This window comes from Phoenix dactylifera, unplaced genomic scaffold, assembly GCF_009389715.1.
Source record: "Phoenix dactylifera cultivar Barhee BC4 unplaced genomic scaffold, palm_55x_up_171113_PBpolish2nd_filt_p 000432F, whole genome shotgun sequence".
NCBI lineage: Eukaryota > Viridiplantae > Streptophyta > Magnoliopsida > Arecales > Arecaceae > Phoenix > Phoenix dactylifera.
In genome coordinates this window covers 164,685-294,063 of record NW_024067868.1, presented here as the reverse complement: position 1 = coordinate 294,063, position 129,379 = coordinate 164,685, and the positions used below count along the sequence as shown (strand labels likewise).

At 37.7% G+C, this 129,379-nt stretch overlaps 8 protein-coding genes and 1 long non-coding RNA gene across 15 annotated transcripts; 7 read left to right on the top strand and 2 right to left on the bottom strand.

The window, feature by feature from the left end:
- Positions 1-717: 717 nt before the first annotated feature.
- Positions 718-13,701, top strand: LOC103723695 (chaperonin CPN60-2, mitochondrial-like). Its single transcript, XM_008814695.3, has 18 exons — positions 718-1,006; positions 1,222-1,246; positions 1,892-2,023; positions 5,001-5,160; positions 6,839-7,014; positions 7,159-7,254; positions 8,426-8,530; positions 8,629-8,715; positions 8,814-8,903; positions 8,992-9,072; positions 9,158-9,226; positions 9,557-9,634; positions 9,738-9,833; positions 11,002-11,101; positions 11,214-11,317; positions 11,411-11,516; positions 11,694-11,772; positions 13,358-13,701. Exons 1-18 carry the CDS (start codon positions 831-833, stop codon positions 13,461-13,463), a joined length of 1,866 nt encoding a protein of 621 aa, XP_008812917.1. The 5' UTR covers positions 718-830; the 3' UTR covers positions 13,464-13,701.
- Positions 13,702-19,569: 5,868 nt separating this feature from the next.
- On the top strand, positions 19,570-21,592 carry LOC103723696 (crocetin glucosyltransferase 3-like). Its single transcript, XM_008814696.4, has one exon. The coding sequence runs from the start codon at positions 19,655-19,657 to the stop codon at positions 21,209-21,211; it is 1,557 nt and encodes a 518-aa protein (XP_008812918.2). The 5' UTR covers positions 19,570-19,654; the 3' UTR covers positions 21,212-21,592.
- Positions 21,593-26,624: 5,032 nt separating this feature from the next.
- On the top strand, positions 26,625-35,346 carry LOC120106020. Its single transcript, XM_039118866.1, has 9 exons — positions 26,625-26,766; positions 29,767-29,877; positions 30,946-31,080; positions 31,255-31,374; positions 31,491-31,610; positions 33,090-33,195; positions 33,276-33,333; positions 33,484-34,900; positions 35,019-35,346. Exons 1-8 carry the CDS (start codon positions 26,673-26,675, stop codon positions 34,360-34,362), a joined length of 1,623 nt encoding a protein of 540 aa, XP_038974794.1. The 5' UTR covers positions 26,625-26,672; the 3' UTR covers positions 34,363-34,900; positions 35,019-35,346.
- Positions 35,347-37,933: 2,587 nt separating this feature from the next.
- Positions 37,934-49,131, top strand: LOC120103707 (PHD finger protein ING1-like). 2 transcript variants are annotated; one of them, XM_039118864.1, is made up of 9 exons: positions 37,934-38,175; positions 38,401-38,866; positions 38,994-39,083; positions 42,002-42,073; positions 46,855-47,042; positions 48,093-48,153; positions 48,275-48,374; positions 48,455-48,578; positions 48,705-49,131. In XM_039118864.1, exons 3-9 carry the CDS (start codon positions 39,014-39,016, stop codon positions 48,813-48,815), a joined length of 726 nt encoding a protein of 241 aa, XP_038974792.1. In that variant the 5' UTR covers positions 37,934-38,175; positions 38,401-38,866; positions 38,994-39,013; the 3' UTR covers positions 48,816-49,131. The 2 variants fall into 2 exon arrangements, with proteins under 2 accessions (XP_038974792.1, XP_038974793.1); XM_039118865.1 differs by lacking the exons at positions 38,401-38,866; positions 38,994-39,083 and having other exon boundaries at positions 37,935-38,175.
- A 1,781-nt stretch (positions 49,132-50,912) lies between these two features.
- Positions 50,913-75,387, bottom strand: LOC120106019. Its single transcript, XM_039118863.1, has 13 exons — positions 74,895-75,387; positions 71,979-72,150; positions 71,677-71,894; positions 70,485-70,548; positions 66,782-66,854; positions 65,183-65,260; positions 63,563-63,720; positions 61,111-61,279; positions 59,166-59,628; positions 58,549-58,932; positions 55,568-55,771; positions 52,656-52,789; positions 50,913-51,604 (listed from the first exon to the last, which is right to left on the bottom strand). The coding sequence occupies exons 1-13, from the start codon at positions 75,255-75,257 to the stop codon at positions 51,424-51,426; spliced, it is 2,661 nt and encodes an 886-aa protein (XP_038974791.1). The 5' UTR covers positions 75,258-75,387; the 3' UTR covers positions 50,913-51,423.
- A 3,333-nt stretch (positions 75,388-78,720) lies between these two features.
- On the top strand, positions 78,721-79,774 carry LOC103723701 (basic salivary proline-rich protein 2-like). Of its 2 annotated transcripts, XM_039118862.1 has the most exons (3): positions 78,721-79,232; positions 79,352-79,388; positions 79,506-79,774. In XM_039118862.1, exons 1-2 carry the CDS (start codon positions 78,822-78,824, stop codon positions 79,379-79,381), a joined length of 441 nt encoding a protein of 146 aa, XP_038974790.1. In that variant the 5' UTR covers positions 78,721-78,821; the 3' UTR covers positions 79,382-79,388; positions 79,506-79,774. The 2 variants fall into 2 exon arrangements, with proteins under 2 accessions (XP_038974790.1, XP_038974789.1); XM_039118861.1 differs by lacking the exon at positions 79,506-79,774 and having other exon boundaries at positions 78,722-79,232; positions 79,352-79,464.
- Positions 79,775-92,487: 12,713 nt separating this feature from the next.
- LOC120106018 lies at positions 92,488-98,293 on the top strand. Of its 5 annotated transcripts, none has more exons than XM_039118857.1 (7): positions 92,488-92,866; positions 93,813-93,874; positions 93,971-94,117; positions 94,702-94,778; positions 94,856-96,739; positions 97,140-97,332; positions 97,416-98,293. In XM_039118857.1, exons 3-7 carry the CDS (start codon positions 93,979-93,981, stop codon positions 98,081-98,083), a joined length of 2,961 nt encoding a protein of 986 aa, XP_038974785.1. In that variant the 5' UTR covers positions 92,488-92,866; positions 93,813-93,874; positions 93,971-93,978; the 3' UTR covers positions 98,084-98,293. The 5 variants fall into 5 exon arrangements, with proteins under 5 accessions (XP_038974785.1, XP_038974787.1, XP_038974784.1 ...); XM_039118859.1 differs by having other exon boundaries at positions 92,489-92,866; positions 94,868-96,739; XM_039118856.1 differs by lacking the exon at positions 92,488-92,866 and adding an exon at positions 92,906-93,069.
- Positions 98,294-100,009: 1,716 nt separating this feature from the next.
- LOC103723703 (tetraspanin-18-like) lies at positions 100,010-105,589 on the bottom strand. Its single transcript, XM_039118860.1, has 6 exons — positions 105,185-105,589; positions 104,926-105,025; positions 103,486-103,566; positions 103,284-103,388; positions 102,189-102,383; positions 100,010-100,295 (listed from the first exon to the last, which is right to left on the bottom strand). Exons 1-6 carry the CDS (start codon positions 105,361-105,363, stop codon positions 100,224-100,226), a joined length of 732 nt encoding a protein of 243 aa, XP_038974788.1. The 5' UTR covers positions 105,364-105,589; the 3' UTR covers positions 100,010-100,223.
- A 4,132-nt stretch (positions 105,590-109,721) lies between these two features.
- Positions 109,722-110,621, top strand: LOC120106017. Its single transcript, XR_005508259.1, has 3 exons — positions 109,722-110,042; positions 110,133-110,268; positions 110,353-110,621. It is a non-coding gene; the product is annotated as an uncharacterized LOC120106017 (long non-coding RNA).
- The last annotated feature ends 18,758 nt before the right edge of the window (positions 110,622-129,379 follow it).

Genomic DNA, 129,379 nt, shown 5'->3' with positions numbered 1-129,379 from the left:
CAGAATATCGCCAGAATTGGATTGGAGGAAGCAATTCAAGTCAGTAGGGATAAGGCTGATGGTCTCGGTAGAGGAGGATGTTGCCTCAGCGACAAAGCTTAGGGCTATGAGAAGCCTGGCAACCTTCCAATGCTCATGGAGACGAATAGGAGGTGGTTGATTCGATAGATGCTATAGCCATTTTGCTCTCCATCTTTCTATCTATTTCTCCTTTTCTTTGCTTTTATTGTTTGAGGCAGGAGAGAGTGAGAGTGTGTGGATAGATTCCTTTCCACCATCTCCTCCTTGTGTCAACCATCATGCCGATCCAAAATTCCAGCATCTCTATCTTGCTCCTCGCTTGCCCGTCCCTTGTAAGACCTTCATTTTTTTCAGTTCATGGCATTTCTTTCTCTTCTCCCAAACCTTAACTCTTGCTTTCATAGAAATAACTTCCATGTCAAATAACTGAGTCCGAGCTTTTGCAAAAAAAAGAAAAAAAAAAAAAACTGAGTCCGTAACAAAACTCTGTGCCCACGTCAGTATAACTTCCACCATATTAGTTCTTATGTAGGCATCTCCAGCGAGCCCTGATCCTAATTAAAAAGAGGCCGATTATATTGCAGCAAAATGTGAAATACAGAGTTAGCATTGCAATAATTTGATATATTTTTTTTAGGTAAACCAATAATTTGATACTTGCAAGGAGGCCGTTTGCAATTCTATGCAAAATGCATGTTTTTTTTTTTTAATGAAAAAACAGCCTTCCTTGGTCACGACCGGTCCACGTAAAGGCATTCGAGAACCGCGGCCGAGCCGACTCATCTGTTTGCTAAAACCCTAAACCCTATATGAGACTTCTAGAGACTTCCTCTCCATTCTCTAAATTCTCCCTCGCCCACCGTCCTTCCCCCTCTCCTCCACTCAACTCCATTCCAGTCCGACTTCCGCTCGCCGGAACCCTAACCCTAATCTTTCTCTTCTCCACCATGTACCGTGCTGTGGCCAGCCTCGCCTCCAAAGCACGGTGAGTAGATAATGGAATTGGGAAAGTTTCGATCTTTCTTTCTTCTCCAAGTTTTGATCTCTCTTTCTTCTTCTGTGGCGTTACGTGTTAGGTTTAGGGATGTAGCACCAAGTTTTTTTTTTTTTTTCAAATCTATTTTTTTTTGCCTCTTTGGATCGTTTGTCGTCTGGTTTTGCTTAGTTCTGATGGTTTCTTCTTCATTTGGTCTTTTGTAGGATTGCCGAGAGCAGCCGCCGACAGGTGAGGATTGCATATTTGTTCTTGGATTTGTTTCCTTAGATGGTTTTTTGGTAGTACGTCAAAGTTTGCTGGTTTTACAATGTCTTTTTGATGTTTTGCTGTTTACTAATTGGGGGCATGATAATGTTGTTGGAAAATGAATCGTTTCAATCTTGTGGAAACATGCAGAGGGTTAGAAGATCTATCTCCTGTTTGGGGGTGTTCGCTCGTTTCTTCTTTAGATTTTGTGATATTAGGATTTTCTGAAATGAGTTTTTAGTTTAATGTAGAAAAATCTGTTCATTTGCTGACGTTTTGAGATGTTTTTGATGCTTATTGAGCTGGCATATCGGCTTTGTAATCATCATGTCCATGAAAATATATCTTATTACTTAGACATTCAGGTTGTTGGGATTTTTTTCTCCAATGAGATTTTGTCTTTTTTTCTGCCATCCTTAAATAGAAATGTAGTTTTATCTGGAAGCCTGTTCATCTTAGAATGCATTTTGATGTCTACCTAATTAGGGAATTGTTGTATAATACGGGAAAACAATGTTTTTTCATTCATATTAATTGTTGCTGAAATCAATAACCTATCTTGGAAAACGTTCAGATGTTTCTGGTTTTTGTGTGATGTGATAATTGGGCTTCCATGTTTTGTTACAGATTGGAAGTAGGCTTGGTTGGAACAGAAACTATGCAGCCAAGGATATCAAATTTGGAGTGGAAGCCCGTTGTTTGATGCTTAAGGGTGTGGAAGAGCTTGCTGATGCTGTGAAGGTGACTATGGGACCCAAGGTATGGACTTCCCTTTTCTTTTCAGTCATATATTGTTATACCATATGACATTTGGGTAGGCAAGCATCCACATATTGTTATAATATCACCACCCATATGAAAACACTTGTATTTAATCCGAATTTGGGCAAACAATTTGTCATTGAGCCTGATTGTGTTACTTTGCATCCTTTGTCATTCTTTTCCCTGAATGGCCAGTACATTGTTATATGACTTCTTTAGTAAAGAAAATTTCAAAACTTGCAGTGGTTGTTAGAGTCAAGGAATGCCACTCCATGAGTTTATTCAAATTTGACTTGTGATAAAATGAGATCCAGGAATTTTGAATTTGTTCGTAGGTTATTTATCAGTACTATCTCATTAATGTGTTTAGAAATGCATTGCTAGCTATAGTTTTTTTTATTGTAATCTATTAAATTCTGGTTTGTCATTGCATAACAAATGAGCTGCAAACTTAGTGATGTCAGATTCTTACTCATTTTGTTATACTTTGATACAGTTTCTGGACCTTTTTTTGTTTAAGGAGTCTTTTTTGTGGCCCTTGATCTATTTATGCTTTTACATGCTGGATCTTTTGGAATGATGATAATGGTATAACCATCTTCTGTCATTACTGGCAAAGTTCCCTTACAAATCATTCGTTTAAACCTATTTTCACACCTTTGATCAATTGCAGCTTCTTGTATTTTTCTATTTATTTGCAATGGCTTTCATAATTCACACTTATTGATTTCTGTAAATTGTCTGATCTTCTGAAATTCTGTTACATTCTGCTAGCTACTGATCTCTGGCAGTTACCCTTCTGTGCAGCACTTTTCTATACTCAGGCCCTGTTTGGGGGAGCTGTTGGCAGTAGAGCTGTTGGAAGTAGAGCTGTTAGAAGTAGAGCTGTCTGAAGTAGAGCTGTTATAAAAAGTTGTTTGCTGTTTGGTAACTACATTCGTAAAGTGCTGTGGTACTTTATTTTGTGTTTGGTAAACAAACTGAGAAAGTACTTTTGTATGACAAAATTACCACAAAGGACATTGCATAGTATTATACAACAGAATATAATAAAATATAACATAAATTAATACATAAATATACGATATAGTATAATATTATTGTAATATAAAATAATATTATGTTAATATAGCATAATAGTAATATAATTATTAGAGTAAATTAATATTTGGTAATATAACATAATATTAAATTATTTAACATAACATATTAATGTATTATGATATAATGTAATATATATTATATTTATAGTATAATACAATAATAAAAGTATAAAATATTATAATTATTAGTATAAATTAATTTCTCATAATATAACATAATATTAAATTATTTAAAATAACATATTAATGTATTATAATGTAATGTAATATAATACAATATTTATAGTATAATACAATAATAAAGGTATAAAATATTATAATTATTATTATAAATTAATTTTTTCCATAATATAACATAATATTAAATTATTTAAAATAACATATTAATGTATTATAATGTAATGTAATATAATATAATATTTATAGTATAATACAATAATAAAGGTATAAAATATTATAATTATTAGTATAAATTAATTTTTCATAATATAACATAATATTAAATTATTTAACATAACATATTAATTTATTATGATATAATATAATATGATATTATATTTATAGTATAATACAAAAATAGAGATATAAAATATTATAATTATTAGTATAAATTAATTTTTCATAATATAACATAATATTAAATTATTTAACATAACATATTAATGTATTATGATATAATATAGTATGATATTATATTTATAGTATAATAAAAATAAAGGTACAAAATATTATAATTATTAGTATAAAATAATTTTTCATAATAATTTCTCATAAAATAATTTTTCGCGGTCCAGGGGCTTTTCTTCGTGGTCCACGCTCGAGGAGGACCTCAGCATGGGCCGCGAGGTTGATGATAAAAAAAAAATAATAGATTGATTTTGGAAGGTAAGGAAAAGGATTAAAAAATTTTTCTTCTAAAATGTGGTTCAAGAGATGCATACAAAAATTGAAAAGAAAAATACCTTTTCTTACAGAAGGGAGTCTGACGGCTAGGGTTCTTGGCTCCAGCAGATTTTTAGGTTTATAAAGGGAAAAACTATGTAATTATGTTATTTTAATATGGGCATTTTTGTCAAAAATAGAGTTTTCCGAAAAAGCTGAAACAGCTTCCTCCCAAAAGCTCCAAATTGCAGCTTCCTCCCAAAAGCTGTTTTCAGCTTCCCGCAAAAGCTGAAACAGCTTTTTGAAAAATTTACCAAACACAGTTTTTCATCTAAAAGTATTTTTGGAGGGCCAGAAAGTGCTTTCTGGCCCTCCAAAAGCTCCCCCAAACAGGGCCTCAATCTTTACTTAATCTGTTATAATAAAACCTATATTTGGTAGGCAAGAAACTTTGCTGATGACATGTATTGTCTGTTTATTTTTGGTTGGTCATAATTATATTCAAGTTTTGCTTTGTGGAAGGGTTAAAATCTCATGTTGTACTAACACACTGTACCATTTGATTTTCATTTTTTATATTGGGGACTGTATGGTGCCAGCTGACCATTGACACTTGAATCCTTGGTTGAATGTATGTATTCTGCAATAAGAAATATGATCCTTACAATTAGGGGCAATTACTTTCTCAGAGTTTGTAAGAACTGTTCCATGTAGTCTGAATCATACTCTCAGAACTCTTGCTCCTTGCCGAAGATGTTATAACATGATCCACTATTCTATTGGCCCATATTACCTATATTTAACGTGACTGAGCTGAATATTGCTGTAGCCATTGGAAAAGAATAATTCTCATTACATTTTCATCAATAATTCTTTTTTTTAATGATTTTGGCTTATAATTTTCCAATATAAACTGTTCTTACTTAATTCATGGTTGAATTTTAAAAATGTGGATGTCAAATTAATGTTTTGTTATGTTTGGCACAAAGGGTCGCAATGTTGTTTTGGAGCAAAGCTTTGGCGCACCAAAAGTTACAAAGGATGGGGTGACTGTTGCAAAGAGCATTGAGTTCAAGGACAGAGTGAAGAACATGGGCGCAAGCCTTGTGAAGCAGGTCGCCAATGCAACTAATGATGTTGCTGGTGATGGTAAGTTTAAATCTATTCAAATATCAGATGAAGCTGATGCCGTCATTTATTCCCTCGTGTTTTTTAATACATAGTGCATTAATGCATTTTGTATTTTGAGCTAGCAAACTGTTTTGGATGTTGTCATGAATATCTTGCTAGCGTAATATATATCTTAGCCTTTTTCAAACGTAAGTAATACAGTTGCGCACCCACACACATACACATACATACATACATCTATATATACATACATGCATCTATGTATGTATGTATAAATATTTTAAGTATATGTTTAAAAAATAATTCTTAACAAATAGGATTTGATTTGAAATAAATATTTCATATTTTATCAAATTGGGTTTTTAAATGCGGTCCAAAATCTTTTACATTTTTATCAAATCATTTTCTTAAAGGAGTTTTTAGAAGTAAGTTTCAACAGATACGATTTGATCTGGAAGAAATCTTTGATATTGTTATTATGATGGCTTTTCAAAAGCAATCCAATATTTTTTCATATTTTTAAGAGCTAGAATCAATGAGGATAAATTATGTATTATTGTACAAAAAGTTGGAGGGCATCTTTGGTCTAGAAATTGGCAGGAGGAATCTAGAAGGAATATTCCCCTGTTTAAAAATTGTCATTTTCTACTACAGATATGTCTAGGTATGCTTGTATGCATATATGTGCATGTGCATGCATTCATGTATGTGTATATTTGCTTGTATTAGCACATAAGGCTGTGCTTTTTTGGGGAATAAAATATTCAGGTTAGTTAGGTTAAATGAAGTCCGAGGGGGGGGGGATCAATTGCTGCACCATTCACTGGAATTAGTCATTCCTGGGTTAAGTGGGGTGAATGGATTAGGAAAAGGATTTATGGTGTATCAGTTTTTTTTTCTGAAACCCATACTGCTCTTTTGAAAACATAGTTTCATGCATATGCTTAAACGAGTGTTTGGCTGAAAAGAGGTGGAAAGTGGGTTAAAAGCCTCTTTATTTTTCTTCTTTTCCCCAATCAAACGCAGCCTGAATCTTCTATCATTATACTTTAAGCTTTTGGGTGCTTTTGCAATAACACCCTAGTTCTGCTACTGGGCTCTACAATCTGTTCGAGTCTGCCCTCAATTTTTTTAAAAATCCGAACAGCAACCAAACCATTGGAGTCCTCGGTACTCACAGCACTTTCTGAAAGTCTAACTGCTTTTTATGCAGGATCTACTTTCCCCCTCATGTATGCCTGCTGTACTCTCACATGTGTGGCATGTGCTAAGTTGAGTATGTAGTGTGTTAATTGTCTTGATCAAGCTTCAGAAAGTAGAGTTGTTTTGCTCTTCCCAGTGAAGTCATGTAATTTGCTCAGAGTTTTGCAAGTTTTAATGATAATTAATTTTACTTTAAGGTGATGCAACTTGGAAGCAAATTCGTATGTGTCATTTATATACATTTCCATGTACACTAATTGTTTTATGAATGACTAGACCATATTCAAGCAGAATCAAGAGTTTAACTTGGCTTGGTCGACCAGGGTGCACCATATCAAATAATATGATCAAATGAGTTCTGGCTATAATTTCAGCAAAAAAGAAAAATTGCTGTTACATATTGGAATACCTTTCCAAAGTTGCCATTGTTTTCTGTTCTTAGTTGTGCACATGTAATAGCTGGCTAATTGCTCTATATGTTAATCATTACCAGGTACAACATGTGCCACTGTCCTTACAAGAGCAATATTTGCTGAAGGGTGCAAGTCAGTGGCAGCTGGCATGAATGCGATGGATCTAAGGCGTGGCATCACAATGGCTGTTGATGCTGTGGTGACCAACTTAAAGAGTAGGGCTAGAATGATCAGCACTTCAGAAGAGATAGCACAGGTAGTAAAATTCTGGGAGTCGGAAAGTTAATTTGCTTGAACGTACTTTTTTATAGTGCTTCATGGTTATATGTCTTCTTGTAATGAAAGTGGTGGATGTAAATGCATGATAGTTTCTTATCTAATTTGATATTCCCTCTTTAAGGTTGGTACCATATCAGCTAATGGAGAAAGAGAGATTGGTGAGCTAATTGCAAAGGCTATGGAGAAAGTTGGAAAAGAGGGAGTAATCACCATCTCGGTAAGTTTCCTGTATGATTGTTTTGTTTATTTTGGTTTATTTTTAACAAAATTGCATTGTTCGCATCAGCCGTACTGTGGAATTCATGTTTATCAATCTGGATAAGTTGATTGGCTGCATTATTTTTTTTAGCGAGACATGCTGTATATATCATCCGCACATTTTAGGCCCATAATGAGTTCTTTTTTTTTTTGGGGGGGGGGGGGGTTAATTAAGGTTAATAAAAAACTGATGAAAAACTAAATGCATCTTTGACATCAAGTAATGTGACTAAAAAATATAAAATATATAGAAATACTGTTTAATGAATGAATACAAAGACACAATACCTTCACCCTAACATTGACGTGTTTAAATCTGAGTTATTTTAAGAATTACTATTACAAAAGAACTAAAAGGAGGACCGATGAGAAATGGTGCGGCCAATGGTAACCAAACAAGTTTGGACTTGAACAAAGAACAGTCTTGCTTCGGTGGAGTGCTTTACCAAAAAGTCCATTCAGAAGTAAAGATCTTTGGCCTTCGGACACTAAGCAACCAATTGGTGTGACTATTTTGGCGAATGGAAAGGCCAGCAATATGAGGAGACTAATGGGGGAAAAGATAAAGAGTTCCATGGACATAAGTTGAGCAACCAACTATAGTGTATGTGATGCAATATTTTCAGATTTTTAGGTGATTCAATTTCTTTCTAGTTTCTGCTGTATCTGTGTACTAGTAAATTTCAGTTAATCAGATTAAATTTTTTTTCTACGTCAAACCTTTGTGCCTTATTTTGTTTATCTTCTCAATTTATTAGTAATGCCTGCTAAGCAGACTAGGTCTGATTCTGTTTAGATTACTGGTCTTTCATTTATTTTGCTTTTGAATACAATATAAAGTGCAAGGATGATGCATTTAAGAAGAGATTTAACAAGTTTATATATGTGAACTAGTTAGAGGTTATCAATAACAGTGCATAGATATTGCTGTTTTACCAATCCTTTGATATAGTATTTAAAACATGGTATACTGAACTTCAGTTTACTGCTACTATTCGGTTAGTTTGTCTTTAACTTGCTGATGGTAGTTTATTAAGGATTAAGGCTTGCTGTTTTTTTCTCCATTTGTTGCTGATGCATGCGCCCATCATGATATAATGGTGTGTTTTGTTTTCTTGAACCTCTTTCAGGATGGGAACACTCTGTACAATGAATTGGAAGTTGTAGAAGGAATGAAACTTGACAGGGGCTACATATCTCCCTACTTCATTACCAACCAAAAGAACCAAAAATGTGTAAGAAACTGCATTGTTATTTATATAACTACTGGTCTCTCACTTTTGCAGTTTTTAAGACTGATGATTTTTTCTGCTTAACTACTTACTATTTGTAGGAATTGGAAGATCCTCTCATTCTGATACATGAGAAGAAAATTTCAAGCATTAATGCGGTGGTGAAAGCGTTAGAGTTGGCCCTGAAAGTATGCTTCCGCCACCTCAGCTCCATTGTGGATTTCACCTTGACCTTAAGTAGAGGGTTATGCGTCATTGTCTGCTAACTGGAGTTTTGTATGTTCAGAGACAAAGGCCTCTACTAATTGTTGCTGAGGATGTAGAAAGTGATGCATTGGCTACTCTCATCCTTAATAAGCTTCGTGCAGGAATTAAGGTTTCTGCTTGTTACCCTGTAAATAGCTATATTAGTACATATAGCATTATTTAGTAAATCTGCTTTGCTAAATGGTGACCATATGTAGGTTTGTGCCATTAAAGCTCCTGGTTTTGGGGAGAACAGGAAAGCCAATTTGCATGACCTTGCTATCCTCACTGGGGGTGAGGTGAGTTTGCCCTTTAATCTCTTGAACTTTGTAAATGGATTTTTCTTGTGGTTTTTTGTTGACAATGCTTTCTTGTATATTGTAGCTCATTACCGAAGAACTTGGTATGAACCTTGAGAAAGTAGAATTTGACGTGCTTGGTACATGCAAGAAGGTATGTGATATTGGGCCAAATATATTAATCTCCAAGATCTTGTTGATTGTCATGGCAAAATTAGTTATTTTTGCCGGTCTTAACACCACAAGTTTACATCTATTGGTGCCCATTTCGCCTTGTCATCGATTGTCATGTATTTTTGTAATGGAGATGGATCTACCTTTTGTTCATGGTTGTGCATATGGCTTATATGTTCACTTTCTTGTAATATAAGCTAGGATTACATAAGTTGGCCAAAGTGACAAACATTTTGGGATTTAATTTGAGGATGTCTGGCAATGCTGAAATATGTTGGGCTGTTTTTACCACAATTTGCAATATATGCAGGTGACAATATCAAAAGATGACACTGTTATTCTTGACGGGGCTGGAGATAAGAAAGCCATTGAAGAGAGATGCGAGCAGGTCTGTGTTCTTTGTGATTTAACTTCATTTAGTGCTTGACTGTCATTATCTGATCGAACTGAATGATAAAATCAAATTCTTTGATGTTCATTTGTTGTAAAAGCTGAGATCTGCAATTGAAGCATCCACTTCTGACTATGATAAAGAGAAGCTGCAGGAGAGATTGGCAAAGCTTTCTGGAGGTGTTGCTGTCCTAAAGGTATTGCTTGTCATTTTTATAGCATTAAATTCATATTGTTAGGCGGTGCCATTGTAGACAAAAAAAAAAAAATTCAGACACAAATTTGTAATTTATGTTACGAAAAACAGAAATAGAGTATGGTGCTGGTGTTGCGTGCCACCACCAGGTGCTGAACTCTACTAAAATTAAAAGCATCTTTGTTTGTTTACAACTGCAATAAACAAGTAATAAAGCAATTTCACTTTGCATGTTATTGTGTATTAGTATTTATAACATTGTGTAAATCAAAGGGTTTCAGAATGGAATCTTAAAGGGACCTGTTTGGTAATGCTTGTGTTTTCTGTTTCTGTTTTCAAAGACTGCAAGAAGAAAAATGTACTTGACTGGACAACCCACATGGTGGAAATCTTGTTTTTTTATATTTTAAATTGTTTGTAAATTCTTGGGACTTTGGAAGCAAAGATTTATTGCTTTTAAAGATGAGTGAAAATAAAAGCAATGATTTGCCGAAGTTGTGTAAATGCTGTCTGTTACATCATCAATCTCCATATGGGATTCAACTAACATGTAGAGAAACAAAAACACAAAAATGCTAGCGGTGCCAAACAGCCCCATAACTATCAAACTAAATTTCCCAGTTTTGAAGTCTTTAGAAGTTCAAGGAATCAATAATAATAGTTACAGGAAGAATGTGCTAATGAAATTATCTAAGTGGCATAAGCTGCAGGTTATCGCAATGTCAAGTAAGATCTTGGAAGATGTGTAGGATAAATTGGTTATGGTAGAGTATACTATCTATATGCATATCTTAGGCATATAGGTATACTCATTCTATACAGAAGGTATTGGAAAATCCCTAAGATTATCTTACCACTATTCTTTAACAATATTTTACAATTTCAGTAGTAGTTATTACTAATTTTTCTTTTTGTTAAGTTCTATGCAGCATTTTAGCAGAATTGATTTTTGATTGCCTAAAAGGAGAGCAAGACCACAGTAATGCTGTGACACATTGTTTATACTCTAGGAAACTTCTTATAGCATCATTAAACTTATGTAATTCATCTTTCACCAGCAGAGAGGCAGTTATCTACCACCTTCCTTTAATATTGACTGTTCCATTCACAATGCATTCACAATGCAGTTACCCTGATGGTATTCGTTTGACATTTTCATCTTTCTTCAGATTGGAGGGGCCAGTGAAGCCGAAGTTGGTGAGAAAAAAGATAGAGTAAATGATGCTTTGAATGCAACCAAGGCTGCTGTGGAAGAGGGTACCTTGCCAGGTAGATTACCATTCTATGACATGTTGTGTTTGTGGCGTTCCTATTGTTTTTTAAAGATAAAATATCATTCTTATTGTTTTTTAAAGATAAAATATCATTCTGTTCTTTGTAGGTGGTGGTGTTGCTCTTCTCTATGCATCAAAGGAGTTGGAGAAGCTACAGACAGCTAACTTTGATCAGAAAATTGGAGTTCAAATAATCCAGAATGCCCTGAAGGTTCAGTGACTATCGAAATTAACTTGTTCATCAATTTCAGATGCAAGATTTTATTTGTCATATTCATATTGAGCTTAACCTCTCAAATTGCAGACCCCAGTGCACACCATTGCTGCAAATGCAGGAGTTGAAGGGGCTGTGGTAGTTGGCAAACTTTTGGAGCAGGATAATCCTGACCTTGGTTATGATGCAGCCAAAGGTTGGCTATTTCTTTTCTACTCTTTATATTGTATGTATGTATATGTATGTAGTTACGTGGGTGTATGTATGTGTGTGTATATATAATGTGTGTGTATGTATTAAAATAAATTAGCTAAATTTCTTATTTTCTCAACTATGATGCTGATAGTTGTTTCTTCATTGGGTTTTTATCCAGGTGAATATGTGGACATGGTTAAGGCAGGTATCATTGACCCACTGAAAGTGATTAGAACTGCATTGGTGGATGCTGCAAGGTAACTAATGATATTCAACCTGTGTTTTGGTGTAGTAGCTTGCATCTGGATTTGGTGAATTTGGAATAAATATCAATGCATTGCAGCACTGACATAGTTAAGTTGGAACAAACTGAAAAGCAGTTATATACTTAAATCTAGTTAAGGTATAGTTAAACCTTTTCTCTTGGGAGTATCACCGTTCTTTTTTAAACTACAAAGATTATATATATATATATGCATGTATATGTATATGTATATAGACACGCACATAAGAAGGTTGTACAATAAAAGACCCATTTAAAAAGAAAGACAAAGAACTGTTAACAAAGGAAAGAATGCACTATGCTATGTTTATAAGCAGGACATAGTAAAATTGGAATGAGTGGGATGTATTTAATCAGCCCTGACATGGTAAAATTGGAAAAAAAAATTGGAAATGCAATTAACATGTAATCTAGCAAAGATAGCATAAATATTTTTCTTGGGAGCGGCAGCAAATATTTATAAAATTATAAAGAAAGAAACTCAAGGTGGTTCCTATAATAAAAGACCCATTTAAAGGTGTTAAAAACTGCTAAAGGACAGTACATTTTGCTATCCCTAAATGCAAAACTGCTGCATCTACTGGTTTAGATATTCATCCCAGGCTTTGTAGTCACCATTGTCTTTTTCTGAAACACATATTTGTCCTTTAAACTTTTTCCTGGCTACCATTTCATTTTGCCATTTGAAGTAACTGTGGGTTTTCTGGTTAAGTTTATGGTTCTACATCTGGTGAGGTGTTAACTTTCCCAGCACCAGTTGGATTTTAGTTTTAGAATCCTCTACGATGGTCACCCGCTAAAGGCTTGGACTTTGTGGTGCCCATGGTCCCATGAACATGCTTTAAACAATGCTTTGTTTGCCCTTCAGTGAAGCATATGCAGGGACTTGAACAAGGGTGGCTGCTTGCCTTCAATTTCCAAATATCATCATCTTGCAGTTCTTCCAAATTCATTGTCCAAAATGGATATAAGTTACCTTTGTAAGAAATATAGAAAAATGCACTGGAGTTGTTTTTATGCTAGGCCTGTACATATAATTAGAGCATCCATTCTTTTATATCTTTACTACTGTATATTCTGTTTAGTTGCTCTCCGTTTAGTCTAGCTTATCATCCATCCTCCCAGTTTGAGATGTACAAGTTGGATGTATAGTTCAAGTATACCAATACTAACTGTTTAAGTATAACACTTTTAGTGGCGCATGCTTCTACGCCACTGGTTGACTGGATCTGTTATTATGTACTTCAGTTATTTTTTTGGAGTTACTATTATTATTTGAAATGGCTGCACCTGCATATGCTAATAATATGTTTTCGGATGCCATATCCCATTTCTTTCATATCGTTTTCCCCCAACTTCTAGCAAATGCCCATTCAAATCTCCACCAAATTAAAATATGAGTTTTTTTGAGACTGATGATGACCCTTCAGTAGCCTCTATCCTTGGTGAATACAAGGATAGAATTTTTCTTTACTGGGTACAGGCACTCATTAAAGACACTTTTAATAGTCCTCATAATTGTTGCTCCAGTATTAACCTTTTGTTTTATCGTGCTGCAGTGTATCCTCGTTGATGACTACAACTGAGGCTGTTGTTGTAGAACTCCCAAAAGATGAGAAGGATGTTCCTGCCCCAGGTGGAGGCATGGGAGGAATGGATTACTAAAATTATTTTCAAGTTGTTCCAAAATCACAGAGAACGAAGATTAGGAGTTTGACCTGTCATAAATTTTGTGCTGAACTGGCGGCATCAATTAATGTAATCACAGAGGAAATTAGTTGTGTTATTGGAATATTTATGTTTCTGCTGCCAAAAACTTCATTGTTACAAACACTATCCATAATTTTTTCCTTGAGGAACCAGGTTTTTTAATACATTGGGGCTTTTATTAAAGCCTTGAAAACTAAGGCCCTGTTTGGGGGAGCTTTTGGAGGGTCAGAAAGCACTTTCTGGTCTTCCAAAAGTACTTTTAGATGAAAAACTGTGTTTGGTAAATTTTTCAAAAAGCTGTTTTAGCTTTTGCGGAAAGCTGAAAACAGCTTTTGAGAGGAAGCTCCAATTTGAAGCTTTTGGGAGGAAGCTGTTTCAGCTTTTTCGAAAAGCTGTATTTTTGACAAAAATGCCCATATTAAAATAACATAATTGCATAGTTTGTCCCTTTATAAACCTAAAAATCTGCTGGAGCAAAGAATCCTAGCCGTCAGACTCCCTTCCGTAAGAAAAGATATTTTTCTTTTCAATTTTTGTATGCATCTTTTGAACCACATTTTAGAAAAAAAAAATTTTAATTCTTTTCCATACCTTCCAAAATCAATCTATTGTTTTTTTTTATCATCAACCTTGCGGCCCACGCTGAGGTCCTCCTCGAGCGTGGACCACGAAGAAGAGCCCCTGGACCGCGAAAAATTATTTTATGAAAAATTATTTATACTAATAATTATAATATTTTATATCTTTATTTTTGTATTATACTATAAATATAATATCATATTATATTATATTATAATATATTAATATGTTATGTTAAATAATTTAATATTATGTTATATTGTGGAAAATTAATTTATACTAATAATTATAATATTTTATACCTTTATTTTTGTATTATACTATAAATATAATATCATATTATATTATATCATAATACATTAATATGTTATGTTAAATAATTTAATATTATGTTATATTATGAAAAATTAATTTATACTAATAATTATAATATTTTATACTTTTATTATTGTATTATACTATAAATATTATATTATATTACATTACATTATAATACATTAATATGTTATTTTAAATAATTTAATATTATGTTATATTATGAAAAATTAATTTATAATAATAATTATAATATTTTATATCTTTATTATTGTATTATACTATAAATATTGTATTATATTACATTACATTATAATACATTAATATGTTATTTTAAATAATTTAATATTATGTTATATTATGAGAAATTAATTTATACTAATAATTATAATATTTTATACTTTTATTATTGTATTATACTATAAATATAATATACATTACATTATATCATAATACATTAATATGTTATGTTAAATAATTTAATATTATGTTATATTACCAAATATTAATTTACTCTAATAATTATATTACTATTATGCTATATTAACATAATATTATTTTATATTACAATAATATTATACTATATCATATATTTATATATTAATTTATGTTATATTTTATTATATTCTGTTGTATAATACTATGCATGTCCTTTATGGTAATTTTATCATATAAAAGTACTTTCTCAGTTTGTTTATCAAACACAAAACAAAGAACCAACAGCACTTTACAAATGTAGTTACCAAACAGCAAACAGTTTTTTATAACAGCTCTACTTCAGACAGCTCTACTTCCAACAGCTCTACTTCCAACAGCTCTACTGCCAACAGCTCCTCCAAACAGGGCCTAAAACTCTATAGCAGTTTAGACAACTGTCTCTTGAAATTCTTATCTCTCTCTCTCCTTACATTACGTAATTGCACATTGTTTTGTAGGATTGCTAAAAAATTTATTTCTGTATCTACAGTATTTGATCATAGAAAACAATAACGATCTAGGAGCTATTCAGATGCCTGGGTCAGTGGTCACTGACGGTAGAGAAACGGCAGGAAAGCTGGAGAATTGTTCCGTCTTATCCCCACTCTTTGAGAATGCTAAGATCCCAACTTCTCCGTCCTGGCATTCGTTGAATGCTTGCTCAAGTGAGATAAGTGCATCTCGGTATTTCTTGGGCAATTTGTATCATTTGAATGAGTGTTTTGTTCTGTAATCCTTCTGTTATGTTCTGAGTGATTCTATCGTTGATCATTGCATCGAAACGGATGTATTGGGGGTGGTTTCTACTTTCCACTTGTGCGGTCAGGAACAAGACATTATATCTGCTATATGCCTGTAGTGCTTGGTGAATGCTTGTTTTTGACATTATAAGCAGACAATTTTTAATCCGTGTAAGTTTTGAAATGACTATTGCGGTGGGGCAAGATCCTTATTTCCATGTGTGTAAAGATCATGTTACAGACAAAAACTAAAAAAGAGGATCAAAGTTCACCCTCAGATAATCTGGTTGTGGTTGCTTCCATGAAATAATTATTTGAAAAGAAGAATCCGCAAAATCTAGTGGAAAGTCCAATTTTCTGCGGGCCTTGTCAGAATTGTGATCCTGAGGTTCATCGTCCTCCCAACAATCCAGCGGCAACCTGCTCGCCCGAGTGCAAGCAAATGCTACTATGAGTTCCTTCCATAATCCCGCTTAGCCTTCAAAAGTCCTCCACAACCACTTTCATTGCGATGCTCTATCGAAGTTTTGCTTCGTTCTTAACCTCAGATCCCATATTCACCATACTTCCTCATCATTCGTTCTGGCATTTATCTTGTGCCCCTTGATTAACAGCAGAAATACTTCCCTGCAACTTCGCATAGTAGGAATCTTAGAGTCCACCATCACAAGATCCAAATTGAACCTCATGTGTTGCTACATCAAACAAAGCTGCGATTATCGTTGCAACCTCGATATGCAGGCCTAAATGATTATATCAAGCTAGAGACGCGTTGAGGCAGAATGTGCTAGAACGTCATTCACGCATTTAGCTTTGGAGGTGCGATGGAGATTCTCAAGTCTGAAGCTGGAATCGGCAGCACAATGTTCAAAGTATGCAGCCATCAGATTCTAGTATTTGTACAGTATTTATATGAATAAAATAATATAATTTATCATAACATTTATTTTTTCCACATAAATTAACATTCAAGTTTCATCGGGGATATTCGGGAATAGTCTTCGTTTGAAGGACATGCATAGGCTTTTAATTCTATGTAGAATGGATAATATGAAGAAGCAGCGTCGACATACACGGCTCGACCCCTAAAACTTCAAGCTCTACTCTTATGACGTGTATCAAGCTCTACCCTTATGTTTGAGGACTCATTTGGTTTCTGAAAAAAATGAAGGGAAAAGAGAAAATGGAGAAATACCTCATATTGAATTGGAATTTTCAAAAAAAAAAAGAGATGGAAAAACAGCTTTTCCATGAAAATAAGATTATTACATTTCTTGAAAAGAAAAATCCATGTGGGATGTTGTAAAATCCAATTTTCACCTACTAAACATTGGGTTTTTTTTTCCAAAAGTACCTTTAAGCTTTTAAGTAGAATGAGGTAAATTTTTCTCCTTAGTAAGGGCATAACAGGTATTTTACATAAATTTTTTCTATAAAAAGTAGATACTCAACCAAATATAGATCATTTTGTAATGTCTCACTTTTCTATTATCAACCAAACATGCAAAAACAATTTTTTCTAGGAAAAATATTTCACCCACAAACAAAATGTGGTTTGAAAAGTCAATACGTTGGTATTGATGGTTATTTAGTTGTTTACTCTCTGTCGAAGTAAATGGAGAGGAGTATAGACCTATTCTCAGTTTTATTAAATCAGATATAATGTAGGGAGTAAGTTAAGATCTTATAGACCCTTGGTTGGCCAAAAGTACGACAGCACAAGAGAGGGAATAAACTACCTGCATCACAAGGAAAGTCTATTTAGAAGAGGTAGGATAAGATGGTGAGGCTCAAGCACTTTCACTAGAACATAGCGAACCCCACCTTCAGAAGGGATTAGCCATTTTTAGCCCGAGACCAGCAGGAGAGAGAGTCTTATGGAGGAACGCATGCTGGCTTCTTTCTTTCCGAATCTCCCAACTAGATGCAATGATGGATTTATTCGAATTGTTCCTTTGGAGTTCTTGTTGGGGAAGAGTGGTTTGAATGGAGAAAATAATAAAACAATTCAAGGTTTTGAGGTGCCTAAATCGCTATCAAATTAAATTGGGGTAAACAAATATATATATATATATATATATATATATATAGAGAGAGAGAGAGAGAGAGAGAGAGAGAGCGAGCAATTTCTAGTACAACCAAGTTTAGACTTTTTTTTTAATAAGCAAAATTTGGAGATACTTTATTATTATGAAGACTGAGTTTGAACATGTCCTTACAAGAATAACATTTCCCAACCAATAACAAATTTCTAATAAAAAATCAAGGTACTAAGCACAAGATCTTAAATGGTGTTGACCGCATAAAGATTCAATTGATCCATTCTGTGTGTGATAAGTAAAAATTTGAGATAAAGGACTTAGTTCAAGGTTTAATCTACTATAGTTTCTTTAGATGGATACAATCGTTACTAAACGAGGTTCAAGTCTATAGGTCACCTCACCTATTACACAGTATAACCTGCCCATATATTCTACTGTATAATTTTCAAAAATTTAAATCTTTTATAAAAGATTGTTGAAGTTTTAATTTAAAAAAGATTTAAAAAATTTTTTATCTCTTATTTTTAGTTGGTTTAAATGCTTTAAAATACTATTTTGTCACATACCTCTTTTAGAAGAGTTGCGACTCTTTGGAAGGGAACATTGGTTTCCGAAAAGATACAATATTTCCAAAATATTATGTATCTTTGGAACCATCGTGTCTCCTCAGTCACCTAAATAGAGTCTATAAATAGGCTTTGAATCCAGCATCCAAGATTATTCCAACACAATCCGATCCCTCTCTCATTCACTGGTGCTTTATTTCTGTAAAGTTTCTTCCACAGGCAGAGTTCTTCCTCCCTTCAATTTTCTACTTTCTATCCTTTTTTTTTCTGGGCATCTAAAGGAGTCATTTAGGTCACGGCTCCTTAGCAATCGTGCTCATTAGAGAAGCATTTGGCTGAGTCGGGTTGTTATACCTTGGGAACGAGATCGCCATAAATCCGCACATAGGGAGCGAATCACGTTTTTTTGGACAATATGTATTATACACCTCAATCTAGAAAAAGTTTTTTCAATTTTCTTAATATATTTTAGTAGATTATTCTCTTATAACACAATTTTATAATCATAATATAGTAGTAGGCAATATTTTTCAATAATTCTTAGAAGCCCGTTTGGACCCCGAGCTTGTCCCAAGTGATTTAAGAGTGGCTGGTCTCCCTTCGAGTCTCTCAAACACGCCAGATGCCTTTGATGAAGGGCTAGTTAATGGTGGATGATCGATAGTCCCTGCATTAGATGTGCAAAATGCAGACCACTTTGAGCCTAGCCTTTCCTTCATTTGCCAGCCACATAAACACATCCTAGTTTTCTCTGTAAAGATCCATGCGGATGTATATATATAGCTCCACAACGATTATACATCAAATAGTTCTTGAATATTTATATAAAGCTAAAAAATTTATATAATATATTTTACATAATTTTTTTGGATGAGATTTTGAATTGTGACAAATGATATTAGAGCAAATCCGACTCATAGCCTACATAGAGTAGGAGACACTGCAGTCTGCAGCATAATTTTATTGAAGTTGACCACAGACTGATCCTAGTGCTTATGATTAGATTTGATAAGATTTAATTTCTTAGCCGCACGAGGATGTTAGAGCTCACACAAAGAAGAGTATGTGACCTAATCTTTTTGGATGAGATCATAGATTGCGACATTCTCACTTTTTCTTTAATCGAAGCCGGCCCTAGTGAGCAACTCTGCCACGTATTCCATGCGAGTAATGAACAACAAATACCTTAAAAAAAACTGAGGCATCAGTAAGGACAATTTGAACTTGTTATGTAGTGACCCTAGATCTTAAAAAAAAGAAAGGATTTTAAAAAATATTAAATGGACAACCAGACATGTGAAAAGGCCCCGATCCTTTAAAAATATCAGTCTCGATAAGAAAATGCATCATCCAGCAAAATCACCTTTTCATCATCTACTAATATCATTTAAATACAAAAAGAAAAATATAACTTTCCATGATGTATCATGGAATATACCCTAATGAATGGTTACGCTGCACTTACGCACAAAACTCTTATACTCTCTGTGATGAGTGTAAAGTTCCCTGGAAGAAGGCTCCGCTGTTTTCCGCCTCAGCTCTTCGTTTCTCGAGCGTCGACGATGGCAGCGAAAGGGAACATAGTTCTGTTCCCGTTCTTGGCTCAGGGCCACATGAACCCCTGCCTCGACCTCGCCCGCCTCCTCGCCGCCCGCCACCCCGGTCTCACCCTCACCCTCGTCACCACCACCGGCAACCTCCCCCACCTCCGCCGCCTCTTCCCCCACGACCTCTTCCCCTCCCTCCGCCTCGCCGCCATCCCCTTCCGCCCTTCCGACCATGGCCTCCCCCCCGACGCCGACACCACCTTCGCCCTCCCCGCCCACCTCGTCACCCCCTTCAACCACGCCACCTACTCCCTCCAACCTCACTTCCACCGCCTCCTCTCCGACCTCTCCGCCGCCGGCGCTGGTGGCGCCGACCCTCCCCTCCTCTGCGTCATCGCCGACATGTTCCTCCCCTGGACCGTCCCCGTTGCCCAATCCCTCGGCGTCTTCCACGCCGTCCTTTACACCTCCGGGCCTTTCGCCATGTCGATTTATAATTATATTTGGAGCTATCTCCCCCACGCCGCCTCCGACGCCGACGAGTTCGCCGTCCCGGACCTCCCCGGCGTCGCCGTCCGCCGCTCTCAGCTCTCCCGCAACATGCTCTCCGCCGCCTCCCCCGACCACTCCACCGCCGTCTTCGTCCGCCGCCAAGCCGATCTCTGCCGCGGCTCCGGCGCCGCACTCTGGAACACCGCTGACGCCCTCGAGAAGCCCTTTCTCGACGCCTGGGCTAGTTCCTCCGGCCTGCCCGTCTTCGCGGTGGGCCCCCTCTTCGCCGCCGCGCCGAAGCCTCCCGCCGGCCGCGGCGTGAAGGACGGAGGCGCCGCCGACCCGGCAGCCGGTTGCCGAGCTTGGCTGGACCGGCACCCGCGGGGGTCGGTGGCGTACGTGTCGTTCGGATCGCAGAACCGGCTGCCGGCCGGGGAGGCGGCGGCTCTTGCAGCGGCGCTGGAGGGGCAGGGGCGGCCGTTCCTCTGGGCGGCGCCGGCGGCGGACCAGGCGCCGGAAGGGGTCGTGGGAGAGGGAGTCGGACTGGTGGTCAGGGGTTGGGTCCCGCAAATCGAGATTCTAGCCCACGCGGCGACGGGGGCGTTCGTGAGCCACTGCGGGTGGAACTCGTTGTTGGAGAGCATGCGGCACGGGGTGCCGGTGATCGCGTGGCCACTGGGGGGCGAGCAGTTCTGCAACGCGAAGCTGATGAAGGAGGAGCTCGGGGTGTGCATGGAGGTGGGGAGTGCGGCGGAGGCGGCGGCGGCGGTGGCGGAGGTGATGGGGGAGGGGGAGAGGGGGAGGGAGATACGACGGAGGGCGAGGGAGGTCGCGGCGGAGCTGGAGGCGGCGGTGTCGGAATCCGGGGGGGTCAAGGGGGCATCGCTGAGGGCACTGGATGAGTTCTTGGAGGTGGTGGGTGCTCAGACACTCCGATTGCGCTGATCAACGGCCGGCGGTGTGATTTCAAGGTGATCTTTTGCGCCTGTGCGTGCTATGCTTCTTTGGTCGTGCCTCCGGTCAAACCGGCCGGACCGATGGGGCCGCATGTTCCCATCCCCCCCCCCCCCCCCCCTAAAATTCTTAGTAAACGACATGAACGTATTTAGCTACACCTTTGATCAAGCTCGTTTCTATTTAAAAGTATTTAGCATTACTCATTCTCATAAGGATCTTAAAAAAAAAAGATTTGCTTTACGATGCATGCGAGTGGGTCATGCAAGGGAAAACTGTGAGTGGGCTTCAAGCTTTGGTCTCCAACATATCATGATCAATTCCAAACATTTGCCTTATAACATATTACATTATATCATGACAAAATTTGAGCATATTATTGATCTCAAAATTCTTCACCATTTTAACATTCACTATAATATCACTTTTGGTTATACTTAGTCCTATAGTATTACCTAATCATTGTTTATGATAAGTATAACTAAGATGGGAGTTTCTTTTGAGAGAGTTGCGAGAGCGATCACCTAATACTATAGTTATGGAGGTTCAAATTCTTCAAGATGTATTATTGGAGACTTAAATCTGAAGTCTTTAGTTTTCAAATAACATAGCAGGACCCCGTTCGGGTAATCGCAATGCTAATAATAGTCAATGGACTGCTTGTAGCGGCGGTTGTGAATTAGTCTACTTGCAGCAATTCTTTTGAGTTTTGTTATTTAACACCAGCAAGAAGCCCATAACTTTCTGAAACATATTAAAATATATGATTAATGAATTTTTAATGAAAAAAAAATCTATACCTTCTGGAAACCAAACCTTGGTACCTTAGATGGATGTTAATGATCAATATTCTAATCTTTTATAATCCCCGAGCATTGCCAGTAGTTGGTCATTTTCACTTTATATTAAAAATAAAGTAGACAAGGCCATCCATACAGCTCTCACCATACACCATGGTAAATAGGGAAATACTTACCTAACACACAAGGTGGTAGCAAGAAAATTCTCGCATCAAATTTTGCTCTTGCTAGTTAAACGTAGTAGTTCATCACTCTGCATAGCCAAATCTTTTGAATTAATTTTGCTTGTATACAAAAACTAAAAGAAAAGGAGAGAAACAATTAAACATATGTGCTCCAAGAAACAAAATGGTTGTTAGGTCTTAAATGTCCAGTTGTGCATGGAAATCCCATGGTGGCTGCCATTTGCGATTCACGAGCACGTCCATTCGTCACCAGGGCTCCAAAATTCATGCATACAAGAAGCATCGGGTGGCCGTCCATTCGTTATTCACCAATTCATCACAATTCATGTGAAGGGTAATCCCATGGGCAGCTACTTTTTTTTTTTTTTTTTTTTTTGGGTGGAAGATAGGAGGGGAGGGGGAGGGACCAGCCCACCCGCGTAGCAGCTCCCACTAGGCCCCCCTTCTACCAGAAAATGTTCAATACAGGTCGCAGATTTCGCGTGCCTTCCCTGACCCGTGGGCTCACCGCCTCACGTATAGGTACGTCACCCCAGCGCCATCTTGGTACAAGTGGAAGAAAAACATAACCACCAGCAAGTCATCCGGGCGTGGGACATCCGGTCCCCTAATTTAATCGACGTCCGCGCGTTTCGAACCCGAGCAACTTGGGCGGAATTATCGTCCTCTTATCACTAGGATACCATCTTGGTGGCATGGGCAGCTACCCATTCACTAGTGCACAAGAACTCATGCAATAGAGAATCCCATTTGTGCCTAGTTGTTTGCCATCTAACTAGTAAACCAGGATTCACATAGGTAGGAAGCTCCGGACCAGCAACTGGTTTGCTATCCAATAATGAATGAATTTCACAAAATTGGTAATCCTTCGAGCAGCCGTTCGTTTGCCATTTATAGGTGGAAACAAACTAGTTGAAATCCTCTTGATGCATGTTTTGTACTATAGAGAGTTGTATAGCCCTCTGGCATTCAAATTATGGATATGGAATTATGGATTGCCTTCTGGCATTCAAAAATGGTGCACTATGGATATGGATACGAAACAAATAGGGATCCTGAAAGGCGATTGCCAATTTTATTGTTGTTTTGTAATCCAATCATGGATATGGATAGCTGTCTAGCATTCAAAAATGATGCATTGTATATAGCATGTAAAGCAATATGACTTGCTGCATTCTATTTGACAGCCATCTGTCATGATGGCCGAGAGTTGTACAGTACAAAAGGAGCACGGCTGTGGATCCAGACCTAGACCAAACAAATAGAGATCTTGAAAGGCGATTGCCCACTTTCCATTAGTGGCATGCCTAACTTAGATGGTGTAAATCCTAAAGGTCGGTCTTAGTTCTTTACATGTTTATTACGATGGTTATCACTCTAGCTCTTTGCATACTTTTTTTTCCTTCTATTTTTTATAGAGTTTCCATTCTTTTTTTCTTTTTCCTTTTTGACATGCGAAGATGTGAATTCTACCAAACTACTAGGCCAAGGGGTATGACCAATGAGGTAACCCTCCGTTCATAGGTGAGGACCATTCTAATACCCCTCAACTTGAAAGCATGTAAGGAGCTAGACCATCAGAGAATTCAGTTCTATATCTGTGTTAGGGCTGGAATAGATAAGATGTCATGAGGTCTGTCAGTTCTAAGGGTGATCTATACATACTCAATACGCTTTAGGTTAAAGGCTGATACAAATCAGGTCCCAAACAAGTAGCAAGATTTGGAAGAGTTTCAACTGGTCTTTTATTCTTATTGGCCATTCTCTGGCACTGGTATGATTTAAGATTGGCCACAAATTGAAAGCAAATGTTTAATTTAAAAAATAATAGATATGTCAATGGGTCCAAGCCCGACTAGATTCTGGGTCCTTTTGAGTTTGTTTGGGCTAAAACTGAGTTAGGCCTAAAATTGGCCTGACCCAGTTTGTTAGGTCAGACACTCAGGCATCTTGGACAAGCCTGATATATTGGCAGCCCTGAAAAATAAGATAGTGCTGAAAAAAAATTAGTACATGTTTAAAATAAAACTCACGGTCATCCTCCAAAATATAGAAAGGACAGAAAAGTTAATGTCTTGATATCAAGTCTTCAAATTGAAAGATCCAGTTTTAAACCATTACATCTAACACGATAATAAGCTTCCTCAAAGCATACATGATGACCTTTTCCAGGGCACTGAACCAGTGTACATGAATCTTGGCTGGATAGTTCTTTTAGAAAGAAAGATGGTATCAGCATAAGAGGAGTACTCATATGCTTATAATTACACCCTCACAAGATGAGAGAGAGCTGAGGAATAAAAAGAATCAACCTTGCTTTCCAAAGGCATGGTAACCTAGTGCTCAATCTTGCAGGCCACCTGATTTGATTTGAATCATTTGCATTTGGTTCGCGACCGAAATTAGAATCGGAATTGGAATTGGAATGGTTCAGAATAGGAATCAAAATGGCTATATTCTCAGACGTGTTAGGTTTGTAACTGGAATTGGGATTGAAATGAGATCTGAATAGTAGGAAAAAGTCAAGATTGGATTTTGGGAGATTGGGGTATTTCCATTTTTCTTTGAAATTAAAATGAGAATGAGACTTCTCTAACCAAAAGGTTGAAACGGGAGTTATTCTTATTCTCATTTCAGAGCCCAACTTCTCCCGACCAAACATTCCCTCAATTCTTTCCATTTCTATTCATTAAAAATAAGCAATTTTAGTTAACTCCAAATTTAGCAATCTGTATCAAAACTCGGCCAAGTTGGAGTGGCTTGGCCAATACTTTGCCATGAGTTGGTCTTGATTAAATTGGCTGAAAATTATGATTTCAAAAGACTTTGCATTTCCAACAAATCAGTTGATCGATCAAGTCAATAGGATCAGTGGATAAGTTCCACTTTGATATTTCTCTTCATGCTTTATATCACAAAATAATGACTTTGACCTTGGTCCACATTGCCAAATGGATATTTGGACAAAGGCTGACGACATGGAGAAAGATAGCTTTTATTTTTACATTCAGCTGTTTGCAATAACCTACTGCTTCATACTTATACATTGTGAGATGCATTAATAGGTGCGTTGACTCCATTTTATCTTATAATGTAATGCCGTATTCTTCTAATGTTCTAAACTCTAGCAATGTTATTTGAATGATTGAAAAAGTTTTTGATCATTCTTTTTTCCCTGGCCTATTATTTCTCCAAATAGTATATGTTTTACTAATATTTTTCTGCATTGTAATTCTTCGTTGCCAAATAAGTTGCTCTCACATACCTAGTTTGTGACTATTGTTTCAAAAGTAAAAGATGAAATGTGATTATACTTTGAGATTAGATTTATTTTATATTTTATTTTATATGAATGATGTTTCAAATACTCATCTTTATTTTTCAACTAAAAATTTTGTTGTTCTTATTTTGTCAATTGCTCTAGCCATCACTACCACTTGAGATCTTGAAATTGCGCAGCCCTCTTATATAAGGCATTGAATCCACATAATTTGATTCTTAATTGCTCATCATTTGATAATTGACATACACACATTCGTCAATTGAGTTAATCCAGCATGCTAGCACACGTGGGCCATTTTCTGTTTCCTAAATAGATTATATAGAAGGAAAAGCAAAAATAAAATGTATGCAAAAATTATTATCAACAACAAAATATGGTAATTTCATCAAAGAGAGCGATGTAATTCTTTCAAGCCACTCAAAGCAAGGTTATAGACCATTTTTGCTTTCATTAATGTGATAAGATTAAGTTACAATAATTTTTTTTATGCTAATGAGATCTGAGTCCCAAATTTGAATTGAATTCTTCTTTTAGTTACAAAAGATTAGAAGTTTACTAAAATAATAATGGATAAAAATATTACAGAAAACATAAAATCATTACAGAGCTAAATCTCAATATCGTACCAACTTTGATTGATGTTGCAATGCCTAGTTTCATTGCCTAGTTTCTTCTAGATTAGAAAATACACTCGACCAAAATTTTATTTGAAAATGAAACTTTTATTCTGATCGACTTACTTTGAAACTGAAATGTCATTAAACCTAAATATCATTGGGGTGCAGTAAATCCTTTTAAGGATGGTGCACACCCTCAATAATCTCTAAAAATTAGTTAATTCAACAAAAAATACACTAAAATTAAATGTCACATGGGGAATTTATAGTTTTTGGAAGTTTTTACACATAATTCAATTTAGTGAGCTAATTCACAATGTATCTAGTGATCCTTTTGGATAACATAAAATCATTAATTCTTAATCCTTGATTTTCTCAATTAGCTGTGAATAAAACAGCAGGCAAGTTACATAACTATTTTTTAATTCTTAGTTAATTTGATTATCTGGATTTGTGATTTTTGATAATTCGGGAAAAAGTATCCCCAACCCTGACCGACTCAATCTGGATCTCAGAGCTCTCTTTTTTTTTGGCGCGCAAAAGGGTCATTCGAGTTGGCGGAGAACGATGGAGCCTCGGTATTGTAAACCGTTCCTCAAACGCTCGCGAGCCGCTCCGGGCTCCAACACCTCCCCAAATTCTAGGGTTTACTGCGACTCCGGTAAGGATCTCAATCTTTCGAATTCTTGCTTTGCTTTTTGGACATTTTGATTTACTAACAGATTCTGATAGCGACTTTATGGAACACGAAAGTAAATTATTTTCTTTATTTGAATTGGGATCGATTCTGGATTAGTTTCTTGCTTTGATCTCTGTAAGGTAGGGAGAGCTGAAGACTGATTCAATTAAAGCGGATGGAAGTTTATTGGAGGGGTTTCGTTATTATATGATCAAGTAGTTGTGATATCTGGAAAAAAGATGGGAGGTGGTTGAGATAAAGAATGGGGTTTGAACTTTGTGCGGAAGGGTTGAGAAAGAGAACAGTGATGCCTGGGGGCAAACAGGTGGAATTTGTGACGGAAGATCCATAACACCGTTGCTAATTAGATTGTCGAAGGAAGGTCAACCCGTTTATTGATGACGTTGACCACTGAATTTTACGGTTCCGGTACCCTCTTTACAGTGTTAATGAGATTGTCGCCAAATTCCAGTTATTGTTTATGGATTGAATACCAAAGCCCGAGTTGAGACTTTGACTGGCCCTTAATGCAACCGTGTGTTGTTTTCTTCTTAGTTTAGCTACTAAGTCAGGCCCTCTAAATACACTGGTTGATAATGCTTGAAAATGTTTCTTTATTCAGCTTTTCAGCATCCTACAGCAAACTGCAGTCCAAATTAACATTGTTGATAGTTATTGGGATTTATTTGACTTTTCATAAGTGATATATAGCTTGTTGATGACATAATATAAATCAGGAGATTTTAAACATATGAAATAACCTGTGTTACCGGATTGATGATTTGTTGCTGCAACGGCCAATATCATGCAATGAACATTTGGAGCTATTATGCTGGCTAATAATTATCAAATTCACCTCATTTTCTATACCATAATATGACTGCTCATCTGATAGAAGTTGTTACCTGGTTCTGGTTGTTATGTATCAAGTCAAGTTAATAGTATTAGTTGCCAGCATGTTTATTTTTCTTAGCAAGGAATGCAGCCAAGTCAAGAGTTCTATGCACCTTTTTCTGTCTTTGGCATTATTCAAGAGCCGTTACTTTAGTACTTGGGTCCAATTTGCTGAGTTTGATCTTGTATGAGGTTAGTTGCTTCGTAGGGTTTCCCTTGCTCACCTAGATTTGCCATTGTTAAGCTGGTTGATGGAGAAAGATTCTTGTTATCATGTATAACAATTATCAGTTCATCATGTTCCTCCTAAATCTACCTTTGAGAATCTTGTTATTCCTCACTTCTGACACTACTTTTGGCTCTTGGCCCTTTTTTTTGTTCATTTTTATTTTTCACAATCATTGTAAACACCCTTCCATCTTAAACTCTGTGGTCCTCTGATACCAATGTTTAACCTAAGTTTAACACCTTTAATAATATGTCCAAGCTGAAAGATAAGTAAAGGATTCAAGAAGCTCCCTTGATTCTATAATGCTTTGATTGTGAAGTTTTATGAAGTGAATCAATTGATGTCTCATTGTTGGGTGTCAGCTGGAATTAGGTTTTCAAATTGGCCTTTTTGGTTAGATTTAGACTTATGCAATCTATTTTGTGATGTTTTTTTGATAGTCTTATTTGTACCTTGTCTAGTTTTATCGAATTTAAGCAACTGGTGAATCCATAAAGTTGATTCTTTATTGAGGGCGATGATCTCTTGACATATAAAGTTAAAGTTCAACACTTAATTCTTTAATAAGTATGTTCTGAAACTATGGGGCTTATGTCCTGGCCAATTTTTAGTTTCTTTCTTGTTCATCTTTTAAGGTGGGCTGTCCTGTAACCCTCACACTATGCGACCACCAAATGCCAAAGCTACTCAATTTTTTTAGTTATATTAGTGCCAAAGGAGAGAGGCCACTGAAAAAGATTGGTGAAGAGGGAAGGAAAAAAGATGGGAGGTGCTGCGCTGAAGCAGGAAGAATAGGAGGAGGAAGAGAAGAGGGTTGAAAGGTGCTAGACTTTGCTCTAAGACATATGCACACATGCATTCACAAACATACATGCAATTCATCCATTCATTGATTTATTCTTCTATTTTTTTAAAAAAAATTAGTATTTAGTATCTTTTGCAAGTAACTTATTTTTCTAGCTATTAGTTTGCATGCGGTCAGAAAGCCTTCATTGTTTATCCTTGCTATAGTTCTCTGTTTTGTTTCATCATGGCTTCTATGTTATCCCTACTTTAGTCTCTGTAAGTGCAACCATAGCCATCAAACCTTGTCCAACTACATGTGATGAGGTTTACAAATCCAAATTCACAAATTATTCCGATCTATGGCTACCTCTTTGCATTCACCACGTATAAGATCTTTATATGCCAACAACATTTCAAAATATCATGTCAATCTTTCCTTGTTTTGCTCCAGCAGAAGATTTGACCAACCTATGTGGTATGCATATGACGTGATTTAAAATTTCTACTTTGTATTTTCTGTACTTGTTCATATATGCTCATGATACATTTCTTCCTTCCATTAAACAGGCCAGCTAACTAATCTGAAGATTAATGTGCCTTTTGTCCACATGGACAAAACTTAAAGTAAAAAAACAACCTCCCTGCTACTTTTTTCCTTCTTCATCACACATTGAACAAGAAATATGTTGTAACAAGATCTAATATGTTGTTTAAAGAGTGCGACAGGATTAGATATGCAATTGACATGTAAGAATCCAACTGCTTATATCAGATAGTGCATTAAATTACATTCAGGAAACTGTCAAATGAGAAATTCATTCTTTCTACCCTGTTCCGCAATGCTCTATTCAATTACATGAACATGTTGAAAAATGATAGTATCAGCGATAAACTTTGCAGTTAAAATTGCTGGACCATTAACTGTTGAATAAACTTTTACTTGCATATTTATTGATAAACAGAATATTATGAGATAGGAGGTCAAGATCTTGGTTTTGATTGCTGTTATATTGCATATATTATTATTTCTCAACCTGTGTTTCATCTAATTGAAAGGGACTGTTTGCTAAAAGGTATGAGCAGAAGGAAAAAGGTGAAGTTTGCAGATTCTCTTAGTGTTCAAGAACTAAGATGTGAAAAGAGTGCACGTTCAGTAAAGACGGAAACAACTCGGTCTCCAAGTTGTACGTTCCCATATTACAAGCATACTCCTTTGCTTATATGAGTATCGTACAAATTATAACGGAAATATTGGTCAACTTAAACCTGATAGTACCTTTCTTTTCTCAATTTTACCATCACATGAAGACAAATATATCAACTTTCTAATATTATAGGCTGTTTATTGTGTAATAAAACATTAAAAAAACTTGGAGATTATAATATTTTTGGTCAGGCTTGCTCTTGTCCTAGTTTTTAAAACAAGGGAAAAAAGGTCATTTTATATGACAATTACTTTGGAGACATAGCTTAGTTGATCCCATTTTTTATTAAATCCCTTGAATCCCCACTGTCAACTATAACCCAAATGTTTTTCGAATCTAAAGATTTATGATGCTGCATATGACCATAAATAAAATAATAAAGCTTCTTAAATAGAAAGTTCTTCATTCATTCCCCTGCATTGGTCCCCAAGTATTGTTGTTTATCCATAATCCACTAGGAATTGACATGGTCTTTTGTGTGTGAAGAATTAGAAGTGGTTTGTGGGTCAACAAAGGGAAACTATGCTATTTACTCTAAAAGAGGATGTAAAATGGGCTTTCAGCTTAGGCTTAGAGGATTGCACTGGAGCAAATCCCTATGTACTGTATAGAGCTTATCAAAAGGTATTAACTGATGCTGGCCCATGTCAACACAGCATGGTTTAGACTTCTTTGTTTGCTTTGGGGCACCATGGCAGGCGTCACCATGCCACTTCAGACATCATGCTGGCCACTTGTTATTATGCCCTTTGACACCAGCCAAAGGGCTTGTAGCCTTCCTGCATGGTGCCAAAAGGCACTCAGCCTTAGCCCCACATGCAGGGAGGCTATTTCTATGTTTCAAAGCCATGACACCTAGGTCATGATGGAGCAACCCTAATGTTGCATCAAGGCCTGCATTTGAGAATAAGTATTATGCTATATTTGATATTTCATAGTATGCTAAAATGGAACTTTAGTTGTTCTTTTCAATATAATTCTGGGTATTGGATTAGTTATCTATTCATAGCTTGAATTTTCTGTTTAACTTAAAAAAAATGTTGGCAGCTGATCGTGCAAAGACTTCCGAGTACAAGTATTTTAAAAAACTACATGAAGAAGCTGGTCATAAATGTTGTTCTTATGGAGCTCCTGTGCAAGAAATCAATTTGAAGACATCCAAAGAAAGGGATGGTGTGGCAAGTAGGTTCACATATGGATTACTTTGGCTTCTAGCCTTTCAAATGGAATTTGATGTTCCTTTTGTTTTTCCTAGTATGGCATTCTGCATTTAAAGAAAACATTTAACAGTTCTTGCATTTTAAATTGCACATGGAAGGTCATATATTTAATTGTGTGCCTTTTCCCCTTTTGCAGATTTCTATAACTCAGGCACATGCAAATCTGATATGAGTAAGTCCATTTTGCCTCTTCAAAATGTCACGCCTATTGCTGAAAGGTCCTCTTTTACACCTGCTATGGTTACTGAAAATTGTGGTGAGCATTAAATTCAGCTATTCTAGTGGTTTCTCTGGTGCATTTATAGATCTAACCAAGCTTTCCTTTTCATCTTGTAGATTTATCTAGTTAACTGTTTCTCTTTCTCTTTGCAGCATTGAATAGCTTAGTCACATGCAAATATGATGTGAACAAATCCTCATTGCCCATTCATAGTGTCATGCCTATTTCTCAAAGGTCCATATTCACACCTGCAGAGGTTTCATGGAACTATGGTGAGAAAAAAAATGAATGGTTTTGATTTAATTGATATCTGATGTGATGATGAATGGTGTTTCCCATGAGTATAATCTCATTTGGTCATGATCATGTTTATGCATGAAAGTTAGATCTTTGTCTTTAACAAAGGTAATGTACTAAGCAATTCTTAAATCTGTCTGTGTTTGTGCCAGTAAGTTAAAAGTTATTTGTTTCCTGGCTCTTTGGTGCTTGGTGAAGTTAAAAGTTACACATTGCAGTTATCATACTATGTCATATAATTTAACTATATCTTCCTCATGTATCATAACCTCCTTACTCAAAGATCGAACTTAAATTAAATAGGTTCCAAGTCATGGAGAAAGCCATATGATGTATTTTGGAGAGGGTCACAGATCACATGGACTATATGCTGGATCCTTTGTCTTAGGGCCTGTTTTATATGTTGACAAATCCATCTCCCTTTTTAATATCCAGACGGGGGAATTATCTGTTTAGAGACAAGTTGGGCTGGAGAAGTTTAATGGATATGTGAGCCCATCAATCGCCCGTCATGATTTCTTTTTTTTTTTTGTGTGTGTGTGTGGCTGGGGAGAGGATGGTTGAGCAAATTCAATCTTTTCAGTGGATTCTATTTATCCAAAAAAATTGGGACTGAGTGTGATCGGTGGGCTTCCTCTCAGCTTCTCTTTTCTTTCATATCTGCTACACAGTGACTATCGTACGTGCCATCAGAAATAATGTTGATGGAAAGCTGATTGTCCAGATAGGGCCTTAATATTTTCACTAGTTATGCAAAGAATGTATACTAGTGCAGCAGATGATGGTAAAACCAAACCAATTGTACTTGGATTTTTTACATATGTTATCCAGTATTTGTTTGAAAGCAGACTCGACCAGAGACCTTAAGTTCATGCAATAAAAATATATATAATGATAAATTCAACTTTAAAGTGAAGAAGCCAATGCCCTAGGGTTGTGTTTTGGTTTATGTGCACATTAACTGCTGACCAGGAATCCTCTTATGCACGTAAAGCTGCAGCTGAACTGTACTGTAGAGCTCAACCACAGTCTATGTTGCACAAGTGGAGCCAAAGCAAAGAAGACTTGCCTTTGCTGCTTCCATGAAATTGTGCCCAAAATGAAGAAGATAATCGATTCTGCTTCTTTTTTCTTTTCCTTTTTTTGAAAAAGTGACCATCAATATATGTGCCGAGAGTGTGAACTTATAAATATTTTATGTCGGCTAGTAAATGTAGGCATAAATGCTGCCATATCGTTGAAGTTTTTACAAATTTTTTGAGGTCAGAGCAAGCCATTGTTCTTTTTACCTGATATATTAACTACTGACTCTTCTGAAAATAATCTGTCGACATTGTTGCAATTTAAGTTTGAATAGAAACATGATAATGTGTGAATAAATCTTTTTATGACTGTTTTGCCTTAGAAGCATGGTGAAGATGCTAATTGAGTATTATCATTTTTCAAAATCTTAGGAAGAAAATACAAGCACAGTGGAATTTTTACTGAAAAGAGGCGTAAACTACTTCAGTTAGCATTGCAAGCGTTGTCTCTGGAAATTGATGAATTACGACTAAATAGGTTAGTAAAATATTTTCGGAACCTCGTCTACCTTTTCAATCTTATATGTGAAATTATCATCTGACAAAATATATTCTCAGATCAGATTCAATTTTCAAATTCCTGCATAGGTTGGGCACTGGGAGAAAATCGAGCGACGTATGCTCTTTCAAGTTTCAATTTCATTATAGAATGGTTTATTTTATGTCTGCTTCATAATTTTAATTATCTTTAAGGTTGATTGCATTATCAACAGTTCATGTGACTCAAGATACTGTCAGCTAACCTAAAAATTTGATGCCATGTCAGCATGAGAAACTCACAAAGTCAGTGCAGAAGGTATCAAATGACTGGTGCCGGTCACTTGCTGCATCCAAGTTTGATGGTCCCTTGGAAGAAGTGCTTGAGTTAACAGGAAGAAACCTTTTTCCAACTATTTCCACAAAACACTCAAGAACGGATTTGCTTGCTCATAAATGCAAGAGAACAGATGATTGCATCAGTTTTCCACTGGAGTACTCTGAGATTGAGGTTTCTCCTACTTGGCATGCTATTGAAGCAGGGTTTCAGTGCAACAAGCAATCCAATTGGGTATTAGATGAAGCGGGAAGCTCAGATCTGCATGCTGAGAACAGATCAACCTCAGCTATTGAATGGAGCACAGAATTTGGATACATGTTACCCAAATTCGTTTACCCAATCCCTAGAGCTTTTTCTGCCTATCACCCCTTCACTGAGAAATCACTTGTGCCTTATACCAAAAGAACTTCAACAAAGCTATGTGATCTCCACGGTCAAGAATTGCATTTAGAGCTGGTCAAAGAGCAGTGTACTACTCGGTTACTGGGATGGAATGAGGACATTGAAGAGCCAGGGCTATCTTTTGGTTCTGAAAGTGAGATGGATCATTTGCCCCTAACCTTGTATACTGCTCCAAATTTTCTTGATCAAACTAACTTCTATGAAAGTAGAAAGATATTCAACTTTTCCTCCAGCAGCAACTGCTTGGCGCTGCCTGATACATCTCATCTGAGTGTGAATGGTCTCCTTTCAACTCCACTGCATGCATATGAACTAGAATGGAAGAGCTCACCTACTGTTGACAGCATGTTCAAGTCTTCACCTACCAGCAACCATGAGGTGATGCTCCAAGTAACACCCCATCAAAACCTGGATGGTCTCTTTTAGACTTCAGAACATAATTATGAGCCTGAAAGGAAGAGTGCACCTATTTTGGACACACAACTTTGCTTGTTGATTTCTGCTCTCTCCTGCCTCATGAAGGGAACATAGGAGGTATACTGAATTGCATGTCTACCACAAGCAAAGATGATTTTGCAGGTGAAAGAAGCATTGTGGGAATCCAAAGTCGCCATGCAGGTGACATATCTAGCCTCAACTGATTTTAAATCCTTATGTCCCAACTTTTCTTTGGGAAGGGAAGAGAGGATCTCTGCATTCTTCCTAATAGACAAAGCTGGTGCTGATGTTAAAGGAGAACTATATGTGATAATTAAATGCTCTTGAGGAGAAGATGAATAGTGGCTTTATATTGATCTAAGGGCATCAGGCTGTATGTATACAAGACTAGGTTATAGACTTTTGAGTTCTATCTAGGGTAACAGTTGTATGAACAAATCATACGGTATATACATCTAATTCTCCACAACCCACCCCCCTTTCAACCTTATGGTGGTTCAGAAGTGAGCAGCATGACTTTGCTAAGGTGAGTCTGAAATCTTGCTACTGTAAATTGCATATTTCATGCTTTGGATGCATCTTGGTGTCATATTCTAGGGATTTTTTTGAGTGCCCAACTCTTGACTGTTTGATGTCCTTGGCAGGACAGAAATGGCTGAAAAGAGGAAAGTTGAGAGAAGAAAAAGTGATTTGGCAAGGCCAAGGGCTGTTTCTTGGTAAAATACTTTATATTTCATTTTTAGGAAAGGGTTAGTTGTGATAGAGGTAGTAGCCTCATCTCACAAACGTGAATATATAGGGAGCAATTGTATTGGAGGGAGCTAGTAAAGCATCACCTAACAAATGTGAATGTATGGACAACAATTGTATTAGAGGGAGCTGGTAAGAAGTAAAATGTCTAATTCAGGAAGAAGATTAAAGGTTTTTTGACTTGAATTTTCCCCCATTCTCCCCTCGAAATTGACGAATGCGTTTCCTCTTGGACTTGGACAATGCTTAGCTCTGGATGAGTTGTGTGATTTGTTTATCCACTTCTTATCTCCTATTTATAATGTTGCCCAGGTAAGGAACCGAGGAGGGGTGAACTTGATTTTCAAAAAACTTTTACAACTATGTATTGCAGAAAATAAAATTTTCAAAATATATGAGTTGTGAGATAGCAAATATGTGTAGCTAATTAACTAATATATGAATGCAACAAGCAACACAATTAATAATATTACAAATACAAAAAATTTATGGTGGTTCGGTGCCAAACTTAGTATCTACATCCACTTCTCAAAGTTTTTTTGGAAATTTCCAATCCATTATGCGTATTATCATGAATACAAATGTATACCACTGGCTGAAACTTCTAACCTCTACACTTCATTTCAAGGTATGGATCAACCTATCCTCAAGTTTCAATATATTTGAAACTTGTCACCCATAAATATAATAAAAAATACTCAAAGAACAATGAAGGTATGAATACAATAAATGCGCCTTAATGAGCAGAATTAAAACTAATGAAGCATTGTTTGTTTTGTTGGAGGGAAGCTTTCTTTGCAGCATACTTCAGATAGAAATATTCTCTTAATGCACAAGAAATGGTGGTTGAAGGTTAATCAATGTTGGGCACTTGTTTTCTTATTTTTCCTTCGAACTCTTCAATCTCTTTACTCTCTAATTGAATGTGGAAGTATTTATATCTTCAACAATGGTTGGAAGAGCTTTTTTAACCGTTGGAGGGCAGAAAATAGTTATTGGAGGTTATTAAATATGGACTGTGCTCACTAGAAAACTAGTTGTTTGAGCTGTCATATGCAGAGGGGTCGACTCCTCGTCATCGAGGGTCTCCTCTTGATAGGCTGATAATCACAGTCTTTTGTCTTCACCTCATGGTCATCCTAGGGTCAACTCCTTGGGATCAAATCCTAAATTATAGAAGTCGACTTATGATCTATAGTGATTAACTCTTGAAGTGCCAAAATTTTAGCCTTTTCTATTTTCACCTTATGGCTTTTTGAGACCGTTTTTTGCTTGATTGGGGTTGACTCCTGACCTGTGCCAACCGACTCCTATAGCCAGGGTCGACTCTTGGAATGTTAGCGTCAACTCTTCTATATCTGGGGTTGATTTCAAAGACCTTGAATTTTATTGCTTTACTGTTTAAGCTTGTGGTCTTCTAGGAGCCGACTCCTATCCTCTTGGAGCCGATTCATCCACTGCAGAACTCCACAAAACTTGTCGGATACTTTTTCAATTTTGAGATTTTGACTTTAATGCTTTTTTAAGCTTCCTAAACCCTTCAAATACATCTAGCTTCCTTGTAAAATAATTTAGCTACTCTAAGAGCACATAATCATTAGTAATATACTCGAATATTTTGTTATTATTAAAATCAATTTATTGGTCAACATATAATTTACTATCCACTAAGTCAAGGACAAGCAATAACGAAGAAAACAAGAAAAAATGGTTAGGCAAATTGTTCTTGTCTACTTGCACCATATCATTGAAAATAGAGTTGATCGTTGGGCAAGCGTCGAGCCTAAACTATATTTATTTTTAGTTGAGTTTCACATCGAGTTGATTTAAAATTTGATATTTTCTGCATCCAACTCGGTTTAAGATTAGCTCTACTTGAAATATAATTTGTCTTTTCTGTTTCAAGTGCTTTTTTATTTTTCAAAAATATTGTAAAGAAATATTGTTTGAAAGTAGCGTTTGTGGAGAGACATTATCTAGTGGATGTTTTATTCGCTTGTGAATGCATGCAATAATGTGAACCCTTTTTTCCATCTACTTTAATTATTTAACAAATGAGAGTATATTAATGAATTATCATTTTTGGCAAACTTATATCATTATATGGCATGAGGTCTTTGGTCCCGTAGGTAATATAAATATTATTATGGCTATTATAACGGTTTTGGCAACCCTTTATTTTATAATAATAGGAGAAAAAAATACCAGTACTATAATTTGTTGCCTAGCACTAAGATTCATTATAACACAAATAATGACTATTATTTTCATCCATATCTTTCTATAAATCAAATAATATTTTTCAAATTCAATTTTTTATCAAAATTTCTCTCCAAAAATAATTATACATCAAAAATAATATTTTTAAATTAATAAAAAGTAAACAAAAAGATAAGCTGTTATTTTGCTAACATTGTTCATTATTTTTTTAATTATATGCTATTATAACAGTCATTATTATAAAATTTAAAATATTTTTGTAGGCAAATAATGACCACACTATTTAAAATCGTACTCACCTTTAATACTACAAGGTAACTACTCTAGCTTGAATAAATATGGCCTATTAGTTCAGCTTTTATTTGAATAAAGGACAAAAGGTTTGCACCTTTGGAAACAGCAAATATATTTTTATCAAATTATGTCAATAATCAAAAAAATATCTCAGAAATAGTCCCATACGATGCCGAAGTTGGTTGTCACGTGCCCTACGGCACTAGCACGACGGCGATAAAAGCCTAGGCACGCTAACAACTGGAAACGTGCAGTTCGCACGTGCCGAGTTCTAGTTAGCACTATACAAGGCACCAAGAAGGGCGAGAAAGAGAGGCGGGCGGTAAGGAGAAAAGAACGGGTTTTTTTTTCGACGATTTTTTTTCAGTGCAAAGCTAGGGCCGGAAGAAGAAGAGGAGGAAATCAAATCCAGAAATTTTTCGGCGGATTTTTTTTTTCCGGCGGATTATTTTCAGGAGCAAAGCTAGGGCGGGAAGAAGAAGAGGAGGAAATCCAATCCAGAAACCAGAATGGGTTTCCTCGAAGACTTCCAAGCCAGTAAGATCTCCTCCCCTTACTCTTATTTCTTTCTCGCTTATGATTTCGTCAGTTTTTAACTCATCCAAAAAAAAGCCCTACCGTTTGATCCCTCCTCTTTGCCCTTTCACTCTTTACCATTTCCTTTTTACTGTTGTAATCTCGTTTAGTACTTAAAGATCGATCAGCTAAGTTTACCCTGAATTTCTACCTTTCATTGAAAGATTGTGGCTTTAATGATTATAGATCGTTGCGCGAAGAGTAGCTGCTAGGGATCAAAATGATTCGAGCTTTACTATATTAGGACTGTAACAGATCCTCCACTGAGTGGTTTGCCACTTTGGGAAATCAGCGCTTGAACTTGTGCTTGAAATTGGAGGATGAAACCTCTTCTCAAAAGGAAATTGGAGGATGAAACAGGGATAATGAGAACGATGCCGTACCAGCAGGAATTTCTTGGTGCTTTTGCCAGTTCTTTTACATGGTTAATCATGCTTCTTGGTGATTTGTCCATATTTCTTTTTGTGGGTTTCTTTTGTAGGAATTAGGTTGAAGTCATCCCTTGAATGACCTTAAAGGAAATGCTTGATTGCATGTGAAACGCTTCCTGGCATTTGGCAACTTCAACTAGGTTTCTCTTGTTGAGATGGGAATTTCTGGCGGTTCAGCCAGCACCATCTCTTACTCGTATCCTTTTGGTTGTCGGATATCGGTAATAAAGAAAATATGTTACGTTACCCAGTTATGGTCCCGTCATTCCAGTGTCTTGGGAGGGGCAAACTGGGGACAGACCTGACCTTTAGGTTTTTCTTTTTTTTTTTTTTTTGTATTTTACAAAGTGGCTGCCTGACGACTCGAAATGTGGCATTGTGTTTGTCAATCCATGCCTGTTACCACTGCACCAGGCAATGACCTCTTCTCTGATATAGGTAATACTTTGTTCAAATTGCTACAAAGAAGGCATTTTTCTTAATGTTGGATAGTGTGCAATCCCAACATTTATTACTCCTTGTTCCGAGAGTAAGAATCTATGATGTTTCAAGACTCAAAAGATATTGTGTACAATTACCAACTCACCAATATAGCTTTTTGGATTATTGAAGCTGTTTAAGAGACTATCCACTCTTATCCTTAAGTCGTCAAGCAAGATATTGGTTTTTCAATTAAGAATTATGACCAAATAAATTTTAGAGAAGGCCTATAATTTCCACATAGCTTCACAAAAGCAGCAAAATCTGATCCGTCAGCTCTCTCTTCCCCTGGAAAGTCTTATCCATGAGGGAAACTGAAAGTAGGATTCTTTAATTTGTTCTGTGTCAGAGAGCGGATTGGATATGTAAGTAGGTTGGATTGTTCCAAATATTTAAGCCTGAAAACTTAGGCTTCAAGGTTCTTGCTTCCTCTGGAGTTAATTGTGATTCTCAAAAAAAAAAAATTATTTTTTCTGGTTTCCCTATAGTTGCATGTTCTAGTGTTTTTGTTGGGTGATTACTCATGGGCATGTTTTCCAGATGAGCCATTTGTGTAAATCTTGTCAAAATGAGCTTGATGTTTAATAAGGCATAATTTATTGTAGAAGTCCAATTCATGTTCCATTTGCTGTGTGTTGATGTTCTCATTGACAAATTCGGGTCAACACACTATATCTTACTGTAAACAGGAAGAAAACAAGCCAAACTTTTAGCTGCCTCAGTTTTTTCATCTTTATGTATTGTTCTCAAATTTTCTGTTGGCTTGAGTTTTTCAAATTTATTTCAGGTATGGATCACAACCTTAACTGTAGTAAGTATGGATGCTTATGGTAAAGATTGATGTTCATAAATCAATGGTCTTAGTTGAGGTGTTATTCTGTCTATGAGATGAGATTCAAAGCTTGCGTTTCTGATATAACCTGAACTTGATGATGATTAGATCATTGTCCTTGTTGACCTCTAAATAAGCCACATGGCTCATGTAATAACTCAAATGAGATTTGGGGCATATTGGAATGTATTCCTTAGTTGAAATGTCTTATGTGGATACCTTATAGCATTTGGTTAATGCATGCCTCAAGGAGGAGAAATTATATCCTACTAGCTCGGCAATACACTGGGCCAATACTATGGTGCCACGTGGACATTTTTGACCACCTCAGTGTAAGAAAAAAAGGGAAGTGGATTCGGTCAAGCCCTCTGCCCCCTCTCCTGAGGGGAAATTAAGCAATAGAAAATGAAGTAAAGATGCAATCCAAACAATTGGAAATGCAGTGTCCAAACTAGGAAATAGGGATCGACTCTGAAGCGAGGGCAGGAGCCGTCTCCTCTTTGATGGTGAGAAGTTCTTTAAAGCACTCCACCAGCATTGACTCGGGTACGAGTTTCAGAGGAGAAGCAAGGATAGGACTCGTGTCATCCACCACTGGCAATTGACGAGGAAGGGATGCTTGACAGTCTTGGTTCTTGCCATTAGCCGCCTCTTCCCCTTTTGCCTCTGCCTCTTGTGCCACTGCGGTTACCGCCTATATCCCTTCCGCCATTGTAGTCGCCACCGCCGCCAAGGTTCGTCGTCTCGGTACCATACTACGTACCGATGCCATACTAGCATAGTGTCGGCATGGAATTCTTTTGGCGTACCGACATACGATATGTCACCGGTACTGAACCATACGGTACGGTACGTTTGGCATCATTCGGTTCGGTATGGTACAGTACAATATACCATGGTCGCCGTATGTGTCCCTTTCGTTGCCGCCTCTGTTGTGCGAGTAGTTGCCTCCAACGTAGCCTCCTCTTTATCCGGACATGGTGGTGGCAGTTATGTGCACAAAATAGACTAAAAATAGAGATAAAAAGTAGAAGTGAAGCGAAGAAAGCGAGTGAAAAAACGCGTATTAAATGTCCACATGGCATTATAATATTGGCTTGGTGTACCATCGAGCTAGTACACCGGGTGTAGGATATAATTTCTCTACGCGCCTCATGGCTAGCTCAAAAAACTGCTTTCTAGAAATATGATTAGAAAAGCATATATTTTTTTTATATTTAAATCATTGGTTGAAAGGGTAGTTGGTTATACCCTCTTTCTCACGTTGTATGAAGGAAATGTATTATTATATAATTATTTTGACTATTAGGTATATTTATGATTTGGCAGTTGCTGCACACATTATTTTAAAGAATGACTACCTAGTTGGGCTGCCTACTTTCCCTCCTTAATGTTCTGCATCATGTTTGAGTATGAAGGATTAGATCAATTTTATGAATTATTATTAAATTTTTCCTTACTTCCTTTTGACTTGCTACATTCTATATGGTTTGCTATACTTCAATTTTTGGTTATAACTTCCCTTTTTATATTTCTCCTTATTTCTATTGGTCTTTCTAATTTATTGTGGTTGGATGTCTTTGCTTCTTGGCACTTGCCTAGATGCACACCTAGTCATCACGCGTCATCCCATAGTCTATCAAAACATTGATTCCGTACTTTTAACTCTTTCTTCCGACCTTCCCTTTCTATTTGTCTTTTTCTTGCACTCATTTTTTTTTAGAGTGCATCCATTTCTTGCAACATTGGATCCTTTCTGATCTGTGTTAGGGTCAATTAAGGTTTTTAATTGGTGAACAATTTTATATATATGTCTGTGAATTGAAGTGCAGAGCAAATCAGAAAACCGAACTGTAATATGTGAGTTCATGGGATCAAATACACTTCTTGTTTGGAAATTTAGATTACATTAGAAAGGAAAAGTTATTGAAAGGCACAGAGCTTAGTTTTCTTGCTATGTCCTTAGGTAATTCTATTCTATATTGAACATTTGAGTTGGTTATTCCAATAATGTGCTTTTTACTGTAACTTGGCTTTCCTTCAGGTTTCGAGTCCTTGCCAGCCCTGCTGCAACGTAATTATGGATTGATGCGAGATCTAGATAAAAGTTTACAGGGTATGTGTTATGTCAAAAAATTGTATCAGTATTATAAGTTTCTTTTTTTTTTTTCAGTAACTAGTATTATAAGTTTCTTTGCTGTAATTCTTATGCATGTCAATTACATGATTATTATCTCTATATTAGTGGCATTTTGATTTTGTAAGTTGTGCCTGCTGTGTTGAATGTGTTAGATGGCAGAGAGAATAAATTATCACTTCCTTTTTTGTATGAAATGTAATATTTGCTTTTTTTTTTCCTTCTTGACTTTTGACGGCGCTTTAATTTGTGCCTTTTTCCCCTTTTGTGAAGCATGAATATATGGTCCCTAAAATTAAAACAGCCATATAATTGAATTTCTATTTTAGATCGACTCCACCACATCTTGGCCTTAGATAAGGCATAATATTCAACTGTTTTGGTTCATCCACGGTTCCTTTACCTCTGTTTACTCATGTCATTATTGAGCAAGGATATGTCATTATGGGACTCTAAGAAGGCTTAAAGACACTATCTCTTCAACAATATCTAAACATAGAGGTATTGCTTGCTAAGAAGGCTAAGAAAGATGATAACTTCTTTAAAACATTTGGGATAACATTCAACATAGCTGAGCCATCTAAATTTTGAGAGATACATCTCCATTTCAAGAACTGGTGGTCATGTTCCATTTCTTTCTCATGAACTACATGTATAACTCAGAAGTGCACATTATAATTGGTGAAGCACAGCAGTCATAATGCAGGAACAATGAGAACTACTTCAATGTTGCGTCTGTGATTTTTCAAAATTAAAGCTGATCCTTAACAAAGATTGACATATTGCTCATTGTGCTTGAGCTTGCTTAGTGTTGAAATGGTATGTACGGTGTGCCATGCTATGGCAAAACTTGGTAGTCATCGACACAGAATGTTGTGCCATGCTATGGAAAAACTTGATAAGCAAGTTTGTCAAAAGATTCATAATTTGCGAGCTAATATGTGCCTCATTAGTCATTTTGCACTTTAACCTAGATCACTGTTCACTACTTTATGCTAGTGTATGGACATGTTTGGAACACGATATTTTATAATTAATTTATAGGAGTCCAGCATCATAGTTTTCGTAGATATTCATGGTGTATGTTGTTTATCATGTGCACTGCATATTTATAAGTAATTTATCATACAGAAAAATTAAATAATGATGTTTATATTATCAGTAAAATATATGAGCTCAATGTCAAGGATAAAAGAAATATATTTCATTTACACATTAACAAGATAATGTTGGTGTTGTACGCAAACTACCAGTACTGTGTGAAGATCATATATTTGGTAATACTGCGAAATGGTTGTATAGTTTTGGCTTTAGCCTTCAATTTGATGTAGAATCATGATATGTGTTGTTTCTCTGTTAGATTCAGGAATTATCCTTCATATCCTTTAAAAAAAGTAAAATAAAGGGTAGCTTCTCAACACAAAACAAAAAACTATTCTAGATGGTTGAGCTTGGGTTTGAAAGGAGAAACTTAAATACAAGCACATCCTTTTATATGCTGGCCTAAATCTGGCATATAAAGGTGATATGCACCAAGGTTTTCAATCTCAATACTGGACCCTATACCCATAACTTACTAGTACAGGTTGAATCGTTATGGTACCCCCCGTTCTGTTACATGGTGCATTGTTGGAGTTGAGACAGTAGCTATACCATTGATTGGTACTGAGTTAGTGTAATGTGCCTTATGCTGGCCGGTAAGGGTCAATACTGCAAATATTGATGAGCAATAACACAACCACTCTACCATAATATGATCCAACATGGGCAATAGAGCTATTCAGTGCTTTACCATGTTAACTCCTTCAGTTATGGTAGGTACCTAGGATAAGGCTTCATTCTTGCTCTATCTTAGATCTATCTATATCTATGACTAATTCAACATTTACATATAACTCCTGTGCTTGATTCTTATGTGCATGACAAACATGATCAAGAGTAAATTGAGTCGATTAATCATACTGATTAAACACATCTGAATAAAAGTATTGAGAAATTTAGGCAGGAATTTATTGAAACCATCAAGAAGTACTGAAGTTTGTTTAGATGCATGGTTTTTTGGATAAGTTGGCAGTATGTGATAGGTAAGGTGTAAGGAGAGCTTGTATGTGTTTCAAGGATCATTTGCAGATCTATATTTGGTGGCAAATTAAATGCTTGTCTGAATGCACTGATGCACATTCCAGTTATGAGCTTGTGAACAATCAATGCATATATTATGAGCTTGTGATACATGTACATGTTAGCAGAGCTTGTATCTGTTTGAAGGATCATTTACAGATCTATATTTGGTGCCAAATTAAATGCTTGTCTGAATGTGCTTATGCACATTCCCGTTATGAGCTTGTGAACAATCAATGTAGATATGATTTCTTCATTTACCAATACATATTCTTGTTCTTAGCAAAAAAAGAAGAGATACATGTACTTTGTCAGTATGGGGATATGTTTCTTGGTAGGTGTTGCAGGTTTACAAGTCAACTAGATGTGTCTAGCTGTTATTCCATACATGAAACGAAGGGAGGAACTGAGGGAGGAAAAGTTGTCTGGTGAATTCACAAAAAATTTAAGAAATGATTAGTTAAGCGTAATTCCAAGCTAGGATGCTTTGATGTTTGTTTTCTATTTCGAGCGGAAAGCCAACTTGACATGTCAGACTAATTTTGGGATATGATTATATGACACCAATGAGCTGAAAACTGCATATTGCACGTAATATAACTTTGCTATTGTGCCTGACTGCCATAAGAAGGGACACTATTGGGCCGAACTAGAGTATTTCCTCTCAATACAAGTGCATAATAGCTATATCACTGCTTCAGTCCTTTGAGATGCAGATGGCTTCTCTTAAACTCTCTACCTTGAATAGAAAACAAGGGTATGAACTTGAAAAATTAATATTAGCATTTGACAAATCCTTTTCTAAGATAGGGGCTGTAATGCTTGTATCCCTTGTGTTGTATGAGCATCAAAGAAAGATTGACCTAAAAGAGCAACATCTAACTTGTTGCCCCATAGCCCATTTTCACAGAGAAAGTAGACCTCCAAACACCTCCGGAACGGATAGGAAAGGGATGACATGGGCAATATGTTGTTTTATGGTAACATCCCTTAGGAATGTTGGATGCCATGCTTCTAATTTAGATGCTAGGATTGCCTGACAACTGTATGAATCGAGAAGTTTGAGACTGAGTATAATGTCCTTTCCACTTCCACAAGGTGATGGTGCATTATTTTTGGCTCTCCATTCTATTGTAGAGTATAAGAATAGGGGATTTGATGAATAATTCTATTGAACTTTTGCTACCTAGAGTTAAATGACTAACACACATTATCATTATGAATTGATAGATTAGCACTGAACAGGGTATATATCTGAGAATGAAACATCCTAACTAAGCTACAAAGTTTCAAAGAGCTCTTCATGAAACAGAAAAACCTCATTCATGAGAGATTGTTAATTAACATGACATTATAATGAAATTGTCTAAAACTGAGTACATCCAGGGATTCCCGAATATTAGATTGCGGTGAGCATGTTAGGGCTCTCTTTTTCGATAGTCCAAACTTTGAGAAGATCAACATTTCTTTATTGATTGCCTTAGCATTCTTAGAGTGAAGAGAGGGGTTTTACTAGAAGACGACCTGTCCTTTACGTGGTCATAAAAAAGGAGGCAAAAGGGCAGAATGAGCCTCAAATCGGCCTGCATGCCAATGGATTAAGGAGGAGATGAATGAGGGAAGCTAGTTGAAGATCTGATTAGAGATGGCACTTAGGCCCTCAACCTGGCTCTGGTGCCACATTAGACTCAAGGGCTCATACATTAATTTAATATTGAGTCAACATGAATTTTGAAGTTGCTATGATCTTCTCATATCTTGCATCCCTGTAGAAAATGACATATATATTGCAACAAGTGAACCAGAAATGAAGAGATAGATAAGTAAAAGAAGATGTACCGGAAAAAATGTGGTGGCAAGGAAAAGGGAAAGAAAGAAAGAGGCGAGAAAGAAGGATAAGGAGACCTTGAATTGGGCAACAGACTTTGAAGACTATGCTTGTTTATCTGTATAAAATTAGGTGGAAGACACTTGACACCCAAAAGATAAAATGTTATCATAGGAGCTGGCTGTTATAGCATATATCCAAGTGATAATATGTGGGGCCAACAATACTCACATATTAAAGCCAATCAGACTTAAAGACTTGGAACTATAACATTTCAAATTGACTTATAAATTTCAAGAAGCATGCAGTCGCAGTCTCAATTTTTTGTCATGAATTCAGCAATGACATGCAAAACAACAGGAGAAATTTAGAAATTTGTGGGCATATATGAAATCAATAATGACATGGAATACAATCACTTCAATTGAAGGGCATATGTTATCAAGATTCTAAATTGTTAGAAATTTGCAACAGTTTATGGATTTTTCACATATCAAAAAAGTTATCTACAGACGTTTCATGTCTAGTGATGATAAACTGTAAAATAAATTGATCATAGTAATTTGAAATTTGCAGTTTTATATAACTTGCCAAGGCATATCTCAACATACAGAAAGGTGTCTATTGATATTGATACATGTGGATGCTTATATTTCAGTCCGATTATGAATGTGCCTCTGTAAACATAAGGTTACTTGTATGAGTATGAGCACTTTGATAGCTGCAGCTTTTAACATTCTTTTACTCTTTATTAACACATTAAGGTAGGGCAGCTCTTCGGTTCATTTATGTTTCTTGTAAATACATGCAGGAGTACAGCGGCAGAATGAACAACGCTGTGAACAAGAAATAGAGGATATTAGGCTGGGAGTTGAGTCTGGTAACATTACTCCTGATACATCACTTATCAGATTTTCTGATGAGGCTCTCGATGAACAAAAGCATTGCATCAGGATTGCTGATGAAAAAGTGGCCTTGGCCACACAGGTCTATGATATGGTATATAAGCTTCCCAGTTCACATTTTCACCTTATATAAAAATCAAATTTGTTGGATCACATGTGTGATAATCTTGATTGCATTCTCAAATTGCAGCCTACAAGGTAGGCAAACAAAATGCTTTAGTTTGATAAACAGTAAAAACATAATGGCTTCAGCCATGGTCTGCCGTACGGGCCGGTACGTACTGGTCCGGCCCTAGACCGGTACCAGATCCGTGTGGAATCCGGTACCGGATGGTTTTTTAGGAGAGCTGACCGGCGGGTTCGCACCGGTACGTCTATTTTTTTTTCTTTCAAAACAACTCCCGTGCCACGCCGTATCGGGCTGGTATGGTACCGATACTGGCCGGTACGGAACGGACCGGACCGGTTCGGACAGCCACCGGTACGCCGACCGGTATCGGTACGTCGGACCTTGGCTTCAGCCAAGATAAAATCATGATCTGCAAAGTTAAATTTTGTTCTTACCATGGTCTGCTGTGCTGGTACCAAGCTCCGGACTAGTTGTCTGGCGGCACAGGTTGGTATGGACCTGCGCCGTGCCGAGCCGGGTCTGTACCGACATGGTAAAAGGGGCAGGAAAGAGGGAGAACGAGAGAGAAAAAAAGAGAGAAGAGGAGGTTGGCAGAGAGCCAGTAAAGACTTGGGGAGCTGCCGCGCAGAGGAGACGGAGGCCGGGGAGCTGCGGAAGAAGGGCTCTGCTCCGGTCCTCTGTTTCGTTCGAAAAAGGGGCCGGAGAGGGCCCCTTTTATTTTTGGAGTTAAGTGAAAGTCGACAAATTTGCCTCTTCCTTCCTCTCCCTCTTCCTCCCTCCCCCGCTTTCTCTCTTCCTCTTTTTCCTTCTTCTCCCCCTCTGTCTCCGGTGTCTTTTTCGTGGCCGGAACCGTCCCGGTTCATGGCCAAAATGGTCTTGGTTCATGGCCGGTACAGCTCAGAACACCGTAAACTGAGCAGTTCTGGACGGTTCCGCCGACTATGGTTCTTACAATAATCCTTGAACAAGGAAACTGTTGGTTACACAATTGCTGATCATAAATTTGTGCCGTAGGTTGATGCACACGTCCAACAACTCGATCAATACATGAGAAAACTTGAAGAGGTCCGGCAAGGTACTTATAGAACTTCCACTCTATTTAATGGAAGGTATCTGATATGCAGTTTTAATCCCATTTGATATTGGCCAAATTTCTAGCTAATATACTGCTCGTGTAATTTATGTTTGGCAAACAGAAAGGGAACTTGCAACTGGGGCGGGTGTTGGTGCTTCAAATGCTGATGCTAGCACAAGATCTAGAAGGGTTGCTGAAAGTAGCAGAGGGGGGCGGAAGAAGTATGCTTCTTCTTTCAAAATGATCTTTATCAAGCAATAACATTGATGCAATAGATTGACACTCCATTTGTTGGCTGCAGATCACGATTAGCAGTGGAGCCACCAAGCGTAGATCTGGAATTACCAGTGGACCCAAATGAACCCACATACTGTATCTGCAACCAAGTTAGCTATGGGGAGATGGTTGCTTGTGACAACCCTGATGTATGCTTCATTTTCCTTGTCTTCCTTTCTTTGCTCTTCTGTCATGAATTTTCTCATCCAAAAAGTTGTGTTAATTACCGTTCTAAAAAATCTTGGTGCTAATTACTCTTTACTTTCTTCCTGCAGTGCAAGATTGAGTGGTTCCATTTTGGATGTGTTGGTTTGAAAGAACAACCAAAAGGAAAATGGTACTGCTCCAGTTGCGTTGGAATGCAGAAACGTAGAAAAGGTAAATGAATGATTGGTTACTTCTGTCAACAGTTAGGAGCTGATTTTGGTGCCAGAAATGCAAACGAGTAGCGCCATTTTTTCTTAATGGTTGCTTTGGTCTCTGCATCTATAGACTATAAGTGGAGATAAGTTAACAATTATGTTATTCATATTATGTGTAATAGCAAGGTGACCATATAATACAGTTTTAGCATGAAGATTCTTAGTAATATGTGTGGTTTTTACTTTAGTTGCCTAGATTTTGGTTCGTCATCTGGTCAGCAGATGAGACATCTTTGCGAATCAGCTATTTATGGATGCCATCACAATTTGGCAGTTGAAACCCAGGGTGCAGGCTGAATCTTTTTTTCTTGCTGGTGAGGAAAAGTAGACTAATGCTCCCTTACATGTAACTTCACTACATCAACTTGAGCAATTTCATGCAAAGCCGAAGGAACATCGTTTCTATAGATGAATTCCTTGTCATTTGCTATCGCTCTTTGAACAAGCCAATCAGCAGCTTCATTTTCTTTACGGAGTCTATGATTTGCTGAGAAGGCGGCAAGAGATGCAGTGGTCTGTCTAATATCGATGAGACACGGATGAGGTGATTCTGTAGCTCTATGCGGCGAAGTCAACCGATAGCGTTTGAATGTCCTTCAACTTATATTGCAGGAGCATTCCAACCGTCCAACAGCCATTGTAATTCCATCCCAAGCTCCATGTAACTCGGCTGTTGAGACTGAAAACTTAGAGAACTGGAAACTGGCAGCAGCAATGAGAAAGCCATGATAATCTCTAATAATGACTTGCACCTTCACTATTAGGCTGGACTCCACTGTCAAAGTTAAGTATAAGCAGCAATGAGAGAGCCATGATAATCTCTAATAATGACTTGCACCTTCACTATTAGGCTGGACTCCACCGTCAAAGTTAAGTTTTAATATACCTGGCTTGGACTCCACCGTCAAAATTAATTTTCAATAAAGTTGGCTGAATCCAGTGGTAATTAGTGGAGGACCACCATTTTTATTTCTGAACGGCTGCTTGATTATTGGGAGGTTTCAGGCTAGATTGTTGCTGAAGAATTGAGGGTGGAAGAAGGCATTTTGGTCCAAGCTGGAGCTTATTTATATTCATCAACATTTGGTTTGGGTTTGAGCCATATGACCCACTTATGCTCCGTTTTGGTTAGCTCTACTTCTGTAGTTAGCTCCATAACTATTTCAGGAATAGATTATTTTGAAGAGTTCAACTAGTTGGGTAATAGATTAATTCGGAGAATTCTTAAACAGGAAGGATGATTTTCAAAGAACTTAATATGAATACCTGCAACTTAAGCACATATACCGCTAAAGCAAAATATACGATGGCCACCTAAATCTGCAAGGGACTATTCATCAAGATATAATCAAATCAATTGAATTTTAACATTTCTCATCTATACGTTGAGTTGATAAATGTACTCAGCCATACAACTTCAAACATCAAAATTGCTTCCAGGTCCTAAATGATGAGCTTCTGACACTTACTGTGACCTGCTTCTTTGAAAATATATGGACTAAACATATGCTTCGGTTTGAATACTTCAATTTAGCTCAATTTTATATTGGGCCTGAAAAAGCAGAAATAAGGCCAGCAACCGGCATTGGTAAAGACCATGGCAAGCCAACCATGTATTCCGGTCATGATATTTGACTCAGATTTAACTCCCGGCTAACCGGATTGAATTGGGTCAGGTCCATTCAAGATTTTCTTAGAGCCATCTGGCCGTTCGAGGCAGGCTGGGTCAGGCATAACCAGACCTAATCCAATGCATCTGAGTCCAAGTTAAGGAGTCTAGGTTCAAAGTCGATTTCCAGATGAAAGGAAGTACATAATTCATTTTATTTTCTGAAGGAAAATTATTGATAACTTGCTACCACCGATGTCATTGCTAAACACGGCTCAATCTTATTGAGCCTTTGAGGTAGAAATAAACTTGACTATCAATTTGCTCGAGTCTTGCTGATATAATAATGATGATGAAACTGTGGTGCCACATTACCTGTTACATTATTGGGTTTCCATAAGCTGCTTTTGTTAGCAGCACTCTTGTTCAAAACCTCTTATGAACTAACAATATGCATAAATTCGTTAAATTCCCAATACTTGCTGCAAACTACAGGGGTACTTGGCAATGTCGCATCCCATTTTCACATATAAACTTAGGGCCATTAACATGGAACAAGCGCCTAGCCCTCCTGCAAATCTTAAACAATGCAGGGTCTCACTGTAAAATCTAATATGACACATCATAATTTCACAATCACCAGGAATTTGATTACACCCTACTTACAGGGAACAAAACATCTTTTATCCAAAGTGCAAGTGGCGAGGCGACCCACGCGGCTTCAGTTCATTTGTCCACTAACGTTCTGCCAGCGGAGATCTCGCATAGATCTTGTCACCTACCTCCAGTGCCTATGTAAACTCCAACCCACCCGCAATTGAGTGCCATCAGCAAAAGCCAGTCAAGAGTGACGGACTTGCCACCTGAGATGTAGGGAAGAATGTAACAAGGACACTTTGCTTGTAATATATCCTGGATTTTAGAGCTATAATGGCTTGCTTTGCTATGGGTCTTCTATAAGAACTACTCTTGCACAGATGACTCCTCATTGGTAGAATCGACAGTCTGTCTGGAAGAGAGCACCTTGTCTAGGGTCTCGTCTGGAACCTTGATTCCAGTGGTCTCCATGTCCGCAACAATTGCAATGGCTGCATGGATTTCTCCAAGATCAAGACAAAGCGAGATGACTTCATCATATAATGGGCTGAAACAACAAGAAAGCAAAACGAGGGAGGGAATGTTAATATTTTAAATTCGATAATCCAAACATAAAAGTCAGGAATTGAGTGTGCTTGTTCCAGAACTATATGGTAGTATCAATCTAACCTAACAAGTATCCATATTCAGCATTTGATGGATCAGCACCTAATAGAACATATTAAGACAGCTTACCAAGGACATCAAACCAACATACAATTAATATGAGTTGAGCGATACAGTTATCAACTCAATGATCTAAGTCATAGGATAACCAGAAGATGTTCCGGGCTCTTATGCAATAGCTTGAATCATAATTGGCCCTCCGATGCCATTCCAAAGCCTCGGAAGAAAGGGTGAGAGATTGATGCTTATTCACAGCCAGTTCTAAAAATTGTCAAACGATATGGCCACTCCACATAGCTGGGACAAGGGTCAGTGGTCATAATATGGTGAGAAGAATCACATTATCTATCCAAACTCCATCCTAGATGTCACCACTAGCTCTCTAAAGTTTTCTGATAGCAAGGTCGCCATAATTTTATACATTGTTCAGAGCACTAACCAAAAGAGTGCTGTCTGCATTATTCTAATCATTGTAGACGTCATAACCCATTGTTATATAATTAATATTAGTATGTCTAAGCTAAGAATTAAATAAAATCGATCCTGCAAGAGGACATGTACATATTGCAAAAATAAGCTTGAACCGGCATAGGCAAATTAGACAAGAAACATATGCTTGAATAATATTAGATTAAATCAAGAGCCTATGACATTCATGTGCTACATGTTAATTGCACATCTGAATATTATGAGAAATCATCCTGCTATCAAAAAGTTTATATGACCATCCTGACCGCCAGGGACAGCAGATTTCAGTCATTTATCAAACAGCCCAAATTAACACTATTTTAAGAAAACCAACCCTCACAAACATCTTTGATGTGCAGGTGTTAATTATCGAGGATGTTAATTTATATGATGTGTCAAGGAGATCAGATCAACTATACATTATACGTGCGTCATCTATATGAAAAATAAAGAATCTTCGGTACCTCCCAAAAACATAACCAAGACTATGTGTTGTATGCAAGATTGTTAGAAAAGCTGACGGTAGGGGAGCTCTTATAGCAGCACGCAATATTATTGCACAATCTCCAATAGTTGGTTTCCCACCTAATTCAATCACCTGAAAGTAGATCAGGTATTTCTGTTCAGTAGTCAGAAAAGTAAATCAGAATGGTTCTTCTACAGAAAGAGTCTTGACAAATACAAAGTTTAGGATCTTAAGTAAAAATTGTTGACCTGAAATTAGACAATTAACTATGCTTAGACTACAAAAGATTGTCTAGTAGACAACAACCATCTGGGAATGAATATGACCAGTTACTATACAATTAGCAAAAATGAATCTAATGTAATTGAAGATAAGTCTTACGAAAGTAGTTTTACATACACTATTTTGTAGTTTTTTTTGTCTACTACAAGTTACAAGAACAATGAAACATGAAAACTGACAAAAGAGAGGACATGTTAAGTTTTATGGATTATCTATAAATAATAATTTAACTTCAAAAAGATATATCAAATGCTCCTCTAATAGATACAGAATATTTATCCAAATCAAAGTTATCCTTGCAGGTGAAATAATAATTTAAGGGGAGAAATTTTAAGGCACAAGCTAATCATAAAGGTGCAAAAGAATATGGGGCCAAAAAACTAGTTCCCTGCTAAGGACTACCAATAGTTCAGGAAGAAGATTATAGGGTGCAAAGTGGAGTTCCTGAAATGTTTCCGAAAGTGACAATCCATGGGGCAACAATTTTGGGTCAGGTATACGTGCAAATACAAGGACAAGAAGGAAACAAGTTAAGATAAAGTACCTTTCAGGCATTTTCCTCTCTGTAGTTTGGTATTGTTCAAGATGTTGAAATATCTAAGACTCCAATTTGGCATAAATATGAAGACATACTGTACCTCATGTGCTCTTCTCGTGCATGATTTTACGCTTAATAAACACCCCACGTATTGTATTGTGGATGTTCACAACTCTTACAGTTTCAATAGACTTACAACCAAATGTGATTTTAGAACAAACTTTTCAGCACATTGTTTGTCTAGTACCTTTTTCTAAGATCTAATTGAGGCACTATAAACTGTCAAATTTTCATGTGAACATGAGCTCTGACATGTTTCTCGAAGATGTATGTGGTCAAGATACTTCGAGATTAATGTTTCACTACAAACACAACTTCATATAAATGTTTTAACTTTCTTTTTCTTTGGAATTCATTTACTTCATCTCTAAATTTGGCATTTAGGCATTGATCAAGGTTCTAAGTCTACTGAACATTAATATCAAAAAAAGCCTAACAGCTTGGATAATCAACCATGGATATCCAAATAAGAAAGTCTAGCAATGAACAATCCACCAGCAGAAGAATGAGTCTGCAAGGTAATTTAGCATAGCCACAATTATGAAAAGACAAGATAATCCTAAGACAATACGATTGCCAACAGGTTGTGACGATTGATAAAATGCTAGGTTTAAGTGCCACTTCCTTTCTAATAACTGGAGAAGACAATGTAGAAGTCGATAAAATTGTTCTTGACCTTGTAACCCCTCAGAGCATATCCAACAGATTTGCTGACTTCTCCTGAAGAGAAAAAAGAAAAAAAATCTAATGTAGATAGCAAGACTTTTTAACTGTTTTAGACACTAGAGCCTGTCAACATCCTGGAAATATGATTAAGTTGACAAAAGAAACCTAACCGCCTTTTCCTATTAAAATATAAACAATCAGATTCTTGACTCAATTTCCTAGTATTAAAGCATACAGGTTTGGTTGATGGGTGTCAAAATTGTGCATTAAGATGTAGATAGGCAGGTCTATGGCTGAATTTAGTATTGGTCAAGCTGAGTCATCAGGAGAGCACAGCTGCAAATCTTTGATATTCTTGGCCCAGACCTGGTTAACTTCTATCTCTGATTACAGAAAACATGTAACAGGAAAAGATTTGTTACATCTAATATATAACTTCTGATGCATAACTAGCTTACCTTCTGAGCTTATCCTTCTTCACTATTAAAAAAATATTGCGATATTAACTGAAACTAGCATAGACCCAGATAGTTGGGATAAGGTTGATAGTTGTGGTCATAGTTGAATATTAGTGCAAGGTAATTTCTGACTTAAAAACAAAAACTACATAACTCTCCTAAGCAATGACTCATATGAGGGAAACTGATGCCTAAATCTAAGGATCCTGACTCTTTGTGGTACACAAGGGGAGTACTTCATTCATGGTTATTGCCAGCGGTGCATTGATGTGATGACCTTGTGGGCAGTATTACAAACATCAGGGATGAGCTAGAACACTATTCTTCCCATGAGTAGTATATATACGCAAGTATAATAGAGGTTTTCATAAGTTTTTCCAGAGATTCTACATATATTCCATATTTTAGTTTGTTTTTATATGCTTTTTAGCTGAGAGAATCGAATATTTCCGGTTTTTTAAAGAAGTAAAAGTTTTCACCTTCGCTTTTTTGTTTGAAGCAACCTATTGATGACATGAGAAAGATGCAAAAACTCATTTGGTCAAATCTTTTGTGATTTCTTAAAAGAGAGATCCAAAAGCATCATTGAAAAATAAAAAGAAAAATGTCCAAACTGATTTTTTTTGGTACTTAATCATCAGACTAAATAAATATTAGCATAAAAAAAATTTAATATAAGATATTACTCATGACTTTATATCTACAGCCTTTTGATGCTAGACTAATCATGCTAAGTATTAGATATTTCATCTAAGATGTCTATGCCTTAAACCATAATGGATAATTTAATGATAAAAAAATAAAAGAGATGCTACTTAATTCAGGTAGACCACATCTTCAGCTAAGGTAGTGAAATGAAGCATGTCGCTATCCTCTTAAAGGAATACAGTAAGAATAGAAACATGCCTTATGCATGATTTTGATTGCTAACTCAACTTCCCATTCTTGTGACCATTTGCGAGGCATTTTATTCTTCAATTCCCTCTCCCAAGTCCAACCCCAAGCATCAGCTATGGTAAACATATCTTGTACATCAAAAATCCTCCTCTCTCTCATGACTTTAAAAGCTTCGTTTAGATCCTCTGGAAACCAGTCTTCATCATCATCATCCTAGAAGCATGGCAACAAAATTTCTTGTCAACATGGAAATAAGAGCTTTAGTTTTAAGTCACCAGTTCAAGAGTATGTCAAGCAAAAAACAGCTACTTACAAGATTAAAGATAAACCAGAATATCCAAATCTAAAACTTCAACAAACACCAATAGGTAAGAATATGTGAAAAATGGTCAATAAATGTTTATAACTGAGAGAAATTCACATACAGTGATATATGTGAGGAAAAAAATGATTTGAAGATGTTTTAGACCACCAACAGATTAACAATTCAAAGATCATCAAGAGTTTCAACAACTTAATGTGACCAAGTTATAAGCATGGAAGCCTCAGGACAAAAGATAAAGCTTTTCAATATTGACTTTTAAAAAATTTGTTATATTTAGTCAATCTTGTCATTAACTAATAAGTCAATTTGCACAGATAACAACATAGAAATTTAGCAGGTTAAAATTTTATAATGAACATTGATGATCATTTATCAGGCAACAGATTCGTCATTACTTCTTTGTTATTTCAACTTTCTTTGAAATTGGTCCATACCTCAAATTCTTCAGATTGAAGTACTTATTTTTCATGCTTATTGTTTTGCTCTCAACTAATTCTGCTCATAGTATGTTTACTTCCTTACCCACACTAGCCATCTTATCTTCTCCACAAAGCTGTTAGCTTCCCTAATTGCCATCTCAACTCTGATCACAGATCCAAACCATCTCAATTCTGGTTAAAATAGACCTAAGCCAGCAGTTTGGAGAAAATATACTAGAAAAGGAAAGATACGTAGTCATGAGTTTCCACAATCTACACTGAAAACACCCTACGTAGTGCATTGTGGTTGGAAGTCATTTGTCTTGGAACTCCGTTCAAATGTGTAAATTTATGAAACTTATCAAGGGAGCAGGAGATTCATGTTTATGTTGATTTCTTATACAATGAGATGAGCCATGTTATGAAACTAATTAATGTTAACAAGATGGAGTCACAAAACCATGATGAATTGGAAATACCTTAATAAAGTCCCAACCAAGATGGAGACATGGAACTTCCCAAGGTTGTTGCTTAACATGTAGCCATGAATAACATAAAAGATGTTACTCAATAGCACATGATTTTTGAATATCAAAATGTCATTATAGTGCGCAACAAATTTTCTCATACCATCAAAAGACTTGTGTAGAAAGTCTCTTAAAACTGCTTGGCAGTCAAATGGCATCACCACACCCACATTAGTTATCTTTAGTCATGATTATGTTTTCCATCTCTTACCCAGTTAATTTTGATTTACATGATGACCACTCCATAAATCAAATCCTAGGAACTACTTGGACCAGCAGTTATAACAATTAATCATCGAGATGAGGAATTGGGAATATAAGCTTCATTATTATATGGTTGTTGATTCATTTTCCTCATTCTTTTGGAGTAAGAAGAATGGAATTTACATGGGCTAAGACTCACTATGAGTTGTTTTCACGACAAGCCCTCCACCTGCCTTCACAATCAGTATGTTCTTTGGGCTTACTCTATAATGGGGCAGTTAAGAACAGTGGCTCCTAAAATAAGATCAAGTTATTGTTGCATCCCACAGACAGGGACAATCTACTAATTCATATGGGGCCAAATCTTTGAAGTTTAAACTCGTTGAGCAAATTAGACGCAATCACTGAATTTTATTTTTCCCTTCTTGGTTTTTTACTCACTAAAAATTTATAGATGACATTCTAGGACTTTTTGCTCTCTGATTTTACATCAGTGGACATGTCTTCTATGTACTCAATACATGACTCTTAACACATTTTTAGCAAAAAAGTGTTCCTCCTCGCACTGTGGAGAATCCTATGTTCAGAACATGAGGCCCTATAGAGGAGATGATTACATAGACAGGAATTTGAAGTAGTTAAAGCTGGCACTACCAAAAATTCTGCTAATATTGTTCAAATTTTCTGGTTAATCATAACAATAAACTGTTTCGTGGATTCCTATGTTCTACCATGGAATGCTTTTTGTTGATAGCTAGAACTAATGATTCAGAACAAAATCAAAAGGGAAATCTGCAATTCAGAATAGACTAAGAAATATTAGTGAGACAATTCATCAAACCAAAGGAAGCTACTCAATATTGAAGACATCATGTAACCTGAGTTTAGAGAAAAAAAAATATTCTATAGTGCACAAAGAATCACAACCTTATTCTAATACAGTTGCAACCTAATCAGAAACAAGCTATAGAATACTCAGCTTTTTTAACAACTGGAACTTAATGAAGGCCACATAACCATTGATAAAGTAAGAATACATGGCATGATCCAAGTGTGAAGAATCATAGAAGGGCTCAATTTCAGTTCATTGTATAAATGGAATCTTCCAAATGAAAACAGCTTCTGATTGTTCTTGATAAACACTCATATCATGGAGCAGTCAGTCTGACTGCCCAAAGTTGCTCGAGATGAACTTGTGAAAACTCTGCAAGCCACAGGATTCACATTGATGCCAAGCAAAAGTTTATTTTCACAAATTTCGCTAAAGTTTGAGTTAGCTGTCGAACCACAAGCAGGATTTTATGCATCAGAAATGAACATCTAAGCATCGAGAAGCATTAAAGCATAAAAAAGTATATTCTGACTAAAAGTAACGAATAAACAGAAAACTCTAATTATTAAAGTTGTTGAAAGGAAGCATGTGAAACTTATAGATCTAAAAAAGTCCAAACATTTAGCACAAATGATAGAGAAAAATCAATGACATATGCTAAGTACGGCTGTAGAAATGCGAACCTCAACAGATGCTCTGGTAGATTTTCTTCTTGATTTTCTTGAAGAGGCAGTTGTTTCATCAGAATCCTTCAACAACTGAACTCCAATCATTTGAAGAGGCTTAGCTCTCTCAACTTCCTTGTCCTTGATCAGATCGCCTGCTTGACTTTCTGTCTGTTCAACAACTTCCTCCTCCTCGTCTACCTCATCTTCCTCTGTTTCTATTGTGACATCCTCCACAGCATCAACTTCGTCCAACATATCAGGAGGATTAGGATCTTCTGATTCAATGTCTTTGTCAGGAACATCATTATAGCTTTCACCAAGAAAACGATGTTTCCAAAACTCTGTATTTCCATCTTCAAGCTTAATCCGTGAAATCAATTCATCTATCTCTTCATCAACCTATTAAGACAACAATAAGATAAAAAAAATATCTATAAAAAACTAGTACCACAACCTGCTGCTTTTTTCTTGGTATCAGAGGGGAAACTATGTCAACTGAGAACTATTAGTGCACGAAAAAAGAATTACTAAAGAAATGGCATATCATTTTCTTATTGTATTTTAACTGATTGAGTGTATCATGTTCAAAAAATCATGAAGATAAAGATCATGAAAAAATAAATTATATATACCTCTTCTTCCTCCTCTTCCACAGGAGGCACCCAAAGTGGCCGGCCACGTGAACGATTTATCCTTCTTGCCTTTTGCACTCGCTGGTAGAGTACTTGTCTAGTTCCATCTATAGGCAAACCTTGTGCTTCTAGCTCTTCCTTTAACTCAGAGACTATCATTTTACTTGCAGCTTTTGGTTTTAACACATTCTGTTCAGGCCCCTTAATGATCTTTTTCAGTCTCTCCACCACTCTAAGAAAATCAGTTTCAGACACATCACCTAAAGCTTCAGGTCCTTCATTGTGCAAGGTCTTCAGGAGTTTACGATGGTAAAACTTATATTCCTCGAGACAGCGCTGCTTAAAAGATGTTTCCATTGGGTTTGAATAGGCAAACCCAACAGCGTCAGGATCCAGAGGGGTTTTTCCTCTACGTGGCACCCACCGCTTACGTTCTCCTGTAAGCCCTCCTTCTGCTATATACCTAATTGGTCAACAATCAAGTACCCAGTGTGAGCAGAACATAACTGCAGGAGGAAGTATCAAAAATCACTATGACAGTCCAAGCCTCTTGCTGCTCTATAGCTAGTTAATCAACAAAGAACTCAGAAACATACCTAGTGCAAGCAAAACATAACCACAGGAGAAAGGAAGTACTAAAATACTACAACAGCTTAGATGCACGATGCATCTCAGTTCTTCAAAAGAAATTGTTTGAGAAGTGAGAAGCTGACTCATTTTTGTATGCCTATTTTGTTCCTACAGTGACGTAAAATTCAAACAACAAAAACCACAGCATAAGTTTGAATGAATGATGAAAGTAATGCAAACAATAGAGACAACATGAGAAAATCTTCAGTTAAACAATTCTTTATGCTTATGTTTTATACATGCAAGCAATGTTACATATACTTGGGTACTAGCATCGGGTGCAGCAGTGGGTCTAAATGCCTGAACCTTCTAATATTTATGGGTTACTAGCATCAGGTGTGTTCTATGTTGTCAGAGCAAAACCCTACATTTTCTCCAAGTGTCATGCCCATACTCCTTCCTAAGTGTTGCGTGCAGGTACTTTGCAATTAATTGTAGGGTGCAGATAACATAGCACTCAAGTAGCACATGTAGATATATCATTAGAGATTCTATCAGCATGCTGAATCTTTAATAAGTGTGGCTGAGTCTATTGGTGTATTGTAGGTCATATATGCATTTCCAAACTCTTTCAGAACAGAAAGTAAATATCTTAATGATCCAACCATTTTTTATGGCTCTTTGAAATTTATCTTGCAAACTAAATAACTCAAGATTAGATTGTACCGTAAAGACATTGACATCATATCAACAAGTTACCAAACACTTTAACAGCATTTTGAAAATGAAATTAAGAAATGCCAGAGGGGACCACATAGCACCTAGGCAGAAGGCAGGTGTGGAGGCAGAGACCAAGGTAGATCATATCTCAAGTTAAGGAAAAAAATTTAGTTAGTTTCTTCCGAAACTTATATTATGGACCCTGGTTTGGAAAAAATTTTAAACCATGTTGTAGTTTGACCATATATAAATGATTATGGATATTCTCACATACATGGTTCAATGTGGTATCCCTTAGAAATGTCGATTTTATCTAAATCTTATACATGGTTCAAATCCCATATCAACTTCCAAAATAAGACCACAGACTTAACATGTTTCACCAATATACTGATAGAAGAGAAATCAAGCAAAACCCTAAATTTGGACAGATGCAAATGATTAGCAGTGTGTCATGTCATAACATAGAAACCTTGCCATGCATAGATCACTGAGAAATAGACATCCACAATAGGAAAAAGCAGCGGCTATAAGATCAAGCAAGCAATATCATTACAGTGCATATATAATCAGGAAGCCTCATCAACATGAAATCAGCAAGTAAAGGAAGATCCTACAAGTATTCTAAGAATCTACAGATACATATCTGGCACACCTGGCAACATAATCAATTTCAGATCCCATATCAGCTTCTTCTTGTAAAGGTTCTATCCAGGAGCTAACTAATGTTCGATATTTTCTGCTCAAGATCATTGCTCTTGGTGCAATAGGTTGATTGTCCTTAGCCATTGCTTCTAAAGCTTCAAGCAACTCAACAGCTCTTCCTAATTATAAAAATAACCATACCTGCTCAGGGAAGTACTATATTCACAATATGCAAGACAACATCAATATCATTTAGATGAATAATTTCAAACACAGAATAAAAAGGTACTGCAGATCACATGCAGAAAAAGCTTTATCATTCTTAACTGCAATTTAACAAATTCAGTACCATAATTTTCAAAATCTTAGATGAATAAAGCATATTAAACATAATATGTAGTTCTTTTCACATGCTAATTAATAGAAAGGAAAGAAAATTGAGAAAGAAAATCAACAGTCATTCAAATATGTAATTTTAGAGAACCTTAGATCAAAGAATTGAAAAACAAAATGATAAAAAAGTCTCCCCAACATATGTTCCCTGATAGGCTATCTCAATTAATAGTTCCCAGAAATGACATGTTACAAGTATACTGTATATCACGAATCAAATAACTGAAGTAGCAACAACATGAGTGTGCAGAATTAAATTTAACAAAATCAAACCCAAGAAAATCAGCAGAACTTTCCTAACAAGCTATTTTATTTAATAGTTCCAGGAAATTACATGTTAAGAGTATATGGCTTTTAATAAATCAAATAATCAATGCAGCAATAAGATGTGTGCAGAGAAAATTAAGTTTACCAATATCAAACCCAAGAAAATCATTGTCTTTGCCATGCTTGAATACTAACGGTACATGTGAGGTAGCATATTGAAAGAAAAATATCATTCTTTTCTTCTTCTTTTTTCCTTTTTTGGTGGAAACACCCCTAATGTCAATTCCAAGCATAGATGAGAAAGGTTGAAAGGTTGATTCATGCAGACGGCCAATATAGACATAAGCTTAAAACAATATCAAAAGTCCGAAATTCATTAATGCTAGGATGCTGCCTATTCACATTTAGCCACAACAAAACCTATTTGTGATGACAAAGGTGAAGGATAGGCGCTTAGCCACAACTTTGCCTATAACCGACTCAGTCTAACCCAGGGTCAGCGGAATCGTCCCAAACCGGGCAGTTCCGGCCATCCCAAATCGTACCGGTGGCTCACGGGTACAGTTCCGGCCGTCCCGAACTATACTGGTGGCTCACCGATATGATTCCAACAACAGAAACGAAACCCGTTGCCGGAGCCGGAGAAAAAGAAAAGAGAGCTAGCGGTAGAGGGAGAGAGAGAGAGAGAAGGCAGGACGCTGGTGGAGTCCTGGAGGTGTCTGACGGAGGCTCTCAGAGGCCAATGAAGGTCGACCTCGACTGTGGAAAGCGAGGCCATGGCCACTGACCCTATTTCGAACGAAACAGGATCGCCGCGACCTAAAAAATAATCGCGATTTTTAAGTGAAGTCGGCAAGAGATTTGCCGATTTCACTTAACCGACGGCCTCCTCCGACCTTCGCTAGCACTCCGCCAGCGTCCACCACCCTCCTCTAGCCCTCCCTCTCCCGCTTGATCTCTCTTTCTCTTTTCCTCTCCCACGGTCCCTCTCTCGATACGGGTCATGCCAGGCCCGTACCGAGTCGTCCCGCCGGAAAATTGGTACGGTGCCCATTACTGATTGCTCCGACCTTAGTCTAACCCAATTGAGGTGAAAACTCTGCTAGGATTTGACTAAGCTATATTGCATATCCCATGTTGCATTCAACCCTGTTTGATTGGCAAGCAAACAAGAGCTTCTAAATCAAAAGGAAAAATCATGGGTCAAGAAGCTAGCCTTTGTTGGGTAGGTGAAAAATTTTTATAAGGCTAAATTCTGACTATGGTTATTAAACGGGCCCATACCAATAACCGATCAGCACAGTACATGCTGCACCATGGGCTTGTGCCAGCACACAGCATCCGGCAGCATACACCTAGCACAGCATGATACAGTCGTCATCAGCCATTATGCCACAGCACATGCCGGCCAATGCCAACAGGCATGGCAAGCACCTCAATCACAAAGATGTCTTATAAGGCATGATGTTTCCTAGGCTTTATTGAATACTATCACACATGAGCATTCAGAAGTCCATAATAAACAACATTGGTATGTGCATAAGGATAATTGTCCCTTAATGACAACATAAAATGTGCAATGAACAATAAAAATTTGAAATACAATTGATCACTCAAAAGTAAAATTAGGACCTCTCTTTATGGCATGTGGTAAATTTATGCAAAGCTATTGAATCAGAGTTAACTAGTTTGATTTTGAACTGATGTGCTTAGTATTAGTTAACTAGAACAGTTTTAGTTACTATGTGATCAAATAATGCTAGATATTAGGAAAAACAATGACAAAAACTTGCAAACTATACCTTCACGGCATAAAGCACGAAGATACAGAGATAGGGGATCTCCAAAATTCCCTTCATTATATAAAACTTTTGTCCCTCCAGGGAAGTTCTTAAGGGCACGAAAATGCCGGATAGCTTCCTTTACAACACAATATTTAGTAAAACACTCCACTAACAACCTGAGCAGAAAAAACAACAATTAAAAATAAAAAGAAAGAAAGTTCTCATACACAATGTAACCAAAAGTTCATAAGATGATCATAACTAAATGTCAAAAATATTAGCAATTGGATATATAAAGACTCCTTGAACAGACCTATTAACACATTAAAGCATAATGTACACAGATAGGCACAAAATAATAATTTGTCTATGAAGCCTACCTTTTGTACCTTTACTATTCTTTGTTTTTTAAATGATGTTACAAGACACAGCAAGAAAACAGTAACTGCATTCATACAGACAAACCATTAGAATCTACTTTTAAGCCAGGAATGTCAATAGGTCATCAGCTTTTAATACTGAAGAAATTCTTGGTGCCAATTCCTTCATCTTAAAGACAATACTCAATGTTGAAGATGTATACGCGCATAATCGTAGTGCACAGTAAAACATATTGAAAGCGTAACCTACGAAGATGGAGAATTATAGGATAGTTTTTTTTAGACTTTTTGCGACGAGGGATTTAGATCTTCCTTTTTTAACTAGTAGTTTCTATCAGTTTAACTTAAGGTAGGAGTTTATCATGACAGACAATGATAGGCTTCAATTGGTTTATTAGGAGTAATACTGACCACTTTCTCACCGAAGCATCAGTAGGAATTCTTGGAAATTTGGGCCATAAACCTTATAAATTTAGGAAAATGTGGTCGAGCAACTTAGTTGAAGGGAAAAATTATTCAGCAACATTAAAGCGAAAGAAAATTATTAAAGCATAATGTACACAGATAGGCACAAAATAATAACTTGTCTATGAAGCCTACTTTTTGTACCTTTACTATTCTTTGTTTTTTAAATGATGTTACAAGACACAGCAAGAAAACAGTAACTGCATTCATACAGACAAACAATTAGAATCTACTTTTAAGCCAGAAATGTCAATAGGTCATCAGCTTTTAATACTGAAGAAATTCTTGGTGCCAATTCCTTCATCTTAAAGACAATACTCAATGTTGAAGATGTATATGCGCATAATCGTAGTGCACAGTAAAACATATTGAAAGCGTAACCTACGAAGATGGAGAATTATAGGATAGTTTTTTTTAGATTTTTTACAACAAGGGATTTAGATCTTCCTTTTTTAACTAGTAGTTTCTATCAGTTTAACTTAATGTAGGAGTTTATCATGACAGACAATGATAGGCTTCAATTGGTTTATTAGGAGTAATACTGACCACTTTCTCACCGAAGCATCAGTAGGAATTCTTGGAAATTTGGGCCATAAACCTTATAAATTTAGGAAAATGTGGTCGAGCAACTTAGTTGAAGGGAAAAATTATTCAGAAACATTAAAGCAAAAAAAAATTATTACAAAACAATTTCCAATACTTGTCAGCTGCTTAAAATGTGATTCCATATAATGATGGCAGACATGGAAAATTGTTAAACAAATTAAACATCTTGAGAAGAGAATTTTCTTACGCATAAGTCTTCACATTAGGCTGCAAACGCTTGTGATCTTCAACCATCATTCCAAGTAATTCAGCTACATCCTGTACCCTATAAAGCAACACCAAAACAAAAGAACTTAAGAACTAAATAAAAAAATAAATTAAAAAAATAACATTAAAACACTTGTGATCTTCAACCACCATCCCTAGTAAGTCAGCTAAACCCTGTGTCTTATACATCCCCATAAAACCATAATGTATTTAAAAACTTAAAAATAAAAAATAAAAAGGTGAAGATAAAAATGAAATAGGGCATGTTCCAGAATTTTCTGAGGTTATCGTCAACAAGGTGAAAGTGCAGCTAAACCCTGTATCTTATACATTCCCATGAAACCATAATGTATTTAAAAATTTAAAATAAAAAAAATAAAAAGGTGAAGATAAAAATGAAATAGGGCACATTCCAGAATTTTCTGAGGTCATTGTCAACAAGGTGAAAGTGCAAGATGAAAGCTGAAGGTTAATATCCTTGAAGTCCATCCCACTATTGAGTTAAGCAATAGGAATAGTTGATTGTACAATAGTTCAGGAATCTTGAATCTAATGGTGGAACATGGAAAATCTAGGGAATAGCTAGGCAGCAAAGCAATAGTCTGATCCTTATATCTAAATTAAAGGAACTAATTGCACATGCCCCTTAAATAATGTATTGATACAAATCCGACAGGACACTGATGGCTGTCAACTTCTATAGTCTTGAGCATGCAGAAACCCGTAGAGGAAACACACATGATTTCAATCACAGGCATGAGAAGTGAGTGAAGCACCTAATCCATCATATCATTACAAGGGCAGAGCAATTACATAAAGAAAGCAAATGAAGAGATACAAGAGATGCAGAATCCACCGAAAAAGAATTCATAAGAATGCATCATATCCTATAACAAGCCACAGGCTAACAAACCAAAACAAGCCTAAATTAACACTTTGTAGTCTTAGAAGGACCCGTGGCAACTAATTATGAACCTAGGACTCCTTGGTCCTATTCATCCCAACAAAAGTCTATCAACTTACCTATGACTTGGTGTTACGAGGAGGCAGGGAAGCTTTTGTTATTGCATATGATATTGAACTTGTATCTTTTTGGCCATAAAAAACCATTAACGATTACAAATGAAAATTGAAGGTAATAAATGAAAATAGTTCTTTATGTTTATAATTAAGGAGCAAAGGATATGTCAAATGAATGCCAATTTCTTTTAAGAAGCACAAATTGCATTAGAAGCTTATGAAAGTTACGGAAATGAGAGAAATGCCACAATTTTCAACATGATACTCTTCCTGATGAGAAATACAGTAAAATGTCTTTTGAAGATGTTTTGTGCTGAGCATAAGTATATGTTAAATCAGAACAACAGAAAAACAGAGTTTCGCAAAAATTGATTCTAAAGGCTACAGTTGATTCATCAGCACTCGAAATTGTCCAGTGATGCATTATTTCTATGTAAAGTGTTGTCCTTCCATATAGGTTGTGTATTAAACGTAGAGATAATTGCATTAAAAATTTAAAAAATAAGATAGCCAGGGTAAAAGGAAATTGTGATCAACATCCCAAGTCTATAAATTTTACCTATCATAGGATTCAGCCCTAGTATATGCCTGGATCACCCAATTATATGTCTCAGTATCAGGTTTCATGTATTCTGCAACATAAGGACATAATTAGTTCAAGCAGAAGTTAAATTAATATCAGTTGCAAAGGTATTTTCTTTCAAATATCCAAGGAAACCATGGCCAGACAACAACCACCTCAATGATTTAATTATAATTGTTATGATTTTACTAGCATGGTATTAAAATAAACAGGAGCATTACTTCCAATCTCATCCAGTAGCAATTAAACAATGTCAATACAGCAAAGAAAGTCCATTTAAGGGGAAAAAACAAAAACTAAGTGCAGATGCTGCCCCATGCCAACTGTGCTGTGCCATGCCAAAAGGGCCAGCATGCCTAAAAGCACTAGCACTTAATACTTGAGAACAACAACAGACAGCGCCATATGCACACCATCAGACATATTAAGATTGCAAGCAAAATTGCACAAGCTACAAATTATGTGGACTTTATCAACTTCAAGAGTGACTGCTTACTAGTTTGACATTCTTGATTAATTGAATAACAGTGTTCCAGTAACCAAAGGACGTCATATGAAAAGGGTTTCTCTTAATTTAGTTTTCAAGTACAAGTAAGCCATAAAAAGTAAAAATTATCGACATACTACATTTTTGTCCAGAAGGAATCTCATTCATTGGAAATATTTAAACAATCTTGATCATAGAAACATTCTTCCACTTCGAAACAATTACAATACATCATCAATTTAATTGAGCTTCCCAACAAGGAAAACCAATCTCAGTCCAAAAATGAACCCTCTCAATCTTTTGCACTTTTTCCATGTTTGAAAGGACCCCTTCCATGCCTCCTTAGAGCCTGAAGAAAAGTCTGGAGAATTTGCCACCTCTTCATGATCCTCAAAAGGTTCAGCTAGGGCAAATATTGCTATTTGGAAGAGGACAAGCTACCAATTAGTCAGCATCTCTATGTAAAAAAAGGAATAAGATGGTATAATTTCCATATATTTCTTTTCTGTATTTTTTTAAAGCAAAATGTTAATTGTATTTTTTGACTTGAATTTTCTATTGCAAGTTTCATTGGAAGGAAGGAGTTTTACCAATATGTTGCACAGCGGTAGTTACAAACTTCATAGAGAGAATCTTAAAAGTCTACCAATATGTTGGCAGACTACAGCGCATATAGATAGAATCTTAATTGAAGCTCTTTCAAGTTCATAGAGATATAAAAGTGATTGAAGCTATTAAACCTCTTCTGAGTAAACCTTCCTTGCTAAATAGTTGATGAAGAAAAGAACTAAATCCTAACCTAATTAGAAAAACCCTCCTTCCTATGATCCCACAGCACCTCTTTCTATGGTAGAATTAAGCTAAAATGTAATAAATATCTTTTTTTTATTTTCTAGCAAAAAAGATGGACTTGATTTTCTTTCCATTACTTTTTTTTTATGCTCTATTCTCTTTCGGCTTTCAAGTGTGTGTTCAAAATCCCCAAAGGTAAGCTGCATCTGTTTTATATCTAACACATAACATGGTGTTATCAACCCTTTTCTATGGAGGCTCAACACTTCAACTTAAACCCAATTTGAATTCGAATTAGTGCAACTTTTGCCGTCATGACTCAACTCAAGTTAAATAAGTATTATTCCAACTAAATGCAATTGAGGATTAGGGTCATGTTTTGGCCAAAGTTGCACTTCTAGATGGATTCAGCTAAATATTCAGTCAATCCTGAGGCGAAAGCAAATGATAAGAATTGGCTGATAGCATAAACATATTTGTGCACACATTGAGCTATGCAGCACACATATCCATGCACACATCAAATAGACACATGATATACTGATACACACTCATGCACATACATATTTTCTCCTAACATAGATTGTTGCCCTCGCTAGACTTGGTAATGCAAATATGGTAACCGTTCAACTAAAGCTCCTAAATTGTTTTTAGTAGCATACCAAGGGAATGCTCAAAAATAAATTTCAAACAATAACGAGAAGCAAAATCACATGAGCTTTAACATAGTGCCAGCAATGGTATATAATCATCTTAAAGCTTGTGTAGTTAAACAACTTTCTTTGATGAATCTGGTGCTTATGTGGAGAGCCTAAGTGATCTGTAATGACCTTTTATATCCAAAAAATAAATAAATAAATAAATCTTAGTGCAAATTTGTTGAACACAGTGATCCCTTTTTGTGATTAACATAGAAGTCCTATTGCAAGCAACTCAAGATTCGTTGGATTCCAAGAGGTAAGTGTCTCGAATCCCAATTCCTTTGGTTTAGCCCCCTCCCCCTCAAAAAAAAGAGAGGAAAAAATGATTCATTCTCTCAATGGTGGGAGCTCCACAAAATTAGAATTACCTAGGTCAAACACTTGGAGAAAAGAAATACAAAGGCTTGAACCCATAACCTTCTCCCAAATCAATTAAGGGTACAACCACTAGATTGTAGATGTTTCGTTAAAGGATTCCATATGAAACATTGTCTACTCTTCCAACTCCAAATCTACTCCTTTTATCTTTGACTTCTAAGGAGACCGCAGATACTTATAGAGAGATCAAATGTCCCTTCTTGAGCTCATAAATATCGACCTCATACTAGAGCTTTAGTAAAATCAACCTAGCTCAATTTCACCTAGCACCGTATGTGCCCAACATGCCTGTCATCTTTGCTATAAAATTCATGGTGTATGAAAGTGCTTCTAAGTTGACTTTCATTAGGACATTCATTTCAAAAGCGGATTACTATATCATTTTTATTAGCAAGTCTTCATAGCATAAAAGAAATGACCTTGAAAGGAAGAAAAGGAATCATTCTGAATCTCTGATACACTTTTTACTGCAATTTATTGGCCCCACATGTATTTGCACTTGTACTTTTACTAGTAACATTAAATAGACAAGTTTGTGTAATTATGCTAGTTCATATAAAAGAGATTCCAGATTACTGTTTTACAAAGCACTTCAGTACAGTTCAAGGTGAAATTGTCCAGTGTCACCTTTTGGTAAGATGGTTTCAGAGAGAAATGGACAAAACTGGAAGCGATGATTTATGAAAAAAAGAAAACTATAAAAAAATGTTTGGACAAGGATTGATGATTGTTGTAGAATTAGAAAAGAAAACCTAAACATAATATTTATAGATAAGTTCATAAGCACTTGATAAGGAATTTCAAAATATCTTCCAAATTGTATTCGTACTCTTGTAGTCAGTATTGTGACACTTTAGAAGCATGTCTAGTATTTCATGATCATTTGTAATGAAGATGAATATTTCAAAAAGAATGATTTGTCAAAATGAAAACTAAATTAATTAACTAGCAAGTTAAAGATAGGAAACTATGGACAGCAACTAAGAATATGTGCAAGTTATGACCAAATATCAACTACAGAACAAGTCCATTTCGACATATCCAAGCAAAATCAAGGTGGCATCATAGGGAGAAAACATGCTGCAAAAAGGCACATGGTTATTTCAGTGGGGTAGGCCTTAAAATGAAACCTTTTCAATGAAAATTCTCATTCTGAATTGAATTTCAAGAACTCATAAAGAGATACATGTTCTCTTGCTAATGGCGCATATCAAAATTAAGAAGCAGATACTCATCAAATTAATGTTATCAAGGAATTTAAAGCTAAAAAAAGCATTATTTAGAATGAAATAGATAAACAACCTCTAAATAGATTTCATACCTTCACCTCCATATTCCATGTTTTCAAATGTCGCAAAAGCTACTTCCGGTATTCCACAAGTAGCCTGCATAAGAAGGTCAAGATATAATCAGTTTGCTAAGACCTGTAGCTAAGGATAAGCATGGAAATAACAAAGTTCTAGGGTAATGATTATCACTTCGGACTTGCCAAACAAGATTGTAGGTACTTTATAGTATAATGGCCACCAAATATAATAAAACTAAAACGTAGGCTGCAACTGTTCCAAGACACATGAAGAAGTCTAATCCCTTGACAGCATAGTATAAGAAATATTCTGTAACAAGACATACATTCAAGGTTTGCTGAATAGGCACCAGAAGGCGTATCAGCCAACGACCGGTTCAGCAAGGTATGGGTCCGTATCATGCCATTCCGGGGCACACCGAAATAGGGAGAGCCAGAAAGGGAGGGGGAGAGGGAGAAAAGGAGAGAGCAAGAGAGAGAGAGAGAGGGAGGGAGGGAGGGAGGAGAGGGCCAAGGGAAGCCCTAACCCTAACCCTCGGAGCAAGAGGGAAGGGAGGGCCGAGGGAAACTCCAACCATAACCCTCAGAGAGAGAGAGAAACAGGGGCGGAGGAAGAGAGAGAGGAACTTACTGGTGGCCGTCGAAACCCTCGAGAGTCGGGAGGGGGGGTGTTATAACCGAGCCAACCTGACTGAACCATTCCGACTTGATTCGGTTCAGTATGGTCCATAACACCTCTTTGGGGTCGGTTCGGCAAGCCATGCATACATGTGTTCCCTACTACTGAGGTAATTTTACCAATTGATTGCTTTCGAAAAATTTTTTTATGACATTTTTATACACAACAATACATTTTATTGTCAAGAAAGATCAAAAGAAGAGAAAGCAAAAAAATGAAAACCAAACATCAGTGCATTTCAAACCTTCATATTAACATGACACATTTTTCCTAGCTCAGGACACAAGGCATTTGGACACTAAATTGAATCACATATGCAAGATAATCATCATAGAGAGAACCAATGTCATACAAGTGTGGCATTAACAGATCAAACATGTTAGTGTTAAACATCAACAAGAATTGTTGCCACTGGGAACACACTGCATCATAACACTTTGTCCTTCTAAACCAAAGAATCACATTCAACAAAATTCATTTCCAAGTTATGAAACTAATCGGCCAAAAGCATGAACCATTAAGTATTACCTGAACACTAAGAAGACAGTTAAAATGAAATGTTGTTGCCATTCTTCCAGCAGCCTCCATTTCATATGCAATGGTCAGAGCATTTGAATGGTCTCCAGCTTTACAGTCTTCTTCAATTAAAAGATCATAAAGTTCATCAGTAGCTCTTAATCCTCCTTTAGCTCCGTTCAGAAATACCATATTAGCATCATCCAGATGATAGTTTTTAACTAGCTCCTCTGCACGTAGAGAGAGAGAGGAATGAAACTCAACCGGAAGTAAGTGAAATGTTCCGAAAGCACCTAAATATGTAAGTGACGAACCAACAAGAACTAGCCAAGCCTTGCGAATGTCGAACTTTAATTTTTCCATTGCTGCAAGAATTTCTAAACCTCTTGTCGCATGACCTTTGGAGCCAAACAAACGAATCAAAGCAACAAATGTTTCTTGTAGAGGGCGTAAGCCTGCACTCAACTCCCTTCTCAATGACTGCATCTGCAACAGATCCACTAGTAATCCAGCATAAGTGTACTCTAAATTAACATATAACAATGAAATGCCAATGATAGACTATAGAAAAATTATAACTTATAAATCCAGATAACATGCTAAAAATAGGAAAAATAAATGGACCAAATGACAGTCTATTTTGATGAAAACAGTATCGCATAAAGTTATTCTGGAACTGATTCTTTATTCTTATCTTGCGGGGCTGAATAGTAAAGAATGATATTTAAAGTGAGATCCTCCAAAATTAACAAACTATGCTATAGAAAAATGGTTTGAATAGTAACAGTATCTTAAAAATTGGTGTATGTGGCTCATATGCGGATGCAATCACTTGGATCACCTGGATGCATATGCAGTAACTGCAAGCAGATGGCCCACAAAGGCAGCTACTTAGCATTAGGCGACCACATATATAGCCCGCTTAGCATCATCATAAAATTAGGTAATCTAAAGTTTTTGTATACATTTGTTTATTGTATATACATACATACATACATATATATACTTGGTAACTCAAGCTATGAAGAAAATAATCTTTGCATACCAAAAGCTCTTTCTTTCTTTTCTTTTCTCTTCTCATTTTCTCTTCCTTCTTCTCTTATCTGGGATGAAAAGCATAAAATATATGCTGCTCCAGAAATCATTTCAGCGTCTAAAGAATACACATAACAGCTTGATGCGGCCATCTAATTGCCAAATAAGCTGAATTATTCATCACCTATCCAAATCCAGTCAAACTAGTTGATACAACCAATTCACAAGCCATTTTTTTCAGTCAGCATGGACAAGCTGGTTTTGCCATTGAACCAATGGAAAATACTAGGTCAGCTGTGGCTGGTAGCAGTACATGCAATTGGTATAAACGTACACCGACCAATATTTGAATCCATGTTATAAATTAATCATGAAGTGCTATATAATAAGATTGGCTTTCTCTGTCAAGCACAAGATGCAGACTCCACTTCAATGTCAGTCACAACCAAATCAATGGATCACCTAGACAGGTCAGAGGAGTTTTGGAGAAGTAATCAAATATTTTCTCAATGAGGAGCTTGGCTTCATTAATAAGGAAAGATGGAAAAGGATTTCCAAGCTATCCATGAACAAAGTGTTGGAACATCTATTCCTTAGGGTAGAATAGCATGCTCACCTCAGCACATAGGCCCAAACTGACCTGCATCCAACCTGGCATGTAGACTCCTTGATGAGGTATGAGCCCAACGATAGACCCATAAAGAATTTTGGGAATAGGTCTAGGTCAGTGAAAAAGTACCAGACTCAATCTAGGATCAATTGCATCAGTGTACCTAATGATTTACCCTATATATATATATATATATATATATATATATATATATATATTATAAGTATATTTTATAATTCTACTCATGTTTAGCTTTTCTTATAGGGTATATTAAATAAATCTTACATTTGCCTCCCTCCACCACCCCTTGGCCTATCTTGTCACCTTCCACCTAATGGCCCCCATCACTAGTATCCCACCTTTGGCCATCATACATTATCATCATCATCATAGATATTTTTCTATTTTCTCTACCGTTTCACATGTACCCATTTGGGACCGAGACCTAGACTCGATCCGTACCCAAGCCATGAATCTAATGATTCTTAAAAAATTATACCTACCTAGACCTAGATCCAACACAATTGATGGAAGGGGTATGTTTTGTGTCAAAATTTAGACACGGTCCCCTAATGGGTATAGGTCTAAATTAAGTATACCTAGACACAGCCCAACCCAATAGCACCCCTAGGTTATAAGACTCAACAACATCTAGCTAGGATTTATGATGTGGACCAAAGGTAGGAAATCAAATGGTTTGAAAACTTTCAATGCTCATTGGCTTATTGGACAGAACATAAAGTCCAAGGTCTTCAGAAATTGAACCATAATGAGGGGCCAAAATGAGGCCCTATGAAGTAAAGCTGATCACGGGCCAGGCTTGGGCACGAAAAATATCAAATTTTACATAGGCCCGGCCCATGATCAGTTCAACTATGAAGATATGTGCAAATGAACATAAAATTGAAAAAGAAAAACTAAGTGGACCATTAAGAATTAAAAAAAAAAAGAGAAATAGAGATGTAAGAGAATCACCAAAAAGACCTAGGGATCATCATTGCCTAGTGTTTCGAGCAGTCCTCAGATCCAATCATGGAGTCACACCAAGCAGTCCCCAGATCCAATCATGGAGTCACACCAAGCAGTCTTCAAATTCAATCATCACGGTGGACTCACACCTCGGATTCAAGCTGAGTCATCAATTGTTCGTCTGAATATATTTTTCGACTTTACCTATTTCTCCCTACTAATTTTTATCATCACCTAGACCCAATGCAACAGCACACTACGGGAGCAAACCATTCATCTTTCGCCATTCCCAACACCATATAAAACAAACCAGATGCTAGGCACTCAACCAGTGCTCCTTCAAAATCCCCACACTTCCGACTAATGATGCACACTCGAGAGTACCTTCCTCCAAAAACCGTTTTCTTGAACAATGTAGCAGCCAGCACCACTTGAATTTCTCACGGTACCATAATGTTTTATCATAAATGTCTCATTTTTCTCATTATAAATTCTAAGCATATAAAAACGGAAACACGAATCCAGATGAAAAATATAGCAAGTCAAGAACAAGATATAAGGAAAATAAAAGGCGAAAAAGAAAGAAAGAAACTTGGGAGTATAGGAAGGAGAATACCGCGCCTTCCTCGTCACCGGAGAGTGTGTGGGAGACGATGAGCCCGTGGAAGGAGCGGGGGCCGGGGGTAAGCCCGGCGGCGATCATGTCGTATATGACATCCGACACGCCGACGGGGTCGCGCTGCCGGGCGCGCTCCATGAGCTCCTGCATGAAGGTGAGCCTGAGGCCTCGCTCGACAGCAGACACCGAGACTCCAAAAGTAGACGAAGAGGGAGAGGAGGAGGAGGAATCCTTCTTCCTCCGGCCTTTCCTCTCAACCGTGGAGATGGCGCAGAATACGGGGAAGGCTCGGCATCTCGGAGCGAAGGGGAAAGGGGAAGAGGGAGGGAATGGAGAGGCTGAGGGCAGGGGACGCGCCATCGTTTCTTTCCTTCTTCTTCTTCTTCCGGTTCTTCTTCTTCTATGGAAGGAATGGAAACGGATAAGGGGGAAAGGGGGTTTTGGCAGGGGGAGGGAGAGGGAGAGGGAGAGGGTGTTTAGGGGCTGGGTTTGTGGATGGAAGGCGGGCCTGGCGCCTTGAACTTATTAACGAGCTTGGGTCAAGTCTAGTTCTTGTTTGGACCCATAAGCAGCTCAGGTCAAATTTTTTTATTGAAATTGGCGCCTTGAACTTATTAACGAGCTTGGGTCAAGTCTAGTTCTTGTTTGGACCCATAAGCAGCTCAGGTCAAATTTTTTTATTGAAACCATATGCTCCAAGACATCTAGGCATGGGTGAGGATGAAGCCAATAAGATTACGGACTGGATGACTGATTGTGTAGCCAGTCACTATAGCAGTATCCCGTGGGCTGAAGATAGAGAGCTGCTTGTAGTACTTCGAGGTATTTTATTTTTTTGATTTTATTGGATATATTTGTACACGTCAGGTATGATTCACCCACCTTAACATATATATATATATATATATATATATATATATATATATATATATATATATATATATATATATATATATATATATATATATATATATATATATACCGAAACATTTAGGCATTTGTGAGGATGAAGTCAATGAGATTACAGATTGGATGGCTGATTGTGTAGCCAGTCACTATAGCAGTACCCTGTGGGCTGAAGATAGAGAGCTGCTTGTAGTACTTCGAGGTATTTTGTTTTTTTAATTTTATTGGATATATCCATACACATCAGGTATGATTCACCCACCTTAGCAAATATATATATATATATATATATATATATATATATATATATGTGTGTGTGCGCGCGCGCGCGCGCGCGCATCCAATGATTGCATTAATTTCGAGTTTGAGAACTTGAGATATTATAAAATGCATTCAGTTCTAAAGTTTGGGGGACAAAAAGATTTGGGTCAGGAGTCTTTCGGTAAGGGTTGAATACTGGTCAAATATTTTGATCCAAAATTTAAATTGATCAAATATAGTTTTGAGATTTGACTCACTTGGATTATGAGCATGAAGTTCTATTTGCATCCATAAAATTTACATTTGACCGAATCATGATCTTGAATAAAAAAGTTTAATTGATTGATCTTTCTCTAAGCAATCTTTATTTAAATTATTTCAAAAATTAGCCACAAAGAATTGTAAAGATAAATTTTGATAAATTAGACTAGGTCTATTAGGGTTTGAATCTTACAAAAAGATAATGATAGGGTCCAACGAGTGATCTGGAGCGACTCATAGATCGGTTTGGGCCAGATCGGGTCAGGTGTTGATTTGGGTTTTATATGTTAACTTAACCTCGGCACAAATCTAACATAACCCGACCCACCCTATCATCACCAGCACTAAAGTTTGGTGTCAAATATTTTAGGACTATTTCTTTCTTGGTAAAAGCTTTTACATCGAGCACACTTCAAGTCAATATCAAGGTACCAAGCACATAGCAGTATTTAATAAGTTAGAAACTTAGAACACATTTATTCTCTGCGAACAATTAGGTTTTTTTTTTCCTCTATAACCAATCAGACAAGTTGCAATTGCGGCTATTGGAACCGAATTGCAAGCATCCGAAAGAATTGTTTGAATGCTTGCAATTACAACTGGAAGCTGCATTTGAATTGCGAAAAAGGACCAAAATCCTGTAACTACAACTGCATGCAAAATTAGCGGTAACTCTAGTTACAATATTCATTGCAATTGGAAGCAACTGTAAGAAAAGTCCTCTCATCACTCTCTAACCAATAAAATTTAATATTATAATTGTTAACATATTAAATATATTAATTAATATAACTATTATACTGTAAAGTATAAATTTATTTTTCTAACAATATATATCACTATCATAATATCAAATAAATTATATAATATTAATTAATATAACTAATAATTTTTGTCAAAATCTTGAAAATATAACTATTATTATAAACATAATACAATTATTAAATTATTATCGTATGATTCTTATTATGATATACGGTATAATAATAATAATAATAATCATAATTGTATTATCATAAATTTATTTTTATGATTTTAGTAATATATCTAATTATTATAACATCAAATTATTTTATAGTGATAAAATTAACTATAGTAAAAAAAGAAAAATAACTCAAAAATATTTTGAAGTTGGTGAAGGTACTAATAGTAGGGTTGGTAAAATCATTGAGAGTTATTACCGACAGCTTGAGTTTAATCCCTCAGGGGGGGAGGGGGGGGGGCTTTGCATTTGCCTCAAGTTCTTTTTTCTTTCTTTTTTCTTTTGTTTAATGTAGAAGATAAATTAGCTTAAGCACATATCATACACTTCATTTGACCAGAATTCTAAAATATTCTTAAAAATACTCATGCCTTTTATCAATGATTTTAAATTGCAAAAAACTAGTTTAGATGCATAATATAGTTGATTTGATGGTGTAGCCACTATTGTTCATTAATTTTTGCTGATTTTCTTATATCATGCTTGTATTTTTATAAATGCAAAATACTTTAACCTTATCATTTTATATTTATCTTGTAATCATCCCAGTTCTTTCCAATTTTCAATAAATACCAATCCCACCGAATTCCTAATCTTTGCCCCCCTAAACAAGTCACTCCAAAGGCTCGTTTGGTTCGCGGGAAAAGAAGGGGGAAAAGTGTGGTCAACGGGAAAGTAATGAGATGCCTCTTGTTTGGTTGGAGTTTTCAAAGGAGAGAGAAGGGAAAGTTATATTCCCATGGGAATGTGATTCCCACATTTCATGGGAAAGTCTTTCCCATGAGAAACATGGGAAAGTTACTTTCCCATGAGAAACATGGGAAAGTTACTTTCCCATGAGGCGGAAAGCACTCCATTTTTACTTTTTCCAAAAAAGTCCCTTCAGCATTAAAGAAGCATTAAAGAGGCATTAAAAATCTAATTTTTATTAAGGACATAATAGGAATTATATATAACTTTCTTAGGAAAGTGGATGGCCAACCAAACATAAGCATCTTGGAAATTTGTCACTTTTCCATGATCAACCAAACATGCCAAAAGTACTTTCCTAGGCATCCTCTTCCTAGGAATTTGTTTCTCAGGAATCATATTCCTAGGAAGGAAAATGCTTCCCGCGAACCAAACGAGCCCCAAATTCCAAACTCATGCCTATGATTGATAACGGCAACATTGAATTATTTAACTCTCAAGCTGCGTGCTGGAGCCACATAAACCTGAAATAAATCTCTGGAGCAACGTAAGAATTCAGAAAATGTCGTTCTCCGCATCCAGTGGACAAGATGTTACCTGTCCCGACCTCAACGGTGGAAATGAAATATCTCTCAAAGTTGGTGGAGATATTTTGACTTTATTGGCGACCATTAGATTCCTCCGTGCGTCACTCCACCTTAATTACTTCCCTAACGCCACACCACAGAGAACCTTAAGCTTCCAAAAGTTTGGTTTGGGGGAGGGGGGAGGGGGAGAGAGAGAGAGAGAGGGAGGAGTGCAGGAAAAAGAGGAGTACTCAAATTATGGCAAGCTCAAGCATGGCCGCAGCGGCCTCAAGCTTTGTGTTCACGTCCAACCGTTCCACCACCGCCGGCTCTTCGCCACGTTCCGACTCCATCACCTTCTACAAGCCCAGCAAAAGACTTGTGGTTCGAGCTTTAGAGGCGGCGGCGCCGCCACCGCCTCCTGGAAAAGTAAATGGACCCGAGAAGCCTGATCCTGGAAAAGTAAACGGACCCGAGAAGCCCGATCCAGGAAAAATAAATGGACCCGAGAAGCCCGCTCCCGGAAAAGTAAATGGACCCGAGAAGCCAGCTCCTGGAAAAATAAATGGACCCGAGAAGCCCGCTCCCGGAAAAGTAAATGGACCTGAGAAGCCTCCTTCTGCAATACTAAATGGACCCAAGGAGAATGGACCAAAGAGGGGCGCAAAGGTATGCTTCTTTTAGGAGAGGTGAATAGCTTTGTAATGTTTAGGAGTTCTACTATTTGCTGTAGATTAAGTTTTATATCAGATCTAGTTTGTCCATGCTTCATCTGTTTCTCTGCTCAGGTGAAGATCCTTAGGAAGGAGTCTTATTGATGTTCAGGTTCTCTCTCTCTCTCTCTCACACACACACACACACACACACACACATTTTTAATGGCATATTCTGTTATCCAGGACCCAAAGACTCACTATCTTGTTGTTGTTCGATTCAACAAAGTTAAATTATGCAGGTGTGCTACAAATAAATTTGCCCTGGATGAGATCCAGGAAGTGAAATGAGGTCAGTCATGTACCAATTCTGAAGTTTGTATAATAACAGTCCTATGTGCACCTTTATCTATGAGTAAATGAACTGAGTGTCATTGTGCATGTATGATCCAATTTCACTAGATTGTCCATTATTATAACTGCTTGCCTTCTACCTTTCTATATTGCATTAATAACCAAAACTTCCTGGCATAAAAGAATTATATTGTTATTTTTTTTTCCCTTCTCTGTTCTGTTGTGCTTTATTTATTACTTTTGTCCTTTTGGCCTAGTTCTCTACGTGCATGTCTGATGCAGGCTGAATGGGAAGCAGAAAATATATTAAGGGAAATTCAGGAAGTCAAAAATGGTGGCAACTGCACCATATTTTACAGCAGTTAAAGACCTTAAAAAAAAGGAGGGAGAATTATCAAACATCTATATGAGCATAAATGTGAATCCAATCATCGCTAGAAGAATCGTTGCATTTTTTTGTTTTCGACAAAAAAAAAAAAACACTGGTGAGTCTGCATCAAATCATAGATTTCGATGTCAGTTTAGCGATACAATTAGTAATTTTCTGATGCGATAACTATAAGAATGTGAGAAAATATCTTTAAGTTCTGCAAGATTTGGATAAATAAAACCAGTAATTTCATCTCCGCCTGCTAGCCCAAGGAGTCTATATTATGGTGGAACTAATTCTGAACTATATCCATACAAATGGACTTTTGGTTTTCATAAAAAGTAGACTCTGCATAATGTACATGTAGGCTGAAACCAGTGGATCAAATTGAACAAATAAATCATTACTAATAGGTAGGGTTTGGATCCAAACTCCATTGAACTTATTATTTCTACAGGAATATGTAGAAAGAATGCTACCCCATGGTCCACCATGTTATAACTGTAACTATGTATGTTTGAAACTCTCAGACATGTGACAATTACAATCGTTATTCCACAAAGTGCAAAAGCTGATCCAAAGTGGTTATTAGCATCTTAATAAATGCTTCTAACTTGTTTTAATGCAAGTAACTACTGACATGGTCACGAGAAACCTTTACAGTCCTGTTGTCTAATAAAAATTGTAAGTGGATAGCAACCTTTATGACCTTGTTTGATTAATATAAACTGCAAGTGGATATCAATCTCTGGCTATGATGACTATATGGATAGGTAGAGGCCACAAAGCTAAAGCCACCAGCTGTTGGAGATAATGCAACACGATACCACTTACACAGGCCAAGAGCCCCGCATATAAACTTAAAGATTTGCATATATTACAGCAATAAACCATATATAACCATATTTAATCTATTTAGATACAATCAGCATTTCTAACAATGTCATCAAAGTCATGGAGAGAAAAAAAAGGCATTCCCTATGTTTAATAGCACAAGAATGGTCAGGGAAGGGGAAGAAAAAAAATACTAGCACGGTGGGTTTGGGAGGGTCAGATATATGTAGCCTTTACAGAGATGTTCCCATATTTCAAGCCCGTGATCTTCAGATCATAATTGAATAACCTTATCATTGCACCAAGGCTCACACACATACACGCATATTGAGGATGCACGACCAAATCACAAGAATTGCAAACATGAATGTATGGTCTAAAAGAAGGCTAATCTAAATCATCCCTAGGGGGGAAAAATGCATTATAAAACTGAATGCAGAAATGAAAGAAGAAATAAACAAACATTAACATGTTATTTAACATAAGGCTGTCTCTTACTCGTTTTGCCATCATGATGGACAAAAAATAAGTTGCGTGCATTGAAGCTCCTCACACCTTTGATATGTGAGGAATGTGCACCTTCTCCTTCCACAATTCCTTGCACTGAAACAGAAACAGGATTTAAGCAAAATTTCTTGAAACAAACCTACTAGATAAACACAGAATAAATAAAAATTTAATTTTCATAATTTAATGTTACAAAATTTCCAGACTGGGGGAAAAATGATCTGTTTATCAGAAAGTATATAGCCTGCCACTATGTTGCACAAATATCTGCTTACAAAAAGATTATTTTGTATAGCTAATACAAAGCATGATGCCAATGTATTTCAACATTTGACTGCATCAATCTAAAATTTGAATGAGAAGTTGGGGAATGACAAACTTGAGGAGGAAACAAGTATATAAACTCAGAAGTTTTCTCATTTGAACTCCTAAATATAGACTATTATATCCAGTTGATCTTTACATAATAACAAACAGGCTGGTCCATCTAAATCAAGATTTTAATCCCCCTCAGATCTTCTTACACAAAAAAGAAAGAAAAGCTGCATAGACAAGTAAAATGGTTTTCTAAGCTTACTCATGATGCCTTAATGAAATAGAAGATACAGCAGAATCTCTATATTCTAACTGATTTAGTGCTTCCCTAAAAATTCTCAGTTGTAACGATAAAATTTTGCATACCTACTGAAGAAAGCTGATTTTGTAATGACAAACAATACAGTTCAAGAACTTTCTTGGTGGAGATTGTTTGCCTGTGAGAACCTTCCTAGTTTAATTAATATTCTTTGGTGCATGGTCCTGATCAATTGATTTCGTCTACAGAGAGAAAATCTTACCTTAATGTTGGACACCAAAAGTATTAGTTTCAGTATTGCCCTTCGTTTTTTCCCCCTGCATGTAGGATAACCATGGTTTTGACAAAAAAATTGCATAGATATCTGTAGGAGAAGCAACAAAGGATGTGATCCACATAAATCCCAATGGAAAAGCATATGGATCATTGAAACCTCACAAAAGTGGATCTTAGACTCATAGTCATTAAACCAAACTAAATAATATTGAGTTGCTTTCATTCAACCCTCATGTTTAGTTTTTTCATTATTCAATAAAAAAAAGTTTCACATACCTACATTTCTGATTCCCTTTTTACAAGTTTCCATTGTAGGCTGTCATTGGGAAGATGTAGCATTGGAAAGGTATCTTCATTCCAAGCATATATCACTGATTGAAGCTGAAGAGATAGCAAACAAAATTTCAACCAAAATTCTAGCTAATCAGTAATTAAAAAGGTGGGTATCAGATTCAGAGAAAGCACTCACATAAGGACTCAAGCTAGACCCGTAAGACTTGCAAATTGTAGAGCAAATCATTACGAACTAAGGACAAACATCCAAAATTGGAATATCCTGATCAAACAAACTCTTTGAAGGGAAATGGCACCAGAAAAAAAATGCAGGAAAAAATGATCATATAACAGAATATGGAACAAGAGGAAACTAATATACACCAAACCAAAAATAAGTTACATGCGCACACAAAAATAAAAAAGGAAAAAAGAAAATTCGAATTATCACCATTGGAAAATAAAATAGTTAGTGATATTCAGCAAATACCCATGAATGCTAGCTTAATGTCAACACCAAATAAATGAGAGATTAGATACTGAGAAAGCATACCAAACAGAAAAATTAAACAGCAAATACATGAGTAGGCTACAAAACTCAAAAACAGGACATTTTTATAACATATGTTTGTTCTCTAAAAAAATGCAACATCTGTGAAATTTCAATACATGAAAAAAAAAACCATGCACAAACAAAAAAAAGGAAAAAGGAAAACCAAATTCTGAGAAACAGCTGAGAAGAACCATAACCATCAAGCCTTTTCCTGACTAAGGCCCTGTTTGGGGGAGCTTTTGGAGGGCCAAAAAGCACTTTCTGGCCCTCCAAAAGTACTTTTAGCTAAAAAAGAGTGTTTGGTAAATTTTTCGAAAAACTGTTTCAGCTTTTGCGGGAAGCTGAAAATAGCTTTTGGGGGGAAGCTCCAATTTGGAGCTTTCCAAAAATGTTGTTTTCAGCTTTTTCGGAAAGCTATATTTTTGACCAAAATACCCCCATTTTAAAAAAAATTCCTCCCAAAAACCTCTCTCTCACCATCTCTTCCTCTCCCACCCAACCCCACTCCCTCTCCCCCACCGCTGCACCCTCTCCCTCTGACCCGCCGTCGCACCCCCTCCCTCTCCCCCGTCCCCATGGTGGGGAGGTGCCGAAGAAGAGGAAGACAGGTCGTCTTCCCCTTCCCGCGGCCACCGCCGGCGACGACCCGTCATGAAAAGGGGCGGTGCCGAAGAACAGGAAGAAGGGGCCGAAGAAGAAGGAGGTCTCACGGTGGGGAGGGGCCGAAGAACAGGAAGAAGAAGGGGGTTCCTACGGCCGCCGGCGGTCACGACCCGCCCCCCTCCCGCATCCGCCACGGCCAGGCCAGGCGCTGACGGCCTCGCGGGAGGAGGGCATTTCTTACGGGGCCAGCCGCGGCCGCCGAGACTGCCGCGGGCGCCGCCGGCCACGGCCCGGCCCCCTCTCGCGGCCGCGGCGGCCTAGCCCCCTTCCGGCGCCACCGGCCGCGCGGGAGGAGAAGAAAGAAGAACGGGGGATATGAAGGAAGGAGAAGAAGAGAAGAAAAAAAAGAAAAGAAAAAGAAAAGGAAAAAAATAAGAAAAAGAAAGAAAAAAGAGAAGAAAAGAAAATTTAAAAAATAAAAAAATAAAAAATAAATAAATATTTATATAAATGAATGAATGAATGAATAAATAAGATAATAAATAAGTATATTTCAATATTATTAATTATTTACACTAATAATTATAATATTTTATACCTTTATTATTGTATTATACTATAAATATTATATTATATTACATTACATTATAGTACATTAATATGTTATTTTAAATAATTTAATATTATGTTAGATTATGAAAAATTAATTTATACTAATAATTATAATATTTTATACCTTTATTATTGTATTATACTATAAATATAATATATATTACATTATATCATAATACATTAATATGTTATGTTAAATAATTTAATATTATGTTATATTACCAAATATTAATTTACTCTAATAATTATATTACTATTATGCTATATTATTATTTTATATTACAATAATATTATACTATATCGTATATTTATGTACTAATATATGTTATGTTTTATTATGTTCTGTTGTATAATACTATGCAATGTCCTTTATGGTAATTTTGTCATACAAAAGTACTTTCTCAGTTTGTTTACCAAACACAAAACAAAGTACCATAATACTTGACGAATGTAGTTACTAAACAGCAAATAGCTTTTTATAACAGCTCTACTTCAGACAGCTCTACTTCCAGCAGCTCTAATGCCAACAGCTCCCCCAAACAGGACCTAATTCGTATGAGCAATACTAGGCAGCTTCTATGTCAGTACAAACTTTTTTACAACTCACGGATTCCTCGCAGGTTCCAAATTGAACCCATGATTTCAACCAAATAAAGGGGAAAGGAATCGACAAACCAAATCTCCACAGCATACAACCTAAAAATTCACCAACTAACATCACAATCAAAACCTTTGCATCCAATTTTAGCCAATTACACAAAATGAAGATGTTCTACTTCCATACAATACAGAAAACCTCGATCCCAAATCCCCTGTAAATCAAAGTTTCATACAGTAAACATATAAATGCTAGTCAAGCGAAATTCCATGATTTTAAAATTAAACCCAATCCAACCTGCAACAAAGAACAACCAGATAGGAACAAAAAATAATAGATTTAATCCAATTTCAATCAAAAGAAGAGCAGAGAAGCGTTTCATTGGGCGAAAAAGGACTGACCTTGGGGGACCAGAGGTGGTCTCCAGTGGCAACCTCGTGCTACCCGCGTGAAACAACAATGGATTGTGCCATGCTGCCTGCGTCCATGAATTCCAATTCTTCTCCCGCGAGGACCCGGAACGTCTGTTTAGTCCCACATCGGTTATTCTGGGTAGATCTTTGGCAGGATCAAAAAATCTAAATAACAGTTTATCGCTATCTTTTTGGATGAGATTTTGGATTGTTATAAATGATATCAAAGTAGATTTGACCCATAACCTATGTAGATTAGGAGACACTACAATATGGATTGGGACTGACCACGGGTCGACCGGGATGCTTCCTGACGAGGACATCAATTCTTTTTAATGAGTAGAGCCGATTGCAATTTCGAATATGGAATTCAAAAGGATCGAATAAGAAATGATACTTCAAATTCTTTTCACAATAAGAGTTATCCATACAGTGGTGGCATTTAATTATGAAAGTTAGCTAGATGGCTGACCATGTTAGTCCGTTCTTTTAAGAATATGAGTATAACCTTTTTGCTTATGAATTTGAACCCTCTAGAGGTCATGAAGCCAATTGCCATCTAACAACTATCAAAGAATCTCCCTCTAAAATAATATTTGGGGCTCTTAAAACTATTATAGCATATGTTAAACTTTTCCATGCTGCTCGCAGTTCTGTCATCGAGATTGTAGTATCAAAAATCTGAACTCCACCTGTAGTTATAAAAAAATCTTTGGAGCACCTGATAACAAAATTTGAACTGCCATAAGCACCTCTATTTTGAATGCTATCGTCAAAGTTGATCTTGAGAAAACAGAAGATAGTGGCTCCCAAAAGAAATGAATCATTTCAAAGATTTTTCAAAAAGAAAAAAAACTACTTTATTTTTGTATTTGGAAAGTAGGTATTTCTTTTCTTCAATGAGTATGCTTTGAATTTACACTATGATGTCCTCTGCTCTCAAATGAATACACATTTTTCGGTTCACAAGCAATACAAATTCATATATATATAAATGTTCTTCTAAATAGTTTAGGGTATGGACGACACTATATACTATTGTCAATGATCTCTATTACTATCCACAAACACCCAACACATTATCTACCATCTCCACCACCATGCACAACCATTCAACAATGATGGTGGACTACCAACTACTATCCATCACCATCATCATTGGCCTCCACCACAACCTATTATTACTATAGATCTCCATCACCACTGACCATGATTATCATTGATTTCCACCGTTTTTCATTAACATCCATCACCATCAACAATCTTTACTACCAACCATCACTATCAACAATCTCTACCACTATCCATTATCATCGATGATCTCCACCACCATTCACCATTTCTGGCAACACTGCTCACAATCATTGATAGTGGTGGTGGAGATTGTTGAAACGAATATTTTAAAAAGACGATGGTGGTGGAGACTGTTGATACGAATATTTTAAAAAGACGATGCACATGCATTTCAAAATGATGATACATGCATTTTAAAAAGATGAAGTGCGTCAAAGCATTGATGCATACATTTTGAAAAGATGATTCATATATTATAAATTGTTGATGCAAAAATAGGTGATTTACACATGCTCAATCGTTAGAATTGCTAGTGCATGTATTTTAAGCAGATGATCCATATGTTTAAAACAGATGATGCACCCATTTAGATAAAACTGATTCAAAGGAATTTGATGCCCATATCTAAGAAGGAAATGCATATTATAAATTACCGATCCACATATTTGAAATAGGCAAGCCACACATACATAATTACTGATATACCAATATACACATTTTGAATAAGTATAAGCAATCCACACACACAATTACTCATATACCAATATACACATTTTAAACAAGTAATGCACATAAATAAGTAATGCACTTATTAGATGATTATTGATACATACATTATAAGATATTAAATTATTACAAGTACACATTTTGAAGAGGTGGTACACATAAATGTTATTTACAAGTTTTAGAAAGATTATGCATACATCATGCTTCTGATGTATATTACTGAAATAAGCGATCACACATGCTTTATTGCTACACTTTAAACAAGTGATTCTTATGTTTCAAACAGGCAATGCACTCATCAAATGATAACCGATGCACCAATTTCAAATTAGTGATGTGCATATTTTAACATTCATTATAAATCGTCAATGCACATGAAATAGATGATTTACATATGCTTACCTGCCGGTGCACACATTTTGATAGAGGCCGAGATTGCTTGCATAATGTTAAATATAATAAATAAAAATAAATCTTATAGAAAATTTGGGTATATATGCATTATCCATTTCAAATTTGACACATGTACTATATCTCCTAATGAAAAAGTTTACATCAGATTCTTGTGCATTAGCTACTTTAATATATCTGCATCACCAATTTGAAACATGTGCATTAGTTGTTGTCCATTGTCTACATCGCCTTTCTAAACTTGAGCATTAGCAACCACTACCACTATCAATTGTTGTGGGCAGCAGTGCAGATCATCATCAATTGTGGGATGATGAAGATAGTACATCATGGAGGTGGAAATTGTACGTAGAGATTGTAAGAGGTGGATAGTGGTGATGGAGATTGTTGACAATAATGGGATATAGTACAGATGGTATGCGGTGCAGGGTGATAGTAGAAAATAAGTGTTGATGAGCGGTGGTCTAGATTGTAGAAGGTGGTGGATGGTGGTGAAGATCATCAACATTGGAGAGGGATGGTAGAGATCATCAATTATGATGAGTGACAACGGAGGTTGTAGAAGTAATGGATGGCGATAGAGATTGGCAGTGGTAGTTGATGGAAACATCGATGATGGTGGGTAATGCTAAAGATCATCGACGGTGGTATTTAGTGATGGAGATCGTCGATGATGGTGTAGGTGGTAGAAATTATTCACAATGGTGGATGATGGTAGAGATTATAGGAGGTAATGGATGGTAGTGTTGATTGCTCGATTCATTCCGTGGCGCGAAATCCATCATTGGCTAAACAATCATTTGGTTATGCCATTTTGGGCTTTGCGCTCACCGTTGGTGATAGGTGAGGAAGATCATTGGCAAAGGTGGTGGTGGAGATTGTTATCTACTGTGATGGTAGTGAAGATTATCGATTATGGTGGTTGGTGGTGGATATCATTGGATGTGGTGGGTGGTTGGGGATAGTGTTGGATATCCACGCCCATAGCCCGAGCTTGGTTCTATTCATCTATTGTTTGAGGACTTGCAAGATGCCCCTACTTCTTGAGAGAAATGCGGCATTTCTCTATACGCTAAAAGAAGTGGAGAAGAACGGTGGTCTTGGCGGTGGCAGCGGTGAGGAGAATTATGATAGAAGAGAAAGAAGGAGGAGGTCGAGAAAGCGCCGCTATTGTTGTCGAGAGCGGCCCAATATATTTGGGGGCCTAAGGCCGTTTTGTCTTTTTGAGGCCTTCCCTGCAGTGGGCGAACTTACAGGAGGGCATTTTTTCTTTTCATTTTGTCTTGAGGCCTTTCCTGCGGTGGGCCTTTTTTGTGCCAGGGCCTTAGGCGACCGCCTAAGTCGCCTAAGGGTTGGGCCGATCCTAACTGTTGGAGAATGTCGAGGCCAACTCTAAGCCTTGCCTTATTGCTCTTTTTGTTGAGCCCTCTCCCTTCACATCCGTTTTTCGGCCCTTCCTTTTTCTTAGATTTTTCTTTTTGATTCTTTTAAATAAAACATTGCCTAATGACCACGGTTTTGCTGGAAATGTACTGCTCCATAAATTATTATCATGTATTAGATGATGATTTGGCTGCGATTTTTTTGCGGATGAATCTGGATGTCTTTCATTGATGATCTTGCATAAAAAGTCCAGAAAGCATGAGTCTTAGCCCGAAAGTACGAAGCCTGATAAGTGCAGGCTCGAGCTTGAAAAGCAGATATGAAGACCAGGCTAGATCAAAGACGAATCCGGTCCAAATCTGATTCGACCTGTTCATTAAGCAGATCCAGATACCAAGCAAGATATAATCCCCCTTGAATATTACTGCTCCATGCCACGTGTATTTAGTAAATCTCACCAAACCATTTGTATTTTCTCCATCGATCCTTATGGGTCGTCCGACTGATATACAGCAATAAAAGGGAATTGCACTCAAGCCATGAGTTTCCTCGTGCGAGAATGGCTCGTGGGGATGGCTACCATTCACGAGGAGATGGTCCAATCATGATGTACCGCACGAGAGTAGTAGCATTGGTGTGAGAACCTTCTACGTACGTACGTACGTGACTTATGGGTTCAAATGGCCTTGCTCATAAGATTGTCCCGCCCAGTTTAGAATTTTGAAGCTAGCATTGCAGTTTCCCTTCCCGTCGTCTTGCATTCCTTGCCGACAAGTCTTGAAACACTGGGGTCAGGCTGTTCTCGCAATTACCGGAGAGCTGGGCGAACAAAAACGTACCCTTATTATCTTGGTTGACGTAGCTTAAAATATTTCAAGTTATCATCTGGTATAAATTTACAATATTAAAAAAAATATTTTTACATCAAAACATATAAAAATATATTTTAAAAACAGTTTAAAATGACAATTAAATTAGATTACTTAAATATTTTTGACATCTCGATTCCTAAAATATAGGTTAAAATCTCTATATATATACATATCTTGAGGTACTTTTTCCAGCTTAACAAGCTTAGCTGAGAGAGGCTGCGATTCTCAACATTCAGTTATAGTCTTAAAGCACTCGGTTACTAAATATAATAAGTTTGGATACCTAACTCTCTCGGACATTAATAATTTATATATGCTGACAACATCTGGAGGAGTTGAGAGAATGAACAATCGGACCAATTAACCAAGTACTCATTTCCTTAAAATTTTCTTACTGGGAAAAGAGTTCTTTGGATCATTATTTGATGAGATGAAGCTGAAGTAATTTAAGTTTTATGTGCTTGCTTCAGACTTTCAGTTTGGTTATATTTCCAACCTTTCCAATCCAAGGGTTAGAGATCGCATTGTTGGACCTATTTCATATAGATTAAATACCAAATGCTAGACCTATTTTATATAGATTAAATATAGTTCATCGGACTTGTTTTGCGATGGTTAAAATCTGATATACTGGATCTTCTCTATAAAGATTGAATGCAGTGCTTTGAACTCTGTTACATAAATAAATAAAATTGTAGTCTCTTACATTAATGTCTTAAAAACTATGTTTGGAAAATAGATTATAAATTGCTTATTGAAAATATTTGTAAATGAAATATATATTCTGGAAAATGCCATTTACATTGTTCTTTGGAAATATATGTAAAATATTTATTGTGGAAATCATATATTTTCTTGACAAAATTATTTTATTTTATACATCCATAATTTATTAAAATATTTTTTTAGTTGGAGATGCTTAATTTCCTTAATAAAATTTTTTGATTAGTTACTGCACATTGAACTTATTGTTTATTTCTCTCCTTTGCCTCAACAATGTTGTTTTTGCATATCTTCTTAAATCTTAAGAGTGGTTGAGTAGTTATTTTCATGATTCATATAACGATATGTTTTGATATTTAGCTTGTCGTATTGCTATTAATCATATTTTTGGAATGGCATGCATGGGACCATACCAAGTCATTAGAGGTTTACCTGTCTGTATATTGCTTGATAGTTGCTGGACTTGATTTATATAATCATTACTAATAGATTGCCTTGCATGCTTATGGGATTGGGCTCTACCAGTGTATGGCGGTTGTCGTCCCACATTTCCTATTATTGGTTGAGGATGTGACACATGTTATAGTATTTAAAAATAATTTAATTCAATGTGTATGGGCCATGAACAGCAAGATTAATTATATTTAGTTGAGAGTTTTTGTGCACACACCTCATAAGATAGCATCGCATATTCACCACCCATGATGCCATGTATTTTGAGGGTCTATTTTGGTGGTCTATTATTAATTTTTTGAGATCGAATACAATTGGAGTACTTTGACGATCAAATGCTGTCTAATGGTTGATATTTAAAAAAAAAATTAATTATTCTTCCGTGCAACAATAAATATAATATTTTTTTGGATTTTTTTTGCATGGATACTTTTCTAAAAATTTAAATTTATGTGAATACCCTCTTAAAATTTATATTTATTTTTGTACTCTTATAAAACACTATATTTGCACAAATTCTTCTAATATAATGATTTTTTAACACCGTTAATAAAAGCCATATTATTTTAATTAAAAATAAAATAAAATTTTGAAATTATTTTTTTGTCCTTTATCGCGATCGCCTTATAAATATTTATTTTTGCACATTTACTAATTAAAGATATTTTAATCATTTTAATTTGAAATCGTTAATCTTTTAACAGCGTTAGATGGTGTGGGTATACATGTAAAAATAAGAATTAAAAATGGTAGAATAGCAAAACACGTGTTTTAGTAGGGTATACATGCAAATATTAATTTTAGAAGAGTATTCATACAAAATTCGATATTTAGAAAGATATTCATGTTAAAATTCTTTTTTTAAAAAAATTATATACCATAAAAGCAAAAAATAGTATATCATTCTATTTTTTTACCCAAAATATGAATATATAAAAAAATAAATTATATTATACACCGCATAGATCATATGGCAATGTATGTCTTCCTCTCTTGGCTGTAGAAAGTCATAACCCGATCCTTAAGATTGGTATGAGGTGATTGGTATGATTCGAGAATATAAAATTTTTTCTTTTCCAATTCAAACATTACTCTTGTCATTTTATCTCCTCCTACTAAGATTTTTTTGAGGGGCGAAGTATCCAAATAAAATGCGACAAGGTGAGAAAGGACGGGTGAGACCCAGCACACTGTTTTGAGAAAGAGACAGCCGGATCACTCAAAAAAAAAACCACCCAAACTGCACGCGGTCACGGACACATCCGGGCCCATCTCCACTGGGACCCACAATACCAATGAAAAGACTCGAGTTCAGAGCATTTCCATATTAATTTGTGTATGTGTCCAATTTCTTGTAACATTATTATTATTATTATTATTATTATTATTATTATTATTATTATTATATGGACGATTTGGATGTGGGTGTAGCCTATAAAATCAGAAAGAAGAAAAAATATACAGAAGACCGAACCGAAACATGGTTATTTTAAATAAAATTTTCTAAATGATGAGCCATGCTATTTATCTCATAAAAGATATGGACAGCCCGATGGAAGACATACTTCCTTAAGAGACTAAGGATGTGACGCAGCAACCGCAATTCATCACCTAAATTCTGGATCCACTCAATTATTAAGCGCAGCACTCGCCTGGCACAGAAGATCGCTCCCACGTAGCTGTGACTTCGGCACTGGCCATTATTCTTTACTGTGTATCCTCATGCATATCACGCTCCTCTTCAGTGTGCCTGGGAACAAGTGCACTCCCCCTTAAGATACAAGGGTGCGTGCACTTGCTTAGAAATGCCGTGGATTTATTAGTCTCCAACCGCTCCACCATTTAAATCCAGTATATTTACCAGAACGGATGAAACTTCCTCTCATGTCCGCCACGCACTAAGCCCACCTCTCTCTCTCTCTCTCTCGATCGTGCCGGAGAGCGCGGGGGCGGAGCCACCGGCGACAAGCTGTACGGATGCCGGAGCATGGGTCAGAGATCACGCGGTCCTCTGGCGGCGGAGCCATTTTGGGGGATTAAGGTAGGGGGGAGGGGGGGGGGGGGGGGGGGGGGTGGGAACCGATGGGAGCTTATTGGGTGATCTACTTTGTGATGGTTTAGATTCCTGATCTCGGTTCCCGAAGCTCGCCCAATCGCTTTCTCTGGAGGAATGCAGCTTTGTTCGGTTGGGGTGGTTTATGGCTTGCTGTAGTCCTTTTCTGCTTCAGTTCTTCGTACTCCGGGGTAGGGCCGTAGGGGTGATATATTGTTGGCTTTGGGGAGGAATCTGGTGTTTTATTGTGCAGATCTTTGAAATTTGGATTCGAATTGGGGGTTGGGAGTGATTTTGTATAAAATTTTGTGCCTTTTTCTTTGTTCTCTCTTATTTCCTTATCTTTCTGAAAAAAATGTACGCTTTTTACAGCTAGATTCCCTCAGAGAGTACGTCATTCTCTTGGATCATGGTTTATTTTTTCAAAAAATACTGGTCTTTATAAATTCGCTGTGTCAGTTTTCTTTCTTTCCGTATCTCCGTCTTTTTGAATCCTTGGTTATTCCTTTTTTCCTCCTTTTTCATTCGCTTTCTCTCGTCCTCCCCCACCCTCCCAATCGAATCTAGGGTTTCATGTGTCATTGCTTGTCTTTTTTGAGGATGAGACTTTTATAAAGAACCTTTTTTATGGGTTCTAATTACGAAAATTTTATCAACAATTAATTGTTTCTGTGCCAATTTTGGTAAAAAGATAAGCTAAAGTAGCATCATTATTGAAGTATAGATTGCACAAGGAATGGGATTAGGGTGTCAATTATAGGTCTTGTAATGCTCTGTTTAGTAAAATTAATCCAAAGAAGTCCTCCTTTGCTGCAGTAATATTATCTCTCTTACGTTTTAAAGGCGGAATTTCTGGCTATAAGTATGCCAACTTTGCATTCTCATCCTGCGTAATTCTGTAGTTCCTAATGTTAGTTTATTTGTACTCTTGTAGCTTGAGGCTTGAGGGGGGGCTGTTTATCTCATACATCTGAAATGTTCCGGTTGACAGCCCTGGTAGGTGATTTGAAATTACTGAGTCCTGAGATTAGAATGATGGTGAAGAACTATTTTCTAATGGGTTTATCTTCTTTCTCCTTGTCAATCTTACAGGTGCTCGGATGAGCGAGTTTCAGAAGCAGAAGGTGCAGGATCGTCAGAAGCCCTTCCCGGGTTGTATGGGAAGGATGATTAACATGTTCGACTTGAATGCTGGCATGGCTGGGGCTAACCTGCTAACTGATAAAGCTCATAGAGATGGTATCTTCAGACTCATCTTCCTGATGCTGTTAATTTCTCATTATTTTCCTGTAAAGTGTTGTGTTTGAGTCTGTGGTCTTCTGAAAGTTATTTAAATATCTTTATTGGAACGTTTTTTAATTGTTGTCATCCATGATTGCTCCTTGTTTTTCCCTTGATACTCAAACTACTCAGGTTACACACAAAATTGCTGCCTGTAGATGGTCAGTCCAGTGCTTTTTTCTTTTGCTTTCTGATTTATGGACTTTTCAGAAGCTGTTTCTATTTTACAGTTTTGTTATGTAAATATATTTTTTTTCTTTTCAAGTTAAAATCTGATTTGCCATTTTTTCATGAATTAGGATATTATGTATCTCCATAGGTATGGTGATAAATCAGTATATTCTTTCTGGACCAAATACAGTTTCTTTGCAAAAAATTGTTTGCATGAAAAGATTATATTTGCCTTTTGTATTTGTTGATCACATTTTTTATTTTGTTATACATGAAATTTACTTTCTCTGGGTTCTAAACACCAATCCAACTTGATGATTGATTCTTAAAATTATTCCTGCTGTTATTTATATGGATAAATCATTGAGCAGGTTCTCCAGTTCACAGAAACCAATCTGATGTTAAGAAAGCCATGGATTCAACTGGAGTTTATGTAGATGACAAACAAGTAAGCAATCTTGACAGTGTGGCTTTGGATGAAACGTAATCCCTATCTAGTGAAGCTTTTTCTCTATTCTGATCTAGACTGCATTGCAGATAGCTAGCAATTTGAGCAAGAGTTCTTCAAGCAAGAGACCAGGTGGAACACCTGTGAAAATGCTAATGGCACAGGAGATGTCGAGAGAAACAGAGATGAAGCGGAAGCCACCTAGTGTCGTTGCTAGATTAATGGGTCTTGATGATGATCTGCCAGTTCAGAAACATGTATTAGTTGCAAACAAAGGGAACTCACAAGATGGCTATTCAAATACTACCTCAACAGGATCATTTCGGGGTTGCCGGCAGCTGGAAGATGACTATTTTAACAAGCCAATGCCACGTGAGAGTGCCCATGGAAAGACGGAATATAAGGATGTATACGAAGTCTGGCAACAACCATCAAGAACCAGCCGCATCAAGGATCAACATCAACAGAATGGAAGATGTAACAAAGACCAAAATGAGAAACGAATTGCTCTTGTTCATCAGAAATTCATGGAAGCTAAACGTCTAGCTATAGATGAAGAACTTCTTCAGTCCAAGGAGTTTCGAGATGCCCTTGAGGTTCTGAGTTCAAACAAAGATTTATTCATCAAATTTCTAGAAGAACCGAATTCCCTCTTCTCAAAGAAAATAAGAGAGCTGTATATGGTTCCTCCAGCACCACAGACAAAATGCATTACTATATTAAAGCCGTCAAAAACAGTCGAGACAAAAGGTGAAAAACTGCTGAAAAGACAGCAATATCCAACAGTTCACAAAGGTAGATGGGAGACAGTCAAGCCTTATTGGAGCAATAGCTTCACCAATTCAAAGACCGAAAGCTTATCTCAGCCAACAAGGATAGTGGTCTTAAAGCCTAGCCCTGGAAAGCCCTGTGACATGAAGATGAAGGCAAACCCCCTTATCACTTCTACTGAACTGCTCCAACAGAATGATGTTTATGAAAGTCTTGGGGATAATGAAGCCGTAGGTCCAAGAGAAGTAGCCAAGGAGATCACTTGGCAGATGCAAGAGAGTCTGAGTTGCCACCGGAGGGATGAATCTTTCTTATCTTCAGTCCACTCAAATGGATATGTTGGAGATGAGAGCTCATTCTATAAATCAGAAAATGAGTACATGGAAGATGAGTGTGGTAGCATTAGTGACTCCGAGACTGTGACTCCAACTTCACGATATTCATGGGATTACACTAACAGATTTAGCAGTCCTTACTCGGCCTCATCTTTTAGCCGGGCATCCTGTTCACCTGAGTCTTCGGTGATTAGGGAAGCAAAGAAACGGCTTTCAGAGAGGTTGGCTTTGGTGGCATCTAATGAAACAGGTCAAGAACAAATACAAATGCCTGGGAGCTTGAGCACTTTGGGTGAGATCCTTGCCATTCCTGGGGTGAAGAAAGAAGAAGGTGGTGATGGAGGGCTTACAGTTACGAATAGCAGGTCATGTGGAGGAGAAGATGAATTGAGGGCACAGGCAGCCTGCTTATCCATTGGTAGGACAAAAGTTGCAGATGGGCAGTGCTCCCCCCAGACTTTATCAAGGTCAAAATCTGTCCCAGTCTCATCTTCAGTTTATGAAAGCATTCGGTTGAGTGTCAAAGCTTCTGACTCTGAGATTCATAAACCTATGGTTGCAAAGCCTAAGAACGGGAAATCGTCTTTCAGGGCAAAATTTTCAAGTTTTTTCTTCTCTAAGAGTAAGAAAGCAAGCAGAGAGAAACCTGTTCCTTCCCCCTCGGTGGGCTCTGATGATATATTCCAGACTGGTGATGCTGAGACAATCATTGATAAAAATGATGATTCATCAAAATCAGTTCATAATAGATCACTCATGGAATGTCCACCGGTAAATTTAGATGAAAAATCTGCCTGTTCTGCCTCAGCAACGCCGGCCAGCAATGGATCCAAACAAGGCTCTTTCTCTTTTAAGGTTCGTTATGTGTAGTTTATATCTTTTCCACCTTATCTTGGTTAAGGTGGATAATGTGCATTCTTACTTCTAATGAATTATATATTGCTATGCAAAATAGTAATTTCATTTTTAAGGTGGTTGATGCTAGTCTTTTCCTTGTAGCTATGCTGCATGATTTTTTGTTCCTTATTGTGGGGTCTTTGAACTGTTGTGTTTTGATTTCTTCTTGTTAATAATCGTAAAATAATATGAAAGGAATATCTTCTCTTTTCTCCGCCTCTCCTTTTTCCTTCACTTTGACTCTTGCATTTAAAAATATGCTGCTCTATAGATAATCAATGCATGCTAAACTTGATCTCACATTGCACTGATTTTTCCATTCAACTTGTTGCTCAAAAAACATTTTCGTTCCTGACAGGCTACTATTTCTCATGACGAACCAAGGACTTTTGATAATTTGAGTGAGAACCAGGACAAGTTCAGGTCCTCCAAAAATTCAGATACTAAGCATGATCAGCCCAGCCCCACTTCAGTTCTAGATGCTCCTCTTGAAGATGATGCCAATGATGATGTGCTCCAGACATCTGATAGTGCCAATGCTGGACAACAATGTAAGTTTCAGTCTTACCTTGCTCTGCAAATCTTTTCTTTCCGAATGCTAATGTTTTCCTGTATCATCTTCCTTCAAAAGCAGTGTCTAGGTCTCCAGCAATTGAGTCGGTCACCCGTTCATTATCATGGGATGACGTCCACCAGAAAACATCATCACCAAATTCCTCAAAACTGTATAGGGCTTTGTCCAAGGCAGATGTCGAAGGACAAGAACTAGTTATGTTTGTCCAGAAGTTATTGTCATCTGCTGGCCTAGATAGTGAAAAGTCTGACATGGTTTTTTCTAGATGGTATTCGGTGGACAGCCCCTTAAATCCTATATTGCTTGATAAGTTCTTGGATCAGAAAGAGGAAGAGGCTAAGTCCAGGGAGAGGAGATCAAATCAGAGGCTCTTGTTCGACTGGGTGAATGCAGCATTGTTAGAAATTGGTCAGGCCACCTTACTGAATGCATACCCATGGAAGGGTCCTTACCATCATCCCCAGAAGGATACTTCACCTGATACTCCATATGGCGTTGAAGTATGGGGTCTCATTAGGAATTGGTTTTCAGGTGAGAGGAAGCTGGTGACAGGTGACGACAACAGCATTCTTGTGGTGGACGGAGTTTTGAGGAGGGAGGTAGAAGGAAGAGGATGGGCTGAATCAATGAAGTCAGAAATAGATGAAATTAGTACAGAGATTGGTAGGGAGATTTTGGAGGATTTGGTCAGAGAGGCTTTGCCAGACTTTACTGGTACATATTTGTAATGAGGTGCCTAGCTAGTTTCATTGCTTCTCTTTTAACGTTTTTCTTTCCTTATGGCCTCTGTTAATTACTGTCCTTGTTTTCACTGTAGAAATGAAGGCCATTGCATTGTTTAAATATCTATATTCCCACAAGCGATAATGTTTTATTATTCTCTAGTGTTTGATGATTGTTCATACAGCTGTTGGCAAATGGTAATGCTTTCCCCTCCATCCATTTCTTGTTTCTACAATGTTAATCTTGTGTTTATTACACTATTTACTAAGTCGTCTACAATCTATTTCTACAATCTAATGCTAATGATATTTATGCTTTGACAAGTACAGTAGAAGTCATCATTATGTTCTCTAAAGCTTGGTGTGGTCAATAATGCCTTCTTGTTGAAGGATATGTCCAACTTTATCCCCCGTGATCTTATTAGTGTCTTAGAAGGATTTAAACCCGAAGCTCTGAGCTGTGGGCAGTAGGGGTGGTCCTAATGACAGGCTCTGAGAAATCTCCTCCTGGCAACGATTGCCCATGTGGTTTCCTTCTTGGAGGACTGCAACAGTCCAGATTGTCTATTGAGGTGTGAAACATTAAACTGCAGTTTTTTCCCTACTGTTTTATTTATCCTATTAGACTCTGATAACATTTGTTAATCAGATTATGAGGCTGTCTTTATTAAACTCACAGGCTGCAGAAAGAAAGAATAAGAGGGCCCTGAAACACTTTGACATCCTCTGAAATATAGCTATAGTTTGTACAAGGGATGGTGCATTTTATATCCATTTGAGTAGAAGTTGGTTTACTGACTTATTGAATTGACTCTGGAGTGGGTCAGTCCCTGAGATAAATAATTTTTTGTGGGGTTAGCACCAGAGTAGTCTTCTCAGTTTATTTGTTTGGTTTGGTGTTGGATAAAGGTGTGTGTGTTTCTTGCTTGTGTTTTACAGCATTCGCCTGGCAATCTCTAATGGCCATCGCATGAGCTGTATGTGATTTGGCCTGTCGGTAAGGGTACTAACGTAAAAGGGATCAGTCTTTTCTTTCGTCCAGTCAATGAGTTTTATTCTTGAAAGTGCACCAACTATATAAAACTATAAGTAAGATGCACCAATTGTGTTCCCCTATATTTGATACACAATTGGGGTGTCGGTATTGCTTGCTTCTTGATTTGCTGATTTTGTTTCTTCTGTTACCTAGTTGGTTTTTGCAATTGTCAAGAGTGAGATGCTCTAGAGTTTTATCATTGTCATTGTTTTGTTATTGTTATTATGATAATTATATATACTGTATACAACCTTACGAGATGGAATCTTATCGAAGCTAAGCAGATGAACTGCCCATCCAGTACTGATAATCTGGATCTTCTGTGGAATCTCTCACCCCCTTACCGGATTCCCATTGTTTTAAGCTATTCAATTTTTATCACTATCACTAGTTAATTAAATACAATGTTAATCCAACATTAATGTGCGATTTCAAGTTTTTGTTTTGTTCACCCATCAGGTGCCATGGAGGGTTTGATCATTATTTTATCTTTTTTTTTTTCCGCTCATATAATGCAAGAACTTGATTAACATGGCTTTGTTGTATCCTCATATTAAACGTTGTATCATATACATGCCCTAGAAACCTCTAAATCAAAAATTATTTGAGGGCCCTGCTTTCTGTGTCCCTCATGCGCCTCTTTGAGATAATTAATTGATCGTTCCATGGCCAGGGCCCAAGCTATGCCTAATTTTTATGCCCAAAGGCATGGGGTATTGATTGTTCATGGGTTTCATTTGATTCTTTGGATCAATGGCAGAGGCAAGGAATCTTTACTAATGGTCCCATTATTGGAATTTTAATGGTCCCCTGCATTTAGATGCTGGTCTCATAGAAATGCATCTAGTACTACCACAACCAAGGCAGGAAAAAAAAAAAAAACAGGAATCCAACAATCAAAACTAATCACATAGTTCTGAATTACTGAATCATTCTTAGAAAGTTCAAATGATTCCAACCGTATGTTCCAGAAAAGGATAACAGAAGCAGCAACGGATTTATACAAGCCAGTCTCCACAACTATACAGAAGAATACTAGCAAACCATCACACAGTTTCTACCTACTTACAGAAGAATACAATGAATAGACTTTGGTCCTCATAGCTACCACTAGATGTGGAGATCACCCGATGTCTTTGGATCCATGGCATTGTCTGAAAGCTGGCTTTGGCCAAGAACATACTGCAATTTGAAAAAAAAAGAAAAAGAAAAGAAAAAAGAGGAGAAAGAAAAAGCATCAGAAAATAAAAGCAAATGCATATCACTCTCTCAAATGAATAGGGTTGCACAGTGCGTGCAAGGGCCATAGGCATGAATTAATTATGAGAACAGGCACATCATCCCACTTCCAACAAACCTGTGGAATGCTCATGTTTCAGGTTTCAACCATCATCAGACTGCACAAAAAAGCCTACTAAAAATGGTATGAAACTCGATGGCACTATTTCATAATTAATCACGAGAAACACCAAAGCAGATGAGATTGGAAATGTAGATTCAACACTGAACTTTGTTTTTATTAATTGCATTAATTTGCAAAAGTGAGTTGAAAGCTGGGAAAGGGACTATAATTAATTGCATTAATTGCATTAATATACTGAACTTAACATCCATTATGATAGTCGAGTATTTCGATAAAAACAAACACATGGATGCTTTTCCTTGCAACTATCACTATACAGTTCAGTCAGCAATGATGGGAAATCTTGCAGATCAAGAAAGAAATGTGTGAGGCTCATAAATGGACTCAAAACTGCCCCATTCAAACAAGACTATGTCTCCAAATTTAAAACTTGAAAATATCACCCTTGAAACATAATGCTTTTGAGTTAAATCAAAAAATGCACTAAGATGCAGTTATTTAACTAGGACTGGTTTCAAAATTATGATGAACAGCAATAATCATTTGCCTGAATAGTACTGGGCACTGGCATTGTACACTTCTAAATAATCTGGAGTTTTGGAGATGAATGCTAAAACCCTTAATGCACCATTACAATACGATTTTTTTTGTTAATATAATCATGTACGCATTTGAAAACTGTTAGTACAATTAGTATATTGATGGATGCACTAAAATCTAGACCATCTGAACCAGCAACAATGCTGCTTTCTTTTCCTCCAAGGAATGATATGATGTGGGAGATTGACATCAATATCTGGTGCACATGGATTTTAAGTTAGAAGAGCAGAAATATGAAGCTATATTGAAATGCAGGCTGCTTTGGGCAATATACTAATTTCCTTGAGGATTCATGATCAAGTGCACTGTGTGGGATGAGGTTGATTGGGTGCCTAACTGCACTATTTGTATTGATATCCTGTACATGGGGTTAAATACATAATATGCAGCCCTTCATTTAACTAAGAGAGGAGAAAGGAGTCAGGAAACTTGGTAGAATCAGAGGTCTGTAAATCACCCTTGGTGTGTGTTTGGATACATAATATGCAGCCTTTGATTTAACTAAGAGAGGAGAAAGGAGTCAGGAAACTCGGGAGAATCAGAGGTCTGTAAATCACTCTTGGTGTGCGTGTTTGGATTCCAACTACCCATACATGTGAAACAGGATAAAAAATCAGGCAGGGATATTGAAAACTTAGAAGCGGGCGAAATCAGAGGAGAGCTCTCTTCCTGCAATTCTAGATTATTGGGATGCTGAAGTCCATCTAAATGGAGGATTTGCTAGTCCTAAAATCTAGATATTCTGAGGCTTGTGCCCTCTTCAGTGTCTCTGAAAAGGACCTTAAAATAGAACACATTATTTCATGGTGGTATGGTTTAATGCACCAAATGCAACTCTATGACTGTAAAGATAGCCTGTCCAGCTTACCATGCAAACTGCATTTCGCCCCTATATATACATGACATCACACATTGTAGCCGGGCATATGCAAAAAACATTCATGATCATCTCTACATGAACAACGTTGCCAAATTTCCAACTTAATAAAATGAAACAATCAGTCCTATTTGGGTACTCAGCTGAGGTCCACTAGATATGAAAATCTTACTTGGGATCATCATAGATATACGTTGAGATGAAAAATCCTAACAAAACAATGAAAGAAAAATACCTTCTGCATTATTCGTGAGTTCCAGGTGTCCGAGGAAATCACTGTATTGTCAAAAGAGGTTGAAGCAAAAGTTGGACCACCTTGTGGATTTAGCAGGGGCTTTCTTACATTAAAGAATTCTTCATCACTATCATAGTCCACAGTTTTCGATGAGGCCATTCCTCGCAGAATCACTGCTAACAGAAGTGAGAGTGCCTGCATAGAAGATGTAAAATAAAGCAAAAGTCTTCTAATAAACTATACTTATTCTCTGCAGTGCTCTTATTAAAGCAAAACTTGAGAGTCTTAGCAATTCAACATGTTTCATGTTTCTAACAATGCGTGCTCGAGGACATCTGTTAAAGAAGCATATTCTATTACCCGAATGAACAATATATTGATCATAGAACAAATAATATTTAAAAGAAGCAGCATATTCATTGTTTATATCTCTAAATGAAATAGTCAATATACAATTTAATCACACTACAACTTGGATTTTACTAAGGAAAAGTTTATACATTTATAATTTATTGTTTGACAGTTGTTTTAGAGGCATGAACAATAATATTGATCATAGAACAAATAATATTTACAAGAAGCATCATTTTCATTGTTTATATCTCTAAATGAAATGGCTTAGTCAATCTACAATTTAATCACACTACAACTGTGATTTACTGAGGAAAAAAATTTTATAATTTATTGTTTGACGGTTGTTTTAGAGGCATGCATAAACAATTTATTTGTCTTTTTTTGGTAGCTTGCATAGTCTTCACCTCTTTTCTATTTTCTATTTCCTTCATGTGCACTATTACCAACCATGTGGGAATGATTGTCTTCATGCTTGCGCTATTGCATTAATCAGATGCTGCTTTGTATTCCTTCTGCATTTGTCTGCTGAGCTTTCAATTTGCACTCCTAAAAGCTTTACTGAAGTTTATAGCACGTTGATAATTATTATATCTTAAATAAAGCAAGAAAAAAACCAATAGCTGCTTAATACTTTGGAGCATTGTGTGTCAATTTGATGAGCAGCCATTTATGCTTATTGTCAGTTCAGCAAGACATAATGCTATTCTATACTTTAAAATAAGGACAAGCGTATTTGGATACCTGAACCACCAATACAGTTACGGCCACCCACTTACATACACCTATATTGGCTTCAACAAAGGCTCGAAGCCTTTTTAATTCTCCAGTAGCATCATGTGGAAGATCCTGCGAGGCATGACATAAGGCAGCATAAATGTTTACCAATGCAAGTAGGCATGGTCCTCTAGAGAAGTCATACAAATTTTGACTGCTTTCAACTTACCTCTTCCCAGTGTTTGTTGAATACAAGATCGCCCACCAAAGCAGCTTCCAGTAAAATTAAAATCGTGGTCAAAACTGCATACTGTGATCGACCCAGTTAAGTAAACCATGAAAGCTCAAACTGAGTGTCGGAAAAAAAGAAAGAAAAGAAACAGAAAATAACATACATTGAGATCTGTAGAACAAATAAAAAGAAAGGTGTTAAAATGTTTAAAATGATCCAGAAGGACAAACTAATGAAGATAACTGCTCTACAAAACAATGATGAGAGGAAAGACTTATAGTGTAATGATCAACATGCAACTTTTCATACACGTCAACTGTCAGAAGCATGGTCAGCAAGATAATTTTAACCAGGTGTGCTGCAATTTATCAGAAAAGCGATGAACTTGGATGATAGATTGTTAATGCTTAGAATTTCATTAGGATGATTGAAATAGATAGCGCCAAGTGATATCATGCTGGTGCCCTCAAATATTTGCGCTTGGACTAAAGGAGGAGGTTTTATTTATATTAGCAACTGAAACATTTTAATATGGTAATAATTAGGGTACAACTTCTTTTCATTTTTTTCGTTCACCATCACCTTCACCAATAATTAAAAGCTTGTCAAGGCATTGCAAGGATCTGCATTTATGATCTAATTTTGTGAGTATGCAGTTTCTCTTTAAAAATTGTGTAGTCAAACTTGCCTTGCATTTTTTTCTTTTGTTGCATGTTTTTTTCTTAACTTCAGCAGATTTTCAAAGGCTTATATTGATGTTTTTTGCTCTTTTTTATATTTAAGTAATTCAGAATACCTTCTCTGTTTTTTTGTTCGGCACCAAGCCACTTTAGACAAAATTAAAGAATGTATTTGAACAATTAAATCTATATGCTAGTTCAGACATGTCCTTCAGTAAACAGCTTACATGTTACTATAATTTTGTTACAGAACAATCGTGAATATAAGTGAAAAAAATGTAGATAGCATGAATTGGAGATTCACGAGAAGATAGATGATCAAAGATGTACCTAAACTAAACTAAAAGAACAAAGTAGATGATGAAAAGATGGCATAAAAATGTCAGAGCGTACTTGCAAGAACATTCTGCCGACACCAAATAAACCAAGAAAAGGAACAAAATAGTACATTCGGTATTTTTGTTTTTCTCCAAATAGGCCACTTGCTAAGAATTAGGCTACGAACATCCCGTACTGGCATTTCAAGATCACCAAGATTTAGTAACAAAGAAACACATTGCTTATATAACAGAACATTTTCTTTAAGTCAAGCCCTAAGTAGCATCTGTCACCACTTACCAATCTCTAGTCGGCCACATGATGAAAAATTGCTCACAGAATTGTTCTGCACAGTGAATGATACTAAAATGTTTTGATGCAAAATAAGTGGAGAAGAAGAAGAAGAAGAGAGAGAGAGATAGATTCATAAGTAGGATACGAAACAGAGGCAACAGCCACTAATGGCCTCGGCAGCAACATGCCCTGTGAAAGCAATTAAACACACCAAGAACCCGATGCCCATCAACGAGCACACCAACCTGTACCAGTTTATATCAAACCACTTCATCACAAGAATCAATCACAAAAAGTCTATCATATAACATTAAAAAAGAAACAATTTGGAACCAAGATTTAAGTTCCGCTGGTTCCAATGAAGCATGAAATTTTGCCAAAAATGGGAGCGGGAGGAAGAATACCAAGGAACTGGAAGCTTGTCGAAATCGAAACTAAAGCCGCTGCCGCCGTGACCGTGTCGGTGCCAGTGATTCAGCATCCATACCGAATAGAGAATAAGCGAGACGCCGACGAAGGTCTGGAGGTAATTCAGAAACTTCAGGAAAAAGGCGAGGCAGCTCTGGCAGAAGCTAGGACGCATTTCTCCCTTTGCCTCTCTTCCCCCCCTCCCTCTTTCTCAAAGATAAGGAAGCGCCGACGGCATCAAAAAGCCTGAACCCCTCTCAAAAATATCGACTTTTCTCGATCAAATGAGATGAGATGATACGAATCCTAGGCTCCGAATCCCGCTTTTTGGCTGGCATTTTTGTTTCATAGAAGGGGGTGGCGGTGGGGGAGATGATTGGAGGGGGAGGCCGGGAAAAGGGAGGGATGGAAGTGGGACGAGTTGGAGGCTCGGAGCTGTCGTTATCGGGAAACAGAGGGGTCTATTATTGCCGTGGCTTTGGACGCGGAGGGACCGGAAGGCGCGGGAACCAGGGGGCTCCACCCTGCCTGCCGTCCAATTTGTGTCCTGTTGAATCACGCGTACGCGTCGACAGGCTTACAATCGCGCTGAGATCCGCTCTCTAAATAACTCCTTTTTTTTTTTTTTTGCTGCTGTCTTTTTTTTTTTTTTTTTTTTTAAGGGGTGGGATGCGGTGCGGTAAGATGGTTTTAGACATAACGAGAGGTAGGGCTGGAAGTGGGCTCGGGCCGGCCCGAAGCCCATCGGGTCGGGCCGCCTGCAGGCCGGGCTATGGGCTAGGCCCAATGAATGTCGGGCCGGGCTCGGGCTGCAAACTTAAGCCCAATTTTATTTCGGGCCGGGCTCGGGTTTCCCATTGGCCCGGCCCAGGCCCGGACCAAGCCCGAGCCCAATGCCAGCCCGAACCAAGCCCAACATCATGGCCCGAATTCAATTTGGGAATTAAAGACTTAAGCAGTGAAGCTTGGCTGGCTGGCTGCTTGGGTAACCCGTAACCGATTTAGGGCTTGCAGAGGGCTAGGGTCCGTCGTCGTCGACCGGGTCCGTCGTCGTCGTCGTCTAGGGTCTGGTGGAGGCTCGTCGTCGTCGTCGTCGTCGTCGTCTAGGGTCCGGTGGAGGCGTTGTCGGCTCGTCGTCGTCGGCTCGTCGAGTGCAGAGGCGAGACGAGAGCGGGGGAGGCTCGTCGGCGGCGGCTCGTCGAGTGCTAGGGTTTCTCCGCTCGTCGTCGTCGGCTCGTCGTCGTCAGGGTCCCTACTTCTGATTTTGCTGTTTTCCTGGGATGATTAGCGGATTTCTCACCCTTCACCGTCACCGATGCCCAACCTCCCACCTCCTGCTCCGGTTTAGGGCTTGCCGAATCGCGATTTGCAGAGGGCCAGAGCTCGTCGACCGTCATCGTCATCGTCTAGGGTCCGGTGGAGGCGTCGTCGGCTCGTCATCGTCGGCTCGTCGAGTGCAGAGGGGAGACGAGAGCGGGGGAGGCTCGTCGGCGGCGGCTTGTCGAGTGCTAGGGTTTCTCCGCTCGTCGTCGTCGGCTCTCAGGTTATTCTACTCCCCCTACTTCTGAGTGCTAGGTTGCCTCCCACCTCCTGCTCCGGCCGTCCTTAAATCCACTTATTTTGAGCCTCTGCTTTCAAGAACTCAAGTTTGCTTAAAGATTATTTATAATAGCCTAGGCTTCTTGAAGAAAATTCCAACTACAAGCAGTATCACAGAATTGTCACCAAAATCTTTCTTCAGCTGAACTATGCCATGATTTTATAGTTTTACAAGCTTAACTTGCAGAAGGGTTTAGAATGTGTTATATCCACATATGTACAAAATTGGACATACCATACTGACCATCTGACTGCATATCATATTGTTCATGGGCAGCGCCTATCGTAGCCCTCTGTTACCCAGGATTTATCTTTTGGTGATGTTCGATGGACTTGTATTTAATTAGGTAACACCATATGTAGAGATATGTGCGCATCTTAGACATCCTTAAAACTCTTAAAATGAATAGCCTCCTCTAGAACTTTTCCTATGAATACTATAACTTTGATTATATGAAGTCCAGTTTATTAGAGAGTAGATTAAGTCTAGTTTCAAGGAGTTCAGTTTTTGACTTCCTGAGAAGCAATTTATCTGGAGCCTCATATCAGGCTTCCGGTTCTTTCTTCTTTCTAAATTATGCAAGTCTTGTGGTAGTCCCGAGATGAAGAGAACAACAACAAATAACATAGAAGAGACTGGAATGAGAATGAGAAGAATAGAATAGAGAAATAGGAATAACAGGAAGGGATAAAGATGGTAATAGAAAAGGGGTGGAATTTGAAAGATTTCTTGGTTTTATTTGACTATCATGTTGGTGTGTTTTATTGCAGCTCTTAACTGGATAAGTGACTACTCACCTCTCTCCATTCTGGCTTATTTGCCATATTAATATCCCAACGTTATGAATGGATGGACCTCATAGATTCCACATGAAGTGCTCCAACTTTTGAAGTCTCCAAGAATTTTAAGGAGCAGAGACGGAATTTTGAAATATAGTAGTAATTTTATTTATAATCAGTTCTTGCATGGCAGCATGATTAGTAGTAATTTTATTTATAACCCATCCCATATGTGCAGTCATAGCTTGGATGTGGGACTAGAATGTTTTATTCTTTGCTAATTTTGAAACATTTTATTACATAGCTTGGATGTTGCTCTGATCTGGCTGTTTTCTTTTCGATCCGAGGAAAAACATGATGTGCTTTGGTTTTATTCTCTTAGCTGGCTACAAACTTTGCTTTCCTCTTATGCAAATGTGTTAATTGTCCTGCTTGCTGCTTGTCTGGATGTTAGTTTGGACACATGGAAGATCCTGCAAAATAATATAGGTTAAATTTGTGATGTTTATTTTGTTATTTGGGCAGATTATTTTTACTAATGTCTCATTTTAAAGTGGGTGAAAATGAGACTGTTGAAGATTTAAGGAATGAGGATGATAGAAATGAAGATACTCCTGATAATGTTTGTGACAATTCTTCTAAAAAAAGATCTTGGGTATGGAATCACTTTATCGAGGAAAAAAAATTCTGAAGGATCAATAGCTAAGTGCAAATATTGTAAAAAAGTTTTAAGTGGGAGCACTAAAGGAGGAACGAGTCATCTAAAACGCCATCTTGAAAATGTTTGCAAGAAGTATCAAAAGAATCCGACTAGTCAGTTGCTCTTACTACCAAGTTCAAAAGATCCGATAAAGTGTTTCAAATTCAATCAAGATGAGAGTAGAAAAATTCTTGCAAAATTTATCATATGTGCTGAGCTTCCATTTCGTATTGTTGAGCATACTGTTTTTCTGAATTTTATGAAATCTCTTCAGCCATTATTCAAAATTATGGGTCGTAAGACTATAAAACATGATTGTATGGCTTTGTATCATGAAGAGAGGAAAAAATTGCATGATGTATTCAAGAACCTAAGTTCTCGGGTTAGTTTCACTACTGATATTTGGACATCAAATCAGAAAATTGGTTACATTTCTTTCACAGCACATTATATTGATTCTGATTTTACTCTGCATAAGAAGATTATTAGTTTCAAGAAACTTCCATACCCTCACACCAGCTTTGCAATTGAAGATGCTGTAAAAAATGTCTTGTTCAATGGGAATTGGATTGTAAAATATGTGCTATTACTTTGGATAATTGCAGCACAAATGATGCTGTAATGAGAAGGCTCCAAGATCACTTTTGTTATTCAATGTTGTTTAGTAGGGAGTACAGTCATATTAGATGTTGTGCACATATATTAAATATGGTTCAGGATGGAATGAAAATCATTCATGAAGCTATTGAATGTATAAGAGAAATTGTTAGATATGTCTCTGCATCCCCATCTCGAATGCAAGCATTTAATGAAATTGTACAGTATATGAGACTTCCTGCTAGAAAAGGACTCACTTTGGATGTTCCTACAAGATGGAATTCTACTTATGAAATGTTGCATGATGCACTTGGTTATAAAGATGCTCTTATTAGATATGCAATTGAGCATTCATGTGTATGCCCCACCAATGATGAATGGAAAAAGGCTTCTATAATTCTTAAATTTTTAGAAGCCTTTCTTGATGCCACTAAAGTATTTTCTGGTTGTAAGTATCCCACATCCAATTTATACCTAAAAGAAGTTTTGGGGAATTAGGGCTTTGTTGACGGATGAAAGTATCGATACTGATGAAACAGTGAAGCAATTAACAAATGAGATGCTAAAGAAGTTTAACAAATATTGGTCTCAGTGCAATAATTTGTTGGGAAATTGCTTCTATTTTGGATCCTAGATCAAAGTTGATATTTGTAGAGTTTTGTTATCAAAAGGCATTTGAGTTGGAGGAGTGCAAGAAAAAGATTGATGATATTCGTGCTTGTCTTTTTAAATTGTATAATGAGTATGTAGATGCAACAAGAATGCATCCCTCTATGAGTTCAAGTGAGCGAACATCTAATTTTGGTGGACAAGGTGATATAAGTTTAGTTTCTTCCAAAAAAAAATTAGTATGGATTTTACTCAATTTAGAAGTCAGAGTTCTTCAAAACGCCCTAAGAGATCCGAGTTGGATAGTTATTTGGATGATGATGTGCTTCCTGATTTGGAGAATAAGGAGTTTGACATCTTGGCTTGGTGGAAGAGCAATGCAGCAGTCTATCCTATACTATCAAGAATGGCTCGAGATGTTCTAGCTATTCCAGTCTCCATTGTTTCATCTGAGTCAGCATTCAGCACTGGTGGTAGAGTTGTGGATCAGTATCGAAGCTCTTTGAGCCCTTCTACCGTAGAAGCCTTAGTGTGTACCCAAGATTGGCTTCGTGAACAATATGATGAAGGTATATAAATTTTTTAAATTTATCTAATATTTTTTATTTGCTTATTGTACTTATAATTTAAACATTTATGATTGATTTGTGTGTTAACAGTTGCAAATTGCTCGAGTTCTGTAACGTTGAATGTAGATGACGACACCCTCGACTCCTGGAGTGGGCAATTTGGGAGAACTGAATGACGATACCCTCCTCATCAGATCTAGTTCATACCTAAAGTATCAAGTATCAAGTATGTTGTTGATGGAGTATTTTCATGTGGATCATGGTTATTTGTTGCAAAATTTTATGACAGTTGTATGTTTTTGAACTGCAGGCCTGAAGCTGACTTCAGGGAGTTTCTCTATTACAATTTACATGGATATGATGAATATATTATTGTGCAGGGAACAACGACTTCAGGCCGATAATTTTTTTTATCCTCCTGTTTTTGATGGAATCCTTTTGTTTGGTTTCAGTTGTATCGTTGCAGTTGGTTGCATGGAATGAAATTTTTTGCAAGTTATCTTCAAACCATCAGATGCTATTTTGTTAATGATCCGTCTGATTGCCTATTTGGTCCATCTCATATTTCATTTAAGTTGAGTAGGTTGTTTGCTTGTCGACATTTTTGCTTGTATGTTTTCATGTACTTGTATTTGGACATACACCTCTGTGAAATTGTCCTCTGTGCAGCCGACAGCCGTGCAGGTGATCTGTCATTTGAGCGTATTAACTTTACCTCAGCAATGCAATCCAAAGGTATGGGCTCCTTACTACAATACTACTACACATTTGTCGAAGCATGTGTATGCACGCCTCCACACATTATTTATGCTTGTGCTGAGATGTACAATGTCTACACTTTCTTGAACCATAGCACAATAATCATTCTTCTACTATATAAGAATAGTCTCTAATGCTCTTCTATTTGGAAGTAATCCCTTTCCTTCTTCTTTTATCAAAATATCTGTCACTTTTAGAGTATGATCATCAGATACCAGCTTTTGAAACATGACGCCAACCTGTAATTCGAATGGAGAAAGCATGTAAGACAAGCATAAATAATATATGGAACTGATAAAATTAGCATGTAAATTGCAGCAATTGCTTACCGAGTAGTAAAAGACAGTTCATAACTCATAAGAATAGGAGGTAACCAATAATCCATGTAAGACAAGCAAAATAGAGATCTACCCTAGATACTGACAATTTTTTCCATTTTTAACTTCTGCAAAACACATGTATTAATATATAATCCTGTAAACTGGGCCGGGCTCGGGATCGGGCCGGGCTCGTCATCGGGCTGGCCCAAAGGGGCTCGTCATCGGGCTGGCCCAAACAGGCTGGCCAAACGGGCTCGTCATCGGGCTGGCCCAAACGGGCTCTTCATCGGGCTGGCCCAAACGGGCTCGGGCCGGGCTCGGGCCGGGCTTGGGCCTCGTTCCTTTAAAATTGTTCGGGCCCCGGCCCGGCCCGAAGCCCGGAAAAAAAATTCGGGCCGGGCTTGGGTAGGGGTTTGGCCCGGCCCGGCCCGGCCCACTTCCAGCCCTAACGAGAGGCTCTCGTTTTAGGACAGGGGTTGCAGCTTTCGCGCGAAGAAGGATATGTCTGGATCATGCGGTAGCCATTTTTTTTGAGACTTATGCAAGGCTTGCAAGCAGATGGATAAAAATATTTTGAATGCTCTGAAAGTTGTGTGGAGCATGATTAAATGGCTGATGATGCGAAAGAAAACCAAACATTGTCGAAAACGTTGGCAGTGTTGGCCTCCAAGCATATATTGATACGAAATCGATAATGAGATATATTACACTACAAAAGAAGGAAGAACTCCCGGCGCTTTTTTTTGTCTCTACCGACACTTATAAGCGTCGACGAATTTCCAGCCCACGCTTCACAAAGCGTGGGTCAGACGTCGGGCAGGTGGGCGTGGTCGGGTTTAACCCGACGCGTCAAAAAAGCGTCGTTGGTCTATGCCGACGCTTTTAAGCGTCGTTGGTCTATGCCTTCTACTGCTTGCAGGGGCAGACACCTTTGTTCCCATAGAAGCCTGGGGGCACGCAGAGGCACTTCATGCAGCATTTCTGGCAGAAGAACATGCATGGCTTGTGGTATTGGGTATTCGAGCATCTCCTTGAGCATTGAGAGGGGCATCCTGATTACAGAAATTCAGAAGTTACACAAGGTAAAAAAAAAAAAAAACTACAATAGTTTTCAAAACAATTGATCCAATAGTTTCATAATATGTCTTAACATGAAGCAAAATAAACAATTATCATCTACCAACCTTGGCATGTCAACAAAGTAATTGACATTATGAAATGTCATGGATACTGGTTGGAAGGAAAGGATCATTCCTCTCTTCGGGGTACCTTCCTTCTGAAGTTCTCATTTGAGATGACTCGGGCCTGTTGCTTACTGGTGCAATCACCCAGGAGTTTCCACTAGTTATTTAAAATGAAAGCAAAAAGTTTCCAGGAACATTTACAAAATAAACACGAGCCACAGGATGCATCTGCTCCAACAGGAGGTCACCTTTAGATCCCATTTCAGAGTTAGTGCCTAAAACACCTCGTCCTTTCTTTTCTGCAGAATCCGATGGATCACTGCCTGTGCCTTTCCCAGTGCTTTGATGACATTAAAAAGGAAGTAAGAAATTCTATCAAGTGAAAAAATGGAACTAAAGCACAATAGAATAAAAAGTAGGCATATCAGTAGACATACGGTTAAGGTATGCAAAGGCAAGGGTGCACAAAATGTTGAAGAGGATAGAATACGCCAATAAAACACCAACACCAAGCCAATACCAGTACTCCTGGGTGGGCAGACCATGCAGATGGGAGAACATTGTTCCCAATTGTATCATAGAAGCCTGGGGGCACGCAGAGGCACTTCATGCAGGCATTTCTGGCAGAAGAACATGCATGGCTTGTGGTATTGGGTATTCGAGCATCTCCTTGAGCATTGAGAGGGGCCATTCTGATTACAGAAATTCAGAAGTGACACAAGGTAAAAAAAAAAAAAAAACTACAATAGTTTCAAAACAATGATCAAGAGCTGAAATTTTGGAAAGTTTACTGCTCCAAGTCATATGGCCTAATTTGTATGGTCCAAGAAATTGATGGGCTCCTCTGGTGCTTTAAATACTCATCTTTTGTGTTTGTGGTTCTCAGCAACCTGCAACACCCTTGTCCAAGAGGTATTCTCCTCCAGCGTATATGGAGGATTCCTCCAATACGACAGTAATATGGAGGATTCTCCAATACGACAGTCGTTGTTTCCACAGGCATGCCAAGCATTTGTGTGAGGATGGTCGAGAGTACTGAGTTGGGAAGTGGAAGATCGCTAGAGCCAGGAGGAGGTATGCTCAGTTCCTTGATCAAAGCTTTGTTTCTCCTGCAACACAATATAGAGTAAAAGAGTCAATTGTTTCTAGGTAATACCTCCATCAGAAATTAATCCGTACGTTGGAACAGCAGCCAGACTACTTACTGATGCAATTCCGAATTCTTGTACACCTCGCTTGAAACGAACCCCAATATTGTCTTCTTGTGATTGTGTTTGTTACTTCCAGCATCCATTGTTGCAGGACTATAGCCGTCTTGTATCTTGCTCACTTCCTTCGATTTGCTGATAATATAATGCAAAGTTACAGACGTCGTCGCGTCGCTCGAATATAAAATGTTTCAGGAGCTAAACTCTGAAAACTAAAAACGATGCAACCTTTCTGCTGTCCATTTTTCTTACCTCAAAGTAATCGATCAGATGACAAGAATGTCGCCCCAACGGGCCTACGTATATCTCTTCCCCTCCTCGCTTCAATAGAAACAGCTGCAGTTGAAGTAACAAAGCATCAGATACCAGCAACATTTACAAATATGGTCATTTTACGAATTACCTGCGAGAGAATAAAAGAAAACCTATCGATCGACGATCTTCTCACCTCATCAAAGCTTTCAAAGATTTAGAAGTCACGAAACAAAGTCACGAACTGAGTTATAAAACTTATGACCCTTTTTATGTTTACAGGCTAATGACTTGAGAATGAAAACTTGGGACTCTATATGTTACAATAGGCTGAAACTTATGACCCTTTGGAGTATGCCATTCTCATTCAATCTAATTTGATAATCTTTTTCTTTATGCTAATTCTTAACCTTCCAAGCAATCCAAGAATATTACTCGGTTGCTATGAAACTTATTGCACAAGCCAAATCAAACCACCTTAAATTAAAGTACTTCACTAGACTTCCAAGATAGTTAGTCAGTCAGCTGCAAATGCTATGTTTGGCTTGGGTTTTCTTCTGCTAATTTCATTTAGTAAATTATTGCTAAATAAAGGACAAGATAAGTTTATGAACAGGTCATATTGGATCGAATCTAAAAAATTTAAAATACGAAATGCAACTCTAAGAAAATTGCATAGAATAAAGTAAGTTATTGCTAAGATAAAGAACAAGACAAGTTTATCAAAAGGTCATATTTAATTGAATCTAAAAATTTAAAATAGGAAGTGCGTCTCTAAAAATTAGGAAGGACCTAGGAAGATACCACTTCTGATTTAACCCATGGATGATTGTTCAGTACACCCACTCACGCAGATCATGTATTTTATTTACGGCAAAAGTACAGAGTCAAGTAATTTATCCAGTTGTTAAAGAAATATATTAAGCTTTTGAGAAAGAGGAAAGAATTATGCTAGCTGGAAAAAGTAGAAAGAGACAGGTGCTGCCACCAGCAAATCGTGGTGGTCTAATGGTGACAAAGGTGGGCAGACATTTCAAAGGAGGAAAAATAATAGTTATGTTGATAAGGGAAGGTGTTTGATCTCCATGAATAGTGCAGTAGAGAGATCCAACCATATAGTTAGTGGCAGGAGCCAGGTCTATAAGGATTAGCATATGAAATTTGCTCTCATAGGTTCAAACAATGGAACAGGAATAAGAGATGCGAGAGCGCTAATTTCCTCTCTTAAAAATTTCTTAAGTTCCCACATCTGAGATCCAGAAAAAATAGCAGCATACAGGTTTCCTATTTCTGCAAGTGATTTTTTTATCACTTATAATTATGTATAGTTGAAAATAAAAAAAATCACAAACACATCAAAAGAAAATTGTAAGAGAAAACAAGCATCATATGATAATTTATATTTTTTGATACCAAAACATAGCAGCAAAATACACTTGAAGAAATATGCAATAACATGTACAGTTAAATCAGAATAAACCAGCAAGCACAACCATAGATAATTCTCATGCCATGGAGTAATCATGTACTTAATACATCTAAATCGTACATATCAGAATCTTAGTTAAGAAAGAAGCAAGCACCTGCAAGGCCTTCTGATAAAACCTTCTTTTTCGAAGCAATATACCTCAGACGACCGCCGAGTAGCTAGGGCTCGGGATGGAGGTTTGATGTCGGCGCGCAGCTAGGGCATCGACCGAGGAGAGGATGAGAGAGGGGCCGGGCGAGCGTTAAAGACAAGAGAAAACAAACAGGAGGAGGAGGAGGAGGAGGAAGAGAAGGATGAGGAGGAGGCTTACCCTCAGACGACGGCGGAGGTCGACCGGTGGCGGAGAAGCGGAATCTTCGATCGCCGATCGAGGCTACGGATGGAGGTGAGATCAGTTTGCAAGCCCTGAAACAAAGAAGAGGAGGAGGACGAGAAGGATGGAGGAGGAGGAGGAGGAGAAGGAGGAGGCTTACCTCAGAGAAGGAGGAGGAAGACGGCAGCGGGGAAGCCACGGATCGCGATGGAGCTGGCGATGGAGCTAGGGCATCGACTGATAGAAAGGGCCTCGACCGATGGAAAATGAGAAGACGGGGCCGGTTGGGGGGTTTAATGTTTCCTAACGACGCTTTTAAGCGTCGTAGATTCGAAATCTTTGACCGACGCTTCAACGCGTCGTCGTTTCTTTGGATTTACCGACGCTTACTAAAAGCGTCGGCAAAGGTTGGGGCTGGGCCAAACTTTCCCGACGCTTTCCTAGCGTCGGGAAAACACAGTCGCCAAAACTCCCATTCGTTGTTGGGTAAGGTTTCTAACGACGCTTATAAGCGTCGTTGTTTCTTAACTTATAACGACGCTTTATAGCGTCGTTGTTTGTTTTCGCTTTTCCAACGCCAACCCAAAGCGTCGGGAAAGGTTGGCTGTGAGCCAACCTTTACCGACGCTTTCCCCTAGCGTCGGGAAAAGTAAGTCGGCAAAACCAACTTTTGTTGTAGTGTTAATTGAATATTTATAGAAATAAACATGATCTGCAATTCTAAATGGTTAGAGCCTTGAAGTATTCACTACTTTTTTTCTCTTAACAGGATAAGATGAGGATAAGCGAAAGACAGATGGTGATTCTTTTTACGTTCTTTTGTACAAGTGTTTGCTCCGATGGGCAAGTTACAAATTTTGTATCTTTTTGTTATATTGTGGTATGGAGTGAACTTGCAATTCATTTATGGGTTTGAGTGTTGAGGTGGACATGTGGACATAGCATATACGAAGAATCAATCAAATAGGTTTATTAGTGGGAGCTTTAGCAATATGATCTTATAATTTCTGATATTAAGTGATAAATAATAGTAATTCTTCCACCGTGCTACCATGTCACGTTTCATGAAAATTAGATGAGTTATGCAACAAATGTAGAGGCACAAGTTTGAGTTGGGCCGGCCTCTGAACAAGGGCGGCCCAACACGTGAAAAGGGGGAGGGAGCCTTCCGGTTGACACGCCCTCCCTCCCCTGTTTCAAAAATACCTCTCCTCCTCCCGAATCCACCGGAAAGGAGGATCTTAGGATGATAAAAAACCCTAGCAATCGGGCCGAGATCTCCTCCTCTCCCTAGGGCATCAACCGAGAGGCTTCCACAAAAAAAAAAAAAGAGGAAGAAGAAGAAAGAAAAGAAGAGGGGAGATTGGGGTTCTAAGCTTGCCGCGGAAGGGATCGGACCAATCGCCGTCGATCCGGTCGGGAGGATCTCGCCGGAGGCAAGGCGAGTCGTTCCTTCTTCTTCTTCGGTCTCTAAGCCTCTTGAACACGACCGGCGAGCCGTTGGATTTGGAGACAAGGAGCCCGGTTGCCTTGTTCTCCTTCCGTTCGACTGCCATCGTCGGGGGTGGCGCGTGGCCGGCCGTTGTCGGGCGTGGCGCGTGGCCGGCCGTCGTCGGGCCGTGGCGCATGGCCACAGGTGGCCGACACCCACGATGGGGGCCGTCGACCGCTGGGGTCGCCGGCCACAGGTGGCCACTGCCACCGAGCATGGCCACGAGGAGAATAGAAAGGAGAGGGAGAGCCACTCGTCTTACTTTTCTCTTCTCTCTCTAGTTTATCTCTAGATGGGGCTCTCTCTCCCTCTAAACTTAGATCCGGGGAGTTCATTGTTTTGAGGGCTCTACATAGTCTTGGAAATACTAGATTTTAGAGGACCCTTTAGAGGATTAAACAGGGATCCTGGATTATCATATGTCTTGAGTAAATTTTAATGATGATTTGACTCTGTAGGGAAACAATCTATTGGACGGGAGGAACGCTGAGTGGAGTCCCTGCGCGTTCCGGTTTATAGATCGCCGTGAGAGCGGGTGATTGGTTGTCTGAGTTTTCAATAAAGGGTAAGAATCCTTGTACGCCAATCCTGCATGATATAAATATTTTTACACCATATATGTTTGATATGCTATGATTCAGACAAAGCAAAAATAGTTTTATATTAAATTATATTTTGATCGTGTTGGCTTATGATGGGTTCTATGATGGATGCATGTATGCGCATAACCTACACCTGCATAATTGGATTTATAAATATGGTTCCTATGATAGGATGGTATTAAATCGTGTTTTGGTTATATTTGTTTGTAATTGATAGTATGATGGATACAATCCTGAGCATAATTTACATTTACATAATTAGACTAATGGATATGGTGGATAGACTAAATATGTTATATTGATTGCCCTGTCACGGGCCGGAAACGTGACCTTGGTTAGTCTAGGCCGGATATAAGATGGAAAAGGGAATTAATGTGTTTGTGTGAATTGATTAAATGAACGGGGACTTTGGGCTTATCTCATTATTATTGATTGTCCCATCACAGGCTGGAAATGTGATATTATCGATTGCCCCGTCACAGGCTGGAAATGTGATACTATCGATTGCCCCGTCACAGGCTGCAAATGTGATACTATCGATTGCCCCGTCACAGGCTGGAAATGTGATACTATCGATTGCTCCGTCACGGGCCGGAAACGTGACGGGATGTAGCCCAAAGTCGGAAAGATAATTGATCCGGATCAAGTTAATAGAGAATGGAAAGAAAAAGCATGAAAATATTAATTGAAGATTTTGAGATATCGTATGACGTATCACACTTGAGTGGCTGGATTTTTGTTGACATTTGACTTGCATATTTATACTGATTATTCGAGCTTTTGATAGCCGGTATATGATTTTATAATATGTGCATTGATTTGTCGTGGTTTTCAAATTCATATTATTATTGTGTTGGTGTGGATGTGTAGAGATTCTTACTGGGCTGTAAAGCTCACCTCCATTTTATTTCTTTACCAGAGTTGCAGGATGCATAGATTTGGATGGGATGGGCGTAGAGTGCAAGTACCAGAGTCATTAGTTAGTTAGTTTGTTTATCCTTTCTTGATGTTGATGAACATTTGAAGATCTTGTAATTGAACTAATTTGTTTATTTGGACATGACGGATTTGTCTATTTGAATTATCAATTTCTTGTGGATTTATTGGAATTTTTGTTAATCATAGGCCTTGCATGATCTTTAGGGCATTGCTCTAGGGCTCATGCGGCCGGTCGCATACCGGACCCGGGTGCTGGGTTCGGGGCGTAACAGAGTGGTATCAGAGCTTAAGGTTAAGGTATCCTAAGGTTTAGGTTCTGGTGAGTATGAGTGGAAAATTATGATAGAAAAACTATCAGAGCCTTAGTTTATAATCACTTGAGATTGTAACAGGAATGATATTATAATCTAAGGTTTAAGACCACTAAGGACTGTGGCCTTAGTGGCATTAAAGTTTGATGTTTAAGATCATTGAGGATAGTGACAAAATTGAAATATGAGCATATGTTTTAGATCACTAGGTATTGTGACAGAAATATATCATAGCTTAAGGTTATGATCACTTGGAACATGATAATTGAATTCAGTGCTTAAGATGTAAGATCACTGGGCATTGTGATAAAATGTATGCATTAGATTTGGTTTTTGATGAGTGTGGAAGGAAAGTATAATTATCTTTGATCATGATAAGAGAGGTTTGACCTAAGATAAGTGTAGGAAGGTCCACAATGACATATCAGTTATACCATATTCGGATATTATTAAGTGACCTGGAAGTTTAAACTTGATATGTGTTTTGATGTGATCGTACTTTTGGTTTTGCTGCTAATTATTAGAATAGAATTTGTACGTAGATCTTCCATAGTATTGGAGTGAGCTAAGAAGATTTCATAATATTGAAAGCAATGTTCTTCAAAGTTGAATATGTATGTGAATCTGTATGTGGTATTGGTATGTTTGGATATTACAAATAGGACTATTTTCTATTGATATATTTGGTTTTATTTTGAGGCTATTGAGTTGGCATATTGATGGGGGAATTCTAATTATTTGAATTCATATATTTGGATTGGGCTACTGAATTTTTTTATAATTGTTGGAGACTATTGGATGTGTTAACTTGAACTAAAGTCTAGATTTATGATCTAACCAGGAATCTTTGCCATTGAGTAGAGATTTAGATTTTGAGATGCTTATGTGAGTTATCATATGCAACATTGATCATACATATTAAGAATCTTGGTGAAGAAAGATTTGAAGGTTGATAGAGTTAATTTCTAGCCATAGTGATATTGGCTCAATGACTTTTAACCCATTGAATTTGAAGTAAATTCTTTTGGAAGGAAGGTCAATCTAAATTATGTAATTGAATTGCTAAGGAATCTAGAGTTAATTAAATCTGGATATTTTGGATTCTAATTTGTGGAGTTCATGTAGTGACCTTAAACTTGATTAATGGCTTGAGGGTTAGTTATGGTTAGTATACTCTACATAAATTTCAATTAAAGTTTTGAAATTTGGATTTTCTTATTCCTAGTGCAAAATGATATTTCGGTCATAAATCATTTAGAGACCTTAGAGTATTTAATGGATTAAATCAGAGTGCACAGCGGAAGTGTGGTAGTTTGAGTTATTTTGAAATTGGTTAAGGACATTAATATTTGATGTAAAAGGTATTATGATGGAATATTTGAGTTAGTTTCTAGTCGAGGAGAATGGTATTGATTCTATGGATGATCTAGAGGTAGCTATGTAACTTTCACCAATGGGTTCTTCTTTTGTTGACAACCTTTGGAAGAAACTTGGGCATCTTAAATTTAGTGTTAACGGTTGATGATTCCTTGGTTGGTCTTAGACTTGGAATATTTTAACATGAATCTCCTATTTGTTGGGATGATGTGGGTAAGAAAAAATTATTAGGCCAGAGATAGTGCAACAGACCATAGATAAGGTGCAAGTGATCAGAGAACGACTTCATATAGCTCAGAGTCATCAAAAGAGTTATGTTGATAATAGAAGGAGAGAATTGAAATTTTAAATTGGGGAATCATGTTTTCTTGAGAGTGTCACCCACTAAAGGAGTGATGAGATTTAGGGTTCGTGGTATATTGAGCTCTAAGTATGTTGGTCCGTTTGAGATTTTGGACAAGGTTGGAGATGTGGCATATTGACTGGCTTTACCATCGGCTTTATCCAGTGTGCACAGTATTTTTCATGGGTCAATGTTGAAGAAATACATTCCAGATTCAAGTCATGTGGTAGCATGTGAACCATTACATCTTCAGAAGGATTTGACTTATGAGGAGTTTCCGATACGAATTGTGGACAGAAAAAATCAAGTACTACGACATCGAACCATTCCTTTAGTGAAGGTACAATGCAATAATCATACGGAAAGAGAGGCTACTTGGGAGCTCGAAGAAGAGATGAAGGTCAAGCATCCGCAACTATTTGAAACCTCAGGTATGCTAATTTCGAGGACGATTTTTTTTTTTTTTTTGGGGGGGGGGAGAATGTAGAGGCCCAAGTTTGAGTTGGGCCGGCCTCTGAACAAGGGCGACCCAACACGTGAAAGGGGGAGGGAGCCTTCCGGTTGACACGCCCTCCCTGCCCTGTTTCGAAAATACCTCCCCTCCTCCCGAATCCACCGGAAAGGAGGATCTTAGGGTGATAAAAACCCTAGCAATCGTGCCGAGATCTCCTCCTCTCCCTAGGGCATCAACCGAGAGGCTTCCACAAAAAAAAAAAAAAAAGAAAAAAGAAGAGGAAGAAAGAAAAGAAGAGGGGAGATTGGGGTTCTAAGCTTGCCGCGGAAGGGATCGGACCAATCGCCGTCGATCCGGTCGGGAGGATCTCGCCGGAGGCAAGGTGAGTCGTTCTGTTGCCCAGATAGACAACCCAAGAGGGGGGGGGGGGGTGAATTGGGTTTTTAAATTAACTTAGCTAATTAAAACTTTGTGGATGATTAACTAAATACTATAGCCAGTTATTTAATTACAGCTAAGTGCTGTGAGTAATGTGTGGGGAAGAAGATGAGAGACAATGCACTACAAACACAAAGTTTTATAGTGGTTCGGAGCTAACCCTTGCTCCTACGTCCACTCCCCAAGTCTCACTTGGGAATTTCACTATAACCCCCTTGGATTACAGCCGGTTGTTTTGCAAGCTCACAACCGAACTTGTTGTTTTACGAGCTCACAACGAACTCGGTCGGTTTTCCCAGGCTCACCGACTAGAACCAACCCCGATTGTTTTCCCGGGCTCACAATCAAACCCTTACACTCGTTGGTTTTAAACCGGCTCACCAACCAACCTTAATCCCCTTGATTCAATCCCCCGATTGAATCAAGTAAATACACGAGATAGAAGAAAACAGAAGATAGCTTCTCAAAAAGCAGATTTAAAACAATATAATCGTAAAGGAGTTAGAAGCCCTCAAACGCTTTTAAGATGGTGAAGAGGTGTGGCTTCTGGAACTCCGGTCTCCTCTTGAAAGAGTGATCGACTTGAAAGCAGGAGGAGGAAGCTTTGAATGCTGGGAAGATGTTGGTGGAGCAGTAAATGCAGATCTTCCCTTTTTCTCGTTGAAGAGCACTTAGAGAGCTTGAAGACTTGAATGCTAGGAGTGGAATGTGTGTTCTCTGCCTTGCTACAGTCTTCTGTGGCTATTTAAGCCAACCCCCACGGAAACTAGCCGTTACTCTGCTTTTTCTGGCCGTTCTGCACACTCTGCGCAGCCTAACAATGTGACCGTTGGTGGGTTGGAGTCGACTCGCGCGATCAGGAGTCGACTCGGCTGTAGCAGGAGTCGACTCGAGCTTTTCCGGAGTCGACTCGGCAACTGTTCCTAGTTTGAATTAAAGTAGCCGTCTTGACTGGGAGTCGACTCGTCTTGACCCGGAGTCGACTCGCCAACTTCTGGCGCTGACCTGGCAATTTTGGAGTCGGCTCATCCTCTGTAGTCCGTGGATCCAAATTTGAATTTTGTCCACTCGAGTCGACTCGACTGTCCTGGGAGTCGACTCGAATCTCAGAGCCCGAACTCCCGATTCTCTGTCTTTTGGCTCATCCAGTCTTGGAGTCGACTCGAACTTCCTTGGAGTCGACTCGGCTCTCAGTTTCCGAAAGTTGGTCTTCTGCCTTTTGACGTGAAGCTTGTCTTGGAGTCGACTCGAGCTGTCTGTGAGTCGACTCGAATCTCAGAGGCAGTAACATGGTCTTCCGTCTGTCGATGGTCGCACAGTCTCGGAGTCGACTCGCGTACTGCGGGAGTCGACTCGAATCTCAGAGTCCATAAAACGCTCTCTGACTTTTTCTTTGTGTACCGCTGGGAGTCGACTCGCGTTCCACTGGAGTCGACTCGAATCTCAGAGTCCATAAAACGCTCTCTGACTTTTTCTGTGTGTACCGCTGGGAGTCGACTCGCGTTCCACTGGAGTCGACTCGAATCTCAGACCTGAAAAATTGCTCTTCTGTCCTTCTGTCTGTTTTCAGTCGGAGTCGACTCGTACTGATCAGGAGTCGACTCGAGCTCGTGCCAGTGACCTTGATACGCTTGGAGTCGACTCGTGAAACTCGGGAGTCGACTCGTATCTCAGACATTGGTTCATGCAGACTTCTTAACTTATCCAAAATGCTATGAACCAAGTCTAGAGACACTTGGACAGGATTTTTACTGAAACACTCAATTGAATTCATTAGTAATCACAAGATATACTCCAATGCTTTGAGCTCATCAAAATCAAACGGGGTTTTCATCAATCACTCCACAATCTCCCCCTTTTTGATGATGACAAAACTTTGAGTATATGTAAAATGAGTTGCTCAGTAAATAATGAAATAAACTCCATAAATGAATTCAAATGTCTGATAATTTAATTTATCCAAGTTTGAAAGGAGTGAAACATTAAATTTGGGAGTTAAAGTTCCCCCTTTCATTTGGAATTATATAAGCCTTCATATTCTGCAATCAATTGTTTGGCTTATATGATATTAATGTTTTAGCTTGATTAAAATTCAGATTCTCCCCCTCAACATATGCATTCAACTATGTTTTGATTTTCTGAATTTCCTTTTAATGCTTTGAAATTTTTGAACTAAAATTTTTGTTTTTAGAGGAAAAATCTGTCAATTTGTTCTTGAGTAGGATTCAGCTAATCTCCGAATATCCCTTGAATAGATTCTGGAGATTACTCCATTAGGAGCCCAAAAGAGAGATAATGAGCCTCGAGGTACCGAATCCACTTAGAACAAATTTATGTGTGTTTTTAAGAGTTTATCGTTTTATTTATTTCCATTGATTTCTTTTACATATTTTTTAATATTTCTCCCCTTTTACATATTTTATACTTACACATTTCTCCCCCTTTTTGTCATCATACCAAAAAGGAGGTAATCACACACAATCAATGACACAAATGGCACAGTCAATCATCAAATGGCACAGAAATGAAGATAAGATGTCTACTCATTGTATTGATATGAAGGTGAATACATTTGAGCATACAATAGGTAAAGCAAGAACAATACAAAAGAAGACAAAAACACAACTCAAAATCATCTATGACCTCCTCGAGGATGTGGCTCCCCCTCTCGAGGATACATCTCCTCCTCTGGAGGATGTAGCTCCCCCTCTCGAGGATACATCTCCTCCTCTGGAGGATGTAGCTCCCCCTCTCGAGGATACATCTCCTCCTCTGGAGGATGTAGCTCCTCCTCTCGAGGATGTGACTCCTCCTCTCAATCGGCTCTGCTCCATGAGGAGGGCGACTGCCTCTGTAACATGGCCCAGCTGCGTGATAATAAACGTGGTGGCTCTGCTATGTGTAGTGGAGAGCTCAGTCACCGACGTCTGAAGCCCAGTCACCGAGGTCTGAAGTGCGTCCAGCTTGTCGATGAGCACATTCGACAAGCGCTCGGCCCCCTCGGTGGTGGTGTGCATGTCACGGCGGATGTCATCCCGCATCCTCCTCGTGGTGCTCGTGACCTCGCTCATGCTGTGGAACTGGGCCTGCACCAGGGTCCTAATGTTGTAGATCTCCTGCCGCACCTCAGCCGTCATGTCTGTCACGGCTGTCAAAGATGGGACCAATGCTGAGGATGGAGTGGGTGCAGGAGTGGGAGCTGGCACGGAACCTCGGAGCTCCCGGAGCAGCTCGTCCCTCAAATCTCGGACGATCTCCTGCCGCAGCTCCTGGAGCTGCTCTGGATCAATACGGACCTCCATAGATGGTGGAGCTGAGGAGGAAGGTCCGGCAGAGGTGGTAGGAGCAGGAGGAGTGGATGGAAGGTCTGGATGGTCTGGGGACTCTGGGTAGTCAGAATCTGGCTCTGGACTGGGTGATGGTCTGGTGGTCTGAGCGGTGAGAGTGGACTTCCTAACCCAGATCCCTTCTCTCTTCCGAAATCCCATCCTGTGCATGGTCCCCGTACCCAAGCGATCAGTCCATCGCAAGGCACGAGAGGGTTCCTTCTCAGGAATGGAAATTTCGTACTGCCTAAAGAGAAGAGTGAATATCATTCCGTATGGGAGGGAGAGCCTAGGTCTATCCAGGGGCTCACACATATACCTATAAATGAGCTTGGGGAAGTTGACCGGGGTGTCCTGAAGAATGTAAGACATAATAGCTAGGTCCCTCTCATTCACAAAATCAAATCTCCCTGTCTTAGGGAAGATGGACCTGGACAAAATGCTCAAAAGGATTCTCACTTCAATAGGAAGTGAGCTAGCAGAAACCTCATCTAGGGGAGACTGAGGTGGATGCCCTAAGACGATCGTAAGGGCCTCAAATCTATCCTCAGGATGTGCAGGAGCCACCCCTACTAATGGAAGGTGGAGGATATGGGCAATGAGGTCCTCTGTGACACGCAATGGGACACCTAATACCGTGCCCTCAATACCTCCATCTCTCCGATGGACGGTACTGTAGAACTCTTGAACTAGGCCAGGGATAGGTGGGAAGGTCCAAGGTGAGGAAGTACTCTAGACCCTGGGCTCTAAGCCTATCGCCTATGGTGAATCCTTCCCGGGAGAGATAGTCGAAAGTGACATACCTCCCGGAGGTGACGGCCTTCCCGGCCAACGGCCTAACATGAACCACCCTAGGCGGGGAACGATCCGGAGGAGGTTGCCTCGCGGGATCGTGCCGCGCCTTGGAGCGCCGCTCGGGACCGGCCACGGGACGGGACCTCTTTCTAACAACTCCCTTGCGAGGCATCTTGACCTAAACGAGATGAAAACCTAGAGAACGAAGAAGGATCGATAGAGGAAGCTCGGGACTGACCTGAAAAGACCTAGGAACGGACGGAAACTCAATGTCCGGCGAAGAATCGACGGGAAAAGGGCTTGGAGACGATCGAGGATGACCTAGGAGTCGGCTCTAGGGCTTTGTGAACAGTGGCGGCTTGAGAAAAAGTGTTTGCGAAACGACAAACCTAGGGTTAAAAAGTCGGATCCCGACTGCGAGTCGACTCCCCTGAGTCGCGAGTCGACTCGACCTCGAGTCGACTCCAGAAAATGCGCGAGTCGACTCTCCTTATGCGCCTGTAGACTTCGAGTCGACTCCCGACAATGTGCGAGTCGACTCCCCCTCAGCTGCCAACTTTGCGAGTCGACTCCCCCAAATGCGCGAGTCGACTCCCCCTTAGGAGCCGGCTCTGAAACTTACTCGAGTCGTCTCTAACCTTGGCACGCACTTAAAAATCATGCTATAACCGTGCCAAATGAGGGAAAATCACCTAGTTGGGATCTGATTTGATGATCATTGAATAGAAACTCTATTTTAACCTCATTTTAACCATCAAAATCAATTAATTTAGTGGAAACTCCCACTAGGATGGGTCAATCACTCCTAATCCCCTCCTAAGTACACTGAACCTCTCTTCACTTAGGGATTTTGTGAAAATATCTGCTAATTGATCATCAGTACAAACAAATTGGAGAGTCACATCACCATTCAATACATGATTTCTTATGAAGTGATGTCTTATCTCAATGTGTTTAGTTCTTGAGTGTTGAATTGGATTTTTAGTTAGGTTTATGGCACTTGTATTATCACAATTAATGGGGATTTTATCTTGTTTAATGCCATAATCTTCTATTTGTTGTTTAATCCACAAGATTTGAGCACAACAACTCCCGGCTGCAACATATTCAGCTTCTGCAGTGGATAATGCAACCGAGTTTTGTTTCTTGCTAAACCATGAGATTAGGTTTTCTCCTAGAAATTGACAAGACCCGCTGGTACTTTTTCTATCAAGCTTACATCCAGCGAAGTCTGAATCTGTGTACCCTATTAAGTTTAGGCTAGATTCTTTAGAGTACCACAGCCCTATGTTCTTAGTTCCTATTAAGTATTTAAAGATTCTCTTAACTGCCAGCTAGGTGTGATTCTTTAGGATTAGCCTGATATCTAGCACACATGCACACACTAAACATAATATCAGGCCTACTTGCAGTAAGATACAGTAAAGAACCTATCATACCTCTATAAAGTTTTTGATCTACAGATTTACCTGATTCATCTTGGTCTAACTTACATGATGAGCTCATGGGGGTGCTGATTGACTTGTTTCCCTCCATATCGAACTTCTTGAGCATCTCCTTGATATATTTGGCTTGATTGATGAAGATGCCTCCTTCAGATTGTTTGATTTGAAGCCCGAGGAAGTAGTTCAGCTCTCCCATCATGCTCATCTCAAACTCACTCTGCATCAAATCAGCAAGTTCCTCGCAGAGGCGATTGTTAGTAGCACCGAAAATGATATCATCAACATAAATCTGTACTAATAACATATCCTTATTTTTCTTTTTCAGAAATAATGTTGTATCTACATTTCTCCTAGAGAATCCATGTTCTAATAGAAATTTACTAAGTCTCTCATACCATGCTCTAGGTGCTTGTTTTAGACCATAAAGTGCTTTGTTCAGTTTATACACATGATTGGGGTATTGATGATTTTCAAAACCAGGAGGTTGTTCCACATATACCTCCTCATTAATAAACCCATTTAGAAAAGCACTTTTTACATCCATTTGATATAGCTTGAAGTCCTTAGAGCATGCATATGCTAATAATAGTCTAATAGCCTCAAGTCTAGCTACGGGAGCAAAGGTTTCATCAAAGTCTATACCTTCTTCTTGATTATAACCCTTTGCTACTAGTCTAGCCTTATTCCTTATAACAATTCCATTTTCATCTAGCTTATTTTTATATATCCATTTTGTACCTATAATTGGATATTCAGAAGGTCTCTCTACTAGATCCCACACTTTATTTCTAGTAAATTGGTTTAGTTCTTCTTGCATTGCATTTATCCAATTTACATCATTTTCGGCTTCTTCTATATGTTTGGGCTCAAAGTGTGAAACAAAAGCTAGATGGTTATTCAAATTTCTAAGGGATGCTCTAGTCCTAACGGGTTGGGATGGATCATCTAGAATTAGTTCCTTAGGATGCCCATGAGCATACCTCCAAGCTTTAGTTAGCCCATGATCCACTATAGGCTCTTGGTTTGATGATTCTCCTTCAATCAACTTTTGATTATCATCTTGTAATCCCATCTCATCTATCTTTTCTTCAAGTATTTCAATATCATCATCAAAATTAACCTTCCTTACTAGATGAGATGTCACTAGAGTCATCAAAAACAACATGTATAGATTCTTCTATAACTAGGGTTCTTTTATTAAAGATTCTATAGGCTTTACTAGTTGTAGAATAACCTAGGAATATTCCTTCATCAGATTTTGGATCAAATTTTCCTAGATTATCTTTCCCATTATTATGTACAAAACACCTACATCCGAAAACATGAAAATAGTTAACCTTTGGTTTTCTGTTTTTCCACAGTTCATATGGTGTTTTCTTTATGATGGGTCTTAATAGAACTCTATTTAATACATGGCAAGAAGTATTAATGGCTTCTCCCCAAAAGTACTTAGGGAGGTTACTTTCACATAACATCGTTCTAGCCATTTTCTCTAGGGTTCTATTTTTCCTTTCCACAACTCCATTTTGTTGTGGTGTCCTAGGTGCTGAGAAATTATGGGTTATCCCCTTTTTACTATAAAATTCATCAAATAATTGATTTTCGAATTCGGTACCATGGTCACTTCTAATAGCTATAACTGAGGACTCTCTAGCATTTGTTACTTCCTTATGGAACTTCTTAAACATAGAAAATGCTTGATCCTTATGCGCTAGAAACATGACCCATGTGTACCTAGAGTAATCATCTACTATAACTAGACCATATTTATTTCCACCTAGGCTTGTTGTTCTAGTTGGACCAAATAGGTCCATGTGTAGTAATTCTAGAGGCCTAGAAGTAGAGACACATTTTATGGATTTAAAAGAGTTTCTAGATTGTTTGCCAAATTGACATGCTTCACATATTTTGTTCTTTTCAAATTTTAATTTTGGCAAACCTATCACGGAGTCTCTTTTAACTAGTTTAGTTATTGTGTCCATGCTTGCATGACCTAACTTACGGTGCCATAACCAACTAGCATCATTTTCTTTAGTTTCATTAACAACTAGACATTGGTTATGTTTTGTAAGGTCTTCTAGATCTACCACATATACATTTCCACGTCTCATCCCTTTAAAACTAAACTATTATCATTAGTATTTGTTATAATGCACAGTGATGGTTTAAACATAACATCATATCCTTTGTCACATAATTGACTAATGCTTAACAAGTTATGCTTAAGACCATCAACATATCTAACATTATCTATAAAAGTAGAAGGGGTGATTTGAACTTTACCAATACC

Bases quoted from the DNA above. Each gene is read 5' to 3' on its own strand.
- LOC103723696 (XM_008814696.4), top strand. From the start codon at position 19,655: ATGGAATATACCCTAATGAATGGTTACGCTGCACTTACGCACAAAACT.
- LOC103723703 (XM_039118860.1), bottom strand. From the start codon at position 105,363: ATGCGTCCTAGCTTCTGCCAGAGCTGCCTCGCCTTTTTCCTGAAGTTT. The intron at 103,567-104,925 runs GTATCCTACTTA...GGTCGATCACAG, and splicing joins GTGGCTGTTGCCTCTGTTTC to TATGCAGTTTTGACCACGAT. The intron at 100,296-102,188 runs GTATTTTTCTTT...TTCAAATTGCAG, and splicing joins ACTCACGAATAATGCAGAAG to TATGTTCTTGGCCAAAGCCA.
- LOC103723695 (XM_008814695.3), top strand. From the start codon at position 831: ATGAGACTTCTAGAGACTTCCTCTCCATTCTCTAAATTCTCCCTCGCC. The intron at 1,247-1,891 runs GTGAGGATTGCA...GTTTTGTTACAG, and splicing joins CCGAGAGCAGCCGCCGACAG to ATTGGAAGTAGGCTTGGTTG. The intron at 8,531-8,628 runs GTAAGAAACTGC...TACTATTTGTAG, and splicing joins ACCAAAAGAACCAAAAATGT to GAATTGGAAGATCCTCTCAT.
- LOC120106020 (XM_039118866.1), top strand. From the start codon at position 26,673: ATGGAGCCTCGGTATTGTAAACCGTTCCTCAAACGCTCGCGAGCCGCT. The intron at 31,081-31,254 runs GTAGGTTCACAT...CCCCTTTTGCAG, and splicing joins AGAAAGGGATGGTGTGGCAA to ATTTCTATAACTCAGGCACA. The intron at 31,611-33,089 runs GTGAGAAAAAAA...TCAAAATCTTAG, and splicing joins AGAGGTTTCATGGAACTATG to GAAGAAAATACAAGCACAGT.
- LOC120103707 (XM_039118864.1), top strand. From the start codon at position 39,014: ATGTGGCATTGTGTTTGTCAATCCATGCCTGTTACCACTGCACCAGGC. The intron at 42,074-46,854 runs GTATGTGTTATG...AAATACATGCAG, and splicing joins TCTAGATAAAAGTTTACAGG to GAGTACAGCGGCAGAATGAA. The intron at 47,043-48,092 runs GTATATAAGCTT...TTTGTGCCGTAG, and splicing joins CCACACAGGTCTATGATATG to GTTGATGCACACGTCCAACA.
- LOC103723701 (XM_039118862.1), top strand. From the start codon at position 78,822: ATGGCAAGCTCAAGCATGGCCGCAGCGGCCTCAAGCTTTGTGTTCACG. The intron at 79,233-79,351 runs GTATGCTTCTTT...TTCTCTGCTCAG, and splicing joins GACCAAAGAGGGGCGCAAAG to GTGAAGATCCTTAGGAAGGA.
- LOC120106019 (XM_039118863.1), bottom strand. From the start codon at position 75,257: ATGGCGCGTCCCCTGCCCTCAGCCTCTCCATTCCCTCCCTCTTCCCCT. The intron at 71,895-71,978 runs GTTCGTCACTTA...CTCTACGTGCAG, and splicing joins GGCTTGGCTAGTTCTTGTTG to AGGAGCTAGTTAAAAACTAT. The intron at 66,855-70,484 runs GTATGAAATCTA...CTTATGTTGCAG, and splicing joins CATGGAATATGGAGGTGAAG to AATACATGAAACCTGATACT.
- LOC120106018 (XM_039118857.1), top strand. From the start codon at position 93,979: ATGAGCGAGTTTCAGAAGCAGAAGGTGCAGGATCGTCAGAAGCCCTTC. The intron at 94,118-94,701 runs GTATCTTCAGAC...ATCATTGAGCAG, and splicing joins TGATAAAGCTCATAGAGATG to GTTCTCCAGTTCACAGAAAC. The intron at 97,333-97,415 runs GTAAGTTTCAGT...CTTCAAAAGCAG, and splicing joins TGCCAATGCTGGACAACAAT to TGTCTAGGTCTCCAGCAATT.